The 107,289-nt window shown below is 50.2% G+C and overlaps 1 protein-coding gene across 4 annotated transcripts; it reads right to left on the minus strand.

The window, feature by feature from the left end:
* Positions 1-1,007: 1,007 nt before the first annotated feature.
* TPM3 (tropomyosin 3) lies at positions 1,008-95,454 on the minus strand. Of its 4 annotated transcripts, none has more exons than XM_048510399.1 (10): positions 95,257-95,454; positions 81,670-81,795; positions 29,340-29,473; positions 26,575-26,692; positions 24,485-24,555; positions 18,814-18,889; positions 9,490-9,552; positions 7,513-7,582; positions 3,334-3,412; positions 1,008-1,576 (listed from the first exon to the last, which is right to left on the minus strand). In XM_048510399.1, the coding sequence occupies exons 1-10, from the start codon at positions 95,368-95,370 to the stop codon at positions 1,573-1,575; spliced, it is 855 nt and encodes a 284-aa protein (XP_048366356.1). In that variant the 5' UTR covers positions 95,371-95,454; the 3' UTR covers positions 1,008-1,572. The 4 variants fall into 4 exon arrangements, with proteins under 4 accessions (XP_048366356.1, XP_048366348.1, XP_048366369.1 ...); XM_048510391.1 differs by lacking the exon at positions 18,814-18,889 and adding an exon at positions 13,063-13,138 and having other exon boundaries at positions 95,257-95,453; XM_048510412.1 differs by lacking the exons at positions 81,670-81,795; positions 95,257-95,454 and adding an exon at positions 58,207-58,448.
* Between the last annotated feature and the right edge of the window lie 11,835 nt (positions 95,455-107,289).

Below are 107,289 nucleotides of genomic sequence, written 5' to 3' on the forward strand. Positions count from 1 at the left end.
CAGACTTTCTCCTGGAAATTACTAAATGCCAGTAGATTTCCTTCGTCCTAACATGTATATCCTGTATTGTATATGCTTTTAAATCTGTTTTTATTATTGTTGTACTGCTGTCTATGCCAATAAAGGCTTGCTAAAACAAAACAAAACAAAACTTGAGATGCTGGGAATCGAACCTGGCACCTTCTGCATGCCAAGCAGATGCTCTATGGCGAAGCCAAATCCCTTTAGTTGACTATCTCCCTCTGTCAGAACAAACTCTTGACTGGTGCCTGGGGCGAACATGCATCCTGTCTTGTGCTCAACCTGATTGATGTATCGGCTGATTGATAAGTAGAAGGGGGGGTGTCTGTTTTTTACTTTCTTCCGCTTCTCCTTTGATGTTGATGGCTTGATAACAAACGTAGATAACTAGGGGAGACCCTGAGAAACAGGGGCCCCTTCCGCACATGCAGAATAATGCACATCTAGTCCACTTTCACCATTTTTGAAAGTGGATTTTGCTATTCCGCCCAGTGAAATCCAGCTTCAAAGTGAATTGAAAGTGTGTTATTCTGCGTGTGCGGAACGGACCATAATACTTCCGTTGCATCACAGTGGGGAGGTTTAGCAGATGGCACTTATTTGCTGGGGAAACGGGAATGGGACTGAAGCAGGGATAAAACGGCCTAGGAAAGGCAGACGGCTGCCTTCAATAAACGCTACTGAGCAGCAAACATCCAGAGTCTGTTTATTGGCTTCAGGACTGAGACCTGACACCCTCCAGCCAAAACCGATCACGATGAAATGAGTGGGTTCATCCTTTTGCCTCCCCGCCCCCCCACTGGCAAATCCCCCATGGTCTGAATTTGGCACAGCACCTGTGCAGACAAGTCCCAAGTAGGATGTGTGTAGAATAACCCGCTGTCACATACATGTTTCATGATCCAGCAGCACCCAACCAAGCAGTGCAAACTGTAAGCCGGACACAAGGAACTCTGAGGGGGGGAAATAACAGCCAGGGCTGCAGCTTTAGTGCACAGAGTCTATATTACATTCCACCGACTGTTACAGACTGATCGGGAAAAGCGACACAGGGGCGAGAGCTTCAGACACACCCAATCCCGGCTGTGTGTCACGCAGAGCCACATCCTGCCTTGGGAAACGGCAGGCCACAGAGGTATCAAGGTCCTATCAGCTACGTGGACAGGAACCTGCAACCCCACCAGCCAGCAACCCCGTCCCCCCCGTCCCCACACACACAGCTGTATGGTTTGAGTGGCACTTCCACGCCCAGCAGACTCCGGCACGGCACGTTGGAAGTCACAAAGACTGCTTTGTTTCGGAGACAGCACAGCACGGGTGGGAAGGGGGGGGGGGAGAAGAGGACTCCGGCTATTGGTGAGATCACACGCAGCCCCCCCACCCCCAACACACACACGGAGGATGTTTGTTCCCAGCGCCGCTTGGAGAGAGGTGCGTGTGCAGCCGGGAAAGACAGGAACTTCGGCCAACAGGAAGGGAAGACAAAGTGAAACAAAGAAAGAGGAGGTGCAGAGGCCAAGTCACTAAAGTGGTGCTTTGGAATCACAAATCTTATCTGTAGAAAGAAAGGGGTGGGGGGTGGGGAGAAGATAGAAGATTTAAGGAAGCCCAGAAGGCTCACACACCGCAAGCCTCGGGGAAAGGCAAGCCGGGGAGTTGGGAAGAGGGGCATTCTCCAGTTAGAAGGTTAAAAGATCGCAATCCGCAAGTCAAACACAAGGCCGGGAGCAACTGGTTATATCAAGCCAAACGCTTCCAGGTCACACTCAAGCGGTTCTCTACCTAGCCCTCCGCCAAGACAGATGCTACAAACACGCGTTGTTTAGCACACAGCTCAAAACCTCAGTGTCAAACACCCCCCCCCCCCCAAGAAATCCCTGGAGGTCACCAAAAAAAAAACACAAGGCGGAAGGTGCCGCCGCTGAGCCAACCCCGGTTTGTTAGCCCAAAGTGGCCAGACCCTTCAAACCAAACCCAGGAGATTGCTCACAGGCACGCAGCAGTGGCAGTACCGTTCCGGAGAAAAGACGGTGGCAGGGAACTTCTCCCAACCCCAACACAAGAGGAAGACTGTCAGGTGTGCAGAGCGTTAAAAACACACGGTTATCGATGGCCCAGTGCATTTTGAAGTGGGCAGCCTCTCTCTAGGGTGTCAGGGTGACCTTATGCCAGATACACATTCTCAGACTAACGTCACTAACAGAAGCTGCCTTGAGTCTCCAATGGGGAGAAAGGCAAAGGTGACATCTCTCTGCAAGGATGACGTCACATCATGACGTTTACTAGGCAGACGGCGTCACTGTCGTTATTTATGGTTCTGACGGCATTCTGAATATCAGAAGCTGCCCTGAGCCCGCGAGGTGAAGGGAGGCATATAAATATAATAAAATAAATACAGAAATATGATAATGGGGTGGTTTGCCATAGCCTTCCCCAGCTATCTACACTTTACCCCCAGTAAGTTAAGTACTCAGTTTATTGACCTGGGAAGGATGGAAAGCCGAATCGACTTTGAGCCAGCTACCCGAAACCAACTTCCGTCAGGATCGAACTCAAGGTTGTGAATGGAGTTTTGGCCGCGGAGCTGCCGCTTACCCCTCTGAGCCACAGGGCTCCTTTGGGGAGAAAGGTGGGATAGAAAGGAAATAAATAATGGCTGTGTGACCACTGCCGTGTTTCCCTGAAAATAAGCCCTATCATGATTTTTTAGGATTTTGGGAGGAGGCTTAAAATATAAGCCCTACTCCAAAAATAAGCCCTACCGGTAGTTACAGATCAGGATGGTGTGATCCAGCAGGGTGCTCCCGGCCAATGGGGATGCAGCTTGCATCAGACGGGGAAGCAATGGGGCTGCCGAGAGCCCGCCTTAATGAATTGTGAAGGTACCGTATTTCCCCTAAAATAAACCCTACCCCAAAAATAAGCCCTAATGCACCTTTTGGTGCAAAAATTAATATAAGACCCTGTCTTATTTTCGGGGAAACACGGTACCAGGTGAAGGTGGAGCCTCACCTATCGGCAGGTGTGGGCTGTATGTATCAAAATGCACCAGGGCCTTCCTGAATGAAATTCACCTGCATACCACAAGTCTCCTTTTGTGTCAATCAGGAATGCTGGCCCAAGAGGCAGCAGGGAAAATTGAACCAGCAAGTCAGCAGTGTAGCCTTACCCCGGCCCCGCCCATTGCATAGCGCTCGCGTGGCCGCTCAAGACTCCCCCCCCGCCCCACGTACCCCCTTTTGCCACAGCACACAAAGACACGCGCAAGCGGAGAGCAACACACAAGCCCCCTGCCCAGGCACGGTTATTTACATGGACGTCATGTCATTGAGGGCGTGGTCCAACTCCTCGCTAATGGCTTTGTACTTCAGTTTCTGAGCATACAGCTCATCTAAAAAGAGGGAACGGAGAGGTTGCGCGGTCCACTTATCAGGCACAGAAGCGACAACGGATCGAGAGAGGGCGGTGCAGAGGGCGGTCCATTCGAAGTCGAGGGCCGGCCGCAACAGAACCACGACTCCCGCTCGCCAGCTCGTGGGCAGGCAGCCAGGGAAGTTCCAGCCGCAGAGGCCAAGTTGCTCCGAGTGGCATTCGCTGCGGCCTTTTTGGCAGGAGCGGGGAACGTCTCCCGCCACCGCTGGAAACTTTGTAGGAAGGAATAGATCTCTCTTTTTTTGTGCATGCGATCTGGCTTCTATGTCTGGGGAAATCTTGAACCAGATTCTGAGACAGAACAAATGCAAAGAGGCTTTTCCGAGTACTGTCGAAGGCTTTCACGACCGGACTCAACTGGTTGGCTTTCTGTGCTGTGTGGTCGTGGTCTGGCAGATCTTGTTCCGCATGTTTCACCTGCATCTGTGGCTGGCATCTTCAGAGGTGTATCGCAGAGAGAAGTCAACACACTGGACACAGTGTGTAACAGACATCCCCCTGTGAAACACCTCTGAAGATGCCAGCCACAGATGCAGGCGAAACGTACGGAACAAGATCTACCAGATCACGGCCATGCAGCTTGGAAAGCCCACAACGACGAGGCTTTTCTGAGTTTAAGTGAACAAGGAATCCTGGGTAGCAATGGGTTATCAGGAACCTCTCGTATTCTGAAAGAGCTTGAGGGCCTTTGTTAAGTGTCTGGGCACACATGGAAAGCGCGGGGTGTTTTACTTCCCTTGCAATTGTTTCACCGCACAGAATCCCTCGCAACTCTTCTGTGTTTTCCTGAATTTATGTGCCACTTTGAGCAGGTCTCTAGATCTATATGCTGCTGTTTCTTTTGCTCTTGTTTGCACCGCCTTGCTAAGTGCTTTAATTGGGGGAGGGGTGTGTGTGAGTGTCACAGACACCAAGGTTTTCTCTGCCCCCAAAATCGTATTCAGGCAAGAGCTTCTTGCTAGATCAAGCTGAGCTCCCTGTGAAAAAGTAGGTTGGCGGTGCTCAGGATGCCATTGGAGCCACAAAGAGATGTCTGTTGGTAGCTCCTTCTACCGGCTGCAGCTTGCCCTCCAGAGGAAGGATTTGGACATAGTAAAGCTTGCCCGCCGCGTGCAGGTTTATTACAACCTGCTGTATAGGGACATCCCTTCAACAACTCTGCGGTTGCTTTTTTTGTGCCGTCCCAAGGAGGGCAACCAACGTGGTAAAAGATCTAGAATCTATGAGGAGAGACTTAGGGAGCTGGGGATGTTTAGTTTGGTGAAGAGAAGGTTTAAAGGGTGACATGATAGCCATGTTTCGATATTTGAAGGGATGTCATGTTGGTGAGGGAGCAAGCTTGTTTTCTGCTGCTCCAAAGACCAGGACCAGGAGTAACGGGTTCAAGGTGCAGGAAAAGAGATTCCACCTAAACATCAGGAAGAACTTCCTGGCAGTCAGGGCTGTTCAACAGTGGAATGCACCACCTTGAAGCGTGGTGGAGTCTCCTTCTTTGGAGGTTTTTAAACAGAGTCTGGATGAACATATGTCGGGAGTGCTTTGATTGTGTGTTCCTGCATTGCAGGCGGTTGGACTTGATGGCCCTTGGGGTCTCTTCCAACTCTATGATTCTACCCACCCAGAAAAAATCCAGCCTAAACCCTTTCCCGTCTGCCTATCTATTTGGGATTTGGTGCCAAGCGAAGAGATTCCAGCTTCATCGGAGCATTTGATTTTCTCCAGCTGCCTGATTGCTGGGCTGTCCATATACGGCCTTTTATCATTTTGTTATGCCCTCCTCAGATGATAACTACTAATGGAATTTTTAAGCAATCTTTTCTTTTCTTTTTAACATTCTATATTTATCAAGTTACGTAATTTTATTGACATCCTTTTGGGAATCTTTGTACGACGTCGTTAAAAAATACCCAGCCTGTTATATAACTCTGTGGCATTCTGTTTCAGTTTTGATGCTTCCAGCTTGCCAAACTTTAAGTTCAGCTACACATATATTTGCAAATTATTAAAGGGGTTTTTTTTGGGGGGGGGGAGGAGGGGAGACCCTGGAAGGGGTAGAGAATATTCCAGGAGCCACTGAATTTAAAGCAGCAGAAATACCCAGTGGGAGGAGTTTAATTTCAAGGCTTCGAATTTGCCTGCCCAATCAGAATCCGGTCCTTTAGCTACTGTCTGAAAAAAAGATCCTGCTGAAATGCCAAGAGGAACTCTTGTCAGGGAAGCAAAATAAATATGGTGTGCATCTTGTGCGCAGATCATGGTGATCTGAATGACAGCACCTGTCATCCAGGGTCGGTTGGCACAGCCTGATGCAACTGAACCAAACCAGTCTGTTTCAGTACAGTGACCTTCACAGTGATTGGTCAGTGATTGTATATAATCAGAGCACTATCAGTGCACAGTGTCCGTTAGGGTTTCTTGTTTACTGCGAGGCATGCTGCCGGTTTGTTCCTTGATTTTCATTGTATATAGCTTGCACCTGAAAGTAAAATTCCTTCTTTGAAGTGAAGCTACTGTGTGGTGTGGAGTTATTCTTCTGCTGTGCCTAGCCGTCTGCAACTGCACTTATCTTACTCTGGTAATGCACCTTTCCGCTGATAAACCGCCTACTCTATCAACTCTCCCCCAACACAACGGGTTTCTTGGATCAAGAAGGAAGTGAGGAGAAGTTTAGCGAGCTGGGGATGTTCAGTTTGGTGAAGAGAAGGTTATGAGGTGACATGATAGCCCTGTTTAGATATCTGAAGGGATGTCATGTTGGTGAGGGAGCAAGCTCGTTTTCTGCTGCTCTAGAACCTGGGACACAGAGTCACGGGTTCAAGGTGAAGGAAAAGAGATTCCACCTAAACATCAGGAAAAACTTCCTGACGGTCAGGGCTGTTCGACAGTGGGATTCGCTGCCTCGGAGTGTGGTGTAGTCTCCTTCTGTCAAGGTTTTTCAACAGAGGCTGGATGGCCATCTGTCACTGCAGGGGGTTGGACTTGATGGCCCTTGGGGTCTCTCCCAACTCTATGATCCTATGACGTTTTTTCGTGGAACGGATCCACGGGATCCAGCCCAAAGTTCTTGCAAAACAGAAGACGCCCCTTCAGCAGGTAACATCGCTCAAAAACATGGCCGCACTTATCGAAACCATTGGGAGTTGAGAACACATGTGTGGGCAGACTGATCCCTCCCACCCTGGAGCAGAAGGCACGGGAATCAAGAGTGCCTCTGCCAGGTTCTTAGGCAGGATTGAGCCTGTTACAAGCGAAGGTACACTCAGCAGCCCACAGTAGACCAGGGAGACTTTGTCCCCTTTGGTCTAGTTTTATAGAGCAGTCATTCCATTTCCAATTCAGCTGCTCTTCATGGAAGGTACGGTTCACACAGGGCCCTGGTAAACAGCAACCGGTTCCAAGGGCCTACGAAGGACTAGCGCTATGCAGGGAGCCGCCCGGTAGTCCTATGCCCCAGCCAGTTAGTCCCTCCACTCACACCTCCGAGCTAGAGATTTAATAGCCAAATGACGCCTTTCAGGAGCCAGACGTGGCCGAGGGCCTGCAGCTGCTGATTCCTACGAAGGAGCTCTCTAAATAGAGCCTTCTACACTCGGACAGAGCGCAGTGCGGCTGTAATGGATAATTTAATGGATTTTGAAAAAAACACTGGGGGAGGAAGGGTGAAGGTGGAGCAGATGGGGTGGAGACACCCCTGGCTGGGAAGCAGACTTATCTGATGTACAGACAGCATGAATTGCTCTATTTTGGGTTTTTTTGTGAATTGTTTTTTGTGAATTCTACAGGTCAGGGTACACCGAGGTGCACAGCTTTTTCATTTTTTTTCTCATTTCCACATGTTTTTCAGATCCGTAGGGCAATGTGGATATAGAACGGTCCCTTTCTGGGGCGAAATCAGGTCTCTCAAGAGGGATCGGGAGGAATGTGTGTAGCCGCTTCTCGTCGCAGGGCACGGAAATGCCCAGTCAGTTCCTCCGTTCTACCCCCAACAGCTTGTTCGGGAAAACCCGCGTCACCCTGAGCACGGTTCCGCACGAGAGCGGCTTCTCCGTGTGAACTCACCTTCCAAGTCATCAATGGTCTTCTCCAGCTTGGCTACCGATCTCTCTGCAAACTCGGCCCGAGTCTCAGCCTGCGAGAAGGAGGAGAACCAGTCAGGAAACGGACCGGGCCCGCCATGAACGACGGGGAAAAACACAGCCGATGGCGGAGCAGGACCCGGAGCCTTTGAACCAGAGGTGGGATCCAGCAGGTTCTCACAGGTTCCCAAGAGTAGGTTAAGGCCCTTTACGGCCTGGGGCCCTCATACCTGCGGGACCGCCTTACCCCATATGTCCTGAGTTGACCTCTCCGTTCGGCAGAGGCGAATTTACTGGTGGTCCCTGGTCCCTCCATGATGCGGCTGGCCTCTACCCGGGCCAGGGCTTTTACGGCCCTGGCCCCTGCCTGGGAATAAGGGTCACTCTTCCTCCTCCATCTGTGGCCCAAGGGCCCTGCGGGACCTTGGGGAGTTCCGCAGGGCCTGTAAAACCGAGCTGTTCCACCGGGCCTTTGGTGAGGCTGGCCACTGAGTCCGCCCTTCTTTGTTGCTCCTGACAGCTTTGTCATCTGCTGATTGAATATCAGCCTGTCCCCTCCCGGGAGGTTAATGCCGGACAACATCTACTTATTTTAATTGTGGAAGATCACTGCTGCTAGTGTTTTAAAGTTTAATTTATTTATTGTTTTAATTGAAACTATTTGTTGTACTCAAATGTTGATTGTTTTGTAAACCGCCCTGAGCCCTTCGGGGGTAGGGCGGTCTATTAAATGTAATAAATAGTAATAATAATAATTATTATTATTTGTGTGTGCCGAGAGGGGGTTACTAACTGGTGATGTTGCCACGTGATTTTTGCCTTAGTTACGCCCCTCCTCTCAGCAGTAGCGCGCAGAACTTGAAGCAGTCTAGCAGGAGGTGCACCGGCGTGCGTGGCAGCCTGCGCCTGCGTGCATTCGTTTCCCGCCCAAGGACCGGCGCAGCGGCTGCGTCCTTGCCACAGCCCCGCCCAGGAATGCCCCGCCCCCGTCATGCCCCACCCAACCCCATTGGTGCTTCACCACAGTTTGAATCCCACCACCATGGGAACCTGTTACTAAAACTTTTGGATCCCACCACTGCTTTGAACACTGGCGCCCCTTTGCCCAGCACATGTGCTCCTGTCGGGATGAAGGCTGGCATCGATGAATGGGGCTAGGCGCAAGGCCTCACACCTGACTGGGGGAGAGGGCAGACGGCATTTACTTCTGATATGTTAATGGATATTCTGTTGTTTTGTTTCTCTTTGATGCTTGCGACTGTAGTCAAAGTAGATGCAACTCTGGCGCCTTCCCTGCGGGAGGGGAAAGGCGGCAAGTGGCCAGACTATCACTGCGCTGTGCTTGAGAGGTTCGACTCCCAAACATTTTTCTTTCTCATGTTCCACGGGAACCAGGGCGGGGGATTTACGGTGGGAAATCTCCCGGGATAAATGTAACCGACTTCCAATAGCCCAGCAGAACTGGTTTTGCACAAGCCAGGTGCCAGCTGCTTTCAATAAAGGCTTCTGATCATGAAGAAGAAGAAGAAGAAGAAGAAGAAGAAGAGTTTGGATTTATATCCCCCCTTTCTCTCCTGCAGGAGACTCAAAGGGGCTGACAATCTTCTTGCCCTTCCCCCCTCACAACAAACACCCTGTGAGGTAGGTGGGGCTGAGAGAGCTCCAAGAAGCTGTGACTAGCCCAAGGTCACCCAGCTGGCGTGTGTGGGAGTGTACAGGCTAATCGGAATTCCCCAGATAAGCCTCCACAGCTCAGGCGACAGAGCTGGGAATCAAACCCGGTTCCTCCAGATTAGATACATGAGCTCTTAACCTCCTACGCCACTGCTGCTCCTTTTATTGACTGCAGACCCAGACCTTTATTGAGTCCCTTTATTGACTACAGACCCAGACCTGACAGCACCCGGCAACCACCACAGATGGCCCACAAGCCTCTGCCCTTCTCCCCCACATCTCTTACCTCCTTGAGCTTGTCAGTCAAGATCTTGATCTCCTCTTCATACTTGTCCTCCTTCTGAGAGTACTGCAGACGAAGAGAAGGGAGAGACACAGTTCTTGAGGCCCGAGCATAGCAGCCCTTTCACCCACAAGCCCTGGGGCAGAACTACTTTTGGAAAAGAGGCTCATATCCTAACAGTCTCTCGGGAATTGCCCAGACCAGTGGTGGCGAACCTTTGGCACTCCAGATGTTATGGACTACAATTCCCATCAACCATGCTGGCAGGGGGGCTGATTGGAAGTCCAACATCTGGAAGTCTCAAAACCGCCCTACTAAGACGGATTTGTCTGCTATGACTGTCAGATGCCCTCCAGGGTCTCCGACGAAGGTCTTTCACATCACCTACTGCTTGGTCCTCTAACTGAGGATGGCGGGGATTGAACCTGAGACCTTCTGCAGGCAAAGCAGATGTACCACCACCGAGCCACAGCCCCATTTCTTATTCACTCATATTGTATTTCAAGCACCTTGTGTTGCAGATTAGCCCACTGGCCTGCCAGTGAATTTCTAAAGGAAGAAGATGATGGTGATGATTTTGGATTTATACCCTAACATTCTCTCCTGTAAGGAGACTCAAGGTGGCTGACAAGCTCCTTTCCCTTCCTCTCCCCACAACAGACACCTTGTAAGGCGGAAGATTGGGGCTGAGAGTCTGGGGAACTGGGACAACCTAAGGCCCTCGGCAGGAATGCAGGGGAGTCGCGAGCATCTGGTTCACCAGATAAGCTACTCGCCACTCCAGGTGGAGAGTCTGGAATCAAGCCTTCCCAGTTCTCCAAGATTAGAATCCACCTGCTCTTAACCACTACACCACGCTGGCTCTCTACACCATGTTGACAATTTGAGTTTAAGATACCTCCAGTTAAAGTTGCAGCCATTGGGGGAAGCAAACGGAAAAAATGGGTGGGGTACATAAGAACTAGCCTGTGGATCAGACCAGAGTCCATCTAGTCCAGCACTCTGCTACTCGCAGTGGCCCACCAGGTGCCTTTGGGAGCTCACCTGCAGGATGTGAAAGCAATGGCCTTCTGCTGCTCGAGCACCCTGGTCTGCTAAAGAGCATTGCAATCTGAGATCAAGGGGGATCAAGATTGGTAGCCATAGATCAACTTCTCCTCCATAAACTTAATCTGTGGTATTCCGATGAAAGACTGGGAAATTTATGGGAAGACTCTTGTGAAATATTTCTTCACTGAATGAGCCCGGTACTTTCCACCACAAGGTTTTAGGCACTCATCATACAGCATGGAAAGTTTCAGGCAAAAGTCTGCAGCATCAATAATGGATAAACCTGATATATGTAAATAAATATATAGTGTATTTCAGATTAAGTCTGTTTAAATGTGAGTAACTCTGGCAACTTCCCCTGAGGCTTCAAAATTTCTACAGATTTTACCCCTCCACTCCCAGACCTAACCTGACACTCGAACCACGAAACTTTCTTAAGGAAGGTGAAGCCAAGAATCGGGTTTTTCCTCCCCCTGGTCTTACACGGCCAGCTTTCTCCTACATCTTGGAGACAACGCCAGTGTTAACTCTCCCACAAACATTTGTGCTGATGGACTCAGCAGTAAAAATGGTTGGCCCCCTCTCCATTTGTAAGGGATATGAATGCACAGCAGAAATGATACACAGTCCTCTAGCGGCGCCTGCAGGGACCGTGTCACCTGACATCGCTTTTATCTTGCGCCACCAACTGTTTTTAGTAAATGTGTGGTACCAGGTAGCGCTTTTGCCCAGCAAGGCTTCTGACTCACTATTGGAGATGCAGTTAGAAGTACAGATTTGTTTTAAATGTCGCGGCACGGCGGCAGCTGCCTGGCACCAAGCAGAAGGTCTACACTAGAAGTTAAGCTGTGGCGATAAAGTCATTATTGGCTGGCGGCAGCTGCTGTAAGCGCGGAAGGATCTACACCTGGATTAAGCTGTGGCAATCGTGTATGGCTGGCAGCAGCTACTTTAAGCGCCAAGGGTCTACACTACAGTTAAGCTGTGGCAATCGTCGTGCGGCTGGTTCTGCCTCCTGCAGCACCCACTCTGTTGCTGTGCCCACCGTGCCGTGGCAGAATTCCAAAAGCGCCCACAGGCTCCTAAAGGGTTGAGACCAATACTCAAAAAAGAAGAGTATTTGAAGAAGAAGAGTTTGGATTTATACCCCGCCTTTCTCTCCTGCAAGGAGACTTAAGGCAGTTTACAAACTCCTTTCCCTTCCTCACTCTACAACAGACACCCTGCGAGGTTGGTGGGGCCATGAGAGTTCAGAGAGAACTGGGACTGGGCAAAGGTCACCCAGCAGGAATGTAAGGAGTGCGGAAATGAATCTGATTCGCCAGTTAAGGGGAATCAAACCCACATCTCCAGAGTCTGCCTGCTCTTAACCACCACACCACGCTTATCTCTCCATTTGCTCCATCCATCTGGCACCTTTTACTACCTCTGCAATCTCTACTCTCCACAGTGGGGAGACCAGGAAGTCCGAGATCATTTGAACAGTTCATTATTTACTTTATGCCTTGCCTTCCTCCCCAACGGGGACCCCAAAGCAGCTGACGACATGTTATCCTCACAACAATCCTGCAAGGTAGGTTAGGCTGAGAGGTCGTCTGCCAGGAGTGCTTTGATTATGTATTTCTGCATGGCAGGGGGTTGGACTTGATGGCCCTCGGGGGTCCCTTCCAACTCCATGATTCTAGTAAATTAGTTAGTACTATAGAAGTTGGTGTGTGTCTGTTCTTAAGCAGCAGGACTGGCTAGACCAGTGTTTCCCAACCTTTTCGACATCATTAGTACCCAACAGCCTCGCTCTTCCTTATCTCAGGAGGTACCCTGAGGTTCATTTGATTTTTTTTTTTTGCATTTTTTAGGTTTTCCCCGTTTTTGGCCTGTACTTGGGTGGGGAGTGGCTTAAGCAGGGGAGGGAGGAAAGCTTAGCATTGACAGCTGCGTTGCTTGTTTGCCTAAATTCGACATGGATTAGAGGATTTAAAAGGAGAGCTCCTGAAAATCTACACCTATCCACACGAATTTAAACAAATAAAATAATGCTGTTTTTTCAGTGTTGTTTAAAGGGCCCATGAAACTTCCAACCTTCAAAATCCATTTGATTCCAGTTGGAAATTGCTGTGTCATGGTTCCCTTGGGACGTGATCATGGTACCCCAGGGTACCCACGGAACCCTGGTTGAGAATCACTGGGCTAGACAGAGTCCTATTTATAGCTTGACCTTGGGCCAATCACAGTTCTCTCGGAACTCTCTCAGCCCCACCTGCCTCACAAAGGTGTCTGTTGTGGGGAAGGGCACCTGTAAGCTGCGTTGAGACTCTGTTAAAAAAAAAAAACAGGGCATAAAAGTCAGCTCCCCTCAGCTAACTTCTACATAGAAGGCAGGCTCTCTTGAATTTAGGGCCACTGGCTACCCCATTGCGAGGTGGCCCTGCAGCTTATAGGCCATGCAGGCGGTATTCAAGGAAGAGTCTCCAGAGCGATTCCCAGGCCAAAAATGGCCATCCGGCAGCCGTGGGGAAAACACCCTACCTTCTCAGCTTGAGCCTCAAGCGACTTGAGGTTGTTGGTGACATTCTTCAACTCTTCTTCCAGTTCTGAGCACTTACTGCAAAACGTTTGCAAGGGAGGGAGGGGGCAAAAAAAGAAGTGGGGGAGAAAGGGAGGGGGTGGGAATTGAAGAGGACAGGAGAGAAAAGAGAAGAAAGTGAATGTATGGAATGGAGAGGCTGCGGTGAACGTCAGGTGACGGGGCCCGCGGAGGCCGGCAACGGTTTCCAAGTCACGGCGGAGGGACCGCCTCTTCAGGACCAAGGGCAGCAGGCACCCGCCCGACCCCCTGCCCTGCTGAACCGTGTAGTCATGTGATTGAGGCTTCATCGCAGTAGCGAGTGCAAGGACGGGTGCTTTTTGGAGAGCAGGTTTCCGGCCAGGGGCGTACCGCCCACCGGGACATGTGGTGCCACATGTCCCTGGCCAATCCCCTTCACGCCTGTCCTGTGAGTGCGGTGTAGAGCTCCCTCCGTAATATGCCCAGGCCGAGGCTTACCAACCTGGTATTATTCTTCGTGAGATGGCGGCAGATGGCTTCGACCCCACCACTATATCTAGGGAAAATTTTGGCCTTTTGGCCTTTAGATCGAAGCGCCTGTTTTTTAACAACTTCGGTCATTTTAATTGGTATTTATTCCTAGTAATTGCTGCTTAAGTTTTAATGGGTTTAAGCTATATTTTTGTATTGATTTGCTGTCTGGAGAACAGCTACATTGCGAGCCGCCTCGAGCCCTTCGGGGGTGAGGTGGCCTATAAATCTAACAAATAAATAAATAATTTTTTTAAATGGAGCAGGAGGGAAGGAAGAAAACTCAGGTTGTGCCCCGGGCTCCATTTCCCCTAGATACGCCTCTGTTTCTGGCTCTCCTGGCTGCTCAGAGGACCAGACCGACACGGCAGGGCCTTGCAAAGGCTCCGATAAGCAGCGGTAAGGGAGAGACCACCTGGACGTGAGCCGAGTGCTCCACTTTCTGCCACAGGGGTCCACCCTTGCCCACCGGCTGCTCTCCCTTCCTTTCCCTGCTGTGCACACTGCCTCAGACGAAGATGTTAGTACAGTCAGTTGAGGTGCAGTAGTGAGACAACTGTATGCCTCCGCATCAGAATATAGTCCTGAATTACTATGAAAACTATCATTCATTTTTACATGCCGCCTTTCTCAAAACCATTATTTTGTGCATGACTGAACGTGGTACTTCGATCAAAGAGCATTTATAGTTCGTTGAACTATCATCAAACTTTCAAATGAACGGGGGAGCAGGGCTAGGACCCAGCCGGAGCATTCTGCAACGAAGGAGGTCCGACATGTTGAGTTCTGCAGCGGAGGAATCTGCAATTCACTAACATCTTTTTGTGAGGCAGCAGAGTAACCCAAACTCTGCAGGTGCAACTGGTTGTCAGAGGGTTTCCAGCTGTGTAATTAAAGTGGTCTGAAGTGGATCTTGTTCCTAACGTTTCGCCTGCATCTGGCTGGCATCTTCAGAGGTGTATCGCATGAGAGGAAGTCTATGGTACACTGTGTCCAGTGAAGGGGAATGTTACAGATGCAGAAGCGGCGGTTAGGAAGCAAAATCCTGAACCAGACATTCCCCAGCGAGAAAAACTCCTCAACCAGTCCCTCGACATATTAATATGACAACAATACATCTGCAGATACAGTCCATTCTTATCTCTCACAAAGGAGGCGGAAATTACTCTGATGCTTTCAGATGGGGAAGAGAACTGCTCAGCTAATAAATTCTCTGGAAATAATAAAGGCAGCATCAAGTTTGACAAAAAAGCTGACGAAGCGGTTAAAGACCCCACAAAACGAGACTTCGTGGAGTTCTGCAGGGCCTGCAAGACGCAGCTGTTCCGCCAGGTATTTCGTTGAGGCTGATCTTTGACCACCAGTCTCCCCTAGGGCTATATGACATCTTAGTCCACAGGTGTCAAATCTGCGGCCCTCCAGATGTTATGGACTACAGTTCCCATCATCCCCCGCCAGCATGATGCTGGCAGGGGATGATGGGAACTGTAGTCCATAACATCTGGAGGGGCGCGAATTTGACACCTATGTCTTAGTCCATAGATGGGTCTTATTTCTTCCACTTGGTTTTTGTAGATTCTAGCGTAGTTGGTTTCATCAAATAATGTTTTATGGATTAGGTGGCTTTCTCTTACTATTTTTGGGTACTGTGTTCGTCTTTTGAATTACAGGTCTTATATATTGAAGCAGTTTTTTATGTAACACAATTCTGTTTGTACGTCGCCCCAAGCCAGACACGGGAGGGGCAATGAACAAATCCAATAAATAAGTAAATAATTAGTGAGTGACCGGCAAGCTTATTCTCCAGTAATTCAAACTGGGTGCTATATTTTATGAAGCGTGATAATATTTGACACAGGCGGACTCAGACCTTGCGTGCCGGGTCAATTTGTTATTTCATGTCTCTAGCCGTAGTGCAAGGATATTTGTTTGTGGCTGCCCACGAGACTGGTTTGTTTGTTTTTTGCAACACCTAAAGTGTGAGGATATGTAACTGGTGTTCTAAAAGTGGCAAGTCTTTATTCCCTGTCGTGGGTTTGGGCACCTTAGGTCATGTTTAACTGGACACTGCGTAGCATACGCCTGTCAGGACATGTGTAAATGTTTAAATGAGCAAAATCGAAATGACAGCTGGACCCTCCTCCTAACAGGGGCTGTGTGCAGATTAGTACCGAGTGCACAGCATGTACCGTGTGCAAACCTGATAAGGTGAGGGCACCTGATTGGTACCATTACTGTATATAGTTAGCACAGACAGCAGAGTGACGTGTGCCTGAAAACACCTGTAGTCTGCCGAAGCACTTTGTTCGTAGATAGCAATAAAATAGAACTGCACTGGTGACTGTGTGTCTATCAGTTCTTGTCTACGTTGCGTCCTACAAGGTGGTCTACTCCGAGTAACTCCGCTGCTTCAACAACGCCCTCCAGTAAACTAGACCAGTGATGGCGAACCTATGGCATGGGTGCCAGAGGTGGCACTCAGAGCCCTCTCTGTGGGCACGTGCAAACAGAGTACCCCCTCCTCCTGGGCCGCTGGGCTCGATTATTAGCATTAAACCTAAGACCTAGTTTTGGAGAAGTAGTGTAGGTAACCCTGTTAAGGGCTGTTAAACTAAAGCACAATCCTTTACCTGGGAGTAAGCTCGGTTGCTGGCAACGGGGCTCGATTCTGAGTAAACCCTCCTAGGGTCGTGATTCACCCGTTGGAAGAGTTGCACGTTTGCTTCAAAGCAAAGCCATCGACGACCACTAAGCTTACTCCTGAGTAACGCACGCCTCGGAGCCAACCGTTTTTTCTAAACTAAAACCTCAATATTCAGGTTAAATTACCAGGTTGGCACTTTGCGATAAATAAGCGGGTTTGGGGTTGCAATTTGGGCACTCGGTCTTGAAAACGTTTGCCTTCGCTGAACTAGACCAACTGTCATTATGAAAGCAACTTACGCAAAACCTATCAAGGTGCCGTGTTAGGCCAAGGGCCCGGCACTGGGGATCTAGAAGAGTTTGGATTTATATCCCTCCTTTCTCTCCTGTAAAGTGACTCAAGGTGGCTGACAAGCTCCTTTCCCTTCCTCTCCCCACAACAGACACCTTGTGAGGCAGGTGGAGCTGAGAGAGATCGGAGAGAACCATGAGGTCATCCAGCAGGAATGTAGAAGTGCTGAAAGAAGAAGAAGAGTTTGGATTTATATCCCCCCCCCTTTCTCTCCTGTAGGAGACTCAAAGGGGCTTACAATCTCCTTATCCTTCCCCCCTCACAACAAACACCCTGGGAGATGGGTGGGGCTGAGAGAGCTCCGAGAAGCTCTGACTAGCCCAAGGTCACCCAGCTAGCGTGTGTGGGAGTGTACAGGCTAATCTGAATTCCCCAAACAAGCCTCCACAGCTCAAGTGGTAGAGCAGGGGAATCAAACCCGGTTCCACATCTGGTTCACCTGATAAGCCTCTGCCACTCAGGTACAGGAGTGGGGATCAAACCCGGTTCTCCAGATTAGAATCCACCTGCTCTAAACCACTACACCACGTGGATGCATGCACAGCCGATGCTTTAACACAGAGCCACTGTCCCTGCCCCCCATGAAGCTACCTTATCATGATGAATCAGAGCATCGGGTCATCAAGGTCAATGCTGTCTGCTCAGACAGGCAGTGGCTTTCTGGGGTCTCATGCACAGGCCCTTGGCGTCAACTCCTGCTTGATCTTTACTGAATGGGAGATGGTGGGAGCTGAACCCGAAACTCTGCAGGTGACAAGCAGGTGCTCTGCATTCAGCCACAGTTCCCTCCCCTGACGGGCTACAGAGGCCAGGGCAGGGTGGGTCAGCATGGTGTAGTGCCGTGGAGGCGAACCTATGGCACTCCAGATGTTCATGGACTAAAATTCCCATCATCCCCTGCCATCATCGCCAGTTGGCCATGCTGGAAGGGGCTAATGGGAATTGTAGTCCATGAACATCTGGAGTGCCATAGGTTCGCCACCACTGGTGTAGTGGTTAAGAGCGGCGGAGTTTAATCTGGGGGACCGGGTTTGATTCCCCACTCCTCCACCTGAGTGGCAGAGGCTGATCTGTGTGTTTCCGCACTCCTACATTCCTGCTAGGTGACCTTTGGACTAGTCCCAATTCTCTCAGGACTCTCTCAGCCCCACCTGCCTCTACTTGATTAATCCTTACAGGAGAGAAAGGTGGGGTATGAATCCAAAACTCTTCTTTCTCTGCTTTCCCATGCAGCCAAGGTGAACTAGTCAGTGGTGGGATCCAAAAATTTTAGTAACAGGTTCCCATGGGGGTGGGATTCAAACTGTGGCGTAGCACCAATGGGGCTGGCCGGGGCACGACGCGGGTGTGGCCGGGCATTCCGGGGGTGGGGCATTCCTGGGCAGGGCTGTGGCAAGGACGCAGCCGCTGCGCCAGTCCTTGGGCGGGAAACGAATGCACGCAGGCGCAGGCTGCCACACACACCGGTGCACCTCCTGCTAGACTGCTTCAAGTTCTGCGCGCTACTGCTGAGAGGAGGGCGTAACTAAGGCCAAAATCACGTGGCAAAATCACCCATTAATAACCCCCTCTCGGCACACACAAATAATTAGTCACCTACTCTCGGGAACCTGTGAGAACCTGCTGGATCCCACCTCTGGAACTAGTCAGAGGGGCTTGGGCAACCACACTGCCGCTTCGTGCACGTGAAGCCCCAGACGCACGACTCCACGCTTCCGATGCTGTCTTTTGTGTAGCCCAGGGAAGAGCGCTGTGGCACAGGCAAGGCCGCAAAAGGTCTTCCCTCTCTCCCGTGCGCCGTCCTCTCGATCACAGTGTGGCACATAAAGGGCCGCAGGGGAGCAAAGGCACCAGCGCAACGTTGCGAACAGCACAAGACTACACGGTCCGCAAGCTGCAGAAAGGGGGCGGGAGCGCGCAAAGCTGCCTGCGGCGGTGGATCCAGCCTCCGACGGAAACCGTTGCCGCCTCGCGGCCCCTTTCGGAAGATGCCGGTCGGGCCGAGGAGCAGCCCTGACGCCGGACGCCTGTTTGACGGGAAGTAAAAAAACGGACCGAGTCAGTGAGAGGAGAGGAGAGCAAGCGGAGCGGAGCAGAGCATTCAGAGAAGCAGGAAAGGAAAGGGGGGCAGCGGGAGGCGTTAGGGGGGGAAGGGGAGATAAACAGGTTAGGGAGCTCGGGACTCGAGGAGGGGAAGGATTAGTACCTTTTCTTCGGCCTGAGACAGGAACTTCAAGTTTTGGTCCATCAACCGGATCTGCTCCTCCACCTCTCGGGCATGACTGTTATGGAGGACCGCAGCGACAGGGGACAGGTAAGGGCGCGGCGGTCAAAAGGAGTGCAACAAAAAACACAGAGCGAAGCCATCAAAATGACAGAGGGGAAGGGGGGGAAAGAAAAAACAAAGTCTATCATAACATGCATGCTGGGGGGGGGGAGGCGGGGGCGGTGCTTGCGACGGAGGAGGGGGGAGCAGGGACATGCCGCAGGCCGCATGGGAAGGAGCGGATCATGCAAAGGTCCAGAAACGCAGAAGCAATGGGAGCGTGTGTGACGGGCCCCACATACCCCTCTGATAGGAGTTGCTCACCAAGGAGCAGATGGTTTTTGATATGGACGTTAAGGAGAACATAAGAACATAAGAACAAGCCAGCTGGATCAGACCAGAGTCCATCTAGTCCAGCTCTCTGCTACTCGCAGTGGCCCACCAGGTGCCTTTGGGAGCTCACGTGCAGGATGTGAAAGCAATGGCCTTCTGTGGCTGTTGCTCCCGAGTACCTGGATCAAGATTGGTAGCCATAGATCGACTTCTCCTCCATCAATCTGTCCACGCCCCTTTTAAAGCTATCCAGGTTAGTGGCCATCACCACCTCCTGTGGCAGCATATTCCAAACACCAATCACACGTTGCGTGAAGGAGACAGAAAGAAGAGAGCTGGAAGGGGCCTACGGGGTCATCTAGTCCAACCCCCTGCGCAACACAGGGAATTCACAACTAGTTCCCCCCGCTCCATGCCCCCAGGAAAGCAAAAAATGTCCAGGGTAATCTGTCCAGGAGGAAAATTCCTTCTGGACCCCCAAGTGGCGATAGTACCCTGGGGCTGTAAGGAAGTGCCGTGAAGGCTGAGCAGCGGCCCATCCCTTCCCGCCTTCCCTTTCACGATCTGCCTTCTGCAGATTCAACGTGGCCGACCCGTGGCCAGCTAGCCTCTGCTTAAAACCTGCCGCAGCAGGGAGAGCCCGTTCCACCGAGTAACTGCTCGAACTGTCGGGAAGTTCTTTCCAACATTTAGCTGAAAGCTGTTCTTGATTTATTTTCAACCTATCCGTTTCGGTTCGACCTTCCTGGGGCAACAGAGAACGACTCTGCGCCATGACAGCCCTTCAAATTCTGGAACGAGGCTAGCCTGTCGCCTCTCAGTCTTCTCCTCCCCGGGCTAAGCGTGCCAAGCTCCGTCAACTGTTCTGCAGAGAGAGACTCAAATGCAGAAGAAGAAGAGTTGGATTTATATCCCCCCATTCTCTCCTGTAAGGAGACTCCAAGAGGCTTACAATCTCCTTCCCCCTCCCCCTCCATAACAAACACCCTGTGAGGTGGGTGGGGCTGAGAGAGCTCCGAAGAACTGTGACTAGCCCAAGGTCCCCCAGCTGGCGTTTGTTGGGAGTGCACAAGCTAATCTGGTTCACCAGATAAACCTCCACAGCTCAAGTGGCAGAGCAGGGGAGTCAAACCCGGTTCTCCAGATCAGAGTGCACCTGATCTTAACCGCTATATCACGCTGGCTCCTGGTGACCATTGAGGCGACAAAACAGCTCTCCCCTCTCTTGCCCCAGATGCCCCCAGGAGTCCTCAATAGCAGAACAGGGTGCACAATACAAAGCAGAGATCCTCTGCTCCTCCCCTTAAAGAAGTGATTCCCAAAGTGGGTGCCCCCACCCCCTGGTAGGCGCCGCAGCGATCCAGGGGGGCGGTGATGGCCACAGGTAGAAACCTTAATACATATATCTTTCTGTTTAATTGCTATTAAAATTTTAAAAAATTAATTTCCAGCTAAGTAATATTTTTTCTGGAAAGGGGGCGGTAGGCCAAATAAGTTTGGGAACCACTGCATTAAAGCAAGCTCAAATGGCTAGTCCTCAGTACTTCAAAGGGTGCAGGGCAGTGCGCGGTTCAGCCTCAGAAGCCAGACTGGGGGGTCTGGACAGACCACGCCCACAGAGCCACGGATCCCGCTGCAGAGGTCCGTTTGTACCTTCCGTCTGCTCCATTAAGCCAGGGACAGCCAAATGGATGCAGAGTAGCAGCAGCCCTGGGCCCCATCCGCCTTTCCCATCCACAGTTTGCAAGGGAATGCAAACCTGTCCAAATCCTTCCTAAGGAAGAGGAGGCGGCAGCAGCTGGCCCAACACACAGGAAGATGCGATGATACGGCAAAGAATCAGGATTGGGGTGGTCCAGAGGCGGGCCCAGTTTGCAGAACTTGTGATCATGGCAGCGTCATAATTGGTGCCTAATTGGAGCAGCAGTAGCGTAGGAGGTTAGGAGCTCGTGTATCTAATCTGGAGGAACCGGGTTTGATTCCCTGCTCTGCCGCCTGAGCTGTGGAGGCTTATCTGGGGAATTCAGATTAGCCTGTGCACTCCCACACATGCCAGCTGGGTGACCTTGGGCTAGTCACAGCTTCTCGGAGCTCTCTCAGCCCCACCCACCTCACAGGGTGTTTGTTGTGAGGGGGGAAGGGCAAGGAGATTGTCAGCCCCTTTGAGTCTCCTGCAGGAGAGAAAGGGAGGGATGTAAATCCAAACTCTTCTTCTTCTTCTTCTAAAGCTTCAGGTTAGAGGACCGGCTTCCATAAGTTCGGCTGAACGCTTGTGTCTTTTTGGTGCCCGGCTAAGCTATTCTGGGAATGAGCCCCAAAGAACAATGGGAAGCGCAGTTTGCACCTGGGATGGGACTAGGACAGGGGTTTGAAACCTGCGGCTCTCCAGATGTGCACGGACTACAAATCCCATCAACCCCTACCAGCATGGCCAATTGTTGACTCCTCTTCTTCTTCTCTGTAATTGCAGCAAGCGTGCCTCTGAAGGCCCAAAGCTTCTGGTTTGAGCTCGCTGCCTTCACGTCCTGTGTAAGCGCTTCCGGCAGCATCTGGCTGCTCCTGTTGGAAACGGGAGCTAGTCCCTACTCCCTGCTCCAGGGGTCTGCAACCTGTGGCTCTCCAGGGGTTCATGGACTACAATTGGCCATCCTGGCAGGGGCTGATGGGAATCGTAGTCCATGAACATCTGGAGAGCCGCAGGTGGCAGACCCCTGGGCTAGGAGTTGCTACTGAAGTTTTGTTCGGCACCCGTTTATGCCGTTCTGGGAATGAGCCGCAAAGATCTATGGGAAGCGTAGTTTGCAGCAGGGATGGGGGGGGGGGGGAGAGAAGTGGCCTCAGCAAGGAGAGAGTGATTCATGCCCCTTTCCTCCTGGCTCTCCCATTCACAGATCTCCTTCCTTCCTGTCCCTTGTACGTGAGGCTCCCTAGCCACGCCCACTTCTAGGTCAGCTCAAGGGAAGGCTGCGTTCATGAACAAGCCATTGCTGGGAATTTGGTCTTCTTCCAGCCGGTCAGTTCCAGGAACCAGCTGCCTGCCCCCTTCCAGCAGGGGGAGGGCTGCTTCCCAAACAACCCCCTTTCCTTGCTAATTCTTCCCTTTCCCACTTGAGGCGCTCTGGCCAAGCGGAGGCCCCCTCCTAAACTTGGAGGCGGAGTTCATCGGTGTCCCCGCACTGAAATGAGGCCATTTCCCATGGGAGAGTCTCAAGTGGGGACCATGAATATGCTGCCAGCTACCACGTCAGCAGCCTTGAGAACGGAGCTCTCAGCCTTCCGGTTTTTAAGAGGCAGGAACAGGAGTGGGGGAAGAACAACCAGATATTTAGTATTAACTCTTCAGCGATGTATCATCTGTGGTTGGGGAAACCACCTAAACATACGCTCGCTCTTGTATCCCACGACAGAAGGCCCTCGCATTCATAGGAGTTGGGAAATTCAAGAAGAAGAGGAGTTTGGATTTATACCCCCCGACCTTTCTCTCCTGTAAGGAGACTTAAAGGGGCTGACAATCTCTTTTCCTTTCCTGCCCCCTCACAACAAACACCCTGTGAGGTGGGTGGGGCTGAGAGAGCTCTGAAGAACTGTGACTAGCCCAAGGTCACCCAGCTGGCATGTGTTGGAGCGCACAAGCTAAATCTGGTTCACCAGATAGGCCTCCACAGCTCAAGCGGCAGAGCGGGGAATCAAACCCGGTTCTCCAGGTCAGATTGAGCAGCCCACGTTCACGGAAGGTACAGGTATTTGAAGCGAGGTGTTTTTTTTTAAACCATGCTCAAAGCTTCGTTCTCCTGCCCCCTCCCCTTCCTGGCGGACAAGCCCATGGAGACATGCTTCGCATTCCTCCTCTGCTTTCCCTACCCCCCACATCAGGGCCCCAGATGTGCGGCAGACCTGACGCAGCCCACCATGTGGAATGTGGGACCACCCTGCTGCAGATAGTCCCCACCCCCCACCACCACCACCACCACACACACAAAACTGCAGCATCTGAGCTGTACAGCCTTGGGAGTTGCTCCCTTCCTGGTGGCAACAGAAGGCTCCTTCCGGCCCGTCCTGCCTCACCAGTCCCGCCGCAGAGCCATCTCCTGCGGAGCGGCTTGTGAATCCCCTGCTGTGGAAAACACACAGAAGGAATCTGCACATGCCAAAAAAAGATGGTATCAGCATGCCTTATTAGGGAAAGGGAGATCCCATTCCGGCTCCTTAGGGGCCTGTGGGGTTTGACACCCCCACACCACCCTCATGAAGAAGAAGAGTTTGGATTTATCCTCCCCCCCTCCTGCAAGGAGACTCAAGGTGGCTGACGAACTCCTTTCCCTTCCTCTCCCTACAACAGACACCTTGTGAGGCAGGTGGGGCTGAGAGAGTTCAACAAGAACTGTGACTAGCCCAAGGTCACCCAGCAGGAATGCAGGAGTGCGGAAACACATCTGGTTCACTAGATAAGCCTCCGCCACTCAGGTGGAGGAGTGGGAGATCAAACCCCAGATTAGAATGCTGGAGAGGTCAGAGGAACCATCCGCCACATGACCCAGTGAACAGCTGGAGCATTCCGAACTGTACCACTGCTAGACGGATGGTAATTGTGGCCGTTCCTGAATGTACACCTCCTCTCCCACCATCTCTACGGAGGACATGCTGTTTACATGGGAAACTAACCTGCCCCTAAAGAAAGGAGAGCTTCGTCCTGCCTTGGAATACACAGGGAGGGGTTCTCCCGCTGCCCCCCCCCCCCCGTATCCTAAGAAGTGGAACAGGCCACAGCTGCACTTCATTCTGCCCCAGCTACTTTGAAAGCGGCCTTTGAGTCCGTCCGTTATCACCAACGAAGGGAGGACAATTCCACAAAAATGTAGCTGGGGGGATTGCTTTCGAGTGCCTCGGCATGGGGCCGCGGCAGCAAGTCGCAGAAACCCATTCCGTGCAATACACCACCACCCCCACCCCCCACCACACACAAGCTGTTTGCCAACAGAGTATTCAATCTCATCCGTGTTGGGAACGTGGCCAGGAGGCTGTACCGCATGCCTCGAAGAGGCGAGCCGAGAGAAAGAATTTCCCCGCAAAGCGGCTGGGAAAGTAGAAACCGCCAAGATTAGCCACAACCCTTTGGGGAGGGGGGTTGGGGAGGGGGGGGCACAGCTTCTAAGCCCAGGCGTCCCACGCTTCAGGCCTTGCTTCACAGGGGGGCAAGCACAGCCGCTGCGGGTTAGCTTTCATGCAGTCAAGAGTGCTCATGCAAGAGGGAAGGCGCTCCGAGAACAAGGATACTCACGACTCTGCCAGCTCGGCCCTCTCCTCGGTACGCTCCAGGTCTCCCTCAATGATCACCAGTTTTCGGGCAACCTGAGAAGGGCAGAGGGAAAGTGAGCGAGGGGCGATGCCGGACCGCACGGCTGGGGTGGCTGTGTGAACAGAGCAGTAGTCACAGCAGGCTAGGTCAGGCTGTTGCTCAGGGCGCACACAACTGAGAAGGGCTTCAGCAAGCCGTTCCTTTGGTCAGCCGGTTTGCTCATCTACCCCAAAAGCCGTGCCTTCGCTCCAGTCGGTTTTCTCATCCGCCCTTGCGGCCGGCACTCAAAGCCAGCAGAAGGAACTGAAATCTAAAAGGCACACTCTCTCTCTCTCCGGTGGGACAGATCTCTCAGCTGGAGAAGTTACGAGTTATGGGGTGTTGTGAGTTTTCTGGGCTGTATGGCCGTGTTCCAGTAGCATTTTCTCCGGAGGTTTTGCCTGCATCTGTGGCTGGCATCCTCTGAAGATGCCAGCCACAGATGCAGGTGAAACATTGGGAGAAAATGCTACTGCAACACGGCCATACAGCCCGGAAACCCCACAACACTCCAGTGATTCCGGCCATGAAAGCCTTCGACAGTACATGGCTACAAGTCAGACCTCACCTTTCGCTCCTATAGGGAGACTTAAGGCTGCTTACAAACTCCTTTTCCCTTCCTCTCCCCACAACAGACACCTTGTGAGGTTGGTGGGGTTGAGAGAGTCCGGAGAGAACTGGGACGAGCCCAGCAGGCTTCATGTGTACGAGTGGGAAAACAAACCCAGTTCACCAAGTAAGAGCCCGCTGCTCATGTGGAGGAGTGGGGAATCGAACCCGGTTCTCCAGATTGGAGTCTACCTGCTCTTAACCACTACACCACGCTGGCCACTGAAGGGCTGGTGGCTGGACGGATAATTGCTGGAACTAACCGCCACTACCCACTATATACGAGGTATAAGAAAGTCGACTGATGCAACGCTAAGGCTAATACACAATCACAGAACGCGTTGCATCCACCGCTTTTTATGTGCATAAAAAGTGCATAAACAATAAAGTGCATATATAGAAGAGAAGAGTTTGGATTTATATCCCCCCTTTCTCTCCTGCAGGAGACTCAAAGGAGTTGACAATCTCCTTGCCCTTCCCCCCTCACAACAAACACCCTGTGAGGTGGGTGGGGCTGAGAGAGCTCCAAGAAGCTGTGACTAACCCAAGGTCACCCAGCTGGCGTGCGTGGGAGTGCACAGGCTAACCCGAATTCCCCAGATAAGCCTCCACAGCTCAGGCGGCAGAGCGGGGAATCAAACCCGGTTCCTCCAGATTAGATACACAAGCTCTTAACCTCCTATGCCACTGCTTAACCTCCTATACAATTCAAACCAAGTGCAACAATGTTATACAGCAAGTTTCGATATCAGCCATTCTCAACCAGGGTTCCCTGGTACCCTGGGGTGCCGTGAGCAAGTCCCAGGGGTACCGCGGCAACACTACCGCCCCCCCCCCCCTCATTTTTGTGGTGTCTCCCACCAGCGCCAGCAAGGACATGGAGCTGGCCCATGGGGCAGGGCCTGCCACAAGGTCAGCAGCCACCCCCACCCCCCCAGTGCTACCCTTCACCCTGGGAGGGGAAGGTGGGGGGTGTGGCAAGCAGGGGCAATGGGAGGGGAAGGTGGAGGGTGGCGGCAGGGGTACCATGAGATATGAAGAGTGAGGTCAAGGGTACCCTGACCTCGAAAAGGTTGGGAAACACTGTTCTATATATTCAATTGCTTCCAAGATATAGTTCTCAGCTGTAACAAGTCTCAGCTGTGAACGCGGATACTTTTACAGCTGAGACTTGTTACAGCTAAGAACTATATCTTGGAAGCAATTGAACCTATAGAAACTTGCGGTATAGCATGGTTGCCCTTGGTTTGAATTGTATATATGCACTTTATTGTTCATGCACTTTTTATGCACATAAAAAGCGGTGGATGCAACACCACTACCCATTGCAGTAGTGCACTACCCATGCACTACCCAACGCCACTACCCAAGATGGGGTCAGGCTGGCGTAACAAGAGCCGCTTCCGCGGGCCCAGGATCCTCACCTCTTCGTACTTCCTGTCGGCCTCCTCGGCAATGTGCTTGGCCTCCTTCAGCTGGATCTCCTGCAGTTCCATCTTCTCCTCATCCTTCAGGGCTCTGTTCTCAATGACCTTCATGCCCCTGACCGAGACAAGAGCACAGATGGTTGGACATCGGCCCTGGCCGAGACGGGTCCTCCGAGACAAGGGACACGTCCCCAACACGGTGCCCAATAATGCCTTTTCTGGTGCTGGCCCAATGGTTTCGGGAAGTGGGAGGGGTAAGACAAGGCTGTTACTCAGCAAGGCTTCAAATCATAGAGTTGGAGGGCCATCAAGTCCAATCCACCTGCCATGCAGGAACACACAATCAAAGCATTCCTGACAGATGGCCATCCAGCCTCTCTTTCAAAATCTCCAAAGAAGGAGACTCTACCACACTCCCTGTTCGACAGTACATTACACTGTCGAACAGCCCTTACTGTCAGGAAGTTTTCCCCGATGTTTAGGTGGAGTCTCTTTCCCTTCACCTGGAACCCATGACTCCTGGTCCCAATCTCTGGAGCAGCAGAAAACAAGCTTGCTCCCTCACCAGCAGGATATCCCTTCAAATTGGCTGTGCAGATTTTTTTTAAGTTGCTTTGGCTGCAGCTACCCCCGCAGCACAAAGATCTGGACTGTGTGACTGAAGTCCAGCCGTGTCAATTATCTGGTGACTGGCTCCGCCCCCTGCGGCAGCCATTTTGTTGCTGTAGTCACCATGTTGTGTCAGAATGCCAAATATGCCTGTAGGCTCAATTAGGCTTCAGAAGCTGGTCAGCAGAGGTACAAAGCGAACGCTGGACGTGATCAGGCAGACAGCAGCGCACGCTGCGTATAACTGCCGAGATGTGACACAGCTTTTCGGCCTTGGCTCCTACCTGGTGGAACGCTCTGCCACCTAACGTCAGGACATAACAACAAGCCAGCTGGATCAGACCAGAGTCCATCTAGTCCAGCTCTCTGCTACTCGCAGTGGCCCACCAGGTGCCTTTGGGAGCTCACATGCAGGATGCGAAAGCAATGGCCTTCTGCTGCTGCTGCTCCTGAGCACCTGGTCTGTTAAGGCATTTGCAGTCTCAGGTCAAGGGATTTGATGCAGCTCCACAGGGCCTGTCAAACAGAGCTGTTCCGCCAGGCTTTTGCCTGGGGCCCGAAAACTGAAATAGAAATTGTAATTGTTCCATTCTTAATTGCATGTCGCCGGCCCAAATCTTTAATCCCTCTTCGCTTCAAACGGCATCTGTTGCCAGTTTTATTTTAAGCTCCGATTTGAAATTAAGCTTTTAGTGGATTCCAATTTAAATGCATTTTAACTATTTTAGATCGGATTTTAACTATGATAGCTGTTTTAATCGTTCTAATGGTTTAATTTGTTTTAATTGTTTGTTTAACCAAATTTTATATGCCATTGGGTAACGTAAGCCGTTCTGAGCCCTCGTGGGGGAGGGCGGCACACAAATTGAAAAAAAATATGTAAATACAAATAATACGTGCATCCTGCGTTCTGCTCGAATGCACATTTTGGATCACATCTGGATGCAGAAACGGAGCCGGTAGTTTTCTGTTTCATTCCTCCCAAACACCAACAACCAAGATGAGGGAGCTCAACGGCCTGGGAAGTTTTGAAGCGCCTTATCTTTATAGCCCAGAAGCGCTTGAAAGCTCCTTTCAGGAGCCAGCAAACGAGCAAAAACTCTCGGCAGTTAAAGGAAGCGGAGCAACGCTTCAGTGCTCGGCACAGCGCACGGTCCCTCTGAGACTGACAGAAGGGCAAAACGAGGCTCTTTGCATGTGTTTGTTCAGGAAACAGATTAAGATTTCTTTCTGGGCAGGACGCACAACGCCCTTAAGCTCCACAGCCTAGCAAAGAAACCTGTGTTTCAACTGTGCGGCTTTAGAAGAAGGCTCTAGTTCCTGTGTATAATAAGTTAAATCCCTGCAGACAGAAAACTAGCTTGTCAGGGGAGGTAAATGAGAACCCTTCTCTCCAACATGCCGGTTTTCTGCATACAAGGATTTGTTTTGTAACAGGACAGAGGAATCTTCCATTGTGTAAGGCGCTACTTGGAAGGTGGCAGGGAAAAGCAGACAATTTATCTTCTTTAATTTGGATGAGAAGAAGGCTCCAGTTCCTGTGTATAAGCAAATACGTTAAATCCCTGCACACAGAAAACTAGCTTGTCAGGGGAGGTAAATGAGAACCCTTCTCTCCAACATGCTGTTTTTCTGCATACAAGGATTGGTTTTGAAACAGGACAGAGGAATCTTCCATTATGTAAGGCGCTACTTGGAAGGTGGCAGGGAAAAGCAGACAATTTATCTTCTTTAATTTGGATGAGAAGGTGGCTCCAGTTCCTGTGTATAAGCAAATACGTTAAATCCCTGCACACAGAAAACTAGCTTGTCAGGGGAGGTAAATGAGAACCCTTCTCTCCAACATGGTGGTTTTCTGTATGCAAGGGTTTGTTTTGTAACGGGACGGAGGAATCTTCCATTGTGTAAGGCACAGGTGTCAAACTCGCGGGCCCTCCAGATGTTATGGACTACAGTTTCCATCATCCCCTGCCAGCATGATGCTGGCAGGGGATGATGGGAACTGTAGTCCATAACATCTGGAGGGCCCGCGAGTTTGACACCTATGGTCTAAGGCACTACTTGGAGGGTGGCAGGGGAAAGCAGACGATTTGTCTACTCAGTGAAACTCTGGGCGTGAACAGTCTCATCTCCAGTACCTCCAGGATCCTTACCTTTCGCTCTCATCTGCAGCTTTCTCAGCTTCCTCCAGTTTCTGCAGGGCTGTCGCGAGGCGCTCCTGAGCCCGGTCCAGCTCCTCCTCTACCAGCTGGATGCGGCGGTTCAGGGACGCCACTTCCGCTTCAGCCTGGGTGGGGGGAGGCAGGAAGGGGAGAGGAGAGAAAAATGGAGAGAATTTGCTATTAGGCACGGGACACAGGCTTCCTTTTAAGTTCACTGTTCAAAGCAAAGGTATCAGTATACTAGAAAACACAGAATCACAGAGTTGGAAGAGACCACCAGGGCCATCAAGTCCAATCCACCTGCCATGCAGCGACACACACTCAAAGAACCCTTGACAGACGGCCATCCAGCCTCTCATTAAAAACCTCCAAAGAAAGAGACTCAGCCCAGATTCATATTGGCTTTCTTGGCCGCCACATCACACTGCTGGCTCACGTTCACTTTGGGGTCGACTAAGACTCCTCCCAGATCCCTTTCACATGTAGTGTTGTCAAGCCTTCTTTGGGGAAGGACGCAGAACCATTTGATAGTGTTACGGCATCCCTTAACTGCGTACCGGAAAAGGATTAAACCAGACGAGAGGGCTAAAGAGACCATTTTTAATTACAGCTACAAGTTACTGGCTTGAGATGGGTTGTGGAAACCTGAGAAATGTAAACCTGGGATTTGTAACAGTAAGAGGTCAGCTTTGTTGGATAGCATCTTGTAACAAGCCTCTCTGCTTATCTTACTGTACGAAATGTATTATCTATGAGCCAGCACGGTGTCGTGGCTAAGAGTGGTGCCCCGTAACCTGTACAACCGGGTTCGTTTCCTTGCTCCTCAACATGAAGCCTGCTGAGGGGCCTTAGGCCAGTCACAGATCTCTCCAAACTCGCTCGGCCTCCCAAGGTGACTGTTGTGAAGGGGCGAGAGGAAAGGGATTGTTAAGCTGCCTTGAGACTCCTTACTGTAAAGAAAAGCAAGGTATAAAAACCTATTATTTCCCTTCAATTATCTCACCAGCTGTATGTGGCATACCCCCCCACCCAAGAAAGTTTCCAGTCATAAGAACTTAAGAAAGAACCTGCTGGATCAGGCCAGAGTCCTTCTAGTCCAGCACTCTGCTACTCGCAGTGGCCCACCAGGTGCCTTTGGGAGCTCCCGTGCAGGATGTGAAAGCAATGGCCTTCTGCTGCTGCTGCTCCTGAGCACCTGGTCTGCTAAGGCATTTGCAGTCTCAGATCAAGGAGGATCAAGATTGGTAGCCATAGATCGACTTCTCCTCCATGGCTGTGAAGTACAAAGACTTGTGCATGCCAGAGAAGTGGCTGACAGATGTCTCACTGTAGCAGAGGATCTTCAGCAAACAGGAAAGCTCATCCCAGCACAGATCAGACCTTCAATTTACTTGTCCTTTTGAGACAAGGTACTAGGGCAGGACTGTGCAACACAAAGTCCGGGGGCCGGATCAGGCCCGTGAGCCAGCTGAACAGGATATGAGCTGGTGAGCTTGATCCAACCGAGTCACATTTGTGTCATAACCAGCATTCATAACAAATAAGAAGAGAAGAACAGTTTGGATTTATACCCTGCCTTTCCTATAAGGAAACTCAAGGTGGCTGGCAAGCTCCTTTCCCTTCCCCTCCCCACAATAGACACCCTGGTGAGGCAGGTGGGGCTGAGAGAGTCCTGAGAGAACCGTGACTGGCCCAAGGTCACCCAGCAGGAATGCAGGAGAGGTGAATCAAACCTGGCTCACTAGATAAGCCTCCGCCGCTCATGTGGAATCAAACCCGGTTCTCCGGATCAGAATCCACCTCCTCTTAGCCACTATACCACGCTGGCTCTCAACACTTGAAATAACTTCCAACACCCCTGCACTAGGACCTATAACAGTGATGGCGAGCCTATGGCATGGGTGCCAGAGGTGGCACTCAGAGCCCTCTCTGTGGGCACGCGCACACAGAGTTCATCATGTGTGGGGCAGAAAATCACACACACACACCCCACACACACATCTAGGCTGGCCTGGGCCACTAAGCACGACGTGCGCGCACCACGATGAGCAGGCAGGACTCGGCTGGCGGCCTGGTGCCTGGGCTCCGGGTGGCTCCTGCCCGGGGGGGGGGTGGGGGCACAGAGGTGGCAGAGATGCTAGAGAGGCACAGAACGGTGCACATGGGACTTGCTGGAGGCTAGAGCAGGCTGGCCCCTGCTTGAGCAGGTGGGGGGGGGGAGGAAGAAGGAGCCAACAGAGTTTTTTTAAATCTAAAACCTCAGCATTCAGGATAAATTGCCGGGTTGGCACTTTGCAATAAATAAGTGGGGTTGGGGTTGCAATTGGGGCACTCGGACTCAAAAAGGTTCGCCATCACTGACCTATAGGGACGGCAATCAAGTCACGATAATAGGGCTAACCCTTCCCACCATTTTGGGAGGACGTTTGAACTGGTTGGGGGGAAAGGAGGGAATCATCTATGAAGGGGAAACAGGGACCACTCCCTTATCTCAACCGTTGTCATCTCAGCCCCCACAATCAGCCTGTCAGGATCCGAAAGCTGGGCCCAAAGCGGGCCAAGGCAAAGACTAAGAAGCTGCGGGGCCACTTCTACTTTCAGGCCACCCCACCCCCCAACCAAGAGACACGGCATTACACAGAAGAGCCGGGCCGATTTGCAAGTTTGGCTACAATCTGCTGAGTTCAGCCCTTCCGGCTGCAGGATCCGGACTACCCAAGCACTAATTTTAAAGACGGTGCCCTGCCCTGATTTCAGCAGTCAAAAGACACGCAGGCGGCGGCGACGGGACAAGTCCTGGCCGTCAACCAAACGTGACAGCGCGCCCCGGGGGCCTGAGGCACCACCTGCTCTCCGAAACCCTTTGAGGCACGCGGGAGAGTGGAAATCTGCTCCGAGTCTGGTTTGACTCCTTTCGCCAAGCGCCTGAGAATCAGTTTCGGGCCCAGGCGGGAGAGAAGCACAGAAATAAAAGAGCCCCCCGCCCCAACTCAGAGACAAGGACAAGGAGTCATGGGTTCAAGGTGCAGGAAAAGAAACTCCACCTAAACATTAGGAAGAACTTCCTGATGCTAAGGGCTGTTCGACAGTGGAATTCACCGCCTCGGAGGGTGGCGGGAGTCTCCTTTGGAGGTTTTTCAAGAAAGGCTGAATTAACGAATGTCAGGAGTGATTTGATTGTGTGTTGCTGCATGGCAGGGGGTTGGACAGGATGGCCCTCGGGGTCTCCTCCAACTCTATGGTTCTGAATCAAGCTAGGGTTGGGCAGCTGTACGGTACCCCTTAGAGCAGGGACACACAGCACAGCTGTAAGGGCACAAAGCCCCTTCCAGGGAAGCTCCAAATCTGAAGGCTGCTTCGAAAAACTGTGCTAGCTGCAGCAGACAGTTGTGCAAGGTTTCCCCTGCCCAAGTTTGTTCGTTTATTTATATTTTATTGGGCTTGCTGACAAATTCTTTCCCAATCCGGTTTGAGTCCAGGGCGGCGAACAAACCACAACGATATCAAACACAAAACTCCACATAAAATATAGCAAGCGTAAATAAGACATTAGAACTACATCAACTATCATACCACATTTTAAAAAAAGGAAGAGTTGGATTTATATCCCCACTTTCTCTCAAGACTCAGGGTGGCTGACAAGCTCCTTTCCCTTCCTCTCCGCACGACAGACACCTTGAGAGGTAGGAGGGGCTGAGAGAGCTCTGAGAGAACTGTGACTGGCCCAAGGTCACCCAGCAGGAATGCAGGAGTGCGGAAACACGTCTGGTTCACCAGATAAGCCTCTGCCGCTCAGGTGGAGGAGTGGGGAATCAAACCCAGTTCTCCAGATTAGATTAGAATCCACCTGCTCTTAACCACAACACCACCAAGGGTAGGCCGGCGTAGTGTTTGGTTCGCCGCACGGCTTTAAGAGGCAACGTCTTCCGCCACAGGGAAACCGCTCCTAGCCCAACAGGCAGGCAAAATCACCAGCCGATGAAGCTCTAGCTCCGTGGTGGCGAACCTTTGGCACTCCAGATGTTATGGACTACAATCCCCATCACCCCCTGCCAGCATGGCCAATTGGCAGGGGCTGATGGGAATTGTAGTCCATAACATCTGGAGTGCCAAAGGTTCGCCGCCACTGCTCTAGCTGTCAAAAACGGCAGCTTCCCCTGTTGAAAGACCGCCTGCCGTGCTGCTCTCTGAGTCATGGTGTTCTGAGAAGAGGCAGCAGCCACAGCGCTGCAGAGAGGTCTAAGATCAAGGAAGCACTTTGGATTTCTGGGCTGGCTGCCACGGCCGGATCCTGTTTTGGCCTCAGTGAAAGGGGCTTCCCCTTTTTGTTGGAATCACAGAGGCCCAAGAAATGTCAATGGCAGGGAACTTTTCTCTTGGAGGAGGGAGAAAAGGAGAAAGACTGATTGAGGAAGAGAGAAAGGGGGCGACAGTCAAAGAGAAAATGCCAGGCCGGTCCAGCTCCCATTCCCAAGGGAACTCCCCCTCCGGGAACAGATGAGGCAAGGAATGTAAGCATCGCTCAGAGATTCCCTTACAGGGGAAAAGGGGGCTTTGAGGAAGCTGCTCCCACCCTTTCATGGGAAAACCCACCCCAGAGGCCAACCCTCACCAAGTCCCGGTGCCGGCCAGTCGCTCCTTCCCTTGTGCAGCTGACAGAGGCGGTTGGCGAGAACCAAACCAGGAGGCGGAAAGGATCCGAGTGCCAGCTGTGCCCTCAGGCGCCCGCCAACCCTGAGCCGTTGCCAGAGGGAAAGGGAGCCCACGCCACCTTGGGAAGATGCCAACGGCTGGAGAAAGCCCGCTGCTGCCTCCGTCACATCCTAGCCTGGACTACAGGGGAGGCAGGAAAATGGAAGGGGAGGAGCTGCCAGCGGAGAAGTCTCTGTTGGCACCAAAGCATCTTGCCCGGCTCACAAGACTCCGCGCAGCATGGGAACACAGCAAAACATCCCAGCTGTGAGAAGTCCCTGGTTCGAAACTTGCCTTTGGACCCACTAGGAAGGACGAACCAAGTTCAAGAAACGACATAACAGGCAAAGATTAAAATATCATTTAGAACACAGGTGTCAAACTCGCAGCCCTCCAGATGTTATGGACTACAGCTCCCCTTATCCCCTGCCAGCATCATGATGGGAACTGTAGTCCATAACATCTGGAGGGCCCGCAAGTTTGACATCTGTGATTTAGAAGAAGAAGATTTGGATTTATATCTCCCCCCTTTCTCTCCAGCTTCCCCCCCCCCACAACAAACACCCTGTTAGGTAGGTGGGGCTGAGAGAGTTCCAAAGAACTGTGACCAGCCCAAGGTCACCCAGCTGGCGTGTGTTGGAGTGCATAATCTGGTTCACCAGATAAGCCTCCACAGCTCAACTGGCAGAACGGGGAAATCAAACCCTTTTCTCCAGATTAGAGTGCACCTGCTCTTAACCACTACACCACGCTGGCTCTCAGTCGTCATTTGAACGTATGTAAACCATTCGCCAGGGGATCGAACGTGGCCACTTAGCCCGCCCTTCCCTGGACACATCAAAGACACATCCCAGGACACATCCCTTCCCCAACTCCCAAGAGTTTCCAAATGCTTCTCGGATGCCCAAAGCAGCTGCATATTCAAATTGCTGCCTTTCTTGGCAACGAGTTGCAGATTCTCTCAAAAATAAAACCCCGATTTCTCAAAGTAGACACCATTTATTTTCTTTTTGCTGTCAAATCACAGCTGACTCGTCTCGCAGGGTGTTTAAGGCAAGAGACGTCGGGAGGCGGTTTTTGGTGATTGGTTGTTTTGTAGGTTAGGGCTTGTTAAAATAAGATCCAATAGAGAATAGTGTGACTTATTAATAGCAGCTCCAAAGATCCAGTTTCACCTAGGGGGCTAAAGAGCAAGCGGTAAAATTTTTTAGTATTAATATCTGGGATGGACAAAACTGGGAGTCCTTATAGAATATGTACTTTTTCCCCCTGTGATTTCGTGTGCGTGTCCTTACTTGAAGTAAAGCTGCTCAAGGGTCAAGAAAGCCAATGTGATTCTGGGCTGTATCAACAGGAGTATAGTGTCTAGATTGATGGATGTAATAGTACCTCTCTATTCTGCATTGGTCAGACCTCACCTGGAATATTGTATACAGTTCTGGGCACTGCAATTCAAGAAGGATATTGACAAATTGGAACGGGTCCAGAGGAGGGCGACCAAAATGGTCAAAGGTCTGGAATCCATGCCCTGCGAGGAGAGAGTTAGTGAGCTGGGGATGTTTAGTTTGGTGAAGAGGTGACATGATAGCTATGTTTAGATATTTGAAGGGATGTCATGTTGGTGAGGGAGCAAGCTTGTCTTCTGCTGCTCCAGAGACCGGGACCAGGAGTCATGGGTTCAAGGTGCAGGAAAAGAGATTCCACCTAAACATCAGGAAGAACTTCCTGACCGTCAGGGCTGTTCGACAGTGGAATGCACTACCTCGGAGTGTGGTGGAGTCTCCTTTTCTGGAGGTTTTTAAAAAAAGAGGCTGGATGGCCATCTGTCAGGAGTGCTTTAATTATGTGTTCCTGCATTGCAGGGGGTTGGACTCGATGGCCCTTGGGGGTCTCTTCCAACTCTATGATTCTAAGGGCTAATAAAAAAAATTAATTAGGGAGGTGGTTGGCCACTGCTTGCCTCCGCATAACCCTGGTATTCCTTGGAGGTCTCCCATCCAATTTCTCCTTACGGCCAGGGCTGAGAGTGTATGACCAGCCCAAGGTCACCTGGCAAGCTTCCCCGGCCCAAGTGGGGATTTGAACCTGGTTTTCCTAGGTTCTAGTTCAGTGATGGCAAACCTATGGCACGGGTGCCAGAGGTGGAACTCGGAGCCCTCTCTGTGGGCACGCGCACACAGAGTTCATCATGTGGGGGACAGAAAATCACACACACACACACACACCCCACACACATTTAGGCTGGCCTGGGTCACTGAGCATGACGTGCGTGCACTGCAGTGAGCAGGGAGGACTCGGCTGGCGGGCCTGGTGCCTGTGCTCCGGGTGGCTGCTGCCCGGGGGCGGGAGGCACAGAGGTGGCAGAGATGCTAGAGAGGCACAGATCAGTGCGTGCAGGGCTTGCTGGAGGCTACAGCAAGCTGGCCCCTGCTCGAGCGGGTGGGGCGGAGGAAGAGGGAGCCAACCGTTTTTTTCTAAACTAAAACCTCAGCATTCCGGTTAAATTGCCGAGTTGGCCCTTTGCGATAAATAAGTGGTGTTTGGGTTGCAATATTGGGCACTTGGTCTCAAAAAGGTTCGCCATCACTGTTCTAGTTCAACACCTTAACCGTGACAGCACGCCGACGGTCAGAAATCACCCTGCCCAATCAAAACATCTAGGCAAAATAACAAAAAAGCCTAATTTGCAAACTGACAGTTCTGGGGTTCCGCCCCCCTCCCTATCAGCTAGAGTGTCACACGGCCTGAAGCCAGCCGGCCTGGCTGCCACCACAGGTGCAAGGCGCATCTGAGCCAGCCTGAATACCTATCTGGCACACACACCTGTCTAATTAGGCTCATCAGCTGAGAGCGTCGAGATCTCCGCAGCTGATCTGGTCTCAGGCCACCCTTGGCTCTACTTCACACTACGAGTCTCACCTGCCTGGGGCAGGGAGTGGATCCAATAAAGTAGCTACCTGCATTCATCCACACCTGGAAATTCGAGAGGCGCAACTGTCAGGTTTGGGAAATTCTATTAAGGCAAAGGGACTCTAGACACCCTGAAGGAAGTGTGCACATGGTCACCTAGAGCCGTGGTGGCGAACCTTTGGCACTCCAGATGTTATGAACTACAATTCCCATCAGCCTGGGCAATTGGCCATGCTAGCAGGGGCTGATAGGAATTGTAGTCCATAACATCTGGAGTGCCAAAGGTTCGCCACCACTGGCCTAGAGGGATCAAAGAAAAATGCCCCCCGCCCCGTGCCATTTCCTGGAGGATTTGGGGCCGGGGGGGGGGGGGGGAATGTATCCTGTTCAACCAATGAGTCTGAATTTGAGAGAGACGTTTCCAGCATTTCACCGAAAGCTGCTATTGGCTCTGCAGGCTCTAGGGAGAAATAGGAAGCATTACTCTGGTGCAAGTAACATATGCCGAGGGTTGGTCCCGAAGTCCGGGGGTAACTGGGAAGGGACCCCTGTAAGTTCTCCATAAAGCTCTCAAGCAGCAGTGGCGTAGTGGTTAAGAGCAGGTGCACTCTAATCTGGAGAACCGGGTTGGATTCCCTGCTTTTCCACTTGAGCTGCGGAGGCTTATCTGGTGCACCAGATTAGCTTGTGGACTCCAACACATGCCAGCTGGGTGACCTTGGGCTAGTCACAGTTGGTTGGAGCTCTCTCGGCCCCACCCACCTCACAGGGTATTTGTTGTGGAGGGGAAGGGAGATTGTCAGCCCCTTTGAGTCTCCTTACAGGAGAGAAAGGGGGGATTGTCATGCCCTTATGTAAAGCCGTGGTGAGACCGCACTTGGAGTACTGTGTTCAGTACTGTGTTCAGTTCTGGTCGCCACATCTCAAAAAGGATATCGAAGAGATAGACAAAGTGCAAAGAAGGGCAACGAGGATGATTGAAGGATTGGAGCACCTTCCTTATGAGGAGAGGCGGCAGTGTTTGGGACTCTTTAGTTTGGAGAGGAGACGTCTGAGGGGGGATATGATTGAAGTCTATAAAATTATGCATGGGGTAGAAAATGTCGACAGAGAGAAATTTTTCTCTCTTTCTCACAATACTAGAACCAGGGGGCATCCATTGAAAATGCTGGGGGGAACAATTAGGACTAATCAAAGGAAACACTTCTTCACCCAACGTGTGATTGGTGTTTGGAATATGCCGCCACAGGAGGTGGTGATGGCCACTAACCTGGATAGCTTTAAAAGGGGCTTGGACAGATTTTTGGAGGAGAAGTCATCTATGGCTACCAATCTTGATCCTCTTTGATCTGAGATTGCAAATGCCGTAGCAGACCAGGTGCTCAGGAGCAGCAGCAGCCACAGAAGGCCATTGCTTTCACATCCTGCATGTGAGCTCCCAATGGCACCTGGTGGGCCACTGCGAGTAGGAGAGCTGGACTATGGTCTGATCCAGCAGGCTAGTTCTTATGATATAAATCCAAACTCTTCTTCTTCTTCTTCAAAGCACAGCTGGTTGCCAGATCGCTTTCTGGATTCCCACCGCCATTTCCGCTGGTCCCAGCAATCGCTAGGCCCCCTCGGCCCCCAGGGGGATTCTGGCCTGAGGCAGACAAAGAACACAGGAAGAGAGATGGCCTCGTGCAGGCAGGCGTGGGAAAGGGGAGCAGGCCTACCCTCAAGCCCAGCAAAAAAACAAAAGGAAGAAACGAAGGGGGGGGGAATGGGGGAGGAGAGAAAAGAAACTCAGCCTGTAACTCCTTTCCCCCAAAGACTGCAGGCCTCACGCCCTGTTTGCAAAGCTGGGGACAGGAGCTGTTTACCTTGGGGCGAGCCGTGCTCCAAACTGGCTGCCTCCCTCCTTCCACAAACCTCAGCCCTCAGCAAGTTTCATCAGCGAAACTGGCCGGGTTACACAGGAGGAGCAAGGAAACGGGGGGGGGGGGAAGGGGGGAGAGATAGCACTGCCAGGCCTCGTTGGCCCGCGAGAGCTCGGAATGCGCCTTCTAGGGGGGGCAGCTTGCACAGAAGTTTAGCAACCGCAGCTGGAATTTCAACACCAGACAGTTTACTCTGCTATTTCTTGGGCGGGGCCACTTGTCTACGAGCATGCCCTAGATTTCCTACTGCTGGGGACCGAGCAGAATCCGCTGCTCAACGACATGGAGTCGCTCGATCGCCGCGCAGCCGCCCAAGCCTGGGATCTGGGCCTGCTTTCTTGATCAGCGACTCATGCAGAGACACAGCGGGCCACCACCCTGAAAGAGCAGTTCTGCGGCATCTCCCAGCACGATGAACGATCCGATCCGCACCCAGCGCTATGCAATCAACGCAGGAGAATTACTCACGCTTTTATGAGCCTTCTTCAAGGCTCTGCAATTTTCAGCACAATTGAGGACCCGGTGAACTACGCCAATCTGTGAACCGGGTGAAAAGCCAGTCTTGGACCAGGAATGGGCAGTCTTTTGGCACTCCCAGGATGATTCAGCAAGCCACGGAGATCAACTGTGGCACGACTCTCAGGATTGACTCTACACTCTTCCCAGCAGTGCCGGTGAAGAAGGAGAAGAGTTGGATTTATATTCCCCCTTTCTCTCCTGTAGGAGACTCAAAGGGGCTGACAATCTCCTTTCCCTTCCCCCAACCCCCCAACTATCACCCTGTGAGGTGAGTGGGGCTAAGAGAGCTCCGAAGAACTGTGACTAGCCCAAGGTCACCCAGCTGGAATGTGTTGGAGTGTACAAGCGAATCTGGTTCCCCAGATAAGCCTCCACAGCTCAAGTGGCAGAGCGGGGAATCAAACCCGGTTGTCCAGATTAGAGTGCACCTGCTCTTAACCACTAAGCCACGCTGGAAAAGAAGGAATAAAGAGAAAAGAGGGTGCATTTGTGCCAGCTGTTTGACTCTAGTATGTGGCTGGAATGTCTGAGGGACTGAAGCCTCAGCACCCAAAACTGAATGACACATTAGTGCTGATTTGTAATTAGCTGCTCGCCTATGGTGAATAGAAACAGCCTCCAGGTAACCAGGCAGAAAGCTTTTACAGATCTTGAAAAGCTGGTTCATTTCGGGCTTACTAACTAGCAATGCCCTCCCCCCAAATCCTGACACAGCAACTAGCCCGCAACTACTAACTACATATCTGCCACTAGACTGCAGCTTCAAATTTTACTGAGTTATTTGTTAGTTGCTAGACGTAAATATATACATGGCATGAATGTTGTAAGCTGCTCTGAGCCATTTCGGAAGAGCGACAAATAAACTGAATAAAACAAAACAAAAGTTAGCTATAACCCGAATTAGGGGAACGCGCCTTTCATTCCACTGTCACGATAATATCCCTTTCCCTCGGGAAACGAGAAACCTTCCCCCCCTCCCCAACTGTGACCTCTCTCCCGCGGAAACGAAGAGGTACAAAATTATCAGAACGGGGAAATCCTCCCTCGCACATTTCGGACAGGTAGGCAGAATAAAGAACCGGTTTTACAGGCCACGGAACTTCTCAGCGGCAGAACGGGGACAGGGAAGTCTTTGGCACTCCGGAAGGCAGGCTGCAGGAAGCATCTGGAACTCCAGAGGAAGGAGGGCAGGGCGGCGTGCCGAGCAGGCGGATGGCCTGCCACTTTGATACCCCAGATAGGCAGCTATCAGTTTGCGCATTCAGCAGCCCAAGGAAGCAGGAACCACAGCCCATCCAGGACCAGGCAGATGACGCCTCACCATAGGTGTCAAACTCACGGCTGTCCAGATGTTATGGACTACAGTTCCCAGCTGGCAGGGAATGATGGGAACTGTTGTCCATTACATCTGGAGGGCCGCGAGTTTGACACCTGTAACTTAGGGCCTTAGGCCAGTGATGGTGAACCTTTTCGAGACCGAGTGCCCAAACTGCAACCCAAAACCCACTTATTTATCGCAAAGTGCCAACATGGCAATTTAAACTGAATACTGAGGTTTTGGTTTAGAAAAATCAGTTGGCTCCAAGGTGCACATTACTCGGGAGTAAGCTTGGTGGTAGTCGGTGGCTTTGCTTTGAAGCAACTGTGCAACGCTTCGAATGGGTGAATCACGAACCTAGGAGGGTTTAGAAGCAAGCCCCATTGTCAGCAACCGAGCTTACTACCAAGGTAAAGGATTGCGCTTTAGTTCTTCCCATTAAAATCAGTGGGGTTTAACAGCACTTAACAGGGTTACCTACATGTCACGCCCAGTGGCCCAGGTCAGCCTAGATGTTGGGGGGGGCGCGCGATTTTCCACCCCCCACCATGACAAACTCTGTGCATGTGTGCCCACAGAGAGGACTGTGGGCCACCACTGCCTTAGGCTATTCAACTAGAAGAAGAGTTTGGATTTAGACCCCACCTTCCTTTCCTGCAAGGAGGCTCAAAGGGGCCTACAAGCTCCTTTCCCTTCCTCTCCCCACAACGGACACCCTGTGAGGCAGGTGGGGCTGAGAGAGTTCAGAGAGAACTGTGACTGGCCCAAGGTCACCCAGCAGGAACGCAGGAGTGCGGAAACATATCTGGTGCACCAAATAGGCCACTCAGGTGGAGGAGTGGGGAATCAAACCCGGTTCTCCAGATTAGAATCCACCTGCTCTTCACCACTCCGCCACGCGGGACCCTTCCCACTCATGCCCTCAATTTTCCGACTGGGCCTGTCACTCTGCACGCTCCCTGCTTAATTTGTTCTTGCTGAACTACCACCCAGTCCGCCTGCCTGCTCAAACACTGCTGGTCACCGCCCTGCTTCTGGTTAGTTCGGTTTGCTTGCATTGGAAGGCAGGCTTGTGAACACAACTGAGCCTGTTTTCTGCAGCTCCAGAGATTAGGACCAGGAGTCATGGGTTCAAAGTGCAGGGAAAGGGATTCCACCTAAACATCAGGAAAAACTTCCTGACCGTCAGGGCTGTTCGATAGTAGGATGAGCTACCCCGGAGGGTGGTGGAGTCTCTTTCTTTGGAGGTTTCTAAAGCGAGGCTGGATGAACCTATGTGGGGAGCGCTTTGATTGTGTGTTCTTGCAAGGCAGGGGGTTGGACTGGATGGCCCTTGGGGGCCTCTTCCCACTCTACGATTCTGTGGCAAGCTCTGCATAACTGCTTGCTGGACTACACCCCTGTCACTCCCTTTTGCCCAACCTTGACAAATGCCCGCCGCCTAGCTCCGTGAAGCTATTTGCTAATGTAACCTCTTTCTGTGGGTTCTGTGGGGCAGTACTTGGAATGAGTTTGCAACAACAAATTTTTAAAAACAAAATGGTTTACTTTAACATATAACATCAACATTTAACATCACACTTCAAGGTCCTGTTCAGGTTGCATTTTCAAGTCCTTAATTTACAGTCTACTGATACTGCCAAGTCCAATTCTTCTTTTCAAGTGGGTTGGCTCCTGAAGACTCCAAGGGCTTGGTGAACAGGATTCAACATGATGAAGGTTTCCAGGAGAACTCTCACCCATTACAACCACAAAAAGAAACCCTTAACACGGTGTTAAGGGCTTATACAACCAAGGTCCGAGTCTGGTAGCCTTGTCTCCTCCAAACTACAGGAGGTCTGCAGCCTCGTGCTGCTCTGAGTCTCCACCCCTTTCTGGGTCAACCCATTCTGAGCATGGGGGTTACACTAACATCTGAGGACAGCCTAGCTTTGTTAATAGTTACAAACGAGTATTTTAAAAATGACTAGTTTAGTGGATCTTCTCCCCGTTCGAGCCAAGTATGAGTCACAGCCAAGGGACTCGCTCCAAAACGCACACGGGAGAGTTTTGAGAGACTCTCGGGGCCAGAGAGTCATAATTGGCTCGCTGCTCTTTCAAGCTCTCCAGAACGCTGGAAATGTAGTAGGGCCTTGTTATTGTAGCATCTCCAGGCTTATCGGGTCGCTCTGTCCCTACATGGTGGGTTCCAATTAGTGCCAGAGAGGGACATGATTAACTGCAGGCTTTTCAGATTCTTCCAGGAAGGAGAGGTCATTTTTTGCACGCCTCTACCTCATTAGCCTCCGATATATCATCACACCACGCACGATCTAATCTAATTAGGTCCACAAATCCTCCTGGCCTCCATTTCCAAGGAAAATGGGAACTGCCAACACTGGGTCTTTGCAGCGCACCCCACAATCGCAATCCTCCGCCCACACATTAAATCTGAACCTAACGAAGAGTCTTGCAACTTGTGACAGCTTGATCGATTCTAATAAAAAACACACCGCGCAGGGTTGCGCCTTCTCTCTAACAGACCTGCACAATCTTTTCCAGAGAGGACGGGGTTGCGCAGCGTGGCGGCGTTAGTCAGCCGTGAGATTAAGCGCCGAAGACACACCCACTCCCCATCCACAATTCTAGACAAGGAGACTCCACTTCGGGGCAAATAGCTCGGAGCTGAGGTCATGGAAGAGCTGCGACTCGCACAGATGTTCCAACAGGGCCCCCACAGTTCGACTCCCGGCTTGCGTACCAGGGTGCCAGCCGGAGCCCTGCAGCTGGTTCCGTGCCGCCGTCTCCAAGACGGGCAAGGAGAAGGGGGGAGAGGACGTCTCTCCCTCTCCTGTGCATGATTGGCACCGGCGGTTTCCCTTCGATTCCAACCGCTGGCACGCAGCAAGTGTGTCCGGCAGCCCAGTGTGCACGAGCAGGAGACGCTTGCTTGGTCAGAAGCCCCATCTTCACGTGAGTATCGAGCTGAACATGGGACTCTGCAGACACAGGCCCAAATTGAAACCAAAACAGATAATTCAGTCCGTGCTCTTGGCCTAGATCAGTGGTGGCACTCAGAGCCCTCTCTGTGGGTACGCGCAAAGTCACACCCCCCACACACAAATCTAGGCTGGCCTGGGCCGCTGGGCTTGATTATTAGCATTAAACCTCAGACCTAGTTTTGGGGAAGCAGTATAGGTAACCCTGTTAAGCACTGGTAAACCCCACTGATTTTCATGCGAAGAACTAAAGCGCGATCCTTTACCTGGGAGTAAGCTCGGTTGCTGGCAATGGGGCTTGCTTCTGAGTAAACCCTCCTAGGGGTGTGATTCACCCGTTGGAAGAGTTGCACAGTTGCTTCAAAGCAAAGCCACCGACTACCACCAAGCTTACTCCCGAGTAACGCACTCCTTGGAGCCAACCGTTTTTTCTAAACTAAAACCTCAGTATTCAGGTTAAATTGCCGTGTTGGCACTTTGCGATAAATAAGTGGATCTTGGGTTGCAATTTGGGCACTCGGTCTCGAAAAGGTTCGCCATTACTGGCCTAGATGAAAGGTTCAAGGACCAAGGCTGCTGGTTTACAAGCTGCCTCGTCCTCCAGGAGGTTATGGTGCCCATTTTACCACAGCCATTCGGTGATGGAAGGTTCGGCCGAGGGGATACTACCATTGCAACAGCATGCATAAAGGACAAGTCTATCAGTGGCTATGGGCACTGAAGGAAACCGTTATCAGGCTGCAATGTTATAGGAAGGCCTCCTGGCAGGGGAACCACTTCCAGAATTACAACTGATCTCTAATGATCATCGAGTTGGAAGAGACCCCAAGGACCATCAAGTCCAATCCACCTGCCATGCAGGAACACACAATCAAAGCACTCCTGACAAATGGCCATCCAGCCTCTGTTTAAAAACCTCCAAAGAAGGAGACTCCACCACGCTCTGAGGGCGACCAAAATGGTAAAAGGTCTGGAATCCATGCCCTACAAAGAGTGCTATCATGAGTGCTTTGATTGTGTTTTCCTGCATGGCAGGGGTTGGACTTGATGGCCTTTGGGTTCTCTTCCAACTCTATGATTCTAACCATTACACCAGACGTGTCCAACTCTGGCGCTTCAGAGGCTCATGGACTACGTCCCATCGGCCCCAATTGGCCATGCCAGCAGGGGATGATGGGAATTGTAGTCCACGAACCAGAAGCACCAGAGTTGAACACCCCTGCATTACACCAATCTGAGCTAGCTCAAACACAGGATTTTAATCTTAGATAAAGAACATGCACGGTCCTGTCCCTATTGCCCAATTCCCAGCACGACTGAACTGATACTCTGTCTCCTGCTCCCATTAGCCAAAGATAGCACCAACCAGGCCTGCAGACAGAAACCTTGTCCACAGGCTCCCTGCCTTCCGTTGCAACACGCAAATATGCCCCACGGGTCAACACGAGGCCAGAAAGCCCTCAGGGTGGGGGGGAGAAAAGGGGGGATAACCTTTCCAGACCACAGGGCCTGACCTGTTTGCTTGTCCATCTGAGCAGAGGCTCCAGGGCTGAATTAAGATGCCTCCTGGGGGCCTGACCCTATAAGCAGCTGGTTGCATCTGAATGCCAGAAGCGGCGGATAGGGCGACCTGGATGATCTGGGAGCAGACGGGAAGTCCCTGCAAGTTATCTACGAGAGACGGGACTGCTTACGCTAAGCCTCTTTAAAAGACCTGCGCATCCTGCCAATGACACAAGTACCTTCCGTCTGCAATCAGGCTTGCTAGTGGCTGCCCCGGCTGCCATGAAAGACACTGTGTTGAAGGGAAAGGAAGCCAATGCAATTCTGGGCTGTATCAATAGCAGGATAGTGTCGCGATGGAGGGATGTAATTGTACCTCTCTATTCTGCACTGGTCAGACCTCACCGGGAATATTGTGTGCAGTTCTGGGCACCGCAATTCAAGAAGGATATTGACAAGCTGGAATGGGTCCAAAGGAGGGCGACCAAAATGGTGAAAGGTCTGGAATCCATGCCCTATGAGGAGGAGAGACGTAGGGAGCTGGGGATGTATAGCTTGGAGAAGAGAAGGTTAATGGGTGACACGATAGCCATCTGAAGGGATGTCATGTCGGTGAGGGAGCAAGCTTGTTTTCTGCTGCTCCAGAGACTAGGACCAGGAGTCATGGGTTCCAGGTGAAGGAAAAGAGATTCCACCTAAACATCAGGAAAAACTTCCTGACAGTCAGGGCTGTTCAACAGTAGAATTCACTGCCTCAGAGAGTGGTAGAGTCTCCTCCTTTGGAGAGGCTGGATGACCACCTGTCAGGAGTGATCTGATTGTGTGTTCCTGCATGGCAGGGGGCTTGGACTTGATGGCCCTCTTCCAACTCTATGATCCTATGCTCTCCCATCCTGGCTGAAGCGCCATCCAGGAAATCCCAGACAGAAACTTGTGGATCTCGTATTTTTCCCAAAAGACAAAGGGATTCTGCTTCTTGTCATGCAAAGCCTGACACGTCACAAGGCTCCACAACAGGGAATCCAGAAAGGTTTTCAGGAAGCAGGTGGAGCTGTTGTAACACAAGGCTTGTTGCGTGTCCGCTGTCGCAACCACAGCCATCAGGGGATCAGGGGGGTTGGGAGAGAAGACAGAAAACCCTACAGGCACGACTCTGAATAAGGCAGCTTTGTGTGTTTCACGTAGGTCACTGTGAGATTCCTCAGCAAAGTGAGCACAGAGATATTGCATTTGGCTCCGCCTCTCGTAACAGCCATTTTGGGCAGCCTCCTGTCAGAATTTCAAAGCCCCAAAAGGTTGTGGTCTCGCAAACGAACAGGGGAAGGAGATAAGCGAAAGAATAAAAGGAAGCCATTTCCTTCCCAAAGAGCAGCAGTGGCATAGTGATTAGGAGCAGGTCCACTCCAATCTGGAGGAACCGGGTTTGGTTCCCCGCTCTGCCGCTTGAGCTGTGGAGGCTTATCTGGTGAACCAGGTTAGCTTGTGCACTCCAACACACGCCAGCTGGGTGACCTTGGGCTAGCCACAGTTCTTTGGAGCTCTCCCAGCCCCACCTACCTCACAGGGCGGGGGTGTGGGGGTAGGGAAAGGAGATTGTAAGCCCCTTTGAGTCTCCGTACAAGAGAGAAAGAGGGGATATAAATCCAAACTCCTCCTCTTCTTCCCTGCCCTCTTCTGACAGCCTTTCAATTACATAAAGAGAAAAAAGATGAACAGGTAGTGAATAGGTAAGTTCATATACTGATAAGCTGGAATGGGTCCAGAAGAGGGAACCAAAATAGCGAAAGGTCTGGTATCCATGCCCTACAAGGAGAGACTTAGGGAGCTGGGGGTGTTTAGTTTGGTGAACAGAAGGTGAAGAGGTGACATGATAGCCATGTTTAAATATTTGAAGGGGTGTCTTGTTGGTGAGGGAGCTTGTTTTCTGCTGCTCCAGAGACTAGGACCAGGAGTCATGGGTTCAAGGTAAAGAGATTCCACCTAAACATCGGGGGAAACTTCCTGACTGTCAGGGCTGTTCGACAGTGGAATGAACCACCTCGGAGAGTGGTGGAGCCTCGTTGTTTGGAGGTTCTTTAACAGAGGCTGGATGATCATACATCAGTAGCGCTTTCATTGCGTGACTATACAGGAAGGTGGGCTGGCTAGGCAGGGCAGGGCAGCCACCCCCACAGGCTTTGGATTTGCCAAAAGCCCGGCACCAGCTTTCCCTGCTCAGGAGCGCACAAAAGTATCCAAGTGACCAGCCCGCAGGCAACCGGGCAGACTGAAAGAGGAGTGGGGCTTTTAAGGGCGAGGGAGAGGGACAGATTGCCTCTTTCCCTAGACTGGCTGTCTCCCTGGTTCAGATGAAGGAAAGCCGGCTATAAATCTTCCTTCTCCGTTAAGGGTCTGCTGACGGGCTCCTTTTCCCAGCGGAGGCCTGGCTGTCTCTTTCCCACCCTGGAGGGGGAGGGGAGAGAGACACGATCGGATCTGTTTTGCTCCCCGGTTTTTAAGGTCTTTTTGCCACTTTCCCCCAGGCGCACGGCTGACTTGGACGGTCGTAGGGGAAGCTAGATGGCTTAAAGCGACTGCGGGGTGAGGCGGGGTCAAATCTTGATCCCTGTCTCGCTGCACTCCTGAGAGAAAAAAAAAAGGGAACCGAGACATGCTAAAGGCAGAGGGCCTCTGCTAGCATCGGCAAGTCAGGGGCACGGAGGTCAAAAGCTTTTCTGGGGGGGAAAAAAGACCAAGGAATTAATGCTTCGCCTACCCCGCTAATCCACGCCAAGCCGCTTGGCAATCGCTGCTTTCGCTGAGAACGGAGCTGCTAATAGCAATTGTGTCCCTAAGCACAGAATTCCTAATTGCAAAATAATAGACTTTTTTTCTTTCCTTCCAGAGGAAGGGGGGTGGTGGTGGAATGAATGACATCATTCAGGCTCGAGAAGGGCTACCAGGTTTTCCGCAGATTTACGACGGGCCACGTGGTCACGCACAGGAGCCCAAGCATCCATCCCCTCCCTGGTTCTTTTGTGTGCCTCTTGCTGACCCCTTCCCCTAAAGGGGCTTCCAGGTGCAGAGCACAGCTGGCTGGGTGGGGAGGCCTCAAATGGACTTGGAAAGGACTGACTGACACGCTGGAACGGGCCCAGAGGAGGGCAACCAAAATGGTAAAAGGTCTAGAATCCACGCCCTAGGAGGAGAGTCTCAGGGAGCTGAGGATGTGAAGAGAAGGTTAAGAGATGACATGATATACATCTTCAGATATTTGAAGGGACGGTCATGTTGGTGAGGGAGCAAGCTTGTTTTCTGCTGCTCCAGAGACCAGGACCACGAGTACTGGGTTCAAGGTGCACGAAAAGAGATTCCACCTAAACATTAGGAAGAACTTTCTGACTGTCAGGGCTGTCCGACAGTGGAATTCACTGCCTCAGAGAGTGGTGGAGACACCTTCTATGGAGGTTTTTAAACAGGCTGGATGAACATATGTCAGGAGTGCTTTGATTGCGTGTTCCTGCATGGCAGGGGGCTTGGACTTGATGGTCCTTGGAGTCTCTTCCAACTCTATTATTCTATGATATACAGTAACAGGCATCTTTAGAGCTACAAAGCTCAACAGCTTTGCCGTTCACCAACAACCCTGGCCAGGTAAAAGCAGGTTAAACCTCTGGATCGGGGCCTGCGGCTAAAGGACTCTGACAGAACATTTTTAGGGGAGTGGTTCTCTTGGGATATTGGCCCCTGGGCCCAGCCGGGAGAGAACCAGAACTGTAGGCCCCAATTCACCCAGTGTTTATGGCTGACACATCGAGTCGGTATGTGGCATCAGTCCAACCAAGGGTGCTCTTGGTTGAGGGAGCAGCTCCCACTCAGCCCTCCCCCCCCATTGCAGGGGTGTCGTTTGTTACTAAGGGAAGATGTGAGAGCCAGCGTGGCGTAGTGGTTAAGAGCAGGTGCACTCTAATCTGGAGGAACCGGGTTTGATTCCCCGCTCTTCCACTTGAGCTGTGGAGGCCTATCTGGTCAACCAGATTAGCTTGTGCACTCCCGCACACGCCAACTGGGTGACCATGGGCTAGTCACAGTTCTTCGGAGCTCTCTCAGCCCCACCCATCTCACAGGGTGTTTGTTGTGGGGGGGGAAGGGAGTCTCCTTACAGGTGAGAAAGAGGGGTATAAATACAAACTCTTCTTCTTCTTACACCCCCCAACCTCACAGCAAAGCAAAGTTTCTCCTCCGGACCTCGGGAGGCTGCTTCTCCAGGCAGGGAAAATCAGCTGGTGGAATCAACCGCATCGTCGCCTTTAAATGCTGAGTCCGGATCTTTTTAATAGTCGACTGCTTTATTTCCGCTTACAAATGCTGCACAAGGAGGACTACGGTCTGCCGTTTACGACTTTTTTTTAATCCCGAAAGATCTGTGGCGACATTCATTTATGTGCGTGTTATGAAGCGTCGTAAATTTCGTACTCACGTCCTTGTTTTAGATTCCTGCACTAACTGCAGAAGCGTAGGTATCTATCTGCTCTTGAGCAACTGGGGTTTGGATCTTGCAAAGCAGAGATCTCCCATTAGCCCCCGACCAGCATCAGAAAGCAGAGGCAGGGAGGGGATGCCTCGTGAACACTTCATGAGACACAGGTGTGTGCGTTTCTGAGAGCATGGTGTAGTGGTTAAAAGTAGGTGGTTTCTAATCTGGAGAATGGGGTTTGATTCCCCACTCCTCCCCGTGAGTGGCAGAGGCTAATCTGGGGCATCAGATGTGCACTCCTACGTTCCTGCTGGGTGAGCCTGGGCTAGTCACAGCTCTCTCTGAACTCTCTCAGCCCCACCTGCCTCACAAGGTGTCTGCTGTGAGGAGAAGAAGGGAAAGGAGCTTGTCAGCCAGCTTGAGTCTCCTTACAGCAGATAAAGGTGGGGTCTAAATCCAAACTCTTCTTCCTCTTCTCTCACCCCCCATAGCCCCATGAAGGCCGTTGTAGAGCCAGATCCACAGCGCACAAGAATTCCACCTCCAGTTCCACAAGAGCGGCGCACCAACTCGTTTCTTCAAGTAGCGTGAATGGGAAACCTGTTGACAACTTGAAGGTATGTGATGCCCGAACAATATTCCTCCTTTGAAAATACTTAAACCGGTATGTTGAGGAGATCTCCTTTGTCCGCCCAGGCCAGACCGTGTATTCTGTGCTTCTGATCATTAAGGCTGAGTTGAATTCCATATGAATAAAAGATCAGTCTTCAGCCAAGGGGAAGGAAGCGTGTCGTCTCCTTGCTGATCGGAAGCACTGGCAAGTATGCCCAAATTTGGGAGCTTCCGCCAAACAAAAAGTAGGCAAAGATGCTTCACTTTTTCTCTCTTATTGTCAGCTCATGGCGACCCCTGGTGGGGTTTTCAAGGCAAGAGACGTTCAGAGGTGGTTTGCCACTGCCTGCCTGTGAGTCACAACCTTGGTGTTCCTTGGTGGTCTCCCATCCAAATACTAACCAGGGTCGACCCTTCTGCTTAGCTTCTCAGAGGTCTGAAGAGATCAGGCTAGCCAGGGAATCTTTCCTACCCAGAAAGGGCAGCTACCCTCCACCAATCTCATATTTTAAATTGGGGACTTAACAGCTCCAGCTCACCAAATGTCCTCTGTTCGGCCAGAGGATGTCAGGAAAGCATCCAAACCTCCTATAAAGCCTGGATCCAGCTCACAGGAGTCTGCCCGCTCCAGGATTCCAGCTGGTATCGACGGGACCAGAGGAAGCCAAGAAGATTCTGCTCCTTAAGCATTTATGTAGTTTTAGTTGCCATTTCTTGCAGAGGTATATTGGGGGGTGTGGACCCTGGGGACAACTCCTTCTCCAAGTGCCCCCCCACCCCAGCGCTTGGGGGTGGGGGGCTCGAAGGCATAGCCCTGCACCTGAGCCCTGCCCCCAGTCTCCGTGCAGACTGGCTTTTGCACAAAAGCCAGCCTGCACAGAGGTCGGGGGGAGTTCTGCGGCGATCCCCCTCTCCCCACGTGACCAAAAGGCGTGCGCCCGGAGACATGGGTGACCCCATTTCCCTCTAAGCCAGCGATGGTGAACCTTCTCGAGATTGAGTGCCCAAATCGTAACCCAAAACCCATTTATTTATCGCAAAGTGCCAAAATTTAACCTGAATGCCGAGGTTTTAGTTTAAATAAAACACTTGGCTCCGAGGCTTGCGTTACTCAGGAGTAAGCTTGGTGGTAGTCGGTGGCTTTGCTTTGAAGCAACTGTGCAACTCTCCCAACAGGTGAATCACGACCGTAGGAGGGTTTACTCAGAAGCAAGCCCCATTGCCAGCAATCGAGCATACTCCCAGGTAAAGGATTGCGCTTTAGTTCTTCGCATGAAAATCAGTGGGGTTTAACAGCGCTTGACAGGATTGCCTACACTGCTTCCCCAAAACTAGTTCTTAGGTTTAATGCTAATAATCAAGCCCAGCAGTCAGGCCAGCCTAGATGTGGGGGAGGGGCACTCTGTGCATGCCCAGAGAGGCCTCTGAGTCCCACCTCTGGCACCCGTGCCATAGGTTCACCACCACTGCTCTAAGCCATATGCCTCTGGCTTCTTGCACCATATCCTTGTCGATCATTCTGAAAGCCAACATTGGGCTAAAAACAAAATCGTACATTTAAAAAAAATTCTAGATCTTTCAGTTGTTCGTATCCTGCACTTGAGAAAGGAGAAGTAAAACCTATTCCCCTTTTTCAGCCTGAGGATGGTAAGGGCCCTCAAGTTAAAACGTGAGTCATAGCAAGACCGTAAGATGTGGTTTGCCACTGCCCGCCTTTGTATCATGATTCTGGACTTCCCAGGTGGTTGCCCATTGGGGCACCACCCCGGTCTGACCCTGCTTGGCTTCCTGTCTCAGCCAAAGGGGGGGAAATGAAGCTGTGGTGGCATGACAGGAAATGACAGCTGCATCTTTCCGCCGGCTAAGGAAGTCCCAATTCTCCAGTATGATTTTTAAAAGCTATTTTATGTATTTATTCTATTTATACCCTGCCCTACACCCAAGGCCCAGGGCGGCTTACATAATTTTAAGCGCCACTTGGGTCCGAACCTTCATTCTGTGTACCACTAAGGTTGTTACCTTGATAAAAGTGTCTTTTTAGTGCCTCTATTAGTAGAACTTGCCTAAAGAGGCACTAAAAATGCCCTTTTATCAAGGTAATAAGCTTGCTGGTGCACGGAGTGAAGGTTCCGACCTCAAAGCTGAATGAATCTGCAGCCACTTCTGGATCTTCTTGCAGTGGAAACTGGCCAACTCATTTTTCATCATACTGGAGACTGCTAATCTACTTTCAATCCATCTGGACTTGGGAGTTAAAAGCAGAGTCGTCCATTGTTCCCCAAAAGACCTCTACCGTGATCCCATTACATGCACACAGGCAAAAGGCCAAATCCCCTAATATCTGAACGTGTCCTTTCCTCAACCCGGAAGAGACAGATGTCGCAGCCAGATCGCCCTCACATCCAAAACCTGAACCAAGTTTCCAGCATCAGGATTACAAAGGTGGAGTCCCAACCAACTCAAGGCAAACCCAAATCATAGAGCATTCCAGGCACAACAAAGGTGGTTTGCCGTGGCCTTCCTCTACGGAGCAACCTTGGAAGTCTCCCATCAAAGTACTAACCAGAGTCGACTCTGCCTCAGCTTCTGTGATCTGAAGAGATGGAGCTAGCCTGGATCATCCAGGTCAGAGCAAGAGATGTTCAAAGGTAGTTTGCCATTGGTTTCCTTTGCGTAACAACCTTGGAGGTCTCCCATCCAAGTACTAACAAGGGTCGACTCTGCCTCAGCTTCTGTGATCTGATGAGATGGAGCTAACCTGGATCATCCAGGTCAGGGCAAGAAATGTTCAAAGGTAGTTTGCCAATGGTTTCCTCTACGTAGCAACCTTGGCCTTCCCTGAGGGGTCTCCCATCCAAGTACTAACCAGGGTCAACTCTGCCTTAGCTTCTGTGATCTGGTGAGATGGAGCTAGCCTGGATCATCCAGGTCAGGGCAAGAGATGTTCAAAGGTAGTCTGCTATTGGTTTCCTTTGCGTAGCAACCTTGGAAGTCTCCCATCCAAGGTAGTTTGCCATTGGTTTCCTCTACGTAGCAACCTTGGCCTTCCCTGGGGGGTCTCCCATCCAAGTACTAACCAGATCCAACCTGCTTAGTTTCTGAACTACAACAAGCCTAGACTAAGTCGGGCTGTTTGGGCAGGGAGGTTAAAAGTGGCATACTCTTATCTGGTGAACTGGGTTTGATTCTTCCACATGAAGCCTGCTGGGTGACCTTGGGCCGGTCACAGTTCTCTCAGAACTCTCTCACCCCATAGGGAGGCGGGCAATAGCAAACCACCTCCCAACCTCTTGAAAACCCAACAGGGTTACCGTAAATGAGCTGGAACATGAAGGCACTTTACACACAGGCCACCAAATGGAGGGGCAATGCCAGGTGCAACCCCAGAAAGATGAAGACGTGGCGCCCTTATGTTGTGCCCCGCATCAGAAAGAATAGTTCGCTTGCTGTTTTCTGGTTCAGCTGACCGCAAACAAGCACCGAGCACACGAAACCCTGACTGGAGGCTGCCGGCATCAAGGGAGATGGTGCTCCCAGTAAAAAGGACAGGGAGGGCAATTAAGCCAAGGCTGCCGAACAAGATTAAAACGCTTCGGCTCCACACCTCGGAGGTGGCAAACACGCAGCTCCAGAGTCCCAACACTTCACCTTGCAGGTAATCAAGTGTCAGATCAGCTGCTAAGCAAAAACCAGTTTCTGCCGAGCAGCTCAAGAGCCGAGAGGCCACTTGCAACCGATAAGGCTGCACCCACGAAGTAAACCTGCGCCTGCAGCGCTTTGCCAGAAGGGAGACGGGGCAGGAAAAGGCTGACCGGCGGTTTCCACGCAGCCTTTCTGAACCCCGAGCAACACGCAGCCATCCAAGCGGCTCAGACGCGTTCAACTCCGAAAAGGGAAAGCCAAGCCTGAACCCTGGTTGCTGCCACAGGAGGTGGTGACGGCCACTCACCTGGATAGCTTCAAAAGGGGCTTGGAAAAGATTGATGGAGGAGAAGTCGATTTATGGCTACCAATCTCGATCCTCCTTGATCTGAGATTGCAAATGCCTTAACAGACCAGGTGCTCGGGAGCAACAGCCGCAGAAGGCCATTGCTTTCATATCCTGCATGTGAGCTCCCAATGGCACCTGGTGGGCCACTGCGAGTAGCAGAGAGCTGGACTAGATGGACTCTGGTCTGATCCAGCTGGCTTGTTCTTATGTTCTTAGGTTTTGCCCAACAATATGAGGAGTTATATGCAGGAGTGTCCAACTCTGGCGCCCCGGATGTTCATGGACTACGATTCCCATCAGCCCCTGCCAGCATGGCAAAGGCGGTTCCATATGCTGGACGTGTTTCCATGCATAAACGCGGCATCGGAGGATTTTATTAATTAACTTCTACACATGGTATACATGTGTCTGTGGTTAATTCTATCCAGTCTTACAGGGATAGCTCTTACATATACAGACGGTTAACATAAGTTTGTTAGGATATGCGCAGAGTACTGGTTTATCTTATTTATAAGCCAGCCTGGTTATGGTTCTGTTGTTTAAAGCTTTGCTTTATGTGTCTGCGTGTTAAATGCCACTAAGTCACTTCTGAGACCCGGCAATCTTATGAGTTCATGTCCACCAAATTGTCCTATTCTTAACAGCCTTGCTTGGGTCTTGCAGACTGAGGGCCCGTCCATACCTCCAGCCACCAACCCAGACTAGTTGGAACGTGTCCAGAGGAGGGCAACCAAAATGGTCAAAGGTCTGGAATCCATGCCCTACGAAGAGAGTTGGGGATGTTTAGTGTGGAGCAGCGAAGGTTAAGGGGGACACACGATAGCTATGTTTAAATATTTGAAGGGATGCCATGTCAGGTTGAAGAGGGAGTCAGCTTGTTTTCTGCGGCCTCAGAACTAGGACCAGGAGTAACGGATTCAAGGTGCAGGAAAAGAGATTCCACCGAAACATTAGGAAGAACTTCCTGACTGTCAAGACTATTCGACAGTGGAACTCACTGCCTCAGAGAGTGGTGGAGTCTCCTTCTTTGGAGGTTTTTAAACAGAGGCTGAATGGCTCACTGTCAGGAGTGCTCTGATTGTGTGTTCCTGCATGCTCTGACTGGATGGCCCTCGGGGTCTCTTCCAACTCTATGATTCAATTATTCCAGTATTTACTCGGAGGGGCTAGGGTCTCAGGCATGGGTCCTTCGTATGACTTCCTGCCACACCCTTTTTCAACTGGACGTTCTGCGTGCTGAGCAGATGCTCTGCGGCTAAGCCACAGCCTCTCCTCACTTGAGAACGAAGTGCCAGACGAGTCTGCCTGAGTTTGCAAGCAGGAGCCTAGGGCCACCCACCAGGACTCCACTTCCTTGCAACTGGGGTGCAGAAGGAGAAAGCGGCTCAGCCCGGCTTCCCCGCCCCTTCCAAAGTCCCTTCAAACCAAGCAGACGGGGTCAGCCTCTCTCTCGGCTCCACCCATTCCTGCCGATAGCCCGCTTCCAGCCTCAACTGCCACTTCATTTCCTGAACAGACAGCAGGAAAGCCACCGGTTGCAACCCAGATCCGTTTGAGGAGCTCACTTTCCCCGGCAACGCCTTTTGCACGGCGTGGAGAAACCTCTCGCTGGTCCGTTCCCCCACTGATATAAGGGACAATGCTGTCCCAAAGCATAAAAAACAGACTACGGCCCCTTCCGCACAGCAAATGCAGAGTGGGTTGCCATTGGGATAAAGTAACCCGCTTTCTTGTTTTTGCATTCGCCTGCATCGATGCAGGCAGCGATTCGAGCCCACGGAAACAATCCGGGGTGCCATCACGCCTTCGCACGGAAACAGGGTCTCTGAGGCGTAGCTATGCAGGCATGCACAAATGAACCCCCACAGCCAGGCTGACGTCTCCAAAGAGGCAACCCTTGCTTGGATGGTCCCGTCACCCCACACACACTGCTGTGTCACCAGGAAGTCCCTCCCTCGGACATCAGTCAATTTGAACTCGGCCCCGCCCCTCGGTCCCCACTAACTGCCGAGAGGATGAAAATCAACTGCCCACACCCTGAACAGAGGGGCAGCCCCAAATGACCCAGCTGGAGCTTTCCCCCTCCCTATCAATGTGCCGCCAAGAACAGATATCACCTCCAACAAAGAGAACCCCAAAAGGAAGCTCAGGCCAAGAACTCCTTTGTCCAGCAGCAGCAAGAGTTCTAAGACGGGGTCTCTGCTAAACTGTCCGATCCTTTTGGTCCATCCTACAGATTTAATACGAGACCTCCTGCATGCACAAAGCCCACCCGTTTGCATTCACACACACACACACATTACTACATCCTGCTGGTTCTGAGTCATTTTTTCTTTGCAGGATTTCCTCCCACCCTGCCTCGCAGCCCGCACGACACCCTGCTTTGAGTCCCATACTGATGTGCCCCTCTCTGACCCCCGGAGGCACCCCCTCTTCGACAGCGCCCCACCCACCCCTCAGCAACTTCCCCTTCCTGACTATCAGATCTTGCTGGCTCCGGCTTTCACACAGCTGATAATTAATTTCAGGATTTCACTACCTTAATAAGTCAAGATAGCCACTGGGTTCTGTGGTTTCTCTGTCAAGGGCTTTCGATACATTTTTGGAGAGGGCATTAACAGGCTGTAATTAAACATAACTAAATGGGACCTTCATGTCCAGAGGCTGTATACTGAGAAGGGAAATGCTATTACTTTTTTGAACGGCTTATGCACACCCCAGGGACATCTGGCGAGTTACAGAGGAGCACAGGGCGTTTCTGATCAACAGATGCTGGGGGAGGGGAAAGACCGCCAGCAGAGGTGACTTATGTGACTTCGTGTAGTGTTTCCGGGCTTCCCTTGGGCCTCTGTGGGCAAGGCAGGCCTCTGGTCTAATCTGGAAGGGCAAAGCTAGTAAATTAGGTTATACTAAAACCAGCCCATTGGGCAACCACTATCAACCATCATGACTAATTACACCCAGGAAAAAATCTACCTCCACACACCAGAACAAACAAAGCACAGCAAAAAAAAACACCTTCACACCCTGCCGCTGAAAATCAGAAACTGAGAGAGTCAGGCGTTTGGTCCAACCTAACCAGCCAATCTTCACAAACAAGCAGAAGACGAAACTAGGGCAGCAAGAACACCTTATAGGAACAGACACAACGAAAACCTCCATGTTTAACAGGAGTCTATCTCCAGGCACTTCTGGGGCAGGGGGGAGAAAGAGAGAACGAAAAAGCTGGTGTTCCAACTGGAAATGGAAGCCTGGGTCAGACCCCATAGGGCAAAACTGAGGTCAGCAGGTCAAGTGCAAAGGTTTCTGTGGGGAGGAGAGGCCACCCCTCAAGATTCTGGGGGTTGGGAAGGAACCACACTCAGACCAAGCACAAAGGACTCTGGGGCAGGGAGGGAAACCAAAGTCAGGTCAAGCACAAAGGGTTCTGGGGGCAGGGGAGGTCACCCCAAAGGATTCTGGGGGAAGAAAAGGAGCCACGCTCCGGCCAAGCACGAAAGATTCTGGGGGCAGGGGAAACGCCCTCAAAGGATTCTGGGGGCAGGGGAGGCTACCCCAAAGGATTCTGGGGGCAGGGGAAGAACCACACTCAGGCCAAGCAGAAAGGCTTCTGGGGGCAGGGGGGACACACCCCAAAGGATTCTGGGGGCAGGGAAGGAACTACACTCAGGCCAAGCAGAAAGGATTCTGGGGGCGGGGGGGGAAATCAAATTCAGGTCAAGCGCAAAGGATTCTGGGGGCGGGGGAGGCTACCCCAAAGGATTCTGGGGGCGGGGGAGGCTACCCCAAAGGATTTTGGTTGCAACGGAGGAACCACACTCAGGCCAAGCAGGAAGGCTCCTGGGGGCAGGGGGAGACATCCCAAAGGATTCTGGGCGCCACCCCCCACCCTTCGCTTTCTCCTTCCCTGCGACGGGCCGCTCCTTTTCCTTCCTTCCTCCTCCTCTTCCATCCCCTCACCTGCTCCCGGGCGCGGCGCTCGGCCTCCGCCTCCCGCTGCAGCCTCTCGGCTCTCTCGTCCGCCTCGTCGGCGTGCTGCTGCAGCACCTGGATCTTGCGCTTCACCGCCTCGATAGTGGTCGCCCCGGCCATGATGACTGACCACTGCTCAGCTCGCCCTGCTCTCGACTCCGTCCGCGCTGCCGCCGCCGCCGCCGCCTCTCCCGACAACCCCCGCGCCCCGCCCTGAAATACCGGAACCCGCCCCTCCCCCTCCCGGCACCGCCCCGACAGCGCCCCGCCCGCTGACGTCACGCCGGCCCGCGCGAAAGCCCCGGATGAGGGCGGCTCCCTCGGCTGTACTCGGTGGGTCGCTGCTGGGTTGCCATGGTGACGGGCGCGGGCCGCCCAGAGCCAATCACATCCTTCCTGTTCTTCCCTCGCCTCAGGGCGACAGGATGGAGGCAGCCCACTTTGAGAGCCGCATCCTACCTGGGAGTAAACCCAGGTCACTTACTTGGAAGTAAACCCTTTTGGATAAAGCGGTTTACTCCCCAATAAGCATCCATTGACTTGTGCATCTGGTTGTAAGGTTAGCTGGGAACTGGTCCCATTGCAAGTTGTGGGGTTTGTTTCCTGTGTGTAAAGAATGTGACTCTAAGAAAAGGGGTACCTAAGAACATAAGTATACCCGTGAGGTGAAACTCATTGAAATCAGAGACGGTTAGTTCCAAGTAAGCTAACTGGGTAACCTGGGTTTAGTCCTAGGTAGGACGTGACCCTCAAAGTGTGCTGTCACCATCCTGTAACTTTCCTCAGAAGCTAAAATGACTAAACTGAGGCTATTCTACTTTGATCACACTATGAGAAAACAAGAGTCACCGGAAAGGACAATAACACTAGGAAAAGTTGAAGACGGCAGGGAAAGAGTCACATCCATATCCACCCAGGATGAGATGGATCAACTCAACCGAGGAAGCCCCAGCCCTCAGTGTCCAAGTCCTAAGTAACGCCATCAAAGGTAAGATGTTTGGGGGGACATTTATTCGCAGGGTTGCTATAAATTAGAAGTAACTCAACCGCGCTTAACACATATACACATGAGTGTACGTGAACATAATTTATCTGTGATACTGCTTAGTGCTGCTTATGTCCCTTCAGAGGCAAGGTGCCCCAGCTCAACCATAAAACATATTGGAGTGCAATAAAGGAATAAAAGATTACAATGAGCAGCCCTGAAATTACACGCAGCAATAGAAACTTAAAAAAAAAATCAGTACAAGGAAATTGTAGTCAGAGCCGCATTAAAGAGGAGAACTATAGGAAGAGGACCTGCAGTTTTAGGAAGCGACATAAAAGATGCACTCAAAGCAATTGGAAGAAACAAATTGCCAGGAATAGATGGGAAATCAACAAAGCTATTTCAAGCCGTAGAAATGGGGTCCATCAAAATTTTAACAAGCATATGCCAGCTAACAGCCCCATTCAGGGTGGGTTGGGGGAATCTGCCAGTGGGAGAGGCGCAGGGCCATGCCAGCAGATTTGCCCTCCCTGGGGCAAATCTGTTGGTAGGAAGCCTCTTTCCAGCAGTGGGACAGGTAGGGGGAATGGCAGGCAGAGGAGCTGATGTTAATCAGCTTTCTCCTTGCCTTGTTGCACCGGTGGCCAGGACTTTGGCAGTGGGGAAGCTTTTTTGCATTTGCAGCCTCCCCATGCTGGGAAGCCTCCTTGGGGAAGGCGAGGTAGCGTGAGTGAAGTGCAGTGGACAGGCACCCAGCTCATTAGATGGAGCTTCAATACAGAAAACAAAACAATGGCCCACAGACTGGAAACAATCTACGTTCCAGTTCTGAAAAAGGAGATGTCAAAGATTGCAGCAACTTTCAGACTATTTCATTAATTTCTCACGTGAGTAAAGTGATGCTCGGCGTCTTACAAAAAACTGTTAGCCGATATGGAACAAGAAATGCCCGATGATCAAGCTGAAATCAGAAAAACGGTATTATGGCAAAAAATAATGCAGGTTTGGAACAGCTACTGAGGAAGGTTAAAGCAGGAAGTGCCTGAGTAGGAATATCAAGAGATAAAAGGAATTACTACAGAGGAATTACAAGGTTTAAAGGTTTACAACGAAGAAACTGAAAGTGTTTAAGATTTTCTGTTTCTTGGCTCCATCATCAACTAACGAAATCAGAAGGAGATTGAGACTGGAAAGGACAGACATGAAGGAGTAAGCAAATATCCTTAAAGGCAAGGATGTGTCTGTCACTGGCGATCAAAATAACTCAAACTATAGTATTCCTCATTACTATCCATGGATGTGGAATTTGAACAATGAAGAAAGCTGGGCAGGGAATAAGTTGATTCATTTTAAATGTGTTGGAGGAAACTTTCACAGATACTGTGGACCGCCAAAAAGACAAAAGTGGGTTCTTGATCAAATCAAGCCTGAATTCTCTTTAGATGCTATAATTACCAACCTGAGGTTATTGTACTTTGGTCACATTGTGAAAAAAACAGTAGGAAAATTTGAAGGCAACAGGAAAAAAAGGAATCCCAACATGAGATGGATCGACTCTATAAAGGAAGCCACGGCTCTCCGTTTGCAAGACCTGAGCAAGGCTGTTAACTTTAAGATGTTTTGGAGGCCCTTGATTCATAGGGTTGCCATAAGCTAAAGCCAGACACACAGAACTAAAGCCAAACAAACTTGACAAGCAAAGGACTGCAAGGAGCCCGTTCTAATATTGGTGAGGGAGCAAGCTTGTTTTCTGCTGAGAAAACAGCAACTGATGTTTTCCTGCCTTCGTTATTGTGTGCGATTCTCATTTCATGGGCGATAGTTTGGTGATATTTTCTGACGTCTGGAAGATCCAGCGGTAATTTCTTAGCTCTTTCCCTTGGAGTATATGAAACATGATTAGATATCTGAAGGGATGCCATGTTGGTGAGGGAGCAAGCTTGTTTTCTGCTGCTCCAGAGGCTTGGACCAGGAGTCATGGGTTCAAGGTGAAGGAAAAGAGATTCCACCTAAACATCAGAAAAAACTTCCCAACTGTCAGGACTGTTTGACAGTGGAATACACTACCTTGAAGTATGGTGGAGTCTCCTTCTTTGGAGGTTTTTAAAGAGAGGCTGGATGGCCATTTGTCAGGAGTGCTTTAATTGTGTGTTCCTGCATGGCAGGTAGATTGGGCTTGATGGCCCTTGGGGTCTCTTCCAACTCTATGATTCTAAAGCAGATGGTGGCCATCCTTAGGAGGGCACATGGAAAAGGGCCTCATCAGATGATGTTAATGAAGGGCAAAATAAACCTATGGGGTGAAAAATAGGGCTGCAAACAAAGCTGTCTTTCCTTGCTTCTGACAGAGCTGCATTGAACTTAGTGGAATTTCCTTCTGAGTAAATTCATAAGTCGTTCAGCTGTAAGCCACGCTGGATTCAAGCAATATATACATGTCCAGGCCCAAACTGCAGGGCTGTTCTCCTGGGCACATTTACTTCAAAATAAGCCTTGCTGAACCAAACAGAACTCTCTTAATGTATTGTCAAAGGCTTTCACGGCCGGATTCAACTGGAAGAAGTTTTAGGGAGTGTGGTTTGGTCCGATATTCTTGCTCCTAAAGCGCCAGATCTTCGGATGGCATCTTCAGAGGTGTATCACAGAGGGAAGTCTGTTACACACTGTTAAGCACACTGGATCAAGTTCTGGACACAGTGTGTAACAGACTTCCCTCTGGGATACACCTCTGAAGATGGCAGCCACAGATGCCGGCGAAACGTTAGGAATAAGACCTATCAGACCACGGCCACACAGCCCGGAAAACCCACCACAACCGGAACTCACTCAAATGAACAGGAGCGTTCCACTTGATTTCAGTGGGACTTGCTTCCAAGGAAATGTGGATGGGACTGCAGCCACAGAAATGTGCACACGGAGCCCCACTCTGTGACCTCATCTTTTATAACCTCCCATGACTCAGCCCCCAGTCTTGCCATTTCTGTAGATGCTTCTCAGATCTCTCTCATTCCTGCGCTGTTTGGCTCAGAACAGTGCAGATTGCCTGTACCAGCAAATATCGGAGACCTTCAGATAGGAAGTGAAGCCTGAAGTGAAAGGAGAGCCGTTAGGTACATATATGGGCAAGAGCACTGGAATTAACCTTTGCAAAGTAGCATCTGGGGCTTTTGCACGGGGAAGGAGCCGGGCTGGGTAACATTCCATTCCAGTGAGATCCTGCTCGAACTGCGCACACGCAAAACACACAAATGCGCACGCACACGCCCTCCTGTAGGCCTGTCCCTTTCCCCCCGAACAGTGGAAAGCTGAGAAAACAGCAACTGATGCTTTCCTGCCTTCATTATTGTGTGCGATTCTTGTTTCGTGGGCGATAGTTTGGTGGTATTTTCTGACGCCTGGAAGATCCAGCGGTAATTTCTTAGCTCTTTCCCTTGGAGTGCGTGAAACATGATTAGATATCCGAAGGAATGCTGTGTTGGTGAGGGAGCAAGCTTGTTTTCTGCTGCTCCAGAGGCTTGGACCAGGAGTCATGGGTTCCAGGTGAAGGAAAAGAGATTCCACCTAAACATCAGGAAGAACTTCCTGACAGTCAGGGCTGTTCAGCAGTAGAATTCACTGCCTCAGAGAGTGGTAGAGTCTCCTCCTTTGGAGAGGCTGGATGACCACCTGTCAGGAGTGATCTGATTGTGTGTTCCTGCATGGCAGGGGGCTTGGACTTAATAGGCCTTGGGGGTCTCTTCCAACTCTATGATCCTATGCTCTCCCATCCTGACTGAAGCGCCATCCAGGAAATCCCAGACAGCAACTTGTGGATCTCATATTTTTCCCAAAAGACAAAGGGATTCTGCTTCTTGTCATGCAAAGCCGGACACGTCACAAGGCTCCACAACAGGGAATCCAGAAAGGTTTTCAGGAAGCAGGTGGAGCTGTTGTAACGCAAGGCTTGTTGCGTGTCCGCTGTCGCAATCACAGCCAGGGCTGTTCAACAGTGGAATGCTCTACCTCGGAGTTTGGTGGAGTCTCCTTTGGAGGTTTGTAAGCAGAGGCTGGATGGCCATCTGTCAGGAGTGCTTTGATTGTGTGTTCCTGCATGGCAGGTGGATTGGACTTGATGGCCCTTGATGAGTCTTCTCATAATGTGAGGCTTGTCTGCCAGAGGGACATGGGGGAGTCACATGTCCCCAGGCTCCACCCATTAGATCACGTAGGGGGTGCAAAATCGCCCCCACATCCCTCCCACGGAGAGGCGCCCCAGCCCAGTGCTTCCCCATCCGCCAGCCAGGACCGCCACCTTTGCCACCTGAAGGAGCAGCCCCACCAGGCTGCCCAGGACCGCTGCCACCCTCCTCCTCTGACTGAAGAAGTAGCCCTCTCCCTCCCCCCGCCCCCCCTTAGCCCAGCCCACCAACAGACTTCCCTCTATGATACACTTCTGAAGATGCCAGCCACAGATGCAGGCGAAACGTTAGGAACAAGATCCACCAGACCACGGCCACACAGCCCAGAAAGCCCACCCAGAACCATCTTGAGAGTATTTTCTAGATCTTTCAGGGGACCGAGACTGGGAAGGGCAACCATGATTTCTTGGTTGCAGTTTCCCTTTGATGATAAGAACATAAGAACATAAGAACAAGCCAGCTGGATCAGACCAGAGTCCATCTAGTCCAGCACTCTGCTACTCGCAGTGGCCCACCAGGTGCCTTTGGGAGCTCACATGCAGGAGGTGAAAGCAATGGCCTTCTGCGGCTTTTGCTCCTGAGCACCTGGTCTGCTAAGGCATTTGCAATCTCAGATCAAAGAGGATCAAGATTGGTAGCCAGAGATCGACTTCTCCTCCATAAATCTGTCCAAGCCCTTTTTAAAGCTATCCAGGTTAGCAGTAGGCCATACTACCTACCTCCCTGTGGCAGCATATTCCAAACAACCTCAATCACACGCTAAGTGCGAAGAAGCCTGCTTTCCTTTTATTAGTCCTAATCCCCCCCACCCCAGCATTTTCAATGAATGCCCCCTGGTTCTAGTATTGTGAGAAAGAGAGAAAAATTTCTCTCTGTCGACATTTTCTACCCCATGCATAATTTTATAGACTTCAATCATATCCCCCCTCAGACGTCTCCTCTCCAAACTAAAGAGTCCCAAACGCTGCAGCCTCTCCTCATAAGGAAGGTGCTCCAGTCCCTCAATCATCCTCAATCCCTCAATAATCCAATGATGGAGCCAAGGAGCAGAAAATCCTGACCAGTTTCAATTTACTCCACATCATCCTTAACAGTCGTGGTCCTGGCCTCGAATCTAGCTGCTCTGGCCCCTACATTTGTGATCATGGGCCAATCCATGACGAAGCCTGGAGAAATGCTGGAAAAGGACTGCAGCGTTTAAAGGATTAAGCTCTGTATAGAGTGACCTCTCCAGCCCGAACATTCAGTGAGAAAAAAACGAAAACCGCCAACCTCGAAATTGCAGAATCAGATAAGAATATCAAGTTATAGGGGAAAAAACTTTATATGTTAATCTTTGGCTGTATTATGCTTAGCGAGGGTGACTCATCGCGCTTGGTATCTCTTCCTTGAGGTCTCTTTCTCTAGCTCCGGACTTAGCACTACAGTAATAAACGCAGCCGCGGGGGTGGAGGGGAGGGGAGCTGCCATCTGGAAGAGTCCAGAGGAAGTGGGCCGGCTCCCTCCTGCAAAGCTGTTGCATCTGTCAAGTCTTATTCAGGCCTCGCTGTGGTCAGCGTAGCAATCTTTCGCCTGACTTTCCAATTAGCACCAGCTAGTAATGCATTCTTTGGCATGGAGGCCAGCTTCTGAGATTTCTCTCACCCGTCTGCCGTTGCAGGGCTGTCGAATAGTTCAAATGCTCAAGGAACAAGCTGTGAAGTTCCTCTTCCAACTCCTGGGCCACCAGAACCATTCGCGGTGGTGGAAAGCCCCATCCGGTCACAGCTGACTTATAAGTGACCTCTAGGGCCGTGGTGGCGAACCTTTGGCACTCCAGATGTTATGGACTACAGTTCCCATCAGCCCCTGCCAGCATGGGCAATTGGCAGGGGCTGATGGCAATTGTAGTCCATAATATCTGGAGTGCCAAAGGTTTGCCACCACTGCTCTAGGGTTTTCAAGGAAATAAATGTTTGGAGGTGGTTTGCCATTGCCTGCCTCTGCATAGGATGAGAGAGTTCTGAGAGAACTGGGACTGGCCCAAAGTCATCTAGCAGTCATCATGTGGAGGAGCGGGGAAGAGGCGTACCAACAGAAAATGGCGCCTGGGGCAAGACACAAAATCGTGCCCCCTTCGAACTTGCCCCCCTGCACCTGGTGCCAAATTGCTCCTGCCCCAAACTTGCTGCACCCGGCGCTGAAATTGCGCCCCCCTCAGAACTTGTCGCCTGGCCCCCCCACACCTGGCGCCAACTCACCTCGAGTGGGCGAACTGGCTGCAGGGGCTGGCATTGGGAGGGGAGAGGAGGCCGGCAAAGAGCGGCTGGAGAGTTGCAGGGGCGGCCCAGCTGGGAGGCCAGCAGAATGCTGCTGGTGTTGGGGACGATTTTGCACCCCCTGTGTGATTAAATTGGTGGTGCCCGGGGACATGTGACACCACATGTCCTCTGGCAGGTACGCCACTGGGAGGGGGGGAATCGGACCAGTTTTCCAGATTAGAGTCCGCCCCTCTCAACCACTGCTCCATACTGGCTCTCTAGCTAACCAACCAGATTTTAATTATCTGAGACATCAAACTGTATTCCAGCTGGTAATCAATACTGGGGGGGGGGGGGGGGGAACAAATTTGGCCAAGCTCCCTGCGTGATCCACTCCACTGTGCCAGAGTCAAAGAGGACATAACTGTTCCCAGCATGCTTTGCTAGGCAGGGGTGTCATGCTTCCTGGCAGGGATTCAAAGAAATAAATCACGAAACAAGGATTTCCTCATAGCCAGTGGCGTATCAGCCTAGGGTTGGGACTTCCTGTACCCCAAGCCCCACCCCCCAGTCTCAGTGCTTATAAAAGAAGGTCTCCGAGGCCGGGACTGCAGTCTCTTCTGGCCTGCCCGGAGGGGAGGTAAGAAGAGACTGCAGGCTGCCAGCTGGGAGCCCAGCCGACAGGGGGAGTCTGGGCAGGAGGTGGGCATCCTAAACCTTGCCAATGTCCATGGTGACATGGGCGGGGTCGAGGGCAGTGGGGGCGGAGCTGAGGTGGGCCGGGCAGGGGTAAAGCCTATGGGGGCGTCCTGGAGACAATTTGTCTCCGGGTGCCATTTACCCCTGGCACGCCTTCTCATAGCCAATTCTAGTTGCCTACTCTGGGGTGGGAAAAATCTAGAGGTTTGGGGGTTGGAACCTGAGGAGGGTGAAGTTTAAGGAGGGGAGGACATCGACTGGGTGGAATGCCACAGAGTCTGCTTCCAGAGTGATCATGTTCTCCAACTGAATTTATCTCAGTCAGCTTGAGATCAGTAGTAATCTCATAACCAGTGGTGTAGCGCCCACGGAGCGGGAAAGGGCGTGATGCCCCTGGTGGAGCAGCGACAGAGGCGTGACGGGGCTGTTGAGGGGGCGTGGTGGGGGCATTCTGGGCTGTGGTGGGGGTGGATGCTGCTGCAGCAGGGACGCAGGGCGCATGCGTGCCCTGGGCACAGTTTCCTTCACTCCGCCTCTGCCAATAGCAAACACAAACCTCTGTCTCTCCTACCAACCCCATGTGTATTTCAGTCTCTGAAACATGAACGGACTTAAGTTTTTCAGTCCAGAAACATATCTCTGTTTATTGTTAGAATTGGGTCAAGATTTTGGGGGGGGGCAAGAGGTCTTCCACTTCTTTTTGGGGCAAGAGGGGTTCACTCACTGGTCGCACTACTTCCTCAGGTGCGTATCCATACCCACTTGAAAGAGGAAGAGGAGTGGGATTGGTTCACAATCCTTTTAAGCCCTGATAGACGAGGAAGCATTGGCTATTCAACTGGGCACGCTTGCCCACAAAATCCTCCAGATTCCATCCCAGCTTCATCTCTGAACTGGCAGATGATCCTGAGCGGATTAAACAGGGTGTGACCGGCATTTTAGATTCCGCCGATCCCTAAGGCCCCTTCCGCACGTGCAGAATAATGCACATTCAATCCACTTTCACAGTTGTTTCCGCAAAGTGAAATCCAGCTTCAGAGTGCCTCGAAAGTGGATTGAAAGTGCATTATTCTGCATGCGTGGAAGGGGCCTCATCAGAGTGACCAATGAGAATTAATGACAGGAAGAGAGGAGTTGGGAGTGAGGGGGTTGATAGAAGCTGAGGTGGAGAACAGCTTACGGCCAGACTCCGGACTGAAAGGAGTCACTTTGTGGCACAAGGTCCAAGAGGCTGGAAGAGAACAGCTCAAAAATTTTAATCAGAGCATAGTGTTGCAACCTTTGCCTTTCTTTCTTCCGTGTCATGTTTGAACCATAAATCAAAGTGAACTTCTTGTTTTGTTTAACCCTGTGAAGTGGACTGTATGTTTCAGAAAGAAATATGCACGCATAGCAATGAAGATCTCATGTGTGTGTGTGTGTGTGTGTGTGTGTGTGTGTGTGTGTGTGTGTGTGTGTGTGTGTGTGTGATGGAACAAAGAATAGAACAGTGTTTGAACTCCCAGCCCCAATAACTCTGTGGCCAATAACACAGGCCAATAAATATGGGAGTAGGACGCTATATAGCCTGTTTTGGGGCGAGGGACTTCGCACAGGTCCCGCCCGCGAAGTGAGTCTTTCCCGTTTTATTTTCCCCAATCTGGTTTTTTTAAAAAAATTGCTAAACAAGCAATACTTCTGGAAAATCCTGGGTTGGAGCTGCTCCTGAGCGAACCACCAGGCAAGAGGCACTTCATTTCCCTCCCTTCCACCCCGTCCTCCACGGTCAGGGAGAAGCCGCTCACCATTGCCTGGCCTTTACAGGAAGGCACCTTTTCCTTTAAAAAAAGGTTTTGGCGGCTTGGAGCTGCGTAGCTACACAGGTACAGCCGGTCATCTCATGGGACATCAGTATGGCTGTGTGGGATTCATTTCTGCATGGCTGCATGGCTATACATGAGTGGCAAGTAATTAAAAAAGAGAGAGAAACATAGAATCATAGAGTTGGAAGAGACCTCAAAGAGCCATCAAGTCCAATCCACCTGCCATACAGGAACACACAATCAAAGCACTCCTGACAGATGGCTATCCAGCCCCTCTTTAAAAACGTCCAAAGAAGGAGACTCCACCACACTCCAAAGTAGTGCATTCCACTGTCGAACAACCCTAACATTCAGGAAGTTTTTCCTGATGTTTAGGTGGAATCTCTTCTCCTTCACCTTGAACCCATGACTCCTGGTCCTAGTCTCTGGAGCAGCAGAAAACAAGCTTGCTCCCTCACCAACATGGCATCCCTTCAGATATCTAAACATGGCTGTCATGTCACCCCTTAACTAAGGTGACCAGATGGTCACCTTGTAAACCCGGGACAGGGTAGAGCGGGTAGGTCGTGTTCCGCGGCTAAGTCGCAAGTGCGTAACGCTACAGCTTCCAGGAGTGCACTTCGCCTTCTCGGGCGCTGCTCGCTGGCCAGCGGCTGTCGCACTGCCCCTTTGGCGCTCCCCAGAAGGTTGCAGTTCGGCAGCCTCCCAAAAAATCAGGACAATGGAAGGAACCTCGCTGCTGTGGACGCGTGCCGGCGGACAAATTGTGCCAGAAGGGAGCGGTAATAACTGTCCCGCCAAAAGCAGGACAGCTGGTCAGCCTACCCTTAACCTTCTCTTCACCAAACTAAACATCCCCAGCTCCCTAAGTCTCTCCTTGTAGGCTGTGGATTCCAGACCTTTTACCCTCCTCTGGACCTGTTCCAGCTTGTCAATATCCTTCTTGAATTGCGGGGCCCAGAACTGTACACAGTATTCCAGGTGAGGTCTGACCAATGCAGAATAGAGAGGGACAGTTACATCCCTCGATAGACACTGTGTTCCTATTGATACAGCCCAGGATCACATTGGCTTTCTTGGCTGCCGCGTCACTCTGCTGACTCATGTTCAGTTTGTGGCCTACTAAGACTCCCAGTTCTCTTGGAAAAAATGGCCACTTTGGGAGGTGGCTGCTTTCACTCCAGGGGAGGGGGACGCACCAAAACATGGCAGCGTAGGGACAGGCTGAACAGTATTTTCAAAGGAAAACAGAGGAAAGCCCTCGGAAGGGCTAAGAAGGTGTAGCCAAAGGGAAGCGGGAGGTGGCGTACAGCAAAGAGCTGCCCTGTGGATATATTTGAGGCGAAGTCCAGCTCCCTTCCCCTTCCTGCAGTGGCTGCAGGGAGCCACTTCCAACGACTCAAACTGCAGGAAAACAAGATTTTTCCCCCTCCAGAGTAAAGGGGAAACCCCCAGGAATGCTGTCTGGAATGAACACAATGCCAAGTGAAAATTCCCCCATTGTCTAGAAGTTCTTTGCTTTCCGTGCAATGCAGCGGGTGTGTGTGTGTGTGTGTGTGTGTGTGTGTGTGTGTGTGTGTGTGTGTGTGTGTGTGTGTGTGTAAATCTGTGCATCCTTGTTGCAAGGGGAAGGGTTTGGCCTTCTTGTCCTACACAGTGGGCTTTGCAGAGGCATCCGGCCGTGGTCACCGTGGGTTATCGGCCTAGCGGTTGGGCCGCTGGTGTAATCTAGCAGGGCTCTCTTCTTACATCCTCCTGCCAACTGTGGGGTTAACCGGACAAAAAGAACTTTTGGTTATGGGAAAGGAATGTGTTCTCCGGCCCCCTCTCCTGGCCAGCTTTGGGACACATGGGAAACCCAGCTGAATACAAACGACTGGGAGAAGTAGAGAAAGATCAGAGAGGAGTTTATTTAAAATTCTTGGTGATTCGTTAAAGGGAACAACAGTGTTGTCCTTCAACGTGTAAGTCCCCCTTAGAGACCTCCCTCTTCTCTTAGACGTTCCTTGGTATTCCCTATCTACAACAGGGGAATCCTCCAGCTACGGTGCCAACTTCCAGGTGGCAGCTGGAGACCTCCCGTGATTGCAACGTAGGTTCAGGGGACGGGGCTCAGTTCCCGGGAGACATTGGTGGTTTTGAATGATGAGTTCTATGGCATTGTACCTCACTAAGGTTCCCCTCCCTTTCCAGGTGATGCCCTGCCCAGGCTCCATCCTCAAATCTCCAGGTCTTTTCCAAGCGGGAATTGGCGATCAGACCGCTGGCCCACAGAACAGGGCCTGCAGCATTGTGGCCCCCGTGCCACCAGGAGAGCCTTTAGTAAGATAGTTTAACAATGCCAACAAGCCTCTGTATGGCTAATGGTATTATTGCACCAGTGTCTCTAATATTCAATAAACACTTAAACAATTAGAAATAAGCTTTTATACTTCAGCTTAACATCGTAAACAATATGTAAAGGTAAAGTTTCCCCTTCAGTCGTGGTTTGGAAAGCCAACTGGGTAAATTACCACTACATGCAGTGATTTCATAGGCAAGCCGTTTTTGTGGGGTAGTTTGCCATTGCTTTCCCCGGCTATTCTTTACCCCCTAGCTATGAGCTAGGTCAGTGATGGTGAACCTTTTCGAGACCGAGTGCCCAAATTGCAACCCCAAACCTACGTATTTATGGCAAAGTGCCAACACAGCAATTTAACCTGAATACTGGGCTTTGAGTTTTCTAGGAAAAAAATGGTTGGCTCCATACGCAGCTGCATTACATACCAGGAGTGTTTAAGGTAGTAGTCGGTGGCTTTGCTTTTGAAGCAAATCCGTGCAACTCTTTCCTGAGCTGGTGAATCAACTTAACCCTAGGAGGGTTTACTCAGAAGCAAGCCCCATTGCCAGCAACCGCAGCTTCACTCCCAGGTAAAGCTGATCGGCTTTAGTTCTTCACATGAAAATCAGTGGGGTTTAACAGCATTTAACAGGGTTACCTACACTGCTTCCCCAAAACTAGGTCTTAGGTTTAATGCTAATAATCGAGCCTCCCAGCAGCTCCAGGCCAAAGCCTAGATGGGAGGGGCACTCTGTTTATGCTGCGTCTACAGAGAGGGCTCTGAGTGCCACCTCTGGCACCCGTGCCATAGGTTTGCCACCACTGAGCTAGGTACTCATTTACCAACCAAGGAATGGATGGATGGCTGAGTTGACCATGAGGCAGCTGCCAGGATATCTGACCCACAGGGGGCTCAAACTCCTGGCCGTGTGAGTGGCAGTGCAAGCACTTAACCATTACGCCACGCGGCTCCTCAAAAATACGTACCCAAGCTTATTATTGTGTGATAATCTACACAAAGATCCCTAAACCAAATAGTCCCTCTGCAAACAGTTCTCAACAACACATGAACGATATTTATTTGTTACATTTTTTTACCCTGCCAAATCTCCTAGAGGATTCAGGGCGGCTTACAATAAAACATATAAAACAATATGATACAATAAATACACAAATATATATACATTTTAAAAACTTTAAAAACAAGTTACAGTAAATAGCATAGGACCTACACGGGGACATAAAAATGTAAAAACGGATGTGCACATCACATCTAGACGGGAACATGAATGACACTCAGGAAAGGGATGCCCGGATGGCCTGGCAAAAAAGTCCTGGCGGAACAGCTCAATTCTACAGGCCTTGCACATAGGCTGTTATTCCCTTGTTACCAGAGGTGGGATCCAGCAGGTTCTCACAGGTTCCCGAGAGTAGGTTACTAATTATTTGTGTGTGCCGAGAGGGGGTTACTAATTGGTGATTTTGCCACGTGATTTTTGCCTTAGTTACGCCCCTCCTCTCAGCAGTAGCTGCCCAAGCAGAACTGGAAGCAGCTCTAGCAGGAGGTGCCCCTGGCCCGCAGCGGCAGCCTGCACCTGCGCGTATGCATTCAAGCTTTCCGCTTCCAAGGGATCTGAAGCATGCGAGCCGGGCTAAGCTGCCCTTGCCACAGCGCCCTGCCTGCTAAGAAAGTGCGTCCCTCAGCTACTTCAGAATGCCCGGCCACGCTTCCATCGCGTCTTCCTCGCTTCCAGCGCCCCATTGGCTACGCCACGCCACAGTTTGGAATCCCACCACCACCATGGGAACCTGTTACCATAGTTTCCCCTAAAAATAAGACAGTGTCTTATATTAATTTTGCTCCCCAAAGATGTGCTATGCCTTTATTTTCAGGGGATGTCTTATTTTTCTGTGTTCTGTTCATCGGGCATGCTTCCAAACAAAAACTTTGCTACGTCTTACTTTCGGGGGATGCCTTATATTTCGCACTTCAGCAAAACCTCTACTACGTCTTATTTTCAGGGGCTGTCTTATATTCGAGGAAACAGGGTACTAAAATTTTTGGATCCCACCACTGCTTGTTACTGAATGACTTTGTGAAACATATTGTCGAAGGCTTTCTCAGCCGGACTCAACTGGTTGTTGTGGGCTTTCCAGGCTGTGTGGCCGTGGTCTGGTAGACCTTATTCCTAGCATTTCGCCTGCATCTGTGGCTGGCGTCTTCAGAGGTGTATCACAGGGAGAAGTGTTACACCTCTGAAGATGTCAGCCACAGATGCAGGTGAAACGTTAGGAGCAAGGTCTACCAGACCACGGCCACACAGCCCGGAAAGCCCACAACAATCATTTTGTGAAACCTTCATGGCGACCCATTATCTTGTAATTTTCCAAGAAATCCTCTTCCAAAAAGGCTACCAAAAAACTCCTTAAGGTTCTTTTATACACTGCTGTGTTCGAACTGGCTCTCCAGGATACAGACTTAGTTTGTGTTGTTAAGTTTAACACAGTATAAACACTCATTCCTAATTGGTTTAGGTGTATATTGAATATTAGAGACACGGGTACGATAATACCATTAGCCATACAGGCACTTGCTTGGATTGTTAACCTTTGACCAACCTACTCCACTTTCATTATGGTTGATTCACTACCTAGCCAATCTCTGCTCCCAGACTGCTGTCTCTCCGCAAACTATGTAGATCAGAATTCTACAGGAGGGCATTTCCATAAAGGGTGTAGGAATATATTATAGCAAAATGGTTCAGGAAGGCACTTTTAAATAAAGGACCGCGTTATGAACGACAAACTGTGTACAGCGTTTATTACCTGTTTGTTATTGTTGTTATCCTACTCATCTTGCATTGTTTTCTGCTTATGAAATATGATTGCCTACACTGTTTGACATATGATTTCTAACACATTTTTTTTTCAAACATTTGCAATCTAGGCCTGCTGATTGCTTATTAGGCATCTCCTGGTACTGCTTGCATCAATATATGGCAGTGGTGGCAAACCTATGGCACGGGTGCCAGAGGTGGCACTCAGAGCCCTCTCTGTGGGCACACGTGCACAGAGTTTGTCATGTGATAATAGTGCAATTATTTCAGGGAGATTATTAGCACTAAACCTAAGACCTTGTTTTGGGGAAGCAGTGTAACCCTGTTAAGTGCTGTTAAACCCCACTGATTTTCATGCAAAGAACTAAAGCGCGATCCTTTACCTGGCAGTAAGGTCGGTTGCTGGCAATGGGGCTTGCTTCTGAGTAAACCTTCCTAGGGTTGTGATTCACCCGTTTGAAGCATTGCACAGTTGCTTCAAAGCAAAGCCACCGACTATCACCAAGCTTACTCCCGAGTAACGCGCGCCTTGGCGCCAACAATTTTTTCTATACTAAAACCTCAGTATTCAGGTTAAATTGCCATGTTGGCACTTTGCGATAAATAAGTGGGTTTTGGGTTGCAGTTTGGGCACTCGGTCTCGAAAAGGTTCGCCATCACTGGTGGTGTGCCCTCTTGCCTTGAGTCTCACTGAGAAAGGTGGGTGATGAAAATAGTAAGCTTTTATGGACTATCTAATGAAAAAATATGGTAGAGGAGAAATAATTGCAGGATTTGAGATTGGAAAGAAAACAGCAGGTGGAAACAGAATATTAGAAATGATACAGTGTGTAACTGATAAATGGTGTCATTTTAAATAGATGCATGAACCAAGAATGGATGAGAATTCAACGGTAAGCTAACCAGAAGTCATTATTTGATGTCATGGTGTGTAATTTAGTTAGCTTTGATAGGTTGTATCCAGTTATTGTATGAGCTGTGCTTTAATTTTTTGTGGGTTTTTTCCCTGTATTTCCTATTTTTGATTTGTGTCGATGTCGTGGTGGTATGAAAGTGTATATTGTTTGTATGCTGAGAAAATTTTAAAAATTGCATTAAAAAATAGTAAGCTAGTAAAAAAATAAGGAAATAAATCTAGCGCAATGTATTATCGAAAGCTTTCCTGGCAGGAATCAGCTGGCTATTGTGGGTTTTCCAGGCTATCTTGCCCACATCTATGGCTGGCATCTTCAGAGGCACAGTGTGGCCACAGAAAGAAACACGTCTCATCACGACATGCCTCCGAAGAATCATGCCAGTCGTAGAGGCGGTGAAACGTTAGGAGCTCAAGCTACCAGTTCACGGCCGCACAGCCCAGAAAATCCACAACAGCCAGTTAAATTTAGCTTAGCGTTGTCAACTGCCTGTAGCGTTCCATGGTCTTGGGAAGGGTCTTTCGCAAACTATGCAACTTCAATAAGAAAGAAGAGACGTTAGAAATTAGCAAAGCCTGGCTCCCAGTACTTTTAAAAATGGACTGACAACCCCACCCGCAACACAGTGCACTCAACCACACCTTTGCATAGCAAGTTCCACCCAAACACTTAATGATTGGTTCCCCACCCTGGGACATGGACAATATACCCCACTAAACTTTCCCTTCTCACTTAGACACAGGGTGAAACAGACTTTTCTCTGTGATACACCTCTGAAGATGCCAGCCACAGATGCAGGCGGAACGTTAGGAACAAAATCCAGCAGACCACGGCCACACAGCCTGGAAAACCCACCAGAACCAGTATGCAACTGAGATCCTTCAACTGGAGGAGGAGGAGGAGGAGGAGGAGGAGGGGAGGAGGAGGAGGAGGAGAAAAATTTGGATTTATACCCCACCTTTCTCTCCTGTAAGGAGACTCAACGGGCCTTACAATCTCCTTTCCATCCCCTCTTCAGAGCACCTGCTTTCGAAGGAAACTTTGATTCACTCACACCTTAGAGTTCAGCAAAGAATCACATCTCAGGCCTGCCCAGAAATTGGCAGTGTGGTGCACTGCATGTAGAATCCAAATTGGTGCTGTCCTGTAATACCTGGGCTCGGGTGGGAAAGGTATGCTATCCTCCCCACACATACACACACCTCCCAAACCCACAGGTCTTGTATTGATGAGCACGGTCTCTAGGAAAACAGTGGCGTTGGATTTCTCTTGGCGTGAGGCCTGTCCAATCCATCAAACGGCAAGGGGCTGTCAGCGCCCAGTGCAGCTGCTATGAGGCATTAGGGAAGGATTATCTGTACAGATTTATCGCCCGGAAATATTTGACGGACATCTGAGCTCTGGCTACCTCCAAGCAACCCTCCCTTACAGTACTTGCTCGATTGAGGCATGAATATTGTGTGCTAAAGTGGCCATCGGAGAAGCCAGTTTCCAACAGCAGGAGTGGCCGTGGCTCAGTGGTAGAGCTGCGTGGCATAGTGGTTAAGAGCAGCGGACTCTAATCTGGAGAACCGGGTTTGATTCCCCACTCCTCCTGTAGACAGTGTGAAATTGGAGGGACCCGAATTTGGCTGGGTGGCAGAAAGATGCTTTGCAGGCCGAATATTTCAGCTTCAGAGATTTCATAGGAGCAGCAGTGGTGTAGTGGTTAAGAGCAGGTGCACTCTAATCTGGAGAACTGGGTTGGATTCCCCGCTCTGCCACTTGAGCTGTGGAGGCTTATCTGGGTGTTTGTTGTGAGGGGGAAAGGAAAGGAGTTTGTAAGCCCCTTTGAGTCTCCTTGCAGGAGGGAAAGGGGGGCTATAAATCCAACTCTTCTCCTCTTCCTCCTCCTCCTCCTCTTCTTCCTCCTCCTCCTCCTCTTCTTCCTCCTCCTCCTCCTCCTCCTCCTCTTCTTCTTCTTCTTTAAAAACCTCCATAGAAGGAGACTCCACCACCGTCCACCACACTCCTTTGATTTCCTGCTTTTTTACCTGACCAGCGGACTCCTATCTGGGGAACCAGATGTGTTTCAGCACTCCTGCATTCCTGCTGGGTGACCTTGGGCCAGTCCCAGTTCTCTCAGGACTCTCTCAGCCCCACCTACCTCACAAGGTGTCTGTTGTGGGGAGAGGAAGGGAAAGGAGCTTGTAAGCCACCTTGGATCTCCTTACAGGAGAGAAAGGTGGGGTATAAATCCAAACCCTTCTTCCTGAGATGTTTGAGTTACTTTTCTGTGCAAACAGTGGTGCTAGCACCGTGGTGGCAAACCTTTGGCACTCCAGATGTTATGGACTACAATTCCCATCAGCCCCTGCCAGCATGGTCAATTGGCCATGCTGGCAGGGGCTGATGGGAAATTGTAGTCCATAACATCTGGAGTGCCAAAGGTTCGCCCCCACTGTGCTAGCGGAGTTAATCTGCTTGCGTTTGTCTGAAATATTGAAGTATTGGGGCAGAGTTTTCACGGGAGAAATCCATCCAAAGTCAGTCAGGCAGAGCTGTGGCTCCCTCAGCATTGTTGCGCAAAAGTCAGTGGCAGTTTGGCGAGGCTTTGGTCATCAGCCCAACCACAAGGTTTGTTGGAAAAGATAAGGCTATTTTCAGAACAAGAGTATTTTCTTTGTCGCGGCTGGCCAGCCCAGCACCTTCCGCTTTTCTAGCCGCAGATGTTAAGGGTGTGACCTGCCAGCTTCATCCTAACAGCGGATGACCCTTGGACAGCAGTGTGCAGAAATGTTTTCCTTCTGCATTAATGTGTGTGTGTGTGTGTGCAAAGACAGCCAGTTTGGTGTCGTGGTTAAGAGCAGGTGGATTCTAATCTAGAGAGCCGGGTTTGATTCCCCACTCCTCCACCTGAGTGGCAGAGGCTTATCTGGTGAACCAGATGTGTTTCCACACTTCTACACTCCTGCTGGGTGACCTTGGGCTAGTGGCAGTTCTCTCTGAACTCTCTCAGCCCCACCTGCCTCACAAGGTGTCTGTTGTGGGGAGAGGAAGGGAAAGGAGCTTGTAAGCCACCTTGAGTCTCCTTACAGGAGAGGAAGGTGGGGTATAAATCCAAACTACTCCTCCTCCTGCTCCTGCTCCTCCTTCTTAAGTGCCGTCAAGTGGCAGCTAACTTATGGCAACCTAGTAGAATTTTCAAGGCAAGAGACAGAGGTGGTTTGCCATTGCCTTCATCTGCATAATAACCCTAGTATTCCTCAGTGGTCTCCTCCCACCCAAGTACTAACTAGGACTGACCCTGCTTTGCTTCTGAGATCAGGCTAGCCCAGTGGTGGCGAACCTATGGCACGGGTGCCAGAGGTGGCACTCAGAACCCTCTCTGTGGGCACACGCAAAACAGTGCCCCCCCCACCCCCACTCACACATCTAGGCTGGCCTGGAACCGCTGGGCTCGATTATTAGCATTTAATAAGACCTAGTTTGGGGGAAGCAGTGTAGGTAACCCTGTTAAGCCCCACTGATTTTCATGTGAAGAACTAAAGCGCAATCCTTTACCTGGGAGTAAGCTCGGTTGCTGGCAATGGGGCTTACTTCTGAGTAAACCCTCCTAGGGTCGTGATTCACCCGTTCGAAGAGTTGCATGGTTGCTTCAAAGCAAAGCCAACGACTACCACCAAACTTACTCTTGAGTAACGCACACCTCTGAGTCAACCGTTTTTTCCTAAACTAAAACCTCAGTAGTCAGGTTAAATGGCCGTGTTGGCACTTTGCGATAAATAAGTGGGTTTTGGGTTGGAATTTGGGCACTCGGTCTTGAAAAGGTTCGCCATCACTGGGCTAGCCAGAGGCATCTGGGTCAGGACTGATCTTTAGACTAGTTGCAGTGGGGGGACAAAGGATCCAGAAAGAAACATGGGGCGCACGCTGTTATAAATTCAGCAGCAGTAGCCTCTTTATTGAAGCCCAGGGAAGCGGACTGTGGGACTGTGGGTTTGTCATTCTCTCTCTGATCCACTTTTGGTTTCCCATTTGCTGGTGTCAGTCATTGCCCTTGAGAAACTGAGAACCAGGAAGAAAAGAAAATGACCATAAAATGGCCTCCGTTCAATCAAATGACCCCTGCCTTTATGACATTTACCATAGAGGTTGTGCAGGATTCCTAGAGTGACATCCTCCCCTCCCCGGCGCTCCTCTTGAAAGCTTCCAGCATTTGCTGAGATAGTCCTGGCAAAGCTATTTACCTCACAGGATTGTTCTGAGGATAAAGCAGGCGAGTGTAGTAATATCCTTGGAGTCAGGATAGAAGAGATGTTAATCTGAGGGATGTAATGGCACAGTTGGCAATTATTGGTTTACACATGTTAACAAAGAGCGATTCCGCACAGTCCAAAAAGAATGGGTTCAGGGGTGTGAAAAAAGCGTTATGGGGGAGAGGTTCCCACAGAACACCCCCCAAAACGCTTCTGACCCATTATATTTGGCTGAACCAGTGGTGTAGCGCCAAGGGCGCAGGGTGGTGCGCGATGCACCAGGCGCGCACAGAGGTGGGATCCAGCAGGTTCTCACAGGCTCCCGAGAGTAGCTTACTAATTATTTGTGTGTGCCGAGAGGGGGTTACTAATTGGTGATTTTGCCACGTGATTTTTGCCTTAGTTACGCCCCTCCTCTCAGCAGTAGCATGCAGAACTTGAAGCAGTCTAGCAGGAGGTGCACCGGCGTGCATGGCAGCCTGCACCTGCGCGCATTCGTTTCCCACCCAAGGACCGGCGCAGCGGCTGCATCCTTGCCACAGCCCCGCCCAGGAATGCCCCGCCCCAGGAATGTCTGGTCACGACCCCATCATGCCCCGCCCAGCCCCATTGGCACTACGCCACAGTTTGAATCCCACCACCATGGAAACCTGTTACTAACATTTTTGGATCCCACCACTGGGCACGCACTAGTGTGGGGGTGTTCCGGGGGCGTTCTGAGGTGGGGATGGGTTGGGGCATGGCAGGGACGCAGGATGCAGGCATGCCCCAGGTGCAGTTTCCCCTCACTTTGCCCCTGGGCTGAACCTGGGATAAATGAAAGTTGCTGAATTAGCAAAATGGCGGAGTGCTGAGGTGGTAGAGTTGGCTTTTCGATATCATACCGTAGGTTCCATTGTTCCAGGTTCCCCTCTGTTAACAACTCCTGGCATGCAAAAGGACTGGGTTAGCATGCCCAAGGATTAGACAAAAAGCTTTCACTCGGTTGAACTACATTTTTAATTTTGGCCCTGTCACAGTCCCCAAGAATATGCCCCCAAATCTTAGGGCACAGTGTAAGACCTAGCAACCCGAAACAATTCCTGATAACCTTCCAAGGAACCTTCCAAGAAGAAGAAGAGTTTGGATTTATACACCACCTTGCTCTCCTGTAAGGAGGCTCAAGGTGGCTTACAAACTCCTTCCCTTCCTCTCCCCACATCAGACACCTTGTGAGGCAGGTGGGGCTGAGAGAGGTCCGAAGAACTGGCACTGGCCCAGGATCACCCAGCAGGCTTCATGTGTAGGAGTCAGGAAACAAAATCCAGTTCCCCTGGTATGAGTCTGCTTATGCGGATGAGTGTGGAATCAAATTCGGTTCTCCAGATTCAAGTCCATTGCTTTTAACCACTACACCATGCTGGTTTTCAGTCCTTATAGAATGCCAGAGGCAGAGCTTCAACGGGGCCACCTGGGGCATTTGTCGCCATCCAATCACGTGGGGGGCGGAAAATCACCTCCCCCCCACCCCTCCTCCTTCCCCCCTTGGCCTGGCCCCGCCAGGCTGGCCCTTCAGCCGGGCCGATGGACGCCCCTGTGGAGGCTCTGCTGGCTAAAGGAGCAGCCTGGCAGGGCCGTTGCAGGGCGCCCCTCGGCCCCACCCCACCAAGCTGCCCGAGATCGACAACAACTAAGTTAAGTGGAGCGCAGGGGGGTGCCCGGAAGAGGTGTTGCCCCGGGCCCCATTTCCCCTTCCTATGCCTCTGTAGAATGCCTTTGGCTGACATGAGACAAAGAAGAAGAGTTGGATTTATACCCTCCCCCTTTCTCTGCTATAGGAGACTCAAAGGGGCTGACAATCTCCTTTCCCCTCCTCTCCCCCCCCCCCCACAAACACCCTGTGAAGTAGGTGGGGCTGAGAGAGCTCAGAAGAACTGTGTGGACGCTAGCTCCCACAGGTCAGCCTCTTTTGAAGTTGAAAGGAGGCTGTCACCAGGAAAATAAACAAAATATTTTCCTGAAGCAGCGGTAACACTGGCACGTGTTGGAGTGCACAAGCTAATCTGGTTCACTGGTTCAAGTTTGATAGAAGGAAGAGAGAAGGGCAGAGAAACAGTGTAGGAGTTCTAGAGACCATGATGACAGAATTGCTTGCCCTACACTGGGATCCCCAATATGGGATCCAGCAACACCTCTTCTGGCACCTGCTACCTGTTTTTAGAAAGGGGGCAGGGACAGGTGGAGCTTTTACTCAGCAGGCATTCTGATTGTTTAACTCCGGGTTCAGAAATACCTGGAGATTTCAGGGCTGGAAGGTGGGGTTTTGGAAAGGGAGGGACCCTATTGAGGGACCTCAATAGGGTACAAAGCCATACGGTCCACCTTCCAAACCAGACATCTAGGTAGTCTGAAGATCAGCTGTAAATCCAGGAGATCTCCCGCCCCCATCTGGAGAATGGCAACCCTACTGTGCAGATATTTTAAAAGTGCCTTCAACAGCAGCCGCCACAAAAGCACAACGATCTTCACTGTGTGACTGAAGAGAAGTTGTGTGTATGCAAGAGAATATTTTTTAAAGGCTATGCGCCTTTTCAAAGCTCATGCCTCAAATACTGAAGAGTCACGCTCCTGATTAATATTTGAGCTAATATCGTTTGACTATTCATACTGCCCTTGGTAGCAGAGGGAGATTGTCTGCTTGCTAATTTGTTTAAAGGGAGGAAAGTTGGTTCTAACTCCTGTGGCGGCCATTTTGTGGTTATACCCCAACCTCCCATGGCAGCCATGTTGTCTTTGTAGTCAAAGGTGCCTGCAGGCTTGAAAACGTTGGAGATCCCTGTCCTATGCCATTTTGCCAGGGGCGTACTGCCCAGGGGGGCATTTGGGGTCAAATGTCGCCGGGCTGTGGCCATTTAGTCACGTAGGGGGGTGGAAAATCGCTCCCCACCCCCCACCTCCAGGTCCATAATGTGATGGTGACTTTAGATGACCTGGTGCAAAAAAACGTTGTTTGGACATGGTGGGGGAGGGCGGCCACCAATACGGGGGTGGGGTGGGGTGGGGGGAGAGGCCTGGAAACTCAAGATTTTCCACCGGGCTACATTTTTCCTAGAGACGTCTCTGCGTGTTGCCCCGTGAAACTTTAGGAAGCAAATCAGCTCACAGCAGCGTTTCTTCCTAAAAAATTAATGAGCGAATCATCTCAAGCACATCAGCTGGAGGTGTCAGCTCAACTCCCCTCCCCCCGGATACATACATCTGCCGCCTTCTTCTCCGCCACCTCGAGCTTCTCCTGTGCGTCTTTGAGAGCCTCGGAGTATTTATCCAGCTCATCCTCCGTCCCCTTCAGCTTCTTCTGCATGGCGGCCAGTTCATCTTCCAGCTGCAGAATGAACAGGAGAGAAAAGGAGGGTCATTGCATGGACACAGCATAGAAAACCTGTTCGTTTTCTTTCGGCACGCTCCTTGGATGCATCCCAACATTTAGATCCTCCTTTATTATCCTACCAATTCCCAAGGGTGTTGCCAGCAAGAAACTGTTGAGTTGGAATTCACAGGAAGATTTGATGCTATCAGAGCTGGACTCAGTAGGCCCCTTCCGCACATGCAGAATAATGCACTTCCAATCCACTTTTACAATTGTTTGCAAGTGGATTTTGCTATTCCGCACAGCTCCAGAGTGCATTGAAAGTGGATTGAAAGTGCATTATTCTGCATGTGCGGAAGGGACTAGGAATTGTAGTTCACTAGATAAAGCAATTGTTCCTCCCTATTGGTTCCTATGTACACTATTTCCTATTCATCCCAATTTGTTAATTCAGCAGTAGGGACAGGGCCACACCCATTTACTGGATCCCATTTACATTTTTTTTAAAGATTTGTATTTATTTACACATATAAACCACACATTCAGAAAAGGAAAGAAAAGAAAAAAATCCAAATATAATCTCTTCCCCCCCCCCCACTATAATAATCATAATTTTTTTAAAAAAAGAACACATTTCAACATACATATATGGTGACTTCCAGTTATCTCATTATGGATCTGAGATCAAAGTTAGTTTTGTGCTTGTAATTGGTTACTGGTATCAACATTTCCTGTACTTTTAGTCCTTGTAAAACTATTTTAGTCCATCCCCTGTTTTCATTTAGAACTCAAATCCTGCCATTATTTCTCTATTCGTATATGTTTTCCGTAGGGAGTCCGCAAAGGGTTTCCAGTCTTTAAGGAAACTGTCCATACTCTTGTCTCTTTTAAACATTTTCAACTGTGCCATCTCTGCATAGCCCGTTACTTTTAAAATCCAGTCTTGTTTTGTTGGAATTTTGTTGTCCCTCCATTTGTATGCATATAAAATCCTCGCCTCAGTTGTCATGTTCATTAAAAGTGTTCTGTATTGTTCTGGGATATCCTCCCCCATCAACCCCAACAAGTACGCCTCAGGTTTTTTTCTCAGTTGTTATTTTCAAAATCTTTTGCAATTCCTTTAAAATCGTATCCCAAAACCATTTACATTTGTGCTGTGCATTGTACACCCATTCCTCTTTTATAGGAAAACCTCTGTCCTATCTTTGTAATAACAACCCCTATTTCATCTGTTTGTAGGTGGGGTATATTTCTCTCTCCTATTGAACCACCAACGTTTCCTTCCTGTATAGACTCTACCTCTCCAATGGAAATTCTTCTTTTCTTTTTTTTTTAATCTACTTGTGTGTAATTGAAGGATAAAGACAAGATCAATTACTTACAAAGAGGGAAAATATTAGAAAAAAATATGAAACAGACTATAATGTTAAAGATAAGCTCCACAGGTCAGTGAGTAAGATATATGTTAGATTTCTCTTTTTATGTAGTAAATAGTATTAAATTGGTGTAAATATATGTACTTTATGAAACTAATATAGGAGATAGAATCTTTAAGAAATATAAATCATAGTTGGAAGTTTTCTTTTATGTATAAATCTCCTCAAAGCAAGGATTGAAATATATAGAAGATTCTATGTTTGATGAACTATGTTAGCAACAGAATGTTACAGCTGTAATAAGCAATGTGTATTAAGTATATGAATAAATAAAGCATTTATTTAAAAAAATGTCATGTATCTCATGAAGCAGGCTCTGCCTCTTAGAAACAAATGGCATAATAAATCGTCTTGAACAGGAGGGGTCCCCAACCTGGCGTCCGCCAAATGTCTTTAGAAAGTGGGTGAGGTTCCTGCCCTGAAGAGCTTCTGATTGACCACTGAAGATCTGACAACCTGATTAAAATTAAAATTTTGAGGGCAGCTTCCATCACCGGCCCCTTCCGCGTAAGCAGAATAACGCACTTTCAATCCACTTTCAATGCACTTTGAAGCTGGATTTTACTGTGTAGAGCTGCAAAATCCACTTGCAAACAATTGTGAAAGAGGATTGAAAGTGCATTGTTCTGCAGGTGCGGAAGGGGCCATAGCGTTGAGATTTCATTCCCTCCCTTTTCACCAGAGGTGGAGCTGCACTGGGGACATCTGGGGCGGCTCGCCCCAGGCGCCGCCATTGTAGTCACGTGTCGGGGGAGCGTGTGTGTTGGGGGCAGGGTGGGACATGTCGGGTGTGGGAAGGGGCGCACGGGCAGTTCATGTCCCGGGCACAGTTTCCCCTCCCTTCGTCACTGCTTTACTCCAGTATTTTTATTTATTACAACTCTTGGCTGCTGTATGTAGGATTCCTCTTTGAGCATGTCTGGCTCAGCCTCCTATGGTGACTATTTTGGGGTGGTACCCATCACACAGTTTCAGAATTCCAGGGGTGCCCACAGTGTCAAAAGATTGGAGACCTCTGTTCCGGAAGGAGGGTTTATTTTTGTTGCAGCCAACCAATGTGACTTCCTTTTTGGACTCTATCCTGATTTTTATGGTGTGAAATCTAATAGTGTCATTCTACTAGCGGAACACCTCTAGATTGGACTATTGTAACGCGTTCTACGCTGGCCTGCCTCTGTCGGTGATCTGGAAATTGAAACTCGTTCAACATGCGGCAGCCAGACTACTTACAGGAACAGCTAGTTGGGACTGGATTACTCCGGTCCTATACCATCTACACTGGCTGTCCATTGAGTTCCGGGCCATCTTCAAAGTGCTGGTTTTGACCTTTAAGGCCATCAGCGGCATTGGGCCTACATATCTGAGGGATCGCATCTCCCCATACTGCCCTACTAGGGCCCTCCGCTCTACGGAGGAGTGCCTACTGGAAATCCCCGGCCCAAAAAAGATCCGGCTGGCCTCAACAAGGGCCAGGGCGTTTACTGCCCTGATCCCTACCTAGTAGAACAGGCTCCCTAAGGATACCACGGCCCTGTGGGACCTACAGAGTTTCCACAGGGCCTGCAAAACAGACCTGTTCCACCAGCCTTTTGGCCAGCCGGGTTGACCATCAGACCCTCATACCACCTAGGTCTCCCTTGGGCGGGAATGGGGTTGGAATTGTGAATTTTAAATTGTTGTTTAAATTCTATGAATTTTAAATTGTTATTAGATTGTTTTACTGCTATTATTTATATTTGATATTGATTGATGAATGAATGAATGAATGAATGAATGAATGAATGAATGAATGAATGAATGTACACCGCCCTGAGCCCTCTGGGGGAGGGCGGTCTACAAATGGAATAAATAAATAAATAAATAAGCAGCATTTCTGTTGGCAATGAGACCAGTTCTCACCTATTCTCTTCTTCTGTTTTGCCCACATCGTTTTCCGCAGGGCCTCTTGCCCCGTCGCTGCAAGAAATATTTTTGAAGACTCAGGGGCCCCTTCCGCACGCCCAGAACAACGCGCTTTCAATCCACTTTCTCAATGATTTGCAAGTGGATGTTGCTCTTCCGCTCAGCAAAATCCAGCTGCAAAGTGGATTGAAAGTGGATTGAAAGTGCATTATTCTGCATGTGTGGATTGATTTTCTGCACAAGGATGCATTGTGAATTGCTTGCATTTTTGGTAAATTTGGCCATGTGTCCGTAGTTTGAGCTGGCCAGTGGTCTACATTGGCCAGTAGGGCTATGGCAGTGATGGCGAACCTATGGCACGGGTGCCAGAGGTGGCAATCGGAGCCCTCTCTGTGGGCACGCGCACACAGAGTTCGTCATGTGGGGGGCAGAAAATCACCACCACCACCCCACACACACACATCTAGGCTGGCCTGGGCCACTGAGCACAACGTGTGCGCACTTTGGAGAGCAGGGAGGACTTGGCTGGCGGGCCTGGTGCCTGTGCTCCGGGTGGCTGCTGCCCGAGGGGGGGGGGGGCAAAGAGGAGGCAGAGATGCTAGAGAGGCACAGAGTGGTACACGCGGGGCTTGCTGGAGGCTAGAGCAGGCTGGCCCCTGCTCGAGCGGGTGGGGCAGAGGAAGAGGAAGCCAACCGTTTTTTTTATAAACGAAAACCTCAGCATTCAGGTTAAATTGCTGGGTTGGCACTTTGCGATAAATAAGTGGGGTTTGGGCTACAATTTGGGCACTCGGTCTCAAAAAGGTTCGCCACCACTGGGCTATGGGATTCTAAACCCACGACTCTAATCTTCATCTGATTGGGTTACCTGCCCTGGGTTGGGAAATGCCTGGAGATTTGAAGGGGGTGGGACCAGGTGAGGGAGGGGACCTGGGTCATGATCTAAAAAAATCCACCCTCCAAAGGAGCCATTTTCTCCAAGAGAATTTATGTCTGCCGTCTGGAGATCGGCTGTAATTCCAGGATATCTCCAGGTTCTACTTGGAGATTGAGGCTGTATCTGGCACAGTGGCGTAGGAGGTTAAGAGCTCGTGTATCTAATCTGGAGGAACCGGGTTTGATTCCCAGCTCTGCCTCCTGAGCTGTGGAGGCTTATCTGGGGAATTCAGATTAGCCTGTGCACTCCCACACACGCCAGCTGGGTGACCTTGGGCTAGTCACAGCTTCTCGGAGCTCTCTCAGCCCCACCTACCTCACAGGGTGTTTGTTGTGAAGGGGGAAGGGCAAGGAGATTGTAAGCCCCTTTGAGTCTCCTGCAGGAGAGAAAGGGGGGATATAAATCCAAACTCTTCTTCTTCTACTACTGTGTAGGCCTGGATTACAACTGATCTCCAGGTGAAAGGGATCTTTCCCACTGAAGAAAACATCAGCTTTGCAGTGTGGACACCTTGGCATTATACCTCGCTGACGTCCTATCCCTCTCCAAACTCCCTCTTCCACATACTTCCTTCAAAAAATCTCCAGGAATTTCCCAGCCCGGAGTTGGTAACTTGGGCATGAGACTCACGGTCTTTTCAAAGCACACGACCAGGGCCGGGGTGGATCTTTTGTGCTTATCTGGCAATTCTAGGAAGAGATCTAATGCTAATCCAAGAAAGCCAGTTTCAAAAAGCCCTATCAGTGATGAGGCCTGATCCGGGGCCTCTGTCCCCTCTGAGCTCATTGATCCAACTGACTTCACAAGATAACGCTCTGTGGCCCCTTCTGCACACGCAAAATAATGTGTTTTCAAACCACTTTCACAACTGTTTGCAAGTGGATTTTGCTAGTCTGCGCAGCTTCAAAGAGCACTGAAAGCAGTTTGAAAGTGCATTATTCTGCATGTGCGGAATGAGCCAGTGAGATCCTCCTAAGTCCTTATATTTAAACCCGCTACTACCTTGCCTTCCCTCCCATTGCAACATTAATAGCTTTAAACATGAATTTCTGTCTCGCTCGCTGCCTTTGGGCAAAACCGGCTGTAATGTGAAAATGCCTCAGGCGCTCCTTTTCGCAATCTCACCTGGACATGTAAAAGCTTAGTCCTTTGCGTCTGGGTTTTATCTGGCTTTGCTCCTTTGCATTTTATCTTCCTTTTACTTTGTGCAACCCTGTCCGAGTCCAGAGAGCTGCAACATGTTTGGACATCCATGCAGCCCGATAAAAGCGTGTTTGGACATCTGCTTGGCCTGATCCCCTCCAGCGGGTTTTGAGTGTTACTACCGGGGCCATTTATTCACGTTGTAACATGATAAAAGGTTGAGGAGGATACATTAGACTAGATAAAGTGTCTAGCTGGCATCTTCAGAGGAATGTCATGGTGAGATGTCTTTCTCTCCGTGCCAAGGGGAAACACATCTTACATCCTACCATGATATGCCTCTGAAAATGACAGAGGACAGCAATCCAAATTGGCACACTAACCTGGACTTACATGTACATGCAATTATTATTATTATTATTATTATTATTATTATTATTATTATTATTATTATTATTATTATTATTATTATTATTATTATTATTATTATTATTATTATTATTGGGTTTATAAACCGCCCTCCCCCGAAGGGCTCAGGGCGGTGTACAACATGTAAATAGAGCACAATCAGATTAAAATACAATAAATATACATAAATTACGATGGCTCTAATAAAAATAAACCCTACCCATTAAAAATACAGCTTATAATTTAATACAATATTAATATTAATATCAACTATTAACTAAGATCAACTAAGGTGGCGCCTACTATCAATTCCCTCTAAAACCATACATCGGAGGGAGGGCGGTAGGGCCACATGATGTTATTGCAGCAGAGGAGGAAGGAGGAGAGGGAGGAAGGGGGGGGGGCTATCAACGGCTAGACTCCCCAAAGGCCTGGTGGAACAGTTCGGTCTTACAGGCCCTGCGGAACTCAATTATAATGAACAATTCAAACATCAATTTGTACGAAGTTATTATTTCAATATTTTATATGTATTCATTATAATGAATCAATTATCCCATGTCTAACACTATTCTATTCACAAATTCATGAATTATAAAGTGCAATTCAAATAAATATAAAGTGCCAGTGTCAATAGAACATTATCCATGTACAAATTTCATAACTTGCTTATACATAGGCCAACAGGTTAATATTTTCCAAAAATGGTTGTTGTTATTGTCCCATTGATTGTCATATGTCTAACAAAAGTCCATATGAGACTTCAAGTATAACAATATCCAGGAATTATATATTTTCAATTTCATGTGATTCCCATACGGAACTTCCCCAAAAAGCTGGTATTTCCTGTATCTATGATCCATACGCAGATGGTACCGTGTTTCCCCGAATATAAGACAGTGTCTTATATTAATTGTTGCTCCCAAAGATGCGCTATGTCTTATTTTCAGGGGATGTCTTATATTTCTGTATTCTGTTCGTCAGGCATGCTTCCAAACAAAAACTTTGCTGCGTCTTACTTTTGGGGGATGCCTTATATTTCGCACTTCAGCAAAACCTCTACTACGTCTTATTTTCCGGGGATGTCTTATATTCAGGGAAACAGGGTATATTAGGAATGAGAATCCTGTATAGAATCGCACCACGCATCTGAATGCATTTTCGAACTGGCGTAATGCCCATTGGGCAAGGTGGGCAGCTGCCCAGGGCATCACCTTGTGGGGGCATCAAAATGCTGAGTTTGTTTTGGGGTATTTTTAGTGGTTTTCCATTTTTGGCCTGCAGGGGGCGCAGTTTTTAGGCTAGTGGCACCAAATTTTCAGCGTATCATCAGGAGACTGTCCTCATGCTACCCCCCAGGTTTGGTGAGGTTTGGTTCTGGGGGGCCAAAGTTATGGACCCTCAAAACTGTAGCCCCCATCTCCTATTAGCTCCCATTGGAAACAATGGGGGATGGGGCACCCCCTTTGGGAGTCCATAACTTTGGACTCCTTGAACCAAACCTCACCAAACTTGGGGGGGGAACATAAGGACAGTCTCCTGATGATACGCTGAAAATGTGGTGCCGCTAGCCTAAAAACTGTGCCCCCTGCAGGCACCAATGTCCTGGTGCAAAATAAATTTGGTTGTAGAGGAGTGGCCGCCCATGGCGGGGGGGGGGGGGGGGGGGGATCCAACTCAGGTTTTGCCCAGGGCTACAGTTTGCCCAGGGCTGCCTCGTTACGCCCCTGCGAACGTGTCTCCCTCAGTATACCGATTCTCAATAGCTTGATTTCATCCTGGGGTTGTGGAGTCCGCCGCCTCCGGTCTTTGCAGATCTGGAGAAGGTCCTCTAGATGCAGGTGAAACTAGGAGCAAAAGCTATCAGCCTACGGCCACACAGCCTGGAAAATCCACAACAGCCAGCTGTTTCCAGCCTTCAACTGTGCAATTTGTAAGCTGCCTGAACATTTGTCAGGGTGAAAAGGGAGAATTTCCCTGTTTTAAACCTTCATCCAGTTCAGGAAGAGCTGACCTGAGTTCTGGAATTCCTTGGTCAAAATAATACGGCCCTGTCTGGAAATACAGGACAAAGGACCTCGCATGCCCCTTCCTGTCCTATTGTCAGCTGTTTGGTCACCCTGGAGTCATCCCGAGCAGGCTGCAGTGGCCTTTCCCTCTTTTGTTTGCTGTGACTTTGTCAGCCTTGAGGAATGTGAAACCAGAGCAGACCCGGCAGCAGGCAGATTCTCTCTCCCAGCCCGCCACCCCTGCCTCTTCTCAAATACCCACCCAGGAAGGAGGGGAGTTTGGCAGTTTAATCTAAGCCTAGCCATGCCTTTGGGGGACCCAAAGGGTCTAGTGCTGGAGGCCATAACTTAGGCCGTGGTGGCGAACCTTTGGCACTCCAGATGTTATGGATTACAATTCCCATCAGCCCCTGCCAGCATGGTTAATTGGCCATACTTGCAGGGGCTGATGGGAATTGTAGTCCATAACATCTGCAGTGCCAAAGGTTTGCCACTACTGAAGGGACACCCCCTCCCCCCCCCCCCGGGCAGTGAAAACCTCAAGGGGGGCGTTTTGGGGCTGTTGGGGCAGTCCGGGGATTCCTGGGCCCGCTGGCGGGGGAAAAGCTCTTGTCCTTCCATCCAGGCCCCTTCCACACATGCAGAATAATGCACATTCAATCCACTTTCACAGTGGTTTGCAAGAGGATGTTGCTCTTACGCACAGAAAAATCCAGCTGCCAAATGCACTAAAGTGGATTGAAAGTGCATTATTCTGCATGTGCGGGCGGGGCCCAGGTGACTGGTGAGTTTTAAAGGAAAAGTAGCAGCACTCTCCTCACTGCGTGTGTGTGTGTGTGTGGGGGGGGGGGGGTTAAGATGTACTTTGTCACCTTCCCAACATCATATTTAGTCATCCAGGGCTTCAGTGCAAGATAGGTTGCAAAGCAAAGAAAACATGTAAATGCCAATAAAACATAAAATAGAGGAGAGGACAGTATAAGCTATTTGGGGTCTCCACTGAGAAGAAAAGGCTCAAAGTTACCGAAGGGACAGATCTAAGGTCTCTTTTTAGTTCCTTGCAGCCTGATGTTGGGAAACAGATATTCCTGCACGGAGCACATCCGCCCCATTAAAACTTTGAAGACATAACAAGGGCCCCTTCCACGCATGCAGAATAATGTGCTTTCAATCCACTTTTGAGATTGTTTGCAACTGGATTGTGCCGTTCCGCACAGTAAAATCTAGTTGCAAAGTGCATTGAGAAGTGGATTGAAAATGCATTATTCTGCACGTATGGAAGGTGCCGAGAGAGATGCAAACATACCCTTTCCTATGGCTAAAGCAGCTCGATAAAGTGGCTTGCTTTTACTAGAGCAGGTTTTATTTGTGAGAGACATATGTGTGTTTACAGTGTTAGAAGTTATTTTGAATTTGTAGTAAACCTGATTCTAAGAAAGAGGGGTGTTCTCATATGTGGTGCAGGGGGCACTAGAAGAAGGAGGAGGAGAAGGAGGAGGAGGAGGAGGAGGAGAGTTTGGATTTACACCCCAGCTTTCTTTCCTGTAAGGAGACTCAAGGTGACTTACAAGCTCCTCCCCCCCCCCGCCCCACAACAAACATCCTGTGAGGTGGGTGGGGCTGAGAGAGTTCAGAGAGATCTGTGACTAGTCCAAGGTCACCCAGCAAGAATGTAGGAGTGCAGAAACACATCTGGTCCACCAGATAAGCCTCCATCACTCAGGTGGAGGAGTGGGGCAGAGATGGAAATGTCTCCTTGGTACATGCTCCGTTGTGCATGGCACACGCCTGCACATAGCCCTGCAGCTTCTGAAATTCATTTTGAACAGTTGCTTCTATAAAAAAATTCCATTTCTCTTTCACCAAAAGAACAAACGGGCTTTTGACTTGGGTGGTTAATGGAGAGTGGGAGGGAAGGGTGCACGGGGTCGCCCAGTCTTGTCAGATCCTGGAAGCTAAGCGGGGTTGTTTCTTCGAGGGGAGACCACCAAGGAAGACTTTGCAAAGGAAGGCCATGGCAAACCACCTCTGCTTCTCAGTGACCTTGAAAGCCCCTTGCTGGGGTCATTATATGGTGGAAGCTAAGCAGGGTTATTACTTGAAAGGGAGACCACCAAGGAAGGCTCTGCGGAGGAAGGCCATGGCAAACCACCTCTGCTTCTCAATGGCCTTGAAAGCACTTGCTGGTGTTGTTATATATTGGAAGCTAAGCAAGGTTGTTACTTGGAGGGTAGACCACCAAGGAAGGCTCTGCGGAGGAAGGCCATGGCAAACCACCTCTGCTTCTCAATGGCCTTGAAAGCGCTTGCTGGGGTCATTATATGTTGGAAGCTAAGCAAGGTTGTTACTTGGAGGGGAGACCACCAAGGAAGGCTCTGCAGAGGAAGGCCATGGCAAACCACCTCTGCTTCTCAATGGCCTTGAAAGCGCTTGCTGGGGTCGTTATATGTTGGAAGCTAAGCAAGGTTGTTACTTGGAGGGGAAACCACCAAGGAAGGCTCTGTGGAGGAAGGCCATGGCAAACCACCTCTGCTTTTCAATGGCCTTGAAAGCGCTTTGCCAGAAGAGAAGGCGTTGGAAGCTAAGCTGCTGTTACTTGGAGACCACCAAGGAAGGCTCTGCAGAGGAAGGCCATGGCAAACCACCTCTGCTTCTCAATGGCCTTGAAAGCGCTTGCTGGGGTCTTTATATGTTGGAAGCTAAGCAAGGTTGTTACTTGGAGGGGAGACCATCAAGGAAGGCTCTACAGAGGAAGGCCATGGCAAACCACCTCTGCTTCTCAATGGCCTTGAAAGCTCTTGCTGGGGTCTTTATATGTTGGAAGCTAAGCAAGGTTGTTACTTGGAGGGGAGACCACCAAGGAAGGCTCTGCAGAGGAAGGCCATGGCAAACCACCTCTGCTTCTCTCTCGCTATGCTGAGGTCATTGTATGTTGGAAGCTAAGCAAGGTTGTTACTTGGAGGGGAAACCACCAAGGAAGGCTCTGCGGAGGAAGGCCATGGCAAACCACCTCTGCTTCTCAATGGCCTTGAAAGCCCCTTACTCAGGTTGTTAAATGTTGGAAGCTAAGCGGGAATAGGACTAGGAGGGGAAAACACCAAGGAAGGCTCTGCGGAGGAAGCCATGGCAAACCACCCCTGCATCTCACTCGCCATGCTGGGGTCATTATATGTCGGAAGCTAAGCAGGGTTGGTACTTGGAAGGGAGACCACCAAGGAAGGCTCTGCAGAGGAAGGCCATGGCAAACCACCTCTGCTTCTCTCTCGCCATGCTGGGGTCATTATATGTTGGAAGCTAAGCAAAGTTGGAGGGGAGATCACCAAGGAAGACTCTGCAGAGGAAGGCCATGGCAAACCACCTCTGCTTCTCAATGGCCTTGAAAGCACTTGCTGGGGTCGTTATATGTTGGAAGCTAAGCAAGGTTGTTACTTGGAGGGTAGACCACCAAGGAAGGCTCTGCGGAGGAAGGCCATGGCAAACCACCTCTGCTTCTCAATGGCCTTGAAAGCGCTTGCTGGGGTCATTATATGTTGGAATCTAAGCAAGGTTGTTACTTGGAGGGGAGACCACCAAGGAAGGCTCTGCAGAGGAAGGCCATGGCAAACCACCTCTGCTTCTCAATGGCCTTGAAAGCGCTTGCTGGGGTCTTTATATGTTGGAAGCTAAGCAAAGTTGGAGGGGAGATCACCAAGGAAGACTCTGCAGAGGAAGGCCGTGGCAAACCACCTCTGCTTGTCAATGGCCTTGAAAGCGCTTGCTGGGGTAGTTATATGTTGGAAGCTAAGCAAGGTTGTTACTTGGAGACCACCAAGGAAGGCTCTGCAGAGGAAGGCCATGGCAAACCACCTCTGCTTCTCAATGGCCTTGAAAGCGCTTGCTGGGGTCTTTATATGTTGGAAGCTAAGCAAGGTTGTTACTTGGAGGGGAGACCATCAAGGAAGGCTCTGCAGAGGAAGGCCATGGCAAACCACCTCTGCTTCTCAATGGCCTTGAAAGCTCTTGCTGGGGTCTTTATATGTTGGAAGCTAAGCAAGGTTGTTACTTGGAGGGGAGACCACCAAGGAAGGCTCTGCAGAGGAAGGCCATGGCAAACCACCTCTGCTTCTCTCTCGCTATGCTGAGGTCATTGTATGTTGGAAGCTAAGCAAGGTTGTTACTTGGAGGGGAAACCACCAAGGAAGGCTCTGCGGAGGAAGGCCATGGCAAACCACCTCTGCTTCTCAATGGCCTTGAAAGCGCTTGCTGGGGTCTTTATATGACGGAAGCTAAGCAAAGTTGATCACCAAGGAAGACTCTGCAGAGGAAGGCCGTGGCAAACCACCTCTGCTTGTCAATGGCCCTGAAAGCCCCTTAGGTTGTTAAATGTGGAAGCTAAGCGGGATCAGGACTAGGAGGGGAAAACACCAAGGAAGGCTCTGTGGAGGAAGGCCATGGCAAACCACCCCTGCTTCTCACTCGCCATGCTGGGGTCATTATATGTTGGAAGCTAAGCAGGGTTGGTACTTGGAAGGGAGACCACCAAGGTAGACTCTGCAGAGGAAGGCCATGGCAAACCACTTCTGGCACCCTTGCTGGTGTAGCCATGAGTCATTGGTGACTTGAGGGCACCTAAGTATATACAAATTGAACTGAATATGGCAAACACCACTAGTGTACGGCAGGTGGAGAACAAGAGCCGTCAGCATTGTGTGATGTGGGGAACTTGGCGGGGGAACTGGAGTCCTAAGCAGGGTCCTTCTTATCCGTGAAATGTTTCAAGGTATATTTCACACCTTTGTGATGGAAGAATATAGAGCCAACCTTCCCAATGTGGTTGGTATCCCATATGCAATCTCTGTGTTGCTGAGAGTGGAAGTTACGAATTCTCAGACTCTCAGTAGCTGCTTGCCTCGCCAAGGGGCAGAGGTGTCCTTTCTCATTGGGATTCGAAGGCAATACCCTCAACACAAGTGGTGAAGGAAAACAGTTTTATTGAAATTTCTACAATAATGAGATAGCCACAAGAATAAACAGAATAAAGCAAACTACACCCAAGCAGCGTGGTGTCGTGGTTAAGAGCAGGTGGATTCTAATCTGGAGAACTGGGTTTGATTCCCCACTCCTCCACCTGAGTGGCAGAGGCTTATCTGGTGAACCAGATGTGTTTCTGCACTCCTACGTTCCTGCTGGCTGAAGAAGAAGAAGAAGAAGAAGAAGAAGAAGAAGAAGAAGAAGAAGAAGGAGAAGAAGAGGAAGAGGAAGAGGAAGGAGGAGGAGGAGGAGGAGGAGGAGGAGTTTGGATTTATACACCCCTTTCTCTCCTATAAGGAGACTCAAGGTGGCTTACAAGCTCCTTTCCCTTCCTCTACTTGTGTGGGAGGTGGGGCTGAGAGAGTACTGAGCCCAAGGTCACCTAGCAGGAATGTAGGAGTAGGGAAACAAATCTGGTTCACCGGGTTAAAGTGTGGTGTGCAGCTCATGTGGAGAAGTGGGGGAATCAAACCCGGTTCTCCAGATCAGAGCCCACCTATTCTTAACCACTACACCACACTAGTTCCCCGGCCAAAGGAAACGGACCCTTGGTAGCGGACCCTCGATTGCCGTCCCCCTCCCCCCTGCATTCCAGCTCAATCCGGCCAGCCCTGATCCGGCAGGCCCCTACCTGCTTGCTCCTCTCCTCCGCCTGCTTCTGCTCGGCTTCGGCCTGCTCTGCCCGGTCCAGGGCGTTCTCCTTGTCCAGCTTGAGCATCTGCATCTTCTTCTTGATGGCCTCCATGGTGGCGGTGGGTGCAAGAGACTGGACCAAGGAGAGCTGTCCGTGTGGGGGCACGGGAGAGCGGTGGCTCTTTGGGCGACCTTCTCTCTGCCTCTCTGCTCTTTATAGTGTCCCTCCCTGCCAGCTGGCTCAGGGGCTTTGCCTTTCTTGGGCCACTGGGGAGGGCAGTGGAGCGTCCCACCTCCTCGGCTCCCAAAATGTCCCTCTGCAGGGACCTATTGTCCTAGCACCAGCCTGAGGGTGTGGAGGATGCTTGCATAGTGACTTCAGGGCCATGCCCATATTTGGGCTCCCTGGGGGACAGCTGAGAGCCGCTTATAGAAACCCCCAAGCAGGGGAAAGTGGCCAGGGATGGAGGGGGGGGGTTGCTTTTGTTCCAGCAAAGAGCATCCAACCTCCCTATCCTTCCACAGGCTGCCAGGTGGTTTAAACCAGAGGGTTCTGTCAACATATGCACAGCCGGTCCTGTTTCAGAGAGAGCGAAACATATTCATCCAAGCACCAGGCTGGAAGCTAGAACTCCTGGGTTCTGTCGTTTCTCAATGGCCTTGAAAGCGCTTGCTGGGGTCTTTATATGTTGGAAGCTAAGCAAAGTTGGAGGGGAGACCACCAAGGAAGACCACCAAGGGATTTGGGCATCTTAGTTGCTGGTTCCATGGGAATGTCCACTCAATGCATGGCAGCTGTGAAAAAGGCAAACTCTATGCTGGGGATCATTAGGAAAGGAATTGATAATAAAACTGCAAAGGTTGTCATGCCCTTATATAAAGCAGTGGTGCGACCGCACTTGGAGTACTGTGCTCAGTTCTGGTCGCCACATCTCAAAAAGGATATTAAAGAGATAGAAAAAGTGCAGAGAAGGGCAAAGAGGATGATTGAGGGACTGGAGCACCTTCCTTATGAGGAGAGGCTGCAGCATTTGGGACTCTTTAGTTTGGAGAGGAGACATCTGAGGGGGGATATGATTGAAGTCTATAAAATTATGCATAAGGGTTGAAAATGTTGACAGAGAGAAATTTTTCTCTCTTTCTCACAATACTAGAACCAGGGGGCATTCATTGAAAATGCTGTGGGGAAGAATTAGGACTAATCAAAGGAAACACTTCTTCACGCAACGTGTGACTGGTGTTTGGAATATGCTGCCAGGAGGTGGTGATGGCCACTAACCTGGATAGCTTTAAAAGGGGCTTGGACAGATTTATGGAGGAGAAGTCGATCTATGGCTCCCAATCTTGATCCTCCTTGATCTCAAATTGCAAATGCCTTAGCAGACCTCAGATTGCAAATGCCTTAGATCGGGAGCAACAGCCGCAGAAGGCCATTGCTTTCACATCCTGCACGTGAGCTCCCAAAAGGCACCTGGTGGGCCACTGCGAGTAGCAGAGAGCTGGACTAGATGGACTCTGGTCTGATCCAGCTGGCTTGTTCTTATGTTCTTATGTTCTTATGTTAGCCCCAACATGGGCACGGTCTTCAAACAGAGAACGAAGCCGGTGCCCCCTAGGCAGGGCCTGTGGCTCAGCGGAAGAGCCTCTGCGATCCATGCAGAAGCGCCCAGGTTCAATTCCCGGCACCTCCAGTTAACAAATCTGGCCGTCAGTGATGTGAAAGAGCTCTGCCTAGAGACCGTGGGGAGCTACTGCCAGTTGGAGTAAGGGCCGTGGCTCAGGTAGAACATCTGCTTTGCATGCAGAAAATCTCAGGTTCGACCCCAGGAATCTTCAGTTGTTGTTGAATATAAGGGAGCAGGGCTCAGGCTCTGGGGCTCAGGCCAGACAGTACTGAACTAAATGGGCCAGCAGAGGCATATGCCCGGGGAAAGGAATAGAAATTCCGCCCCCGAAGCGTCCTCCCTCCTGCCTTTTGCCTGCCCTGTGCCCCCCATCTCTCTCCAGAGGCTTGTGTGTGTGAGCTGTACAGAGCTTCTCTTGGGAGAGCAGCCACTGCTCCAGTTCCTTCAGCTTTTCCGCCCCCACACGGGACTAAATGGCCGCAGCACGGGGACATCTGACCCCGTATGTCCCCCTGGGTGATATGCCTCCGGGGGCCAGTGGTCTGTTTTAGGTCAAAGCAACTTCACGTGTGATTTGAAGACAGCCCAAGGCGCTCCAGCTGAGCAAATGCCTTGCCGACAGAAGCACTGGCCAGTGAAAAGAATCCCAGGCAATGGGGATGGGAAAGATGATTCCTTTTCTTTGGGTTGCCCACCTGTAACTGGAGTTCTCCCGGAATTACAATCAATCTCCGTATGGCAGAGATCAGTTCCCTTGGAGAAAATGGCAGCCTCAGTGGGTGGGCTCTACGCTGATCTCTGTCCATAAACTCCGCCTTCCCAGGCATTGCTCGCAAATCTCCACGAATTTCCTAAGATGGAGATAACTATATATAAATATATATACAACTATATATATATATAACTATATATAAATCTCTCTCTCTCTCTCTCTCTCTCTCTCTCTCTCTATCTATCTATCTATCTATCTATCTATCTATCTATCTATCTATCTCTATCTCGATAGATAGATAGATAGATAGATAGATAGATAGATAGATAGATAGATAGATAGATAGATAGATAGATAGATAGATAGATAGATAGATAGATAGATAGATAGAGATATATGATATAGTGTGTGTATATAGAGGGTGTGTGTGTGTATAATATGTATATATAATATATATAATACATACTAAATAATTTGAAAGTCATATGATAAAATCTACTATATATATGTTATATATCACCATATATAAATATGTATGTTAGATATACTATAGTGTGTGTGTGTGTGTGTGTGTATACACACACACACACACACATCTTTTGTTTGTTTGTTTGTTTGTTTATTCGATTTGGTAAATCGCCCTACCCCTGAAGGGCTCAGGGCGGTGTACAAACATGACAACCAATACAATGTAATTAAAAAGACACAAATCGAATAATCCCAATTAAAACAATAAATACAATACAATAAAAACAGTAGCAGTAATAACCCATTCATAATTAACTAAATAGATGACGTCCGGCATTATACCCCGGGAGGGGACCAGTTGATGTTCAAATAAGCAGATGGTACATAAGGCAACTCACATATAAGAAATAATAAGAAAGCCATAAATGATATCTATGATATCTATGATATGTATCATATCATAGATATATAGTGAGTGTGTGTATCAAATACATATAATAATATGATACAATACAATAATAATATGATAGAACTCCTGCCTTGCAGATAGAAAGGTAATTTATGCACTTGTGGTCTCCTCTGCATGGAACATCCATTCCTTCAGGTTAAGTTCTGAGTAGCGCACGTTTCCCCTCTTCAGAACTAACCGCGCCACAGATCAGAGAAGCCCTGCGGTTTCCAAAAGCAGGAAAAGTGTGATGTTTTCCCTGCCTGTGCACAGAAAGGAGAGCACACCAGTGTGTGTTTTGCTTTATTTGGGTTTTCTGCTCCTCCCCACCTTCTCCTGCCCACACAGAAGCAGTTCCACCCACTCCCGCACTGAAATTTCTGGGATATCATTGGGGCTTTTTGATCTATTTCTCTGGTGGCTCCTTCTTTTTCAAATCTTATGCCCTGATTTTGGCAGCAGGAACTGGTGCATAGCCTGGGATCCCAGTCTGTTACTTGTATTTTCTGCTTTAATCTCCATTGACTTTGAGCTGAGAGCTCCTCTCTGTCCTCGCAGTCTACATGCACAGACAAAAAGATGTACACATGTACTGAAGACCTCACTGTTGTCATCTGAGGGCCCGTGAAAACCACTGGCCTGACCCTGGTGTGGCGTGTGCCATTCGATTCTTGTGGTGTTTCCAGGCTGGGAAAACCCCTACAGTATTGGAGAGGGTCACACTATTCTTAGCATCAGTGGTGCAAGGTCACATGAGGTTCCTCAATCTCTCTCTCTCTCTCTCTCTCTCTCTCTCTCTCTCTCACACACACACACACACACACACACACACACACACACACACACACACACACACCCCAATGACCTTTCAAATCCACTGGCAGAGGAGACAATAAAACAACCTTTTGCGCATACAACCAGCAACCAGCTGTAATGCCGTACAGAGGAAATCTGTTTCTCAACCAAACAAGAGTTGCTCTGGATAGAAGGAACTGCATGAGGCTATTTATACACTGGTGCTCTGTCCTGCATTGAAGAGAGATTCTCTTTGGGGCAAAGTTTCTGTTACCGATGCCTCTTTGCCCCTCACACGCTCACTGTATGGCAGATCCCATAATCTCCGCTATTTGTGAGAGTGGCCAGAGAGCCACCATCTCCCCTGCTTCACAGGGAAGATGAAACAAACGGCCCTAAGTTATCCTTTGCTTTGAGCTTTTTTGCTCCACTCCTCCTGTCCTGCTCTACTTCTGCCCTCCCTGGTGACTGGGAGGGCTTTTTAAAACTTTGTTTCAACTTCAAGCATTTGTACCACATTTAATCTGTAGAAATAATGATGGAGCCAGTACAGGAATACTGAAATACTAAGGAATATTAAAATAACAAACCTCTCTGTCCTCCTGCAGCAGCAGCAGTGGCAGGAAGTATCTGTGTGTGTGGGGGGGGGGGAAGAGAGAATATCTGTTTTGGGACATGGTTTCCTTCTTCAGCAGAGTGTGGTCCAAGGAATTGATTTGCCTCTTTCATTGGGGGGGGGGATTATTTTGGGAAAGGGCCACAATATCGATACCACAGCAAAATCAATGTAACAGCAATGTAAAGGCCTTCAGCAAAGTCAGCAATCTTGCGACTGCAGGGTATGATGAGAGGCGTGCCTTTAAGAGTGAGTTGATGGGCGGAGTGAAGAGAAACAGGAAAAGCAGTTAGAACTGAGACCTGGAAGAGCTGAGCAGGCAAGCCATGCAGCCCACAGTGGGGTGCCTCCTTGCGTGTAAACAGATCCCACGACAAGCCCACTGTGCAGCGAAAAGCCCCAAGGAAAGCATTCCATGCATAACGGGCCTTTCATTCCAAGTTTCCATGGGCATTAAACTGGTAGCTGAAATGCATTCTTGGTACTCTGCTAACTTATAACTAAGGATGGCAGCCACCAGATGGGGCCTGGGAGTTCCCTGGAATTACAGCTCATCTCCAAATCAGGTTCCACTGGAGAAAATGGCTGCTTTGGAGGGTGGACTCTATGGCCCTGTACCCCACTGAGATCTCCCCAGGCTCCACCCCCCAAGTCTCCAGGGGTTTCCCAGGCCATTTACACATATGTGGTCTCCTTCATTTTCAGTGTACATTCCCTTCAGGTTGGACTCTTGGTCACTGTCACGAAATCAAGCCTGGGAGACCCCCTTTGAGTCTCTTGACAGGAGAGAAAGGGGGTGGGATATAAATCCAAACTCTTCTTCTCTGTTGCCTGGAAATTAGTTGCCATACGAGATCGCCCAGTCCCATCTGGGGGCCGGCAACCTAATCGCTAAGCCCTCGTGTTTTGGGGGTGGAGGAATAATCCCCAGTCCTTTTCTTTGTTGCTGCTAGTTTTCCAGCATAGATAGTTTTGTCGCCTGTGTTGCCTGCAGCCCCGGCTTTTCAAATACTGAGGCCAGTTGGAGGGCGGAGAGCATTTCTCCACAAAGACCGTTGCAATGTTGAAACGCTTCCTGCCCAGTCGTCACCTACTACCTCTAGGGAGAAGAAAGAGGCGTATTTGGGTCAAAGCCAAGGAAGGAGAAGGAAAGAAGGAACGGTCTTTGTGTATTGTCACTCTTAGGTCATTAACTGTAATGTAATTGCCTGGCATGGTTGGAACACAAAGGAGGCAGGAATTTTGGCTCACGCTGTTGGGCCTTTACTTACCTTCTGAGCCGCCCCGTGCCCTTTTCATGTGCTGCTTCTCTGATTTCTGCTGCCTGGGGGCACCCTTTTCTTGAATTTCAGATTGCAGGTTGCCTTCATTCAGCTTTCAAAGATGTTTTCTTTCAGATAGCAGGAGGATAGGAATCAGCCACCCTTGCAAGAGTCCAGTTGCACAAGATCCTGATCTGAGGCCCCTTCCGCACATGCAGAATAATGCACTTTCAATCCACTTTCGATGCATTATGCAGCTGGATTTTACTGTGCGGAATGGCAAAATCCAGTTGCAAACAATCGCGAAACTGGATTGAAAGTGCACTATTCTGCATGTGCGGAAGGGGCCTAGGTGTGCCTCCTTCACTGCCCTTACACTGAATTTCCTACTGGATGAAGGGCATTGGTGCCAGTGGCGTATATGCCTAGGGACAAGGGGTATCCCTTGTCCCCCGGGCGCCACTCTTCTGGTCACGTGGGGGGCGCACACTCGGTCCCCCATGTGACCTAAAAGATGGCAGTGGGGGGTGGAGCCAAGTGCCCTCCATCCTGCCCATGTCAATGACACATGGGCGGGGTCAAGGGCGCTCAGTGACAACGAGGCAGTAGGACTTCCAGCTGCCTTGTCATCTTCAAGCGCAGTCGACCCCGGCCATGTGTCATCAACATGGGCAGGGTCGAGGATGCCCGGCTCCACCCCCCCGCCCCCCCTGCCAGCTGGGCTCCCAGCTGGCAGTCAGCGGTCCCTTCTGCCCTCTCCTCCAGGGAGGCCAGAAGAGACTGCTGTCCCTGGTCTCAGAGAGCTGCTTTTATAACCACTGAGGTCGGGGGTGGAGTTTGGGGAGGTATGGGGAGCCCCCCCTGCCTGGAGGTGGGGGGGGCAGCAAGGGGGGCAGAGCCCCACCCCCCGGTGTGGGGGGGTGCCCGGAGACAATATGTCTCCAGGCGCCATTTACCCCTGTACGCCTCTGATTGGTGCGCAGGGCCTTTTTCCTGGTGGCACCTGCTTGGAGAAACTTCAGGTTACCGCATCAAAAGAGATTAATACCAGCCTACCTTGGGCCAGATATGAATAATCCGGACATGCTACTTTTTGCTATAAGCTGGGGCAATACGGCTGTTAAAATTTTGCCACAATATGTGGCAAATGAGTCTTTGTCTCTCAGAAGAAGTGTTATTAATTTATCTTCTTTAAGACTTTTGGGGCCCTTCTCATTTAGATATTGTTCAAGTGGCAATGTTGACGGATAACTTGTTTGCAGTTGAGAATAAATACCATGAGGAATCTGGAGTATTGGAGCCAAATAAGCATAATTGCTGCTGGAATGGTATGTAGCTTGTATCATTTGATGGGAAAATGTTAATTCAAGCCCGCATAAATGCGTGTCTCTGGAGTGGGATGTCTAGAGAAGCTAGGTAAGGCATTGAGCAAGTGGACATTCAAACCAGCGTTTCCTAGAAGCTACTGTGACACCTTAACCAGGATGGCTCTCTTTCTAGCTTTCTACATGTGGGCCACTGCAGCCTAAAGTGGTACAGTCTACACCTTAGGACTGTACCATCTTGTTGCCCTCTGTCAATCTAGCCCGAGACTGCAGGGCTGGACTGTTAAGGTTAGTGTAACCCCTATGTTCAGAATGGGTTGACCCAGAAAGGGGGTGGAGACTCAAAGCAGCAGAAGGCTGCAAAAACTGGTGAAGTTGGAGGAAGCTCTGAGGCTACCAGGCTGGGACCTTGATTTAATTCTTTATAAGCTCTTAACACCTTGTTTAAGGTAACTGCAAAGTTGTTGGGAACTAGTGGGAAGGGAGTTGTTTATTTTTGCTATATTTGTAAATGTTAGAATTTATTGTTTCAGGGCTTGCTATGTATGTAGTTGATGGGAGTTCGTTTGGGGACCTTCATCATCTTGGATCCCATTCACCAAGCCTCTGAAGTCTTCATAAGCCAACCACCAGCAGGAAGAATTGGACTTGGCATTTATCAGTAGATTGTCAAGATAAGGACTTGAAATGCAACCTAGAAGGACTGTAAATTGTTAATGTTAAATGTTAAGGTTAAAAGTGTTCTTTGTTAAGGAAGTTAACCATTTTGTTTTAAAACTCCTTCCAAGTTCTGTCTCACAGAACCCACAGATAGAGGTTACATTAGCAGCTTGCTTCTTGGACCCCAGCATCCAAGCGCTCAGCTGCAAAACCTGTCTAAGGTCCTGCTGACACGTAGTTCACTTCTTTAAATAGCTCCAGAACAATTCCGCACCTCCACCCACCCCCTGCGCCCCGGGAAGGGGAGCGAGCGCTGGGCGGCCTTCGTCCAAGGCCGGCTGCATTCCGTTCCCAAATCTGGACAGGTGGTGAGACCGGTTCCCCCGCCCTCTCGTCCCTGAAACGATCCCGTTCGCTTAAACAATGCTGCATTGGACCAATTTGCCGTGAGTGATGGATGCCCCCTTCAGCCCGGAATCTGAAGCTCAGCAGGGGAGCTTCAGTCCGTGGCTCAGCGGCAAAGCATCTCCAGGGCACGCACAAAGTCACAGGTTCAATTCCCAGTGACTCCAGTTAAGGAAAAGACTCAAGTCATAAGTTTGATATTGGGAGACCTTTGCCTGAGTCCCTGGAGAGCCACTGCTGGTCAGAGCAGAAAATTCTGACTCATGTGTTCGACTCAGAGGAAGTCAGCTTTGTGGGTTCAGACCTCAAGCAGTGGGACCCTTGTGATGGGCATACTGGAGGTTATCCAAGTTGGGCCATAGATTCTGATCTGGTTTGGCAGGGAGCGGTGGGCCAGATGTATCCAAAGGGCTGAATCCTGCCGTTCCATTCCACTAACTCATAGGTGTCAAACTCGCAGCCCTCCAGATGTTATGGACTACAGTTCCCATCATCCCTTGCCAGCATTATGCTGGCAGGGGATGATGGGAACTGTAGTCCATAACATCTGGAGGGCCGCAAGTTTGACACCTGTGCACTAACTGAATGAATGGAGGCCTACCGGTAAGTAAGATACTACAGCTGGTTCTGGTGGATTTTTTGGGCCATGTGGCCGTGGTCTAGTGGATCTTGTTCCTAACCACAGCCGTGTGGCCATGGTCTGGTGGATCTTGTTCCAGACCATGGCCACACAGCCCGAAAAACCCACCAGAACCAGTTGAATCTGGCCTTGAAAGCCTTCGACAATACATCAAGATACTACACTTAGGCAGAAAAAAAATGAAATGCAGAGATATAGGATGGGGGACACCTGGCTTGACAACACTACATGTGAAAGGGAGCTGGGAGTCTTAGTAGACCACAAACTGAACATGAGTCAGTAGTGTAATGTGGCAGCCAAGAAAGCCAATGCGATGATTTTGGACTGTATCAATAGGAGCATAGTGCCAATATCGAGGGATGTAGTTGTAGTTCTCTATTTTGCATTGGTTGGACCTCACCTGGAATATTGTGTTCAGTTCTGGGCACCACAGTTCAAGAAGGATATTGACAAGCTGGAATGGACCCAGAGGAGAGCAACCAAAATGATCAAAGGTCTGGAATCCGTGCCCTGCAAGGAGAGACTTAGGGAGCTGGGGATGTTTAGTTTGGTGAAGAGAAGGTTCAGAGGTGACATGTTAGCCATGTTTAGATATTTGAAGGGATGTCATGTTGGTGAGGGAGCAAGCTTGTTTTCTCCTGCTCCAGAGACGAGGACCAGGGGTCATGGGTTCAAGGTGCAGGAAAAGAGATTCCACCTAAGCATCAGGAAAAACTTCCTGACAGTAAGGGCTGTTTGACAGTGGAATGCACTCCCTCAGTGTGGTGCGGTGGAGCCTCCTTCTTTGGAGGTTTTTAAAGAGCGTCTGGATGGCCATCTGTCAGGGTTGCTTTGATTGTGTGTTCCTGCATTGCAGGGGGTTGGACTGGATGACCTCTTGGGGTATCTTTTTGATTCTATGAGGATTCCTTGTAATACGAAAGGCTGTTCTGGAGGAAGGCTTCTTGTAAAGCATCACAGTGGAACCCATCTGCGGGATCCAACCTGTAGACTTCAACTATCCCTTCCCCAGGACGAGTCCTTGATTGCCCCATTCTTGTAAGCCACACACCATACTCTGTCCTCATGTTTATCTGTGCCTTGGGGTAGGGAAAGAACCATGCATTTTGGAAACGTTGCCCATTTTATTAACTTCATTTATAGGCTGTCTTTCTCACCTAAGGCTCAATGCAGATTACAAAACAGGAAAAGCAATTTGGCCGGACAGCAAAGACTTCCAATAAACAGTGCAGTTTGACTGGGGTAGCAAAACTGGAAAACAGTGCCTCTCCACCCTCTGACACAGTCTAAGACCGCCCTGACGAAACTCCGTGGAGAAGGGGTAGGCTTTGGATATAAGGCTGGGGCAATGGTGGGATTCAGATAATTTAACAACCAGTTCCGGTGGTGGGATTCAAGTAATTTAACAACAGGTTGTTCATAAGCACCATTTTAACAACCGGTTCGGCCCATGTGGTGCAAACCTGCTGAATCCCACCGCTGGGCTGGAGTCTCAAACACAGTGCCAGCACCTGCCAAGTGTTTTGAGAAAGTGAGTGGCACTAAATGAGGCTTTTGCCCAGCAAGGCTTCTGATTGGCCACTGAAGACTTGATTGGCTGTGTGCCGATTTGGCAGCAGCTTCCACCACTGCGTTGTGTAACAGAAAGTAAGCCGTGGCGGCCATATTGTGATTGGCTCAGCCTTTGGCGGCAGCCATTTTGTGGCTGCATCCACCAGGCTGTGTCAAAATCCCAAAGGCACCCAAGGATCCAAACGCTGGCGACCCATGATGTAAGGAATAGTGGCGTAGGAGGTTAAGAGCTCGTGTATCTAATCTGGAGGAACCGGGTTTGATTCTCTGCTCTGCCACCTGAGCTGTGGAGGCTTATCTGGGGAATTCAGATTAGCCTGTACACTCCCACACACGCCAGCTGGGTGACCTTGGGCTAGTCATAGCTTTTCGGAGCTCTCTCAGCCTCACCCACCTCACAGGGTGTTTGTTGTGAGGGGGGAAGGGCAAGGAGATTGTCAGCCCCTTTGAGTCTCCTGCAGGAAAGAAAGGGGGGATATAAATCCAAACTCTTCTTCTTCTTTAAAACTCTACCCCCATCCCGTCCTGCCTCAAGCACTGAGTTTGAATAATGCACTGCCAACTCTGGCTGTACGGTTATGCGGCTGCCCCTTCCTGCTGCCATATCTGATTCTTTGATAAACTCTGAAAAAAAGGGAGTTCCCAGGACGCAGGGATCTTCAGATGGAGGGATACATTCAGTTCTGGTCCAGAAATGGCTGCCGGCTGGGATGTGGCCGCCGTGGAAACCAACCTGGCGCTGTCAGAATATGTTTGATATTTAGTTGGATACCCAATAGAACAACCTAATATCAAACATATCAGACAGAAGCAGGAGAAGCAGAAGCAACTTCGGCACGCGCTACCAAGACGCGGTTGTGCCAAGCCTGCAAAAAAAAAGAGAGAGAGATTGAGTGTCGGGTTCGAATGCAGCCACCTTTCAACTGCATGCCAGAAGACATCGGTTCACACACTTATGAAAATCCCCATGAGCTCGGATTTTTTAACTAGCAAAAAAAGGTTGCCCGCTGGATCTCAGTACGAGTTATTGCTTTGGTTTAGCCGTGTAACCGTGGCGTAGTGGCTATGAGCAGGGGCTAAGAGCAGGTGCACTCTGATCTGGAGGAACTGGGTTTGATTCCCAGCTCTGCCGCTTGAGTTGTGGAGGCTTATCTGGGGAATTCAGATCAGCCTGTACACTCCCACACACGCCAGCTGGGTGACCTTGGGCTAGTCACAGCTTCTCGGAGCTCTCTCAGCCCCTCCCACCTCACAGGGTGTTTGTTGGGAGGGGATTGTGAGCCCCTTTGAGTCTCCTACAGGAGAGAAAGGGGGGATATAAATCCAAACTCTTCTTCTTTTTCTAGTATCCAACCAGTCATGTTTAGTCAATATCTAACCAGCCTCCTTGATGGGTGTTCAGATCTGCAGCGTCTCTGTAATTAGACATTCCACCCATTCTGGCATGGAGAGGCTGAAGAATTTCCTACTCTCAAAGGAGGTTGCCTATTGCGTCTCTTCCTG

The sequence above is a fragment of the Sphaerodactylus townsendi genome, linkage group LG01 (assembly GCF_021028975.2).
Source record: "Sphaerodactylus townsendi isolate TG3544 linkage group LG01, MPM_Stown_v2.3, whole genome shotgun sequence".
Classification (NCBI taxonomy): Eukaryota; Metazoa; Chordata; class Lepidosauria; order Squamata; family Sphaerodactylidae; genus Sphaerodactylus; species Sphaerodactylus townsendi.

Bases quoted from the DNA above. Each gene is read 5' to 3' on its own strand.
- TPM3 (XM_048510399.1), bottom strand. From the start codon at position 95,370: ATGGAGGCCATCAAGAAGAAGATGCAGATGCTCAAGCTGGACAAGGAG. The intron at 29,474-81,669 runs GTATGTATCCGG...CCCCCCACCCAG, and splicing joins CGGAGAAGAAGGCGGCAGAT to GCTGAAGCGGAAGTGGCGTC. The intron at 24,556-26,574 runs GTGAGGATCCTG...TGCCCTTCTCAG, and splicing joins CCGACAGGAAGTACGAAGAG to GTTGCCCGAAAACTGGTGAT.